The sequence below is a fragment of the Acomys russatus genome, chromosome 7, assembly GCF_903995435.1.
Source record: "Acomys russatus chromosome 7, mAcoRus1.1, whole genome shotgun sequence".
NCBI lineage: Eukaryota > Metazoa > Chordata > Mammalia > Rodentia > Muridae > Acomys > Acomys russatus.
Genome location: NC_067143.1, coordinates 16,871,275 through 17,015,453, shown reverse-complemented (window position 1 = coordinate 17,015,453; position 144,179 = coordinate 16,871,275). Strand labels below are relative to the sequence as shown.

Below are 144,179 nucleotides of genomic sequence, written 5' to 3'. Positions count from 1 at the left end.
TCTGGGCATTTCTTTCAAAAATGGCCTCCGCTGAAAACCAGTACTGAACAGAGACCCCTTTTCTGATAATCCCACTGTAAGCAATGGGGAAAAGGGATCAGGCAAGTTTTCCCTCTCACTAGCACCTTCTCTCCATACACAGATGCCTAGATGTCAGGAAAATGTAATTGCTGCGAGCCAGCACACATTGATATACTGCACAGGAAACAGAGGCTTCGGTTTCAAACCAGTTCTAGTCTGCATCAGTGGGTGGGTCCTTGTTATTTCAACATCCATCATTTCAGACTCGCTCTATTGCCAATTAGTGGAGGCACTGCATTTTAGGAAGTCAAATGCAAGCGATTGACACTTACCTCAGGGCTGGGATGGAGATGAGGGGTCTAAGACAGTATGCCCTAATACTGCAAGACAACATCAAAGACGAGGACATGATGATTGTGTTGGGCAGCATCTCCAAACCCAGGGGTAGAAATTCACCCGAGGTGCAATTAGGTAGCCATTTAAGGCCAAAAACCAGATGTGCACCAGGTGAGCCAAGGTTCTCTCCTTTGAATCAGAGGCCTTGGGGTCCATAGGGCCCCCATAACTCACTCTTGGGAATGCATGAAGGAGAAGTGGGCCATGATGCCCCCGTTCTCTTTTCTGGGCCTCAGCGTAATCCTATTGAGCATGATTTTATGTCATCACCTCTCTTCGTGACATTAGGTTTTCATCATTGACCCAGGCCTCCACCGATCATTGCTACACATGCTATTTTCATAATCCTGTAGCACGGACACTTACCCGACACAACAACAGTCCTTCGAATCCGGACTGGGGACACTTATCCAAGGAGAATCATGCTTGATACTTCTTGTCTTCATGCTGTACTGGCATCTGTGATGGAGAACCTTGTGGGTGGGATGAAAGAGAACGGTTGTAGCACACGTGCACATCCTGTCCTTCCTAAAAATTTGTTAAGGTCACTGGAATCTGAGAAAGTTCTTTCTGGCCTCCTGCCCATGGGTGCATATCAGTTATAGTTGCGGTCTCTACTAGAGGCCAAGCATAGACGTTAAGTGGTGGATACAAATTTGCCATGGCCTTGTAGGGTAGAATTCCACTTGAAGTCTCCTGGTTGTCATTGCTTTCCCTTTCCTTTTAGAGAGAGGACATATCTGACTCCCGTATGGAAATGCTGGGGAATGGGTGCTTAGTGAGAACCTCATATGACTTGGTGAAGGTCCCTTAATGGAAGTCATGTATAGTGGACACAGATATGCTGTGGTATCCAATATGCAGTAGAAAAATGTGAGGAGAACATTCTTTTTGGCAAAGCGTCTAACTGTCCTTCTTAAGAACTGTACTGGATTCTTATCCACGTTTTCCTCAGTCGGCCTGGTCAGAGTCCTCCTAGGAACATCAATTATCATGGAGGCCTTTGCCACAGGTTCAATGTCTTGCCAACTCTATGCTCTGAAATGTCCTCAAGGGTTTCTGCCTCTCGGGCAGGGATGTTCATTGTGTCTCATGGGATTAGTGCAAGCAAGATTATGTCTGCATTATGGTGGCCCCATGTGTGCCTGTGCCTCCTGTTGGATTGCAGAATGAACTGAAATTGGACATGAAAGAAACACACTCAAGCCTATCCAGTGCCTCAGAGGAACACCTGAGTCTTGAACCTATCCACAGATCCAACATTCTTGAGAACGAACATCCCAGTGTAAATTTCTCTCCTAGCCAAAAGCAGGCTATATCTTACATCAGACATGACTATGCTGTAGAAATTGAGACTACCGTAATTTTGATCACATAAATAGCTGGGCATCCCTTTCAAAATGGCCTCTGCTGAAAACCAGTACTGAACAGAGACCCCTTTTCTGATAATCCCACTGTAAGCAATGTGGAAAAGGGATCAGGCAAGTTTTCTCTCTCCGTAGCACCTTCTCTTCATACACCGAAGCCTAGATGTCAGGAAAATGTTATTGCTGCAAGCCAGCCCATTTTGTTATACTGCACAGGAAGTGGAGGCACAGAGGCTTCGTTTTCAATCATTTCTAGTCTGCATCAGTTGGTGGGTCTTTGTTATTTCAAATTCCATCATTTCAGACTTGTTCTATTGCCAATTAGTGGATTCCCTGTATTTTAGGAAGTCAAATGCAAGCGATTGACACTTACCTAGGGCTGGGATGCAGATGAGGCATCTAAGACAGTATGTCTGAAAGACTGCAAGACAACATTAAAGACGAGGACATGAGGAATGTGTTGGGCAGCATCTCCAAACCCAGGGCTAGACATTCACCCGACGTACAATTTGGTAGCGATTTAAGGCCAAAAACCAGATGTGCACCAGGTGAGCCAAGGTTCTCTCCTTTGAATCATAGGCCTTGGGGTCCATGGGGCCACCATAACTCACCCTTGGGAATGCATGAAGGAAGAATTGTGCCATGATGCCCCCGTTCTTTTTTCTGGGTCTCAGTGTAATCCTATTGAGCATGATTTTTATGTCATCACCTCTCTTCGTGACATTAGGTTTTCATCATTGACCCAGGCCTCCACCGATCATTGCTTCACATGCTATTTTCATAATCCTGTAGCACGGACACTTACCAGACCCAACAACAGTCCTTCGAATCTGGACTGGGGACACTTGTGCAAGGAGAATCATGCTTGATACTTCTTGTCTTCATCCTGTACTGGCCTCTGTTATGGAGAACACTGTGGGTGGGATGAAAGAGAACGGTTGTAGCACACGTGCATATCCTGTCCTTCCTAAAATTTGTTAAGGTCACTGGAATCTGAGAAAGTTCTTTCTGGCCTCCTGCCCATGGGTGCATATCAGTTATAGTTGCGGTCTCTACTAGAGGCCAAGCATAGACGTTAAGTGGTGGATACAAATTTGCCATGGCCTTGTAGGGTAGAATTCCACTTGAAGTCTCCTGGTTGTCATTGCTTTCCCTTTCCTTTTAGAGAGAGGACATATCTGACTCCCATATGGAAATGCTGGGGAATGGGTGCTTAGTGAGTACCTCATATGACTTGGTGAAGGTCCCTTAGTGGAAGTCATGTATAGTGGACACAGATATGCTGTGGTATCCAATATGCAGTAGAAAAATGTGAGGAGAACATTCCTTTTGGCAAAGCGTCTAACTGTCCTTCTTAAGAACTGTACTGGATGTTTATCCACGTTTTCCTCAGTCTGCCTGGTCAGAGTCCTCCTAGGAACATCAATTATCATGGAGGCCTTTGCCATAGGCTCAATGCCTTGCCAACGCCATGCCCTGAAATGTCCTCAAGGGTTTCTGACTCTCGGGCAGGGATGTTCATTGTGTCTCATGGGATTAGTGCAAGCAAGATTATGTCTGCATTATCTGGTGGCCCCGTGAGTGCCTGTGCCTCCTGTTGGATTGCAGAATGAACTGAAATTGGACATGAAAGAAACACACTCAAGCCTATCCAGTGCCTCAGAAGAACACCTGAGTCTTGAACCTATCCACATGTCCAACCTTCCTGAGAACGAACATCCCAGTGTAAATTACTCTCCTAGCCAAAAGCAGGCTATATCTTACGTCAGACATGACTATGCTGTAGAAATTGAGACTACAGTAATTTTGATCACATAAATAGCTGGGCATCTCTTTCAAAAATGGCCTACGCTGAACCAGTACTAAACAGTGACCTCTTTCATGATAGTCCCACTGGAAGTAATGAGGAAAAGGGATCAGGGAAGTTTTTCTCTCAGTAACACCTTCTCTCCATACACGGATGTCTAGATGCCAGGAAAATGTAATTGTTGCGAACCAGCACACTTTGATATACTGGCCACAAAATGGAGGCTTCTCTTTCAAACCAGTTCTAGTCTGCATTAGTGGGTGGGTTTTTCTAATTTCATTATTCATCATTTCTTACTCACTCTGCTGCCAATTAGTAGAGTATTTGCATCTTAGGCAGTCAAATGGAAGCGATTAACTCTTACCTCAGTTCTGAGATCCAGATGAGGGGTCTAAGACAGTATGCCAGAAGACTGCAAGACAATAGCAAATCAAGGACATGAGGATTGTGTTGGGCAGCATCTCCAAACCCAGGGGTAGAAATTCACCCATGGTGCATTTTTTTTGGCCATTCAAGGCCCAAAAGCAGATGTGCACCAGGTGAGCCAACCTTCTCTCCTTTGAATAAGAGGCCTTGGGGTCTGTAGGGCTACCATAACTCACTCTTGGGAAAGCATGAAGAAGTGGGCCATGATGCCCCCGTTCTCTTTTCTGGGCCTCAGCGTAATCCTATTGGGCATGATTTTTATGTCATCACCTCTCTTCGTGACATTAGGTTTTCATCATTGACCCAGGCCTCCACCGATCATTGCTACGCATAGTATTTTTATAATTATGTAACATGGACACTTATCAGACCCAACAACTGTCTGTTAGAATCCTTAGTGGAGATAGTTATCCAAGGAGAATCATGCCTGATATTTCTTGTGTTCATGCTGTACTGGCTTCTGTAATGGAGAATCTTGTGGTCGGGATGAAAGAGAACGGTTTTAGCACACGTGCATGTCCATTCCTTCCTACAAAATTGGTAAGGACATTGGAATTTGACTAAGTTCTTTCTGGCCCCCTGCCCATGCATGCACATCATTGAAAGTGGCTGTCTCTACGAGAGGCCAAGCATAGACATTAAGTGGTGGATACAAATTTTCCATGGCCTTGCAGGGTAGAATTCCACTTGAAGGTTTCTGGTGCTCATTGCTTTCCCTTTCCATATAGAGAGAGGACATATCTGACAACTGTATGGAAATGCTGGGGAATGGGTGCTCAGTGAGATCCTCATATGACTTGGTGAAGGTCCCTTAATGGCAGTCATGTATAGTGGACCCAGATATGTTGTGGTAATGAATATGCATAGAGCACAGCAGCAGGAGTGTCCAAGGTGGCGGCGAGCAGTTTTGACCATGTTTGGAGGCTCCTGTGAACAATTCAGGGAATTGCACCAATTTCTGAGTTAGGAACACTGAGGTTCTAGACAGAGCAATAAGACAACAAAAGGAGAACAAGGTTATCCAAATGGGAAAGGAAGAAGTCAAATTATCTCTATTTGCAGATGATATGGTAGTGTACATAAGTGACCTTCAAAAATCCACCAGAGAACTTCTACAGCTGATAAATACCTTCAGCAAATTAGCTGGATACAAATTTAACTAAAAATGTCTTTAGCCTTCCTATACACAAATGACAAGCTTGCAGAGGAGGAAATTAGGAATACCACACCCTTCACATTAGCCACAAGCAATATAAAATATGTAGGAGTTACTCTAACTAAGCAAGTGAAGGACTTGTTTGAAAAATATTTCAAAACTCTGAAGAAAGATATTGACGATGACCTGAGATGATGGAATGATCTTCCTTGTTCATGGATTGGGAGAATTAACATATTAAAAATGGCCATCATACCAAAAGCAATCTACAGATTCAGTGCAATCCCTATCAACATACCTACACAATTTTTTAAAGACATTGAAAGTTCAATTCTGAACTTCATATGGAGAAACAAAAAACTCAGGATAGCTAAAACAATCTTGTACAATAAAAGGTGCTCCGGAGGAATCTCCATACCTGATCTCAAACTGTACTATAAAGCAACAGTAATTAAAACAGCATGGTACTGGCACAGCAACCCAGATATGAATCCACACACATATAGTCACTTGATTTTTGACAATGAAGCCAAATCCATTCAATGGAAAAAGGATAGCATCTTCAACAAATGGTGCTGGGCTAACTGGAGGTCTATGTGTAAAAAAATGCAACTGGACCCATATTTGTCATCTTGCACAAAACTCTAATCTAAGTGGAATAAAGACCTCAACATAAAACCAGAGACACTGAGTCACTTAAAAGAAAAAGTGGGGAAGAGCCTGGAACATATTGGCACAGGAGACAACTTCCTGAACAGAACACCAACGGCCGAGGCCTTAATGTCAACAATTAAAAAACGGGACCTCATGAGGCTGAGAAGGTTCTGTAAGGCAGGAGACACTGTCAAGAGAACAAAGTGACAGCCTATAGACTGAGAAAACATCTTCACCAACCCTACATCTGACAAAGGTCTAATATCTAAAATATATAAAGAAGTCAAGAAATTAAACACCACCAAACCAAATAACCCAATTGAGAAATGGGGCTTGGAACTAAACAGAGAATTCTCAACAGAGGAATATCAAATGGCTGAGGAAAACTTAAAGAAATGCTCAACCTCCTTAGTCATCAGGGAAATGCAAATCAAAACAACTCTGAGATTCCATCTTACACCCATCAGAATGGCTAAGATAAAAAACTCAAGTGACACCACATGCTGGCGAGGATGTGGGGGGAGAGGAACACTCCTTCATTGCTGGTGGGAATGCAAACTAGTACTGCCACTATGGAAATCTATCTGGTGCTATCTCAGAAAAATGGGAATAGGGCTTCCTCAAGACCCAGCTATTCCACTCCTTGGAATATACACAGAAGATGCTCCAGCACACAAGAAAATTTGCTCAACCATGTTCATAGCAGCCTTATTCATAATAGCCAGAACATGGAAACAGCCTAAGTGTCTATCAGTAGAAGAATGGATAAAGAAAATGTGGTACATATACACTATGGAATACTACTCAGCTAATAAAAACAAGGAATTCCTTAAATTTGTGGATAAATGGATTGAGCTAGAAATGACCATAATGAGTGAATTAACCTATAAGCAGAAAGACTCAAATGGTATATTGTATATTCACTTATATCTGCATACTAGCACAAGGGACATGTCCCACGAAAGCCTTCACTTACCAGGAAACTGGGACAGAGGGGAGGACCTCTTATTGGGACTCTAGATGAGAGAAACATGGGAGAATAGCAAAGTAGAAGGATCGAGAGGGTCCTAGAAACCTACAAGTAGAACATTATGATAGGGAGATTTGGGCCTGGGGTCCCACTCAAACTAAGGCACCAGCCAAGGACAATAGAGGCAGTAAACTTTAAACCCCTACCCAGATCTAGCCAATGGTCAGAACATTCTCCACAGTTGAGTGGAGAGTGGGATATGACTTTCTCACGTACTCTGGTGTCTCACATTTGACCATGTCCCCTGGAGGGGGAGACCTGGTGGCACTCAGAGGAAGGACAGCAGGTTACCAAGAAGAGACTTGATACCCTATGAGCATATAAAGGGGAAGGTAATCCCCCTCAGGAACAGTCATAGGGGAGTAGAAGAAGGGGAAATGGGGAGGGAGGGAAGAATGTGAGGACACAAGGGATGGGATAACCATTGAGATGTAACAATAATAAATTAATAAAAAAATAAGTCAGGTGAACAAAGGGTCTAACTGTCCTTCTTAAGAACTGTGCAGTCCAATGTCCACAGAACTTTTCCTTGTTTGGTATACTATGGGCAATCTAGTTATGTGGCTGAATTTGGTAGTTTGTTTGGTATATTAATTAATCGTGTTATCTTAACTCTGATTTAGAATGGTACATTTTAATGATCTTCCACTTGAAATTAAGGGAACAAAACTGTCATCTGCAAATCTACTTAAAAGTAGGGGAAGAGATTTTGGGTGCATCCTGAGCATCCAGAAGAACAGAAGTAGGATGGCCTGAATCTCTAATTGGTGTTCTCTGTGCTCTAGTGGGCTAGACTCCTAATATTATATCATCTACCTTTGGGTACCACACCTATCAGAAGAAAGTACCTGTTAATTTGGCTATGAATTTGAGTGATAGTATGCTAAAGAGGCTGGAAATGAAATATGGTCGAAAGACATATGTTTTGTTTCAAATGGAAAGCTTCAGAGAGCAGGATTAACTGAAATTAATTTCTCAAATACCTTCACCACACTAGTGAATTTTAAATTTCCTAAGTCCACAGTTAATGGTATTAATGATTTTCCTTGACCATAGATTTTACCAGACATGACATGCCAGGAGAGCACACCTGCAATGGAAGAGGCATCACAATTGTTAACATGAATGGCACACTACCTAGAGAGTGTCATCATGACATTCTCATTACTAGAGCTACTCATTAGGTAAATAACCCTTTAGAAGTCTCCTGACTTTACTGAAAGGAAGCAAGTCAGGTGAAAGGGATCCAGAGCTTACCTGTTGTTCCAGTGAAGAAGCAGCTATCAAAAGCTCTGGCCTGAAACAGCATTTCAAAGAAATCATTCAGCAAGGGAGTGCGACTCGGCAACTTCGCCACCTAAAACCCTCTCAAGCTGGAAGTTGCTGAACCCTTCCTTCTTCCCTAGACATCCCAAGGGAATTCATTTACCCTCCTCAGGCTTAGCAATGGTTGTAGATAATTCTGACATTATGACACATTGCTCTAAACCAGAGAGTTATAGCATTTTGAATGGTGCTAAAAGTCACAGGATGGCTGACTTTAGAGAGCATAAGGGAGGCCTGTAAACAGGCAGGCAGGTACAAAACAAATATCACTTTAATAGTATAACCTAAGTTAGAGTACTAAAAAAAATGTTTAAAGCCATAAAGTACTGAGGAGGAATGTGTTACATCCAGTCTATGTTTATCTGTCTGGAAATCTCATGTAAAAATCACACACTGCTCATGGAATTGCTTCTATGTGTTTCTAGAATGAGTTCATCCCTAGACATTCTACTTCTGTCATGGCCTGATCTGCATATGAGAATGGGGTTGAAATTAATGTTGCCCTTTGCACTTCAGGGATGTATGTTCCCAGGACTTGAATTGTGCATTCTGTACCAATGATGGTGAGGAACTTTGAGATTGGCTGCTGTGACTCAAGTTCATTTTTATGAAAAGAAGAAATTTTCTAAGCACTTACTTTAAAGATGTGCTTAAGATGTCAATTCTTAGGGGTATATTTTCTGTCAAATCTTATGTTGGAAAATGCAGTCTATTGGACATGCAAGCTATCAAAATTTGTTGAAGAGGGCATATATCAAACAGTATATTCAAGTGAAATAAACATTTCCTACCTACATGCCAGATTGAAACAGGTTATGTGTGTCAGTTGTGATTGAACTGTGATGTTTCTGGCCTGCTCATAGGGGTACTAATTTTTGTGTGGTACGTCTTCTTTTGGGCTTTGGGTTAAGATGGTCTTAGCCATTCTCTCTATACCCTGTGTATCAGCTGCAATGTTGTCCTTGCTTTTGTAATGACAGGTAAGTAAAATAAAGTAAAAATAAAAAATATTTCAGGATAGATGTTGGCCTTCTGCTTGTGTCCAGCCAGTAGTGTGTGAAGGAAATCTATATGCTGAATGTTACACATACTATGTAGAATCAGAGTGATACACTTCAAGAGTTTCCACTACAGGGACAGGAGCTTAAGAGAAATATGTGCTGCAACTTATTGCACTGTTACCTTGTTGGTGATGAGCAAAATAGAAACCTCTATTTCCACTGGTATGGTACACTTCCTGGACAGCTGTCCCTTAATGTCCAAAAGGTTTCCAGCCCTAAAATGATGTAAAATTCCCTTCCACATGTAAATCAAAATATACAGGACATATTCTGGGGACCTCACCTTTGAAACAACTTTGGGTAAAAGAAGTATAAAGACATGGCCCTCGACAATAGGTTTAAAATGGTATGATTCTTATTATCTCTCCATCTCAAATAATTACATACAGGGAAGGGCAGTCTTCCTACAGTAGAAGAGAAGTACATGCTTCATCAGGAAAGGATGTATCAGCTCTAAACATCTGTGGATTACTCTTTGGCAAGTGTGTTATTCAGGAACAAATATACAGGTATACACTTAACGTTTATGGAGTTGTTTTTCAGATGGAAAACAATGGAGAACACATTAGGCAATTTTGGGTCTTGTAACACTGACAGATGGGTAAAACTCTAGGGTCAAGGAGACAATGTGCACAAGTGTCCATCTCCTGTCAAAACCAAAGAGTGCCTGCCAGGCACTGAAAAACTCATTTGTCTCAGGGAGACCTCATATTTGGACCTCAGCTCGCATCTGTACAAGTCAGTCAACGTCCTCAGATACTTGTTGTCATCATAGATCCAGAAAAGGCCTCTGTCAACACATGAGTGTTTCAGCTGTGAGCCAAGCCTCAGAGAGCCAGCTCCTGGGCTTTGAAAGGAGAGTCACATTTGTGCAGGAGCCATGGATCGCAGGCTATCAAAAGTGATATTGAAAAACCAGGAACATGAAATATGTGTACTTCACTTCTATTTTCATAATAGACAAAATTTTTAAAAATGTATGGTAAAAGAATTGCTGACCCTCCATGAATTACAAGCAGATTTTTTCAATCAAAGTGTATTGCACTTTAGGTCTCAATAATTAAAAATAATTTCTCAAGATAAAGAGGGCTCACAAGGATTGAAAATGCAATGTGTCCTTTCTAAGAGACTTTTTATAGAAATCTTAATTTTCAAATATGATTACAGACTCCTCATCAAGATGGTCTTATGGCATTGTTCTCCTGGTTGCTCCTGTACAATAGATAAACACTTATCTATCTGAAAGCTCTGCATATCACATTTCAGTTCCAATAAATTTGAAGCTTTTCTCCTTTGTATGTTCTCCATTAGTGTTCCCTTACTCATGTCAAGATGTGAGTCACAAAGGCTGGCCAGGTCAACATTTTACAGAAAATCAGGAATCTAGCAGGCTTTGAAAAGGAAGGGCCATCTTGATTATGAGTCTGAGTCTGTAGTGGTATCTATGTCTTCTTATATAGTGTTGTATTTCTTTATATAGATAGACAAGTGATCCATTTTAGAGGTCCTTAAAGTGCATTGCAAAGTCAAAAGAACGGTTCCTTATTGTTTTGTCCATGATGGGCAATCTGGTGTAGTGCATTCATATGCTAGTTTGTATGGTATATTAATAAATTGTGTTTTCTTATCTCTGGTTTAGAATGGTCTGATTATATGTTCTGTAACTTGAAATGAAGAGAGGAAAACAGTCATCTGAAAAGCTACTTAATAGGTGGGGCAAACACATTGGTGGCATCCTGAGCATCCAGAAGAATGGAAGAAGGAGGGCCTGAATCTCTAATGGGAATCCCTGTGTGCTCCAGTGGATTGGACTCCCAATATTCTATCATTTTCCTTTGTGAACCACACCTTTCAGTAGAGAAATATCCATTAATCTGGCTATGAGTTTCAGCAATAGTATGATAAAAAGCTTGGCGATGAAATATGGTTGAATGCCATATATTTTGTTACAAAAGGAAAGCGGCAGATAACAGGCTAAACGGAAATTCATTTCTCAATTAACATCTCCCTACTAGTCAATTTTAAGTTTCCTAAGTCTCCAGAGAAAGGTATTTTGGGTTTTCCTTGACTCTAGCTGGTGTTATCCCTTAGTCACTGAGAGAGCACAGCTTCAATGCAGGAGGCACAGCAAGTTTCAAAATGAACGGTGTACGATAAATCAATGAAAAATGGCCTAGAGAGTGTCATCCTGATGTTCTTATTGTTAGAGCTATTCATTAGGGAAATAGCTGCTCAAACTTCTCCTGTCTTTATGCAAAGAAAACAAGTCACATGAAAAGAATCCGAAGCTTACCTGTTGTGCTGGTGAAGAAGCAGCTCTCAGAGGCTCTGGCCTGCAAAAACAATTGAAGAAAGTCTTTCAGGAAAGGAAGCTCATCTCGGCAACCTGGCCCCCTGAAACCCTCTCAAACTGGAAGTTGCTGAATCCTTTTCTTTTCCCTAGACATCCCAAGAGAGATCTTTTACACTTCTCAGGTTTAGCAACCATTGTAATTAATTGTGGTCCTATGACAGATTTCTCTAAACCAGAGAGTCATAGCTTTTTGATGGTGCTAAAAATCACAGGGTGGCTGACTTCAGAGAGAATAAGGGAGGCCTGAAAAAAGGCAGAGAACTACAAAAAAATCACTCTTATAGTCTAATCTAATTCACATTACGAAAAAATGTAGAAAGCCCTGTTGTCCTGAGGTAGATGTGTTACATGCAGTCTTGGTCGGTACTTTTGTGGAAATTCTATGAAAAATCACACACTGCCATGGAATTGACTCTATGTGTTTCTAGAATGTGTCCAGCCTTTGACATTTGATTTTTGCCATAGCAAGCTCTGCATCTGCACATGGGGTTGAAATTAAAGTTAGCATTTGCACTCCAAGGAAGTCTATTACAAGGTCCCAAATTCTGGATTTCCAACCAAAGATGTTGTGTAGCATTGACATCGGCTCCTGTGACTCAAGTTAGTTTTTGTGAAAAGAAGAAAGTTTCAAAGCACTTTCTCTGAAAATGTTATGATTAACGTATCATGGTATCAATTCTTTGCAGTATGTATCACTTCGTGTCTTACCTTGGATAATGCAGTCTATTGGCCATGCAAGCCGTCAAACTCTGTTGAAGAGGGCATAAATCAAAGAGTATAATCACTTGAAGTAAGCACATCCTAACTACATGGTCTGTTGAATCAGCATATGTGGGTGTGTTGTGGTTGAACTTGGTGTTTCAGGCCAATTCATAGTGGTTGTATTTGTTGTGTGGTCTCTCTTCCCTTGGGCTTTGGGTTAAGATGGTCTAAGCCATTCCCTCTATCCTCTGTATAACGGCTGCAATGTGGTCTTTGCTTTTGTAGTTTTTCCTGTGATATTGTTTCCGAGTATTGATTAAGAACAAAAACTCTTTGGGAAGTGATGTCAGGTTTCTCCTTGTGATGTCGGGTTTCTGCTTGTGTCCTGAAAGATGTGTTTGAAGGATATCTGTATGCCAATCATATCACATACTCTGTAGAAGTAGAACAATAAACTTCAAAGATTGTGAATCCAAAGCAAGAGCTTCCACTACAGGGACAGGAGCTTAATTGAAACTGTCATGTATGGTCTGATTCAAAGGAGAGAACCTTGGCTCACCTGGTGCACATCTGGTTTACGGCCTTAAATGGCTAGCAAAATGCACCTTGAGTGAATGTCTACCCCTGTGTTTGGAGATGCTGCCCAACACAATCCTCATGTCCTCATCTTTGATGTTGTCTTGCAGTCTTCGGGCATACTGTCTTAGACCCCTCATCTGCATCCCAGCCCTGAGGTAAGTGTCAATCGCTTGCATTTGACTTCCTAAAATGCAGTGCCTCCACTAATTGGCAATAGAGCGAGTCTGAAATGATGGATGTTGAAATAACAAGGACCCACCCACTGATGCAGACTAGAACTGGTTTGAAACCGAAGCCTCCGTTTCCTGTGCAGTATATCAATGTGTGCTGGCTCGCAGCAATTACATTTTCCTGACATCTAGGCATCTGTGTATGGAGAGAAGGTGCTAGTGAGAGGGAAAACTTGCCTGATCCCTTTTCCCCATTGCTTACAGTGGGATTATCAGAAAAGGGGTCTCTGTTCAGTACTGGTTTTCAGCGGAGGCCATTTTTGAAAGAGATGCCCAGCTATTTATGTGATCAAAATTACTGTAGTCTCAATTTCTACAGCATAGTCATGTCTGACGTAAGATATAGCCTGCTTTTGGCTAGGAGAGTAATTTACACTGGGATGTTCGTTCTCAGGAAGGTTGGACATGTGGATAGGTTCAAGACTCAGGTGTTCTTCTGAGGCACTGGATAGGCTTGAGTGTGTTTCTTTCATGTCCAATTTCAGTTCATTCTGCAATCCAACAGGAGGCACAGGCACTCACGGGGCCACCAGATAATGCAGACATAATCTTGCTTGCACTAATCCCATGAGACACAATGACGATCCCTGCCCGAGAGTCAGAAACCCTTGCGGACATTTCAGGGCATGGCGTTTGCCAGACTTTGAGCCCATGGCAAAGGCCTCCATGATAAATGATGTTCCTAGGAGGACTCTTACCACGTAGACTGAGGTAAACATGGATAAGAGTCCAGTACAGTTCTTAAGAAGGACAGTTAGACGCTTTGCTAAAAGGAATGTTCTCCTCACATTAGTGTACAATATATTAGATACCACAGCATATCTGTGTCCACTATATATGACTTCCATTAAGGGAACTTCACCAAGTCATATGAGGATCTCACTAAGCACCCATTCCCCAGCATTTCCATACGGGAGTCAGATATGTCCTCTCTCTAAAAGGAAAGGGAAAGCAATGACAACCAGGAGACTTCAAGTGGAATTCTACCCTACAAGGCCATGGCAAATTTGTATCCACCACTTAACGTCTATGCTTGGCCTCTAGTAGAGACCGCAACTATAACTGATATGCACCCATGGGCAGGAGGCCAGAAAGAACTTTCTCAGATTCCAGTGACCTTAACAAATTTTTAGGAAGGACAGGATGTGCACGTGTGCTACAACCGTTCTCTTTCATCCCACCCACAAGGTTCTCCATCACAGATGCCAGTACAGCATGAAGACAAGAAGTATCAAGCATGATTCTCCTTGGATAAGTGTCCCCAGTCCGGATTCGAAGGACTGTTGTTGGGTCTGGTAAGTGTCCGTGCTACAGGATTATGAAAATAGCATGTGAAGCAATGATCGGTGGAGGCCTGGGTCAATGATGAAAACCTAATGTCACGAAGAGAGGTGATGACATAAAAATCATGCTCAATAGGATTACGCTGAGGCCCAGAAAAGAGAACGGGGGCATCATGGCCCACTTCTCCTTCATGCATTCCCAAGAGTGGGTTATGGTAGCCCTATGGACCCCAAGGCCTCTGATTCAAAGGAGAGAACCTTGGCTTACCTGGTGCACATCTGGTTCGGCCTAAAATTGCTACCAAAATGCACCTCGGGTGAAGGTCTAGCCCTGGGTTTGGAGATGCTGCCCAACACAATCCTCATGTCCTCGTCTTTAATGTTGTCTTGCAGTCTCCGAGCATATTGTCTTAGACCCCTCATCTGCATCCCAGCCCTGAGGTCAGTGTCAATTGCTTGCATTTGACTTCCTAAAATGCAGTGCCTCCACTAATTGGCAATAGAGTGAGTCTGAAATGATGGATGTTGAAATAACAAGGACCCACCCACTGATGCAGACTAGAACAGGTTTAAAACCAAAGCCTTTGTTTCCTGTAGAGTAAATCAAAGTGTGCTGGCTCGCAGCAATTTCATTTTCCTGACATCTAGGCATCTGTGTATGGAGAGAAGGTGCTAGTGAGAGGGAAAACTTGCCTGATCCCTTTTCCCCATTGCTTACAGTGGGATTATCAGAAAAGGGGTCTCTGTTCAGTACTGGTTTTCAGCGGAGGCCATTTTTGAAAGAGATGCCCAGCTATTTATGTGATCAAAATTACTGTAGTCTCAATTTCTACAGCATAGTCATGTCTGACGTAAGATATAGCCTGCTTTTGGCTAGGAGAGTAATTTACACTGGGATGTTCGTTCTCAGGAAGGTTGGACCTGTGGATAGGTTCAAGACTCAGGTGTTCTTCTGAGGCACTGGATAGCCTTGAGTGTGTTTCTTTCATGTCCAATTTCAGTTCATTCTGCAATCCAACAGGAGGCACAAGCATGCATGGGGCCACCAGATAATGCAGACATAATCTTGCTTGCACTAATCCCATGAGACACAATGAACATCCCTGCCCGAGAGTCAGAAACCCTTGAGGACATTTCAGGGCATGGCGTTGGCAAGGCATTGAGCCTATGGCAAAGGCCTCCATGATAATTGATGTTCCTAGGAGGACTCTGACCAGGCAGACTGAGGAAAACGTGGATAAGAATCCAGTACAGTTCTTAAGAAGAACAGTTAGACACTTTGCCAAAAGGAATGTTCTCCTCACATTTTTCTACTGCATATTGGATACCACAGCATATCTGTGTCCACTATACATGACTTCCATTAAGGGACCTTCACCAAGTCATATGAGGTACTCACTAAGCACCCATTCCCCAGCATTTCCATATGGGAGTCAGATATGTCCTCTCTCTAAAAGGAAAGGGAAAGCAATGACAACCAGGAGACTTCAACGAGAATTCTCCCCTCCAAGACCATGGAAAATTTGTATCCACCACTTAACGTCTATGCTTGGCCTCTAGTAGAGACCGCAACTATAACTGATATGCACCCATGGGCAGGAGGCCAGAAAGAACTTTCTCAGATTCCAGTGACCTTAACAAATTTTTAGGAAGGACAGGATGTGCACGTGTGCTACAACCGTTCTCTTTCATCCCACCCACAAGGTTCTCCATCACAGATGCCAGTACAGCATGAAGACAAGAAGTATCAAGCATGATTCTCCTTGGATAAGTGTCCCCAGTCCAGATTCGAAGGACTGTTGTTGGGTCTGGTAAGTGTCCGTGCTACAGGATTATGAAAATAGCATGTGAAGCAATGATCGGTGGAGGCCTGGGTCAATGATGAAAACCTAATGTCACGAAGAGAGGTGATGACATAAAAATCATGCTCAATAGGATTACGCTGAGGCCCAGAAAAGAGAACGAGGGCATCATGGCCCACTTCTCCTTCATGCATTCCCAAGAGTGAGTTATGGGGGCCCTATGGACCCCAAGGCCTCTGATTCAAAGGAGAGAACATTGGCTCACCTGGTGCACATCTGGTTTTCAGCCTTAAATGGCTACCTAATTGCACCTCGGGTGAATTTCTACCCCTGGGTTTGGAGATGCTGCCCAACACAATCCTCATGTCCTCGTCTTTGATGTTGTCTTGCAGTCTTCGGGCATACTGTCTTAGACCCCTCATCTGCATCCCAGCCCTGAGGTAAGTGTCAATCGCTTGCATTTGACTTCCTAAAATGCAGTGCCTCCACTAATTGGCAATAGAGCGAGTCTGAAATGATGGATGTTGAAATAACAAGGACCCACCCACTGATGCAGACTAGAACTGGTTTGAAACCGAAGCCTCCGTTTCCTGTGCAGTATATCAATGTGTGCTGGCTCGCAGCAATTACATTTTCCTGACATCTAGGCATCTGTGTATGGAGAGAAGGTGCTAGTGAGAGGGAAAACTTGCCTGATCCCTTTTCCCCATTGCTTACAGTGGGATTATCAGAAAAGGGGTCTCTGTTCAGTACTGGTTTTCAGCGGAGGCCATTTTTGAAAGAGATGCCCAGATATTTATGTGATCAAAATTACTGTAGTCTCAATTTCTACAGCATAGTCATGTCTGACGTAAGATATAGCCTGCTTTTGGCTAGGAGAGTAATTTACACTGGGATGTTCGTTCTCAGGAAGGTTGGACATGTGGATAGGTTCAAGACTCAGGTGTTCTTCTGAGGCACTGGATAGGCTTGAGTGTGTTTCTTTCATGTCCAATTTCAGTTCATTCTGCAAGCCAACAGGAGGCACAGGCACTCACGGGGCCACCAGATAATGCAGACATAATCTTGCTTGCACTAATCCCATGAGACACAATGAACATCCCTGCCCGAGAGTCAGAAACCCTTGAGGACATTTCAGGGCATGGCGTTGGCAAGGCATTGAGCCTATGGCAATAGAGCCCATGTTTTGTTTGGTTCCTTTTTCGAAATTTGTACTTTGATGATATTTTTACTTGCTTTATATAGGTTTATTACTGTTTTACTTTTTCTCTATCATCATACCTAAGGGAGTTTCAAATCTTTTTAATTTTATTATAATTTATTCAGATTACATCCTGATTTTTTCCCCTTGCTTGTATGTTTTATTTCCCACCCTCCCTCACTCTACTGCTCTATCCCCTTCCCCTAGACCCCTGACAGAAGGGGACCTCCTCCGCAACCATATGACCACAGACAATCAGGTCACATCCAGATAGCCAACTTCCCCATCTGTGTGGCACCAGGCCTCCCCACCAAGGAGTAGTGACCAAATTGAAGGCAGCAGAATTCATGTCAGATGCAGTTCTTGCTCTCTTCACAACCATAGAGAATGAGGTATCCATTTGCTAGATCTTAACAGGGAGCCTAGATTTACTGCATGCATTTTCCTTGGTTTTGTACAACAGTTTGTGCAGCCTGCCCCACCCCCAGGTCCAAATCTGCTAGCATTGATGGTCTCCTTGTGGGGATTTGGAATCCTCAGGGTCCTTCCATCCCCAGATTCTTCCATATATATATGGAATCCTGTAGTGAATCCCAGCATCTGACTCAATCCTCCGTTGAGTGGAGACTCCCAGAGACTTCTATATTGGGCTAATATCCATTTATAAGTGAGTATATACCACGCATGTCTTTCTTGGTCTGGTTAAACTCACTCTGGCTGATCATTTCTACTCCATCCATTTGCCTGTAAATTTCAAGATTTCCTTGTTTTTAATAGCTGAGTAGTATTCCATTGTGTAAATGTACCACAGTTTCTTTCTCCATATTTGTACTTCTTCAGAGATAATTTCTGCCAATTTACACTCTTCTCTTGTTTTCCTTTGTCTGTGACACTCTCAGGATTTGTTCGTACATTTGTTTGTTTGTTTGTTTGTTTGTTTGAAGTTGCATTTGAAAATACACCCAACATTCCCATCTTTATTAAAGACATCTAATCAGCTTAAGTGAAACTTGGAGTCTTCTCATTAATCTTTCTGGGCATGAATTCTTCCTAAGCCTGTGTGTGACTTTTTCAATGGTCCTATATAAAAAGCTGCTTTTTAATAACCTCTGTTGTCTTTCTCAAGGTTTCTCTGGATCTATAGTAGTACTGTTACTTTCCCAACCAGTCACAGCACACTCTCCTATGTTCTGGTTTACTTGAGACACGAAATATTCCTTTAAGCAGCCCTCAGAAACATTGGCTCTTTCTTAGCAAGTAAAAGTAAAATCATAAAGTCATTTTAAATGGGAGCTTTGCTTTCTAGAGCTCCAAAAATGTTGCTTTTTTTCAGGTTTTGGTAGTTGTGTAGGATACCAAGGTTTTCTTAAAACAATTGTTTTAAGAGACTTGTGTATGATAGCTAAGCATTATATCAGTGAACTAATTCAACAGCAATGATAGCTGTATTAAAACTTGTTTTAGGGCTCAGAATGTGATATGTTTTGGCAAATGCTCAAAATCCAAATTTTAAGAATGTACATTTCACTGTTGTATGAAGTGCTCCATGTCACTTAATGTAGTCACTGATGTTCAAGTAACTAAATATTCTACAGCTTTACTCTTATCCTACCAATAAATCAAACAGGTTTTTAAAATTTGCAACTTTAATTGTAGACATGTCTTTCTTCTTCTTCTTCTTCTTCTTCTTCTTCTTCTTCTTCTTCTTCTTCTTCTTCTTCTTCTTCTTCTTCTTCTTCCTCTTCTTCTCTCTTCTTTTTCTTCTTGTTCTTCTCTCTTCTTCTAGTACAGGTTTTGCTTCCAGTAATCCATATGACGTTGAGAATTGATCTTTCAATGTCTTTAAAAATTGTGTATGTATTTTGATAGGGATCGAATTGAATCTGTAAATTGCTTTTGGTAAGATGGCCATTTTCACTATGTTAATTCTCCCAATCCATGAACAAGGGAGATCTTTCCATCTTCTGATGTCATCTTCAATCTCTTTCTTCAGAGATTTGAAGGTGTTTGTTTTGTTTTGTTTTGTTTTTTTCAAACAAGTCCTTCACTTCCTTGGTTAGAGTTACTCCTAGATATTTTATATTGCTTGTGGCTATTATGAAGGGGGAAGTTTTCCTAATTTCTTCCTCTTCATGTTTGTCATTTGTATATAGGAAGGCTACTGACTTTTTTGAATTGATTTTGTATCCAGCCATTTTGCTGAAGGTGTTTATCAGCTGTAGGAGTTGTCTGGTGGAATTTTGGGGGTCACTTATGTACACTATCATATCATCTGAAAATAGAGATAATTTGACTCCCCCCATTTGGATCCCCTAGACCTCCTTTTGTTGTCATATTGCTCTGGGTAGAACTTTAAGAACTATATTGAAGATATGGAGGAAGTGGGCAGCCTTGTCTGGTCCCTGATTTTAGAGGAATTTCCTTGAGTATCTCTCCATTTAATTTGATGTTGGCTATTGGCTTACTGTATATAGCCTTTATTATGTTTAGGTGTGTGCCTTGTATCCCTCATCTCTCCAAAATTTTAAACATGAATGGGTGTTGGATTTTGTCAAATAGGACTGTTTTTAACTAAATAGTCAGGCTTATCTTCTGGTTATATAACTCTATTATTATTAACTTTATTGTTTCAAAACATATTTTGCTATTAGCACAATTTAGCATTTTTGACAACCTGTTAAGATGTTATTTTTCTCTCCAGCCTTTGAAAAAAACCCATTCTTGTTTAATGTGTATTTATTCTTAAGCACTGCACTGCATATAACTAGGTCTTTTTAAAGCATCAAATTGGAATTTTGTCTTCTCAATGCAGTTTATAGTACAGCTAAGTTTTGTTCAATTTGTTAGCACCATTATACATTTTCCTCTTTGTTTATATTAAACACTGTATTTATTTCCTAAGATTACTGTATTACTACAAACTAAGTGACATAGTACAAAAAAATTCATTATGTTAATTTTGAATACTAAACAAAGTAACATTCACTGTATTAAAAAAAAAAGAACAATCAAAGTATGATCAGGGCCATAGTTTGCCTAAAACCTGTATGGCAGAATCCTTGTCTCTTCTATGTTTGTGTTTTGGGGTTTTTTGTTTGTTTTTTGTTTTGTTTGAGTAATCCTTGGCTATCTTTGTCTTGTAGAAGTAATGGCCCAATCTCGTGATCATTTCATACTCATTTTCTTCCTCTGTTTGCTCTCCTTATCGAATAAGGGCATCACTCATACTGAACCACAGCTCATTTTAAATCCACCATCCTTACTCAGCTACAATTGGAAAGATGCTATTTTCAAACCAGCTCCCATTCATAAGTATTAGTACTTCAATACATGATGTTTGGGAAGGGTCAGCCCATAATTTGTCTGACTGCATTTTAAGTTTGTTTTGTTATTAACTTCAACTATTTGATCTAGTGGGTGCTTTAGAGCTCACAGTATACAATATTTTTTGGTTTACCTTCACGTTAGAACCTTTTTGAATAGTAGAAGAAACTTACAAAATGGTGCTTTCTCATTTCTCATCTTTGATTTTATTATTCAAATTTTATTAACTCTACAGTGTATAACTTTAAATAACTGTTATTTTTTGTAAATTAAACGTGTGATATTTGTGTACATGAATTCCTAGTATTCTCTCCTTTGTGAAGATGCATATTTGCCTTTTGCATCATTTCCTGCTACCTGAAAATTATGACAGATTTTTCCAATCACTATTTAGGACAATGGGCTATGCAAACTGACATAATTTTCTTCATACTTGTCAGATACAGTGGCCTTAAATCTATATGTATCACTAATCAAATCCAAAGTATTTGGTTGTCTCTTAAAATATTCCTTGTGGTCCCTGCTTTTCCTCCTGTTAAGGAGCTCTGATTTTCACACACTACAAATGTTATAGCCATCTGTTAACATTATGGTAGCTAGATGTTAGCCCTTGCCAACATTCCCTGTAACAACGGAACCTGCAGTTGATTGTCATAAGAAACGATGGATACTTTTAACAGAATCTCAGAGTTCCATAAAGCTATTAACCACTAAGAAGCCATCCAGCATTCTTCTCACCTGATTTAGGTTCCTCTTTCCAGGCTTATCTCCACTGCCCTCTCCCTACACTGTAGAGCACAGAAAAGGCAAAGCTCAGTTTGCAATGAAGCATATTAATTGCCTTCTCCTTTAGCTTTTTCATTTCCCCTTCTGATTTTCTGGGTCAATACATTTAGTAATAGAAGACAGGTCCAATGGCATGGGTTACTTAACAGACAACTTGTGTTCAATCCCCAAAAGCCACATGATAGTGAACCAACTCTGGGAAAGTGTCCTCGCACATACACAAGAAGAATACTGAGCAAAAATATGTAAACCTTATCAAATGACATACATGCACACAAGATCGATAATGTAATAATTAAAAAATAGGCCTTCACAAATTAAGAACATATTGAGCTAGGATGAAGAAATAAGTGCATACAAGTTTTACTTAACGTGCCTGCCAATATACACATTTTCTGAGGACCAGAGTATATATATATATATACTCTTCTATAGTATCTGTGCAGAGGGTCAGAAAAAAATACCTCTCTTTTCTCTGAATAGCAGGAACATGGAAATGTATTGCTACCACCTAATTAGGATAGTTTTTCCTCTGGTGTACTCAAAAGTATTGAGTCAGCTTTGTTTTCTGTCTTATGTTCCTCTAACAAAACAACAAGTAGAGGCAATTCAGTGTAGTAGAGTACTGGCTTAAAATCTGAGATGAGCCAGGTGGTGGTGGCACATACTCTTAATCCTAGTACTTGGGAGGTAGAGACAGGTGATCTCTATGAGTTTGAGGAGAGTCTGGTCTACATAGTGAGTTCTTGAAGCGCCAGGGCTACCCAGAGAAACCCTGTCTCAGATAAACAAGAGAGGGGAGAGAGAGGGAGGGAGAGATATGAGAGTGAACCAAAACGACATGTATAACCCTAACAAGCACCATACTATTCTAAGCTTCAGATTCCCTCATAATTTGAGCTATGTGACCTGATTGTAAACAGAGCAGCCCAGAGCTCTCATGTTGTGTCTACACTTTAGGCACCTGTCACTCATTATGGAGAAACTACACATTTTGTACCTGCCCAGAGCTAGCTCAGTGATCAGAGGCAATTTGTACTTGGCACCAGATTTGGATTGTGATGAAGGCCTGAAGAACTCAGAACCCCATGAGTCCACTATTTGTGAGACTTGACTGTATTCCTCAGATCAAAATAGGAATATATTTGGAATCAACCACTCCAAATTACCTAACAACCATTCAGTAGAGAAAGCATGGCCTAGATATATGAAATTTTATTTTATTTTAGGCAACATCTTCTAATTTAGAAGTCACTTTTATGTAATTTCATTTCACCCATGAAAATAACATCTCTGCACTCAATATAGGGCTAAGGTATGGTCTATTGGGTAAAGGCATAGTATCTTTGGTAAGAAAGGTGAAAAATCTACCACAGGTTAATGATTTCACACCAAAGACAAAGTGCCCACTCTTAAGGGGGGTAGGATAAATGTAGATAGAGTCTACATGTTACGAAACTCCAGGAGAATAAGGTTTGATGTACTGCAAGAAGCAGCGGGAATTTTTCAGTCATACACTGTTTGGTAAAAGTGACTGGGGCACACTAATTCTCAAAGTTTAGGACAGTCTGGGAAATAAAGGTATAGCAGGAGGAAAGTGTTTTAGATGATTTACACATGGAATCAATGACTATCAGTGGATCCCACAAAGAGGAGGATCATAGCTACTATAAAGGAGAGTCACTGATAAAGAAATCTTAGTGGATAACAAACTTGAGCTACAAAACAGCTAGAGTCGTATAATACACACACTTCTTAAAAACAGATGCAGCAGTGTATGTGAGGGTATTCATGAGAATAAGGGATGACATAAGAGAAAAAGTCACCCTTGTCATTGTGTATGGAAGCTTGAAGAGGGGGGAAGCAGGGATAAATACCATTATGGAAGTTTGAAAATACTAAAGGAAACCGTATTATTTTATGGTTACATAAAATTATATGAGGTTATACAGCCAGTACTGAAGAGCCATACAGAACTACTGGCAGGCAGCAAAAACACAAGTTTGAAACCTAGTAGGTAAAAGCCAGCAAGAAATGTGATCATCTGAGTATGATCCCTGGGACGCAGATGGTGGAAAGACAGAACCAATTTCAAGTTTTCCTCTGACCCTCATCTCCACCCTCCTCAGAAACACAAACTAGTAATTTTTAAAATGTGATTAAAAACAACAAGCATTTTAAATAAGCCCTTAGAGAAACTATGCAGTACTTGAAAAAGACAAAGCACAGAACACCTCTGAAGCCTAAAAAATGCATGCACACATATAGATCCAGCACTACTAACTCAGAACCAAGATATCCAAAGCCAAGACTTTCACATGTGTCAAGGAACTAAGAATAGCCCCCTGGGGGAAAATGTAAGGGAGCACTACATACCCCATCACTCAGGATGCAAAATATAGTAAAGGGCCAGAAAAATAGTCATCAAGAGACTGAAAGTAGTGTTTTTATCCTTCCCAGAGATATTCAGCATTTGTGCAATACTTACCAATAAAAATCTTACTCATGCCCTCAAGGCTGCTACTGAATTTGGCAGACATGTGGGGAACTTGTTCCTACAAAACTACAGCAATATTTAACAGTAAGACAGCCGACTTGGGTCATGACAAGCCCTGTAAGCCATTCAGATGGACACAATGAAGAAAAAGCAGTGAGAATATGCAACAAAGATGGGCTCAAGTTGGGACCAGAGTATCCTCTAAACTTTCGGTACCAAGTTTCATCATTGGAGCAAATTCAACTTACAAAAAGAAATATATGAGAAGAAATTACTCTGTGAAACATGTTAACAAGGTTCTTACTCTAAAAGACACGAATTTGAGAAACGTTCACTTTTTTAAAAATCAGCTTCACGGCTGGATAGATGGCTCAGAGGTTAAGAGTACTGGCTGCTTTTCCAAAGGTCCTGAGTTTGATTCCCGGGAACCACAAGGCTATTCACAAACATCTCTAATGAGATCTGGTGCTCTCTTCTGGCCTGCATGTGGACATGCAGGCAGAACACTGTATATATAATAAATATATATTTTTAAAAATCAGCTAGAGGTGGGAACCTGGTTAAAATTTCTAATTTTTTTTTCTAGAGTGAAAATTTAAAAAACTGACTACCTAATATCTCCCTCTCTCCTCTGGATAAACCAATATGCTCTGCTGAGATGATCACATTGTATTTTAAGTGGAGGCTGTAGTTTCTAGCTGTATTTATATGTATGCAGTGGCTTAAGTGATCTTGGGCAAAAGTGATTTTTAGGTTGTCATCTGGAACATATTTAAATAAAGTTGAGCGACCTTAATCTTTTGGGTTACTTTTAGCCCCTAACATCCTCAATCAAATTAGTTATCTCAAAAACAAATATTGGAAAGTTATCCTTGTACAAACTAAAATACAAGCCTTTTTCTCTAGTGGAGGATCAGCATTTAAAACCTTATGCCTTAAAACTGATTGAGAGAGACAGAGAGAAGAGAGAGGAATAGTGGAAACTTAAATGAAACTGTTAGGATTTTTCTTGACCATTACTGTGTATTTTCCAAATTACCTTCCCTGACAGAAAAAAAAAAAAAAAAAAAAAAAAAAAAAACACAAAAAAAAAACAAAAAAAAAACTCAATTCACACCACCAAAGCTCACCATTAAATAACTAAAGGATTGTAGTGTTACTAGATAACTAAAGGAACACTTAACTATAGATAAAGGATGCATCTCCCTTGACATTTTCACATAGATTACTTTTATTATTTTCCCTTATGAATGTGTTATGGAGAAACAACAACAACAAAAAAAGCAAAGATGGTAAAGAAAAGCAAAATATATCCTTACATTAATAATGGCATTACAAACATAATTGAGAACCTGGAGGAATAAGCAGAGAGTAGCATAGTAAGGAATGCTTTAAAGTTATGTACAAAAACGCGTGTGTGCCCATTATCTTGTAAGGATAAATGAAAAACAAGCTGGGTTTTTTTTTCCTGTTGCTTTCTCAAAACAGGTGTGCACTAAGACCAGCGCAGGATTGATTGTGTTATCCCTGCACAACGGAAATAAGAGGTAAGGAGTGTCTGAATGCTAGTAAAGTTGTGTCCAGGATGAGTCTTCATATATAGGAACAATTTGTGTAATGATTTTTCTTTTCACTGGTAGTTTTGTAGAAACTTGAAAATATGATCTGTTTGGCAAAAGTCTTTGCAATCATTTCATTCATAAATTAATTCAACCGATATGTATTACAGCCTGAGCATTGAGGGTAAAAAAAAAAAAAAAAAGTGAAAGATTGAAGCCATTCCTACTCTAGTACAGATCAACTGAAAACAAAGGCAATAATTCAAGCAAATACACAAATACAGATGTCCTGTAACAACTATGATATAAATACTGAGAAACACAGTATAAAACTCTATTGGTCCTAAATCATTATATTTGGTGCTCAGTGAAGGTAGGCAAAAAATCCAAGCACAAAGGCAATAACTTCTGAAACAGTTATGTAATAGTCTAACTTCCATTACACACATGTTCATCAGATACTTACAAACTAGAATCCATCTGCCCAATCTTATCTTGAAAACAGTTCCTGACAAATCCTTCATTTGAATCTAGAAATTAATTGGACGGGATGGGGATATAGCTCAGAAAAGTGCCTGTCTAGCTTATATAATGACCTGTGCTCCAACACCCAATCATCCAAGCACCATGCCGCTCCCTAAAAAATGAAAACCTCACTACTGTGCTCTTTGGGATACCTTGAAAATGGTCAAACAGTACTATGAGGTACAATAATGTGACCCAAGAGAATAACTAATAACAATTATTTGAGAGAGAATAATTCAACTATTTGAAATACTTTCACTTGGCTAACTGGATTTCATACAGATTTCTATGCACAGATTTCTAAGGCACAGTTACAAACAAAACACCATTCCTAACCTTCAGAAACTTGGTCTACTGAGTAGAACACAGATAAAGTCAAGCAAACCACTAAAGTATTTACTTTTTTTTTTCATTTTCCTTTACTGTAGGTTCCTTGTGTAACTCTCAAATGGGCTTTGTGCCTGATCTTCTCTCCTTGCTTCATTATTGTTCCCTGGTGATAATACTGTGGGGGAAATAGTAAGGTTGATTGCCATGCTGGAGCCACACATTTTTACCTTCTGCAAAGATTGCTCTCTAGACTCAGCTCTTTATTGATTTGGGACAAGTCCCCTTAAATAGTATCAGACACTTCACAAAGAATGTGATTTAGTATATTATGAACCCCACCCACTCCAATCTGTCCCAATTAAAACCCAACAGCACCATTATCGATCCATCCCCCAAATCAAACACATGGGACCTGTTCATTGAGTCTTCTCTACCCCATCCATTATCCCTTCTCTTTTATCATAGCAGGTCTTTCTGGAGTTATAGCAACAGTCTCATAAGTGTAAAGAATATATAGACACTTAGGTCACTATGAATTTTGTCTTTGCCTCTTATGGCCAGCCAAAGAAATACAGCCTACAAGGACCTGCATGATCTGGTTAGTTGTCCAATCCCATGCTACTATCAAGCCCCCATGTTCCAGCTGTTAAAATGCTCATCTTGTCTGCCTAGTACACATCTAATCCTTATCACACACCAGTTTTTGGACCTGAATTCTCAGTCCAAACCCTGCATTTAAACATTCCTATTATAACCCTTTTGTGCTTTGCATGTATACCTAGCCCACTTAGTTACTCTCTGTGCAGGACAACATAATTGAGCAAAGTAGCTCTGAATCAATCTGAAGTATCCTGCAATTTGCAAAATAGTTAACACCCAATAAATGAAAATGATGTCATTGAAATGTCAAATGAAAATTCAAACTTCTGTTAGAGATTAAGATAAAAGAAGTCTTAAAACTTTACCATAGAGATCTTTCTTTGTCAAAGAGAATATTCCACATTTCTCAAATCCTTTACATAGCTCTAATTTGTTAAATGATGCAGATTTTATGTAGTGTTGGTGGAAAGCAGAACAAGTCTTCTTTTTTAAAACCTGGCCTCTGGATTTTTCTGGTGATAACACTTAAGCTTTGAGATTTCCCTGGTCATATTCCAAAAAATGAATTTTTCATTTTGGAAGCACCAAACAGCCCATGGCAGTGAAATATTAAAAGGAACAATTCCTAATTGAAGACTTAATTCTTCTTCCTCTCAGACCCTCTTGTGGATGTAAAGCCTGAATGTAGGACCTACAGTGACTTGAACCCCCCAACTGCCCTCCCAGCGCCCTGCCCCAGCTGCTGCTTTCTATAGTTCTTAAGACTTAAGAGCTGCTTAGGGCACCTGTGTACTAGAGAAAGAATACTGTCTTGCTTATCAAGCTGTTAGGATTATAACAAGTGGCGGTAGGGAGTGATGTTTCAGTAACTTTCTTTCAGGAATTTACCATCTTGGCAATCCCCACCAGCTTGTCTTTCAATGTTTCCTACCCTGAAAGCTTCTTTACTGGATGACTCTCAGCTTCTAAGTGTGTGGAGCTTAATATCTTACCTAGGAATCCATGCAAGAGTCAATTATCACCTCTGAGTCATCCAGAATCTAAAGACCACAGAGCAAGTCTCAAAGTATATCATTTTATACACACCTCATTGGGATTAAAAACAGTTGGAAAGTTCCTGAATACTTTGAGACCAGTATCAGTATTACCCTGATAGCAAAACCAGACAAATATAACAAGAGAACTACAGACCAGTATCTTTTATGAATATAGATGCAAATATGTTAAACAAAATACTAGCAAACCAAATCCAGCAGCATAGAAAATGGTTTATGTAGCATAGACAAGTGGGGTTATTCCAGGAATGCAAGGTTCGTTCGATATACAAAATTCCATCAATGAAATACAACATATCAATAAAATTAAGGACAGAAACTACATGACAACCTTAACAGACACAGAAGAAGCATTTGACAAAATTCAATACCCATTTTTTTTATTAAAAAGAAAAAACTCAGTAAGGTAGGAATAGATGAAATTTCCACTACTTGAAGCATCTATGAAAAACCCACAGTTAACATCATATTTAATGGTGAAAAGACTTAATGCTTTCCCCCTAAAATCAAGAACAGGAAAAAGATGTCCATTTTTACCACTTCTATTTAATATTATATTGGACATGCTAGCCAGGGCACTTAGGCAGAAAAATGAAATAAAGAGAATCCAGATTCAAAAGAAACAAAAGTATTTATATTCACAGATGCACAATCTTGTATACAAATAATGATAATATAATAAAAACAGAATCAGCTCAGAATAGCTACAGTATACAAGGTCAATACACAAAAATCAGTTCTTTCTAGATGCTAGCAGTGAATAATCCAAAAAGAAAACAAATGTTTGTAAAAGCATCAACAAGAACACCACTGAAAAATATTTAACCCAAAAAATCAAGATGTATCCACTGAAATCTATAAAAAACAGCATTGAAAGAAATTACAGAGCTAAATAAATGGAAAGACACTCCATGTTTATGGATTAGAAAATTTAATACTGTTAAAAGTATCAACATACAACATACTCCAATCTGATATACCAACTCAACACACACACACACACACGCACGCACGCACGCACACGCGCTTGTTACACAGAATTTAACAGACTCTAAAAATTCACGTGGAATGCAAGGAACCCAGAATAGGTAAAATGATCTTGATGTAGAAGGACTTACACATCATAAACTCCAAACTTATTATGGACTTACAGTAATTGAAACAGCATGGTGCTGGCATAAGGAGACACATAAGACAATGGAGTAAAGTTGAAGGGTCCAAAATTAGCCAATTTTACGGTCATGTGTGTATGTGTTTCTTTTTGTTTGTTTTTGAAAAGGATGCCAGGCCATAAAGAAACTAAAGTAAATCTTTGTAACAATTACTATTTGTTCTACTAGATATCCACATATTAAAGAATGAAACTGGATCCCTACAATGACCACATGCAAAAATGGATCAAAGACCTAAATTTAAGAATTAAAACCATAAGCTGCTTACAAGACATAAGAGAAATGAAAACATGTACATAAACCACACATAGGTACAATACTCATAATAATGCAAAAAGAAGCACAATGCAAAAGCAAAAAAACAAAAAGCAAAAGAACAAACAAAAATCCCAGTATACTAATGAAATGACAATATTCAACCACAAAACAGTAACAATACATTCTATAACATAAATGCACTTTGAACTCATTACTCTGGGGACGGTGTGGACACAGACAAAAAAAGGCCACATATTTTGAGTCTGTTAACATAAATTGTCCAAAATAGGCAAATTCATAGGCATAAGTACATGAATAGTTGTCAGGGGCTAGGGAGCAGAACAGGTAGTCACTCCTAATAGATACAGAAAACTTTTTACAGTGATGAAAATGCTCTGGAATTATATAAAGGCGAGTTCACAACTCTGTGAATATACTATAACCACAAATCTTACACTTTTTAAAATGGGGAATTTTATACTATGTGAATTGTATCTCAAAGATGAGGGAAAGCCTATCTTTTCCATTTAAAGGTGGATGAGATAATGTCAACTTGTCCAAAATATATCTTCATTATAGATGTTTCCAATCTCCTGGTATTTTTCTTTTAGTTAACAAGTAAATGTTTGGAGAACTGCTCTCAGGATGTCTTCCGAGATGTTTTCTACATCTGCTTGGTGATTTCATTGAAACCACACAACAGACATAAGGTAGGAGTGCACATAATGCAAGTGAAGGGATTGGCAGGAATAAAACTAAAATCCAGTCATCTGACTGAAGGCTTTAACCTCAATCAATGTGTACTATTTTCCAGATACATTCCATATTATTTTCTATGGATTTCTGGGGAATGGAAAATAATCAGGATAATAATCCCAGGGCTCATGCATGTCAGCCAAAGAATCTTAATTTGATGTTTGATTTCCTCCCTCCCTGCCCCACCCCTCAGGAGAAGATGAACGTTTTACATGGTCATGTGGACCTACTCATACCACTAGTTATCCTTTTTCCTGGCTGTATACTTTTGGTAAGGTGTATAACCTCTCATGTTACTGGATTGACCTATATGGACCATGTGCACAGGTACTTGGTAATCACTGGAACTTCTTGTCAGAATTTATAGGATTCTGACTTGCAAAGTATTAAGAAAATGTTAAATTTGACTCAGATACATTTACAGAGAGCAGCATCTGGAGGACTCTTCCATGAAAGTCTGAGGAACTAGTAATAGTAGAAAGATTTAAGGTAAGAGCTGCCATTTTTGCTGGGATAAGGGGAAGAGTATGAGTGGCATAAAGGTGGTTCCTGATTGCTAGTGTATACCAGAAGACAGAATGTACAGTTACAAAAACATCTTGCTTTCAATGATCTAGTCTTTTCCAGTTCTCTGACTTCCTTTTTAATGGGCCGATATGATTCAGTGATTCCAGAAAATATTTCTTGATTATGTGCCTATTGCCTGAGAGACAGAAAGATCATTACAAGGTAATTTCCACTATGAATTTACTTAGATTCAAATGTGATCTATCAGGCTGTGTCCCACAGGCTGTTACAGTATGGAGACATATTGTGCCTAACAGAAGTATTTATGAGCATGACATTTTCAAATTTCCAACTTGAAGAATATATGAGTTTGGCAAAGCAAGCCTAAATAAAGAGATGCTGAGTAGGGATGCAGAGGGATTCTGGTGAACAGGAGACACTAGGAAATTATGCATAAATCCATCTGTACAGGGCAGGAGACTGATTCAAAGGGGAAGTAATTATATTTAGCAAGGAAAAAAAAAACTTGTGGCTTAGGAGAATGGAAATAATTATAAATAGTTAAGAGTCATGTAATAACCTGGGTAAATCAAAAGATTGGGACCTAAAGTATAATAGAAATATGTTTGAGAGAAAATAATTAAACCCTGGAACAATATAAGGGATGGGAGATTTCATTAACTGTGGTAAAGGTAAGACCATATATATATATGCATAAACTGTACAAGGGTGGGAGACAGCAAAGGCCATGGCACATGTAGTAAGATCAGGAGACAACTTTGTGGAGATAATACCTTCCTTCCAAGTTTATGTAAGGTTTGGGGGGAGTATTCAGGTCATCAAGTTTTTAGTGAGCACCTTTGCCCAATAAGGCACCTCACAAGTCTCCCAAATTGAGTTTTAAAGGAAGCAACAAGAAATGGCTAGGAGATACAAGATCAATAATTTTGTTTTGACAGGTACTGCTCTGTACTGTACTGGCTTTCAGGTACCAGAAAGACATCCTGGAAACATGGGTCTGATAAGTATGTAACTAGAGAAAAATCTTTGGAAAGTACTGCAGTTGACCAGACCTTTGAGACAAGTACTTGTAAGTACAATCAGAAGAATATCCAGGCAATGTGTAGATGAGTTGGGATGGAATAGTAAGCAGTTCAGGAAGCAGTAGCCCAACTGTGCAAGGCTACCAAGGACTCAAAACAAGAGTTTTTTATTTGGGAAAATAGGAGACTATTAGTATGCCTGCAAAGTACATTTTTCAGTGACATATTACTGGATTAGCCACTTTTACAAAGTGAAATGCAGTACACACATGTACCTAAAATTTCTTTTAACTTAGCAAAGTCAACTTACTAATTTAAAGTAGAAAAACAAAAAAGGCCTCTGACTCTATTGTGTAAACATCTTCCCCACCAACCACCAGGGATTGTTTTAGACTCTTGACATTGAATAAGAAGATAAAAGATAAGAGAAGCAACAAGTGAAAGTTACTATCCTCATCATTCTCTTACTCTGGTAGTCCTGGGAAGATAGAAAGGATAAAGATGGTCTTTAGGCTAAACAAAGGTATGAAAATCACAAAGAGTAGCCTCAGTAAAACACTTCTTTTGCCAGGCTATGTGGATTCAAAAACAAAACAAAACAAAACAAAACAAACAAACAAAAAAAAATTTAAAGAGGTTGAAGTTTCAGCATAGCCACTGTATAGTAATAAGGAGTGATGCTGCCCAGTGATGCATGTGCCACATGTTAATATGAAAAAGTTCTCTGAAGTCTCATTTATATATTTCTTTGAATATATACCTTCCTACCCAGGGATGTACTTCCAAATAAAGCAAAGATTATTGTAACTGGACTTGGTCACACAATTAACTATAGACCACAATACATACAATCAGACACTCAATTCATTTGCTGCAGCTGCCAAGTCTCCAGAAAAATTTTGGTGCAGGCTGTGCTTTTATGCTGTAAGTTTGAAATGTTCTATAACTCATAAGATATTGTTCCGTAACAATCTAATAAAACAATAATGAAAAGGCAGCCATAATAGTGTGGTTACATGTGGAGAAAAACTGATTAGGAAGGAAGTGAGAGTATATTTTATCTCTTAAAACTTTTTAAGTTTTTTTCCCACTTTCTATTCAATAGATCGATGTTATTTCTGATAACCTATATTATCACTTACAACTTTCACACAGATGCAGTATCACAACTAGTTCAATACTGTAGTAATAAACTTGAGAACGAAGAACACAAATCTCTTCACGAATTTATTTTATAAAATATGCCCACTTAATTTGTCTTCTTATCACTTTCATAATACATAAGAAGCACAGTGGATGACAGGCCCTTAAAGATGACATTTAGGAGTCCTATAATGAAGGTAGCATACATACCACAACAGTGTTCTAAAGGCTAGCCCAGAAAAACCCACAATACCTTATCACAATATGGAACGCACTGTGTTCTTTTTTCTCATTAAAGTATAGTTTGTTTTTTAAGCCACTGTTTTATTTAGCATTACAGTAAATAGTTGTCTCAACTACTACAAGAATGAAAATAATCTTGAAAGACATCCTTTTTCCCCCTTCCAATGATTTGAAAGCTACATTTCCCCCTGCCAATTTAAAACATCAGATTGATTTGCACTAGTTTTTAAAAACAATCAAGGAACAAGCTCAACAAGTTAGCTGTACCTTGTAGTAAAATGATATACCAGTATGTCTCTCCTTAGTTAAAAATACATAATTCTTTTATTATGCAACAAAACAAATTAACATCACAGACATAGAAGACTAGGGATGGGGAACTACATGAAATATCCAGTAATTTAAGCCTATTTATACTTCTCTATAGGACATGTAATCTTTAACACTTTTGATGTAAAATTTAATTGGGGCATATACAATGTAATTCTTAGGAGTCCTAGTTCCATTCATTTCCAGGCCTGCTTACTGTGTAACTAAGTAACACAAGGCACAGTAGCCGTCCTTTCTGTTATGCTGCAACACTGATCAAGTGCCTTGAAAAACAGTTGATTAAACAAGATGATGGCAACAGAAGGGGAGACTTTGGATTGTCTATTTAAAATCTAGGTAATAATAAAGATTCATTTTAAGTGCACTTTTACATGCTTATTTATACAACAAACTTTCTAATTCTGTTGCAATAGGCTTGACTATGCTATCATTTGGCCAGATGCACTTTCCCCAGTAAACTTAAAACAATAAAAACAACAACAACAACAACAAAAATTAAAAAAAAGAATCCCTGTCCTTTCATATACTAAGAGGATTGGCTACTGAAAAAGTTCATTGCAAGACACATGAAGACAACATACTGTGGCATGAGTTGTTTTAATTTGTTGTGCTGTTACTAAAGTAAAGTTCTGAGGGCTGTGGTTCAAACATTCCAAGTTCTCCCTTCCATCTTTATGGATTCTCAAAATTTTGTACAGAAAAATTCTTTGGGGGCTAGAACAGCAGTACTTGTACCACACTGTTTCCAAACTTCAAGTTTCAAAAAGAAATTGTTAGGGAAAAAAAAAAAAAAGTTCCTGATTTGAGTTAGATACAGGGACAAAAAAAAAAAAAAAAAAAAAAAAGCACATACTTGAAGATTACATGGTCTACAAATGGTGGCAATGTTTTCCTTGCGAGAGTAGTTTTGTTGGTATATATATTTTAAATACTCAAAAAGGCTCAACCTTAAGCAGTAATAAACACAAGCAAAAGTGATTTAACCCTTAAAATAAATATTCAGAAAAACCTCTCTGTACATACAAGTGAAAGAATATGTAACACTTTCACGCAAAAAAATAATTATAATAAAGGATTTGTTCATATATGTAGCTGAAATCTGCTGTTCCAGCCCGCAATGTCCCCAAGGAAGAAGGGAGGCACAGACATACATGACTACTGTGGTTCACTATCTTACAGCCTTTTTGTACTGGGACACTATCACCACCAAATTATCCCTCCTATTATATTTATTACGTTTTAAAATCTTTTTCTTTTTTCTTTCCTTTTCTTTCTTTCTTTCTTTCTTTTCTTATTTGTTTACAGCATGCCAAATCCTTTGGCATATGTGATGGCCTTCAACAATCTCTCTTTAAGTTTTTCTTTGTTTGAATATTCCGGAAGTAAAAGGACATTAAAGCAAGTATGAGATGTAGGTAACCTAAATAGAGAGAAAGAGAGAAACAGGAAAATTGTAAGTTATAGGAAATATGCTCAGTGTTTAATGCTATTAGATACACATCTAGTTAGGATAGTTTGTAATAAACTATAGATTAAATCATAAACACTGTGTTTTTCATCTACAAAGATCAGTTTATCCCATGAAATAATGAAATGTGATGACGGTGATGGTGATGATAGTAACATTTTGTGCTGAGTTTCCTCTCTGTAAGCTACTTACTACATTAGATACTTAACCCTTTAAGTTCATTTAAATTTTCTTACAGCAAACATACCAAGATATTACTAAACCTACTTAATAGCTGAAGTCACTAAAAACCTACTCTAAAGTTGAAAAAATATTCATACCTAGTTTTAAAGATTTCAGAATCTGTTCTCTTTACTATAGATTAGAAATACTGCTGGCAAATTAACAATGAAAATGATTGGAAGGCAAATGTCAATTTTTTTTTTTAAATTAGAGCAATCATGTGGAATTAACAGTAATATATACCAAAGTCAACAAATTACTGAAGATATAGTGTCCAGGCCCACTATAAAATAAACAATATATAATGGAGGACTGATAACAATCAAATGCCAAAATTTTGAAACACATTCCAAACAATCCTCTAAATTTCAGTGTAAGCACTCTAAATAGATTGTTATATAATAAGGCTTTCTTAAACTGTAAAACAAAGGGATAAATCATACCAACTTGACAAACTCAGAACTCATGTAAGCTCCATAATTATTGCTTAGATATGCCCAATTTTAAAAACTTATTCAAATAATAAAAGCAAAATATATTCTCTAATAATGTTTTGTTGACTTGGATATTTCTATATAATATTAGAAAAGTGCATACAAGCTTAATGATGGCTGTGCTTGTGTGTGTTGCATGAGGTGACAAGGTTTACAATAGGTACACAGTTGCACTTCAATAATTACCTTTCTGTGTCTGGGCCATTTTTGGCTATAATCATCTTCAATTTACCCAGTCCTCCAACAGGTGCTCTGTCTGTGCCTGTGGTAAACTGCAAGAAGAGTCTTTTCTGTTCATTTGTAAACGAATGAACAACTTCCCAGAACTCCCTAATGAGAAAAGATACAATACTGGTTTTAATTTGACATTCATTACAAACCAAAGTTCATGGTATCAACATCATTAAGGACAATGTTACGGTGAATATTAAGGATGCGAATCTCATCCGGAACATATTTTATTTGCCAATCTTCCATAACGCTCTTGTTTATTCATTCCTTACTCAACTTAATGAAAACAAGGTGGTAATGGATTTAAATTATTAAAAAAATAAATAAACTTTAAAAAAAAATCACACTTAATATTAGGAATACAAATGTACTTTATATGCAGTGTTCCTGAGCAAGAAAGCTATATTAATATTTATCCCACACGAAGTTTCTACAAGATAGAATATCTGGTCAACTAAAACCTATGTATTAAATGTGATAATCTTTATGTTACTCAAAGTTCAAAAAAACCAACACTCAAGCTCATAAAGAACAATGTTGGTTTGCTTGAATTAGCTACCTATAAAATGAATACAGCACTAATACACTGCTGAGAAAATGGAGATTTTTTTTTAAAATTCAAAAGTATATTTAATTGGCAACAGAATACATTTTATGTTTTATTTTAATGTTCTTTTCACAATAATTAGATTATTCAGGGGGTAAAGGCACTTGCCATAAAATCTGCTAACTTCTTCACATATACACTAGCTCCATGACATGTAGACCTGTGCAGGAGCACGCCTGTACACACATAAACACAAATGCATATGTACAAAATATATAAATACAATAAAAATTTTAATCACAAGAGAGACATCACACTTTCCAAATTTGTAATTGGGATTCTATTTTTGATATATTGGTATACTTTTCCCCCCAAGACAGGGTCTTCCTGTATAGATAGCCCTGGCTCTCCTTTGTAGACCAGGCAAGCCTGGAACTCACAGAAGTCCACCTGACTCTACCTCCACCACACCCAGTCTCTGGTATACTGTTACTATTACCCAAATGTTGGTAGTTTTATTGCTGTAAACCATTATTTTGACAATAATCACCTATTTCAAAAAGCTTTGTAAGATTTCTAGGCTTTTTAAAAACTCTTGTCATTATAATGGCCCAACTTTTGGCTCCCACAAAAATAACACCCACACACAGGAAATAATAATGGTACACACAGCCAATAGGAAACTGAACAAGGAATTTGTGCAAGAATCCCCCAGTAAGACCAAAAAGAACAGACATCCATTTGTAGAGTTCCTCTTTGGGGGTTGGCAGGATAAAAGCAGACTACTGAAGCCACAAGACCTCTACCAGAACACAAAACCTATGCTCATCTTAGGAGCTATTAGCAACTAATGGCTGTTGGAAAAGGGAAAATCAGGTTTTCTTTCAGGGTGTCCCTGGACAGGTTGAAACTGTTCCAGTTGATGGGTTTACAAACATGCATATTTAGGTGGTGTCAATTTGGACTCAAGGGATTGCTTTTTAAAAGAGGGCCTAAGCCAGCTGCATGCCTGATCCCAGGATTCAGGGAGGCAAAGGCAGGCAGATCTCTAGGAGAATGAGGCCAGCCTGGTCTACAAAAGCGATTCCAGAACAGCCAAGGTACACAGAGAAACCCTGTCTCAGAAAAATAAATCAATCAATGAAGGCCTAAAGTTGGGAGGGTGTTGGGGGGGAGTGCAACAAATCTAACAGGAATTGGAAAAGAGTATGAGAGGTATATATTATTAGAATACACAGTATACATGTATGAATTATTTTTAAATTGTAAAGCTATACTGCAAGATGGGTAGTATTAAAAAAAAAAAAGGCCTGCTAACACTGTAGGAAGGCTCTGACTTGGCCTAATCAGTCCTCTAAGGAGGCAAAACTACAGGCAACACTGTGGATCACAGTCACAGTGTCCAGGTCTAGTTATGTTATTTAAGAGCCATTTTGCATATTTTTAAATATAAGGAAAAAAAAAAAAAAAAACACCTGAGAGGACCACAAATTCTACTTAAAACAATTGCTGAGCAAATTCTCCTCTTCCTGTTACATCCTACATTAACCTTTAATTAAAACTTCTATGTAGTTAGATAGCTCAGAAGAAAGCACCAAACAGACAGCATCCTATTCACATCTCTAAAATCAATCAAGAGATTTTGCAAAACCAAGAAAAGTGTAATAAAAAGATCTGTAATCTATGTCAAGAATAAAACTTAGAAATCAAATAAACTCAAAAAGATAAGTGGAGAAAACAATATACAATATAAATAGAGTTAATGACCAGAATAGGACAAAAACTCGGCAGGTGGCAGAAGTTCTGAAGAAAAAAGTTCTAAGTTTTTTTTTTTTTTTTTTTAAAGATACATATGCCTGCTGAAGGGGCTCTAAACAAAAGAAGATGAAACTGAAAAACTAGAAGGCACCGAGTCACATAAAGCAGAACCAAATCTTAAAGTAACATTGTACTGCAGTAAAAGGGACCACTTCAACAGAAAAAAATCACTTAATGTGACTGTACTACACTTGGTTCTCACATGACATTTACTAACTGCAAGTCCAGGGAGAAAATATATAAAAAAGTAAATGACTTGAAAAATGTAATTTTAAGTCCAAAAAGAAATATTATACAGAGTCCTGAAAATGAGAAACAGAGCATTCTGGTATGCAAAAGGACATAAGCCTGAGTCATGAATAATATAAACTCTAACATGAAAAGTCTAATCACAAAGACTGCCATGGATCAGAAATAAAGAGATGAATAAATTCAAAGAGAAATGATAATACTTTAAAATTCTGAAGTAGCATATGCACAGGACCTCTAGAAATAAAAAGTGAATTATGAATGAAGTGAGCAAAGGATAAAAGTCATTTCTATCTGACAGCTAGCTGGCATTTCTACTTGACAGGAGTCTACAAACAAAAAGCCAAGAGCAAAGAAGAGAGAGAAAGAGGGAGAAAAGGGAGAGAGAGGGAGGGAGGAGCTAAAACAAAATATCTAAAACTAAAGAAATTCATACCAAACTAGAATATTTGTAACAAATTGTTAAGTACATTAATAAAAACCTTTCACTTGGTAAAACAAACAAAACCAAGAAAAGGAAAAACCCTAATAAGTAAAGATAAATAACAATATAGAGAAAATACTGTTAATTTATCATAAGGACCAATGTCTCTACCAGATAATAAAAGGTAAAAAGAAAGGAAGTATTTTTTAAAATTCCTATAATTCAGCTAGCTTTTCTGTGAGGGGGCCACGGGGGGGGGGGGGACCACAATGTTGAGTTCTTAATTCCCATTTATAAGTTTTTAAAACTAGACATTCACCTAAAGCATAGACATCCCTTTACATTTGACACTTATCACAATGTTGTACAGAAGTCATATTTGACAAGGGTGAAAAATTTATAGAACATAGGCTGTGGATTTCAATATTTATAACAATTAAAGTATTTATTACTTTGAAGGAAAGAATTTAATTTATGGCCTTTTATATCAAAAATTAATCTAACCTAACATACAATGAAATTGGAACCTATCAATTTGACTGGCCCCTTTTTCCACAGTAATATGTAACTTTGATTCTTAAAGTTTCAAAGTCTTCCTGAAGAAGACAGACTGATGAAGTGGAGAACCATTTTCCCCACTGGGGGAAAAACACAGAAAAGAACAACAACAACAACAAAAATCAAAATGACTTAAAAACCTACTGCCAACAAAGCTTGTACTTTTATGAAATTATGTATTATAATATTTACAATGTATGCTGTGACCCTACTAAACACATTGTATGAAAACTATTTGTATTTCATACAGAAGCAAAGATTTTCAACATAATTGAATGCCTCAAGATCTAAGAAAATTAGATGTAGGAAAAAGTGATACAACTTTTCATTTAAAATTCTAGAAGTAGGGCTGGAGAGATTGCTCAGTAGGTAAGAGCACCAGCTGCTATTGTAAAGGACCTAGGTTGGATTTGCAACACCTAATTGATGGCTCAACTCTAGTGCCAAGGGATCTGGCTCCCTCCTATGGCCTCAGTGGACACTACACACACTCAGTGCATAGGTACACACAGGCAAGCCACCCATACCCATAATATTAAAAAGTAAAAATTTTATTTTTAAAAGTAACCCTATAAATAATTAGCTATTATGTTCTATTAGTCTCATTTTAATTTAGTGAAAGGTAATTTTATTTTGCAATGTAAATCCATAATAAAGTTACTTTTAAAAAAGTGAAACAGAAATAAGGATCACAATAAGACATCACAAACGTTTTCATTAAAAAGTATATGCATTTCATCAACAAGAGATGAAAACTAAAACTACAAACAGTAAACTAAAACTAAGTTTTTGAAATAACAGAGGCTATGAAAGAACAACTAGGGGCTGGAGAGACTGGCTGTTCTTCCAAAGGTTTTTAAAATTATACCAAAATTAAAGAAACTAAAGCTAAATTTAAAAATATATATATAAGGATGAATATAAAAACCCAAGATAGAAAGATTAAAAATCTTCAGAATTAAAAAGCAATTAAGTTGCACCATGTTAGATATTCTTTCTGATTCAAATACATAGTATTACTACGCACTGAGGAACATTCTGCTATGACTAGTTCTGTCCCTGAAGTGGACTCCTTTCCTGTGAGTCTTAATGATCCCTAAGTAAGTCAAAGATAACCACATGGGCTGGGGTGTTGCTAGAGGGACCAACAGCAGGAAGCCTCCAACAAGCTACATGAAGTACGTATTCTCCAACACACAAATAGCTGGGGAATGATCTTCCTTTACTTGAAGACAGGATGTGTATACAACTCAGTTGATAGAAGACCTGGCAAGCAGCACCAGAAAAGATTAGGATAAGCCTGGACATAATAAGATAAACAAAACAGTACATATGAGAATCAAAAGTCTAAGAACATCCGATTGTAGGTAGAACAACTTACAAAAGTGAACTACCATGTAATAGAATGACTGCCTATTAAACATTTTAAATAGGATCATAAGTCTCGACTTACTAGATGAAGTGTTTAACAACAAAAATCTACCTATCAACTAGTATTCACGGTACTGAAAGGTACTCCATATGCTACCAAAAGAGAAAGGTAAACATAAAACGTACCTACAAATCCTTTTATATACAAAAGTGATATTCCTTCAAGATATTCTGGTGCACAAGTGGCAAACAGCATGTGGGCAGAACTAACCAGTATGTGATTTTAGGTTAAGGCCGACCTAATGAGCTGGAACCCACACCCAACACTGCTTAGATGGCTAAGAACCTGACACAAGATAGCCATGGGACCTAGAGGCAAACCAAATACTACTGTTTTGCTCAAAGAATGTAGCAATAAAAATGACTCCAAGCAACATTCTGCTACATTCAGATATATGCCCTGCTGAACCATCATCAGAGAAGTTTTTCCTACAGCAGTTGTAACAAATACAGACTCACAGCCAGAAAACACCCAGAGAGTGAGATCTTTGGAACACTTAGGCCTAAAAGGAATCTGGGTTCAGGGAACTCTGTGGAAAAGGAGATAGTCATTTAAGAACAAGAGGAACATGGAAGAAGACATTTAAGGCCTTTTGATACAACGGAGCTGTTGCAAATATCAACTCACAGAGACTGTGGCAGCATGGAGCACCTGCACTGGTCTGTACCAGATGTGGTGCCAGATTTGAAACTTGAAAACACACACACACACACACACACACACACACAAACTTATCCCTAATCCAGAGGCTATCTCCAATTGATAGCCAGTTGTAAATAAAAAATTAGTTTTCTGTAAGAGAGTTTCTCTGGAGAAACATACCACTCACCATGTCCAGAAGCAAATGGCCAATGCAAAACTAACATAAGTTGTCTCATAATGTTTAGTCAGGGTATTTTCTGCCCTACCTTAAAAATTCTTTGATTCTGTATTATGGCTTAAAGTTTTACATTTTTATGAGATTCTCGAGTATACAAGTGTGTGTCTCTATACGTGAGTTTCTTGTGACTTTTTTTCTTGCTTGGTTGTTGTGTCTTATTCCAATTTGTTTTGTTTATCTTATTTTATTATTATTCCTTAAATGCTTACTTATTACAAGAGACAAAACAAAGAACAAAACAAAACAAAACAGAAAATGCACGGATCTAGACAGAAGAGGAAGTGGGAAGGACTTGGGAGGAAATCATAATCAGAATATATTATATGAAAAAAATTCCTCTTTAGATGAAACAAAACTCTCAAAAACCAAAAGCCCAATCAAGAAAACTATCATATCAAGAACAAGAAATTAAAACAACTGATGCCAACAGAAATAAACAAAATGTTTAAATTATCTGACAAGGCTTTTAAAGCAATTAAAGAGTAATTATAAGCTTGGTCTCAGAAATAAAAAATGAGATAATGCATAAGAAACGCATAATATTCAAATTTATCCAAACTAAAACTTACATTATTTCCACATTTAAATTACAAAACAATACTGGAAGAAACTAAGGTATAAATAAATGGAAAGCTCTTTGTCATCCTTGAGGTTTAGAAAATTCGAACTGATAAAAAATAACAATTTTCAAATTGATTTACTCAATCAAAGTAACCCAAATCAAAATCTCAATGAGATTTTACCCTAGTCATGTAAAACTGAACAAAGTAATCGCTAAAAAACAAATACCTAAAGCCAGCTCAAGATCATGAGTCTTTAGAGATATGCAATTTAAACTACAATGAAATTTTATCTCATATTTCTCCATGAAAAGATGACCAAAGACTAGAGGAAATGTAGAGCTGAGCTCTCACATTGCTGGTCATCCTAGGGTAAAATAGCAGTGCCATTTTACAAAAACACTCTTGTAATGCTTCTTAAGTTAAAAATGTATCTATCTACCATACAACCACAAATTTCCACCTACTTTGCTTGTATAGAAGAAATGAAAACGCTTCAACATTAAAAATAGATCAATTTATTTGTAATGGCTTCAATCTCAAGATAATCCAACTGCCATCAATAACAGAATAAACAAATGTCATGCATTCACTTAAAAGTCTGCCATTAAAAAAACTGCACAGTGAAACGGTGCCAACATCAATGAGTCTCAAAAATGCTTACTTTATGATTTCATCAAAAACAAGAAAGAAAGAAAGAAAGAAAGAAAGAAAGAAAGAAAGAAAGAAAGAAAGAAAGAAAGAAAGAAAGAGGAAGGGAAGGAGAAAGAAGAACAACAGAGATGGAGAATGAAAAAGAGAAACCTACTTAATGTTACAAAAATTTAAACAGTAATTAATTGCCTGTCAGAGGGGAAAAATCAACTGGAAAAAAATTCATAGGGACTTGGATAACAGTCTATACGTTGATGTTTTAAGGGTGTAATTATCTGAATCTCTGAATTCTCCTGTAAAGTTCTGCATATTTCACTGTATTTAAACCTTACATCACACATCAGTACCACCATTATGACCAAGACCATATTGGTAATGTTTAGAGAACCATTATTTGCAGAGCAATTAATCTATTACAAGATTTTGGTGTGAGGAAAAAAAAAAAAAAAAAAAAACAACAAGAAAGACTCACTTATTCTGAAAAGTAGACAAGATACATGATCTCTAATTCTGGAAAACCAAAAATGGCTGAGTACTGCAGATAATACTTCTTCCATGGCAATAAAATAATAAAAGGCAGAGATTAAGTTTAAAGTTCCTCTAGCTGGTAGGGAAGAATTCAAATACGAACAGAATCAAGTCTTTGAACTTTTCCAGATGAAAATTTATATGCATAAATCCTTACTTATGTATTTTAATTTTATAAATTCTGAATACATAAGCTAATTATTCTAAGGCATGGGCAAGTATAAAAAGATTATTTTATTGTTTAACTTCTTACAACTATAAACTCCAATGTTTTCACCATATTTATACTGACAAAAATCAAAATGTTGAAGTAGTTTCAAAAGGTTGAATATTCCAGAAACTGTGAAGTTTGAAGCTATGTTACTGCTGGACTTTGCTTGCCATGAAATCCTGAATTCACAGATAATCTTAAGGTATGCATAAAGTAAGAATGATATTGCTACAAAAGCAAAAAACTTTAATTTCTTAGATAATTTATCCAAAAAGAACAGTCCAAGATATTCTACTGTTCTTAAAAGGAACAAATAGTAATGCTAGTTTTCTGTCAGTACTTCTGTGAGAAGGCTTATCTTTTTTTAGACATTATAAACACTGTCTTTTATTGGATTCTGTATTTATGATTATGACAGTCGATAGAAATTCTTAAATAACATCTTTCTTATTTTCTATCTTTTTATTTATTTTTATTTATTTATTTTATTAATTCATTCATTTTACATCTCAATTGTTATCCCATCACTTGTATCCTCCCATCCCTCCCTCCCTCCTATTTTCCCCTACTCCCCTCCCCTATGACTGTGATTTGAGGGGGACCTCCTCCCTCTATATGCTCATAGGATATCAAGTCTCTTCTTGGTAGCCTGCTCTCCTTCCTCTGAGTGCCACCAGGTCTCCCCATCAAGGGGATGTGGTCAAATATGAGGCACCAGAGTTCATGTGAAAGTCAGTCCCCACTCTCCACTCAACTGTGGAGAATGTCCTGTCCATTGGCTAGATCTGGGTCAGGGTTCAATGTTTACTGCATGTATATAGCCCTTGGCTGGTGCCATAGTTTGAGCAGGACCCCTGGGCCCAGATCAGCCTGCCATAATGTTCTTCTTGTAGGTTTCTAAGACCCTACCTGAAATCAGCATTGTTACAGAGATGCTATGATATTCCCTTCAAGGCTTTCCTAATTCTATGTTCAATGCTTTTATGAATCACCTTTGAAACTGTTCAGCAATATAATGGTTGTCATGAGTAAACTCTTTTGGGGACTGATGTTGGAAAGAGCAAAGCAATATAGTAATCTTCTATAAACCTAAATGAATGATAAAATAATATAAAACTAACAAAGATAATGTATCATTACTAGACATAGTTAATCATTCCGTTGTTCACATACTTGAGTCTGACTTCACAAAAACAGTGGATGGCAAAATGACATCTCTGTCATTTTGACCATTCTCTTTAGGACCTTGGGAAAAATGATGTTTCAGACTGTTAATAGTAGCACAATACAGAGAAGTGAAAATTAATATCAAGAGCATTTGACTAGAGAAAGATAATACTGGTAATACTGTCCTGAGAATTGTTCAGAATTACTAGTACACGTTTCTTCTCAGGTATCTTAAAAACTACATCTATCATTTTACACATTACCAGAAATAAAACAAAAGCAGAAAGAAATGTGAGACTTAAATAAGTCATTTAATTCATGAAATAAATCATTAGACTATATAAAAGGTAGTATTATTAATACAGGTCTACTTGTATAGGTGTCAGCCTTTGAGCTTGTTTGAGAACCAATACCTACAGATCCAGGACAGAATCACAAAAGTACACATACACTTCTTTGATGAAAAAAAATCTTCCTTTTTAAGAATTAAACACCTCACCTAATCACAACAGATTCTCTGGTATAGCCACCGTCATACTCTGTAGTTTCTTCTAGTGCCTGGAAATCTAGATTCTGAAAATTATAGAAAAAAAATATATCTTAACATCCATACCAAAGCATTAAAAAAAAAAAAAATTATGAGGGGTTTTTTGCAGATGTCTTTCTTACCCGGCTTCCACATATAAGTAATTCAATTTCTTCTGGTCTGAATAAGTACTTTAAGGGAGATTCATTAGTCACCATATGAAAACCTCTTCGAAATGCCTTGAACTGTTTTTCTACTGATTTATTGAGAATGTAGTCTGAATAAAGATTGACAAATTCCTGTAGAAATATTAACAATAAGAAATCACATGCTATACAAGTGAAACACAATTAGCAACATAGCTACATAGCTGATTTTAATGCCTACCCCTCACTCCCAAAGAAAACCTTCAGCAGTAATTCTTTAAATATATTTAAAAAATAAATTTCCAAAATTTGATTCAGTGGTTTTAAGCATTAGCAACTCTTAGAGAAGATATAAGTTCAATTTCCAGTATTCACAGGCCAGCTAACAACTATCTGTAAGGGGATATAAAATAGACATCTGAGTAGATGGAGGAGGGAACTAGGTACAAGAGGAATTGCAGGGGTTGGAGGATGGGACAGGGTTGGGAATCAGGAGTGAGGCCTCCTGGAGTCTATGGCAGTGGCCCTACCTGAGACTCCTAACAGCAAGAGATATGGAGCTTGAAGAAGCCACCTCCTATAGCCAAGTGCGACTTCCAATGGAGGGAGGGGACACCAACCCACCCAGAAAGCCTTCGACCCAAAATCTGTCATGCCTACTACAAGTAAAGTAGGGAATAAAAATGGAGCAGAGATCAAGGAAACGACCAACCAATGACTGGCCCAACTTGAGACCCACCTCATGGAAAAGAGCCAACTCCTGATACTATTAAGGACACTCTGCTATTCTGACATGCTTACAGACAGAAGAAGCCTAACAAAAAATATCTTCTGAGAGGCTCCAACCAGAAGCTAATGAAAACAGATGCAGAGAGCCACAGCCATACAATAGGCAGAACTCAGGAAGCTCTGTAGAAGAGTGTGAGGAAAGGATTGAGGAAGCCAGAGGGACCAAGAACACCACAAGAAGACCTACAGAGTAAACTAAACTGGGCCCATCGGGACACAGAGACTGAATCACCAACCAAATAGCATCCATGAGCTGCAACTAGACCCCCTACACATATGTGAAATACGTGCAGCTTGTTCTTCATATGGGTTCCCTAACAATGGGAGTAAGGGCTGTTTCGCACTCTATTGCCTGCTTTTGGATCCCTTTTCCCTAGCTGAGCTGCCTTGGCTAGCTTCAGTGGGAGAAGATGGAAGTAGTCCCACTGGGACTTGATGTACCATGGTGCGTTGGTGCCATGGAGTCCTCCCCTTCTATGAGAACAAAGAGAAGGGGAACAGGAAGGGTGGGACTGGGAGGAGAGTAGGCTGCAACCAGGCTGTAAAGTGATTAAATAAATAAATTAAAGAAAATAAAAAACAAAACCCAGCCATCGGTAACTCCACTTCCAGAAGACTAAACACCCTCTTCTGGCCTTCATGAGCAATACATGCAAATGGTAAACCAGCATATGTACAGGCAAAACACTCATAAGAAAGAAGTAAGTCTTAAAAAATTAATGAAATGATATATGTCCAAAGAAAAATATTTTCACAATTTCTAACTTCTGACAGATAATAAGCTATAAGTAGGTCATGCACATAAGTTATACATATAAATTGTAATTCTGAAGTTAAATTAAACAGGAGTTATAATATATGATAAAATTGTATGTAATAGTAAGATTAATATAAGGGTTAAAAGGAACTTAATATAAAAGCAGCCTCAGTACAATGTTTCAAGTTCTATAAATAAAAATTTAAGTTATGAATACCCGAGGAAACCATAATGCCTTGTACTTTCTAATAACGATTTTGGTGTGTTATCTGCCATATCCAGTTCAGCAAAAATGTTTTTTGTTGGTAAACTAAGCTACTATATCAAATTATAAAAATCTATTCTATATCCTGATAGTATATTTCAGCAAATAATATAAACTGACATGTTTCTTAAAATTATAGCTTTTATTATAATTTTCTTATTATGCTCAGAGTTATTTCCTGTTCCCAACTGGACAGCTTTTTAAGTTACTAAAAACAAATCTTACATAAAGAATAATTTTCACATGAGTAGCATGTCTACACGTTATATAGGATCTTAATCATTGGTTGGTACGGTAGTTTGAGCAGACCGCCATGGGTCCAAATCCACCAACCTTGATGGTCTTCTTGTAGGCTACCTGGACCCTCTGGATCCTTCTCTTTTCCCATTCTCCTATACCTCTCTCACTTGGAGTCCCAACAGGAAGTCCCTTAATCACTGGGCCCTGTACACCTCTAAGGTTTAATATGATAATGCTGTTTCTGGTGTTATGCTATAGTTATATTTACCAATTCATTCTCTCCTAGTCTGTTTACTCTTTCTCTAAAGGGGAATTAGCAATTAATTGTGTACACTCACACAAGCTTTTATGTAAGAGTTAACACTAGCAAACTGTAGTTTTAATATTTAGAGGAATTTCTTCATGGGAATTTTTTGTTATCGCTTCAAACCATATTAGATAATTCTTTAAAACCTTTTTAAGAATACTGCTTTGAAATTACATATTTATGAAACAATGACATAAAAATTTTCTTACCTTCCTGTTTTCATTTGTAATTGGAATTTTATCACCATTTTCCTTTAGATCATACATCATTGGGTTACCAAAAAGATCTGTCTGTGATATCTGGAAAGTAATCATCATATCATCTTCCACATTCCCTTCATATTCCAACAAATCCTTTAAACTCTGATATAAAACCTAACAAGAAGAAAGAGAAATGAAGTTATCAAATAACTAGTAAAACAAACAAAAATCTTGTTTCACTTTTTATAGAAACAACTTGTCAATGAAAATGAAGCCAAAAGTACCCCCAATTTCCCAAGTAGTTTAATAAAACAGAAACGGCTATCAATGATGTGTCAATCTTTCCTTAGAACTTCTTCAAATCATAAATTCAGCAACAGATTTCATACTGTGCTCTAGAACATCCACAGTGTTTCCAGGCTGAGGCAGGGTATAGGGAAAAGAAAACACCCATCAACTGTATCTATCAAGGATCAGGAAATACTTGGCAGATTCCTTTGTTACAATGAAAACATAATATTTACAACATTTCACTAGGAGTCAATCAAAAGTTGCAAGATGCAATCTAGAAAAACAACATCCTATAAAAGCAATACAATTTTAAGTGCTGATTATACCTAAGCAGATTAAAGGTACTTTACCCTTCTGGATAGCAGTATCAACAAAAAGTTTCAAATGAAAAACATATTTTTGCATAAATTCAGATGTATTTCTGTACTTAAGATAGTATCTTAAAGACTATTCAAGGAATGACAAACAACTTACTGGATGAGAGTCTCCTAAGTCACGAAAGGTTCCTTTTTTCCCCATTAGCTTCCTGTAGACAACCATGGGAAAATGGACATCCAGTATACAGTTATTGTAAATAGCCAGACCCAGGACTATGCCAATCAGAGTAAATTGACCCTCCGTTTCAAAAGAGGATGGATTGAACCAAAATAATTTTGTAGCTTCATCATATGTGAACATACCTACAAAAAATAATTTTAAAAATAATTTCTACTTTTTTGAAAGACTAATAATTTAAATATAATTTTAAACAAAATAATATATATAAAATTTAAATACAGTAGATATAGTTTTTTCTATTACATATATGTGAATAAACTTTAGAAATATAGTATCTTATAAATGTGTTAATTGGTGGTATACAATTCAGAGATGCCAACAAAGTAAAATAAAATGAAATTTGTGTGACATTTCTATAAAGGTTTTTTAAAATATAGTTTTATTAAATTCAGAAGATTGTTTGGCAATCTTCCGTGACAAAAAAAAGATATTTTACTGTCATTTTAACCACTCAATGACTGAAAATTATATAAGAAACAAACTCATGATCAAGCAAAAAAAATTTTTAATAAGGTTAAGTAACTTAAGATACATATCAAATGTGGGTTAATATTACTATAAAAAGCATTTTGTGAACTTTCAGCTTCACATGATCTTCATTATTCAAATCCAAAGTTAAGAGATATTTTTTCCTATTATTATTTTACTTATATGAGCATTAATAGATTTGTCTCTTTTTCTAACTGAACATCAGAAAAACATTTAAAACAAATATCTTTTAATCTTTCTAAGTTTATTTTCTTTATTTCATTCATTATTTATTTATTTATTTGCAAGCCAAGTCTTAGATCATGGAGTACCAAAAGTTCCAACTGACAAATAATAAATCTAAGAGAATGTCACCAATGGATACTCTTGGTCTCATGAACACTAAGTATAAATTATACTATTTCTCATGACTTCAGTTGTTTCTTGTCTACCATTCTAATATTTTTTAAAATTAAATTTATCAATATCTAGAAGGTTAATTCTCTAATAGAATATTTGGCTAAGTAATCTAAAGAATAACCTGAATATATGAGAGACAGAACAATTCCTGAAGCATACAAATTTGTTATCTGTAATTGCAGGTAATGTACACTCAATTCTTTTGCTGTGTATCATAATTTAGACTATTTATAAAACAAGTTCTTAATTCAAATGACTAACACACCATAATCATAGCACAAACACGTACCAATATCTGGATTAAAGATTTCCTCCACAACCAACTGAAAAAATTCTTTGGAAACGCCTCCTTCATCTACCCCTTGTTCTCCTTCAAATTCCACATACAACTGCTTCTTCAAGTCTGCAGGATTTTCCATAGCAATCATCTCTAGCTGTTGGTTGAAAATGAAAAAAAAAAAAAAAAAAAAAAAAAAAAAGACGGTTGATAACAAGATAAAAGTAAAATATAAGTAAGTAGAGAAATTAAGCGGTAGTAGGAATCAATTTTGTTTCTGAATGAAAACAAGAAGCAAACTGAACGTCTTGTCCACCACCCCCTCCCACACCCAGGCCCAAAAAACATATGGCAGAGTGCTGGGGACACGGCTCAGTAGGTAAGAGTACTTCACCGGCAAGCATCAAAAGCTGAGTTTGAATCCCCAGCAATGATGTAAAACTCCCGGCATAACCACCTATGCCTGCAATACCAAGTATAGAAATGTGATTGTTTATTAGTAAAAATTATGGTAGACCTATAAATAATTATTAGAATGGAAATGCAAGCAGTTATGCCTTTCTAAATGTCATGTTATCAGTGACTTGGAGTGGGGAACAAGCTCGATCTTTAGGGGTTACTGGTTAGTCAGCCTACCCAAACTCGTGAACTTCCAGTGCACTCAATAAACTTATTATCTAAAAACAGAAATACACCTGACATCGTACACTGGCCTTTCCTCATGTTCACCCCTGGGTACACAAATCAGCTCACTCATGTGCATGAATGACAAACATACACCACAAAACATTGACACAATACCACCATTGCATAAACTGGTTATTTATAATTTGGTAACTAAATTTTGTACTATGTTCTTTATATACTATATTAATATATTTTATATATGTTGAAATATTATATAGAATAAAACCTAAGAAAATGTGGAGGCAGCAAAATGCCAATTTGTTTGACTACTGTCATTCTAGCAAAAACAAGTATAGAAATGTGACCTATACATTGTTTACTAGTAGTAGACCTATATAAGTTATACTTATTAGAATAGAAATAGAAAAAGTTCAACCTTTGTGCCATATTGTAAATGAAATAATTCTAATTAAGAAATATAGGTTTAGCCGGGCATGGTGATGCACACCTTTAATCCCAGCATTTAATTCTATTTGTTCTATTATGATCACTAAAAATCATAATTTTCTATCTTTTTTTACTTTGGTTTGAAATATAAGATAAACATAATAATATAGCATCAAATAAATTAACAAGTGAAGTGCTTAGATTAATTCCCTTCAATCAAGCCTAAGTTTGTGGCTTTCTATATATGGTGCCTCCTGCATTCAATCCCTAAACGCAAACCCAGTGAGTTTAGTACAGTTTCATTTACATAGAAAATTCCAGGCCAGTGAGGATTATAAAGTGATTCTCTATCTAAAATAAGATTAACAAATAAGTAAGTATTTCCTGTTTTGTCAGAATGTTTAACCACAAGATTTAAAAATAAAACAAAAAGAAAAATTCCAGGAATACAACCAACAGCAGCAGTATATAAAATGTATAAATCACTTTACAAATAAGCAAGTAGGCTGCTAAAACCTTCTTACATCTGATCCATTAAAGAAATAAAAGGTTGAATAACTTAAGAAACAGTAAATCAGAGAAAAGAGGTTCAAATCCATGGAACAAGCTTTAAACTATGGTTAAATTAATGCTCCAAAGAAACTAGAAATGATATTTGATTTTAGACTTTATGTGTCTTTTACTTTCTTCTTTGGCTTTCCATATTTTTAATAAAACTCACATATTATTTTCAGAATCAGGATAGTGATTTTGAAATAGATGGTGGCTTAATTCTGTAGGAGAAAATATCCAATTAGATATTCAAGAAGACCATTCTCAATGTGCCAAAGTGATTTTGCAAATTATTATCTCACTTGAGGATGATGCGTGAGTAGCCTGTTTTTTAAAACTGTGGTACCAAAAACAAAACAAAATTTAATAATAGCCATTGACAAAAGCCATTACGATAAGAAGTCACATTAAATTTTTCTTTTCTTAAAAATAGTAACTCTGCACAGTGGTGGCACATGTTTTAATCTTAGCACTCAGGAGGCAAAGGTAGACAGATCTCTAAGTTTGAGACCTGTCTGGTCTGCAGAGTACATTCCAGGACAGCCTAGGACAGAGAAACTGTCTCCAAAATTAAAAAAAATAATAATAACACTTAAAACACAGACAAAGATACACACACACACACGCACACACACACACATACACACACACAATCCTAAGCCATTGTTGTATCAAGCAAATAGTGTAGAAATTAAAATTGTAGTTATATTACCTTATTTAAAACTGAACTTGTAAAATCAGTTTGTTTTATATGTAGGTGAGTATATGAAAAGTGTTAGATATGCCAATAAGAATTTTGAAAAGAAATTTGTATGCAAAGTAGTAGATATATATCTCTTGATGTATAAGAGTCAGTATTGCCTTCATAAATAGCACTAGAGAAAATGAAATGCACTGATATTATACTGTATTAAAATTTTTAATTTTAATTTTGTGTTCTCTATAAATAATTGAAGACCAGGCTATTGTGCCTAAGTGGGTAACAGCTGAGTCAAATGATTAGATCTTAAGTTCTAAGTCCAATTATGACATTCATTTCTAGAAGTAAGAATCTCTCTACATTCCATTTTTTTACATGCAACAGTAAGTTTGATAAATTTCATTCTTTTAAGTTATCATATTATGTTAAGCCATTATGATACTGATTACTTCATTTCTGAATCTGGTTCTAAGAAATTACTTTGAAGAAAAATTAAAAGGATTCTATTCATTTCTATTAGAATAATTTTAATAGTAGCAATAACATTAAATACAATTTTATTAATGAACAACAGAATTAAGTACACCTAGAATAGCACAGAAAACCCCCATAATTAAAGCACTGTACGTCAACTAATAATAAAAATCAAATTCAGGCTGCAATAGGTATTGATACTAAGGGTATTTATGGAAGTTGACATAGACAATGCTTCTAGACTCTAAACTATATGGAGCTGGTGACTTTGAGTGAAAACTGAGCAGCAATTCAAACAACTATTTCTTTGAATTTTTTCTTCATCTTTTGTGTACCAGTTCCTGGTGTTTTGTTGTTGTTGGGTTTATTTTTGTTTGGTTTGGTTTGGTTTTTTGACTTTTCTTAGTTCTACATCTTAGCCATTCCTTTTGGTCTACAACTTACTAAATTTAAATTTAATCAGGTACTAAAACACGATCAGTCCCTATTTTAGTCACACTGCCTGCACTATTTGAAATATTGGTAATATTCTATTCATGTAAGTGAATATAGCCAAAAACCTATGCATATAAACTGTACGAATCACTGTCTCCCAAATATTGGTTTACAGAATAGATGTACCAAAATATCTAAAGTATCTCTAGGCTTTCTATCAGAATTCTTATCTGAACCCCTAAAAGACAAGACCTTGACTTTTATTGTTGTTGTGTTATTATTTTGGGTTAAGTCTCCCTTTAAACTGTGAAGGCAGTTTAAAGCATCTCGTAAATGACGATACTGTCTCTTCCTTGATACATTTGCTCTTCACTCTAAAACACAGGTTTAAGATTTTATATAGGTTACATCCTTCAAAATGTTTTGTTTTAAAAAGAGGGGGGAAGAGAACATGAGTAATTTATTTACTGGATAGTAGAGGGACACAAGTGCCACAAAACACACATGAAGGTCACAGAATAATTGGGATTGAGTTCTTTCCTACCATGTATACCTAAGGGATCAAACTCAGCCATCAAGCTTGCTGATAATTGCCTTTACCCACTAAACTATATCATTAGCCTAACATTTTTTGTTTGTTTTAAAGAATGTTAAAACTAACATAGTAGGATTGTTATTCAAATGGAAACAGGTTCTCATCAATATTTATTTCTGTATTGTTTTCTAAGAAAAAAAGCCAAAAGCAATTAAAACAAGACTGAGAAATATTGCAGTTATTCTTTTATCTTTTTAGTAGGAATAAAATTGTGTTTTTTAAAGAAACAGAACCTTATACTTAGTTTGGTTTGTAATAGTACTTTATACTTAATACACTGACTATCCTCTTGTCAATTAGTTCCGTAAAAGCACCAGTGCGGAAAAGAGTTGTTAGACTGATTTAAACTCAATAAAGCATGAAATTAATAGACATACTCTTGCTTAAAGGAAAAGAAAAAAAAAATGGGTAGGAATGTTCATACACACATAACTTTGGCACTCAACCAGGAAAGTAGAACAAGAACATCATAAATACAAGGTTAGCCTAGGCTATATAAACATTCTATATCAAATAAAATTCATAATTATTAATTCTAATTTATTGACCTGCTATCTACTATTAAGCTACAGTCTAATTAACAATGGAAATAGAAGTTTTCAATAGAAACCTTATTAAAAAAAACCACAAGTTATCCTTGTTAGGCTTCATTTGTAAACTAAGGATAAAAATTTACTTGTTTAGGGTACTGTAACGCTTATTATTTATTCATATTGAATTCATTACAAATTTTCTCATTCCTTCTTCTCTATACAACCTTACTATGCAGTTCTAAATGATCGGGTCATAAGAAAGTATAACCAACAGGATTATTCTGAAGCTGTTTTATAAAAGAAAGACTAAGTATTAGAAAACAGAAGGGATTTCTGTAGAATAAGACAGGGAAAGAATTACATTTACTCCATCAGTTCATCTGTTGGAATCTTTTTAAATACTGCTTGCTGTAAACTTCCAACTTTCTGTTATTAATCTACTGTGATTATAATAATTACCATATGCTAGGAACCATTCAATTAATCTTTAAGGCCTCTGACTAAGCTTATATTTCTAACCCTTTTACACTGGTATGTGGAATATAGAAAATTGAGGGGAGTGAGTGAAAATGCCTCTAAAAGAAGAGGAAGAAATGAGGAAAGGAAGCAAAATAGGAGAAAGGATAAAAGCTGGGTAGAATCTTCTCAATAAATACTATCTATTTATAATTCTACCACTTATCAATAAGACAGACACATGGGATTAGCTGAAGGTACGGCTTCTGTAAACTGGTAGTAGATATCAAATAAATCATGATTTATACCATATCAAACCATATGACTAGTTGACATAATTAAGTAGTATTTACTAGGAAGAATTTGTTAGCATAATTACAAGGCTTACTGTTAATTTTATTCCAACAATCCTTTAGAAAATATAGAAGAGGCTAATTTTCTCCTAAACAATAATTTTTAAAATGTACAAATCGTATGTAAACTTTTACTGGTTCTTAACTTCATTTTATTGTAGAAAAAAATAGTGGAAAAGAAGTAAATAAGGAAGAAAACAGGTAGGAAAGGTGAATAATTTTTATTAAACAAGCTTATGATCTTTCAGATTTAGATAAATCCATTCTAAAACAACAATACATCTTCAAGTAAATATTATTTGTTAGTTATCTGTTACAAGTTACGATTATTTGTTAGTATTAGTATATTAAGAGTGATACTTCTATTGTAACTGGTACATTCTCCACAGTTGAGTGGAGAGTGGGGTCTGACTTTCACACGAACTCTGGTGCCCCATATTTGACCATGTCCCTTGGATGGGGAGACCTGGTGGCACTCAGAGGAAGGATTGCAGGCTACCAAGAAGAGACTTGATACCCTATGAGCATATACAGGGGGAGGTAATCCCCCTCAGTCACAGTCTTAGGGGAGGGGAGTAAGGGAAAAACGGGAGGGAGGGAGGAATGGGAGAATACAAGAGATGGAATAACAATTGAGATGAAATATGAATAAATTAATAAAATATTTAAAAAACAAAAAAACAAAAAAAACTGGTACTACATTTTATATCACATTCAAAGATAAACAACTAGCACTGATGGGAATAATGAATAGCAAGGAATACCCTGAATTTGTTATATATAATTCTGTCAAAATGGCTGGCAATTTGCAAACCAGTTATCTGGTTTAATTGACAGGGATTCTGCAATTATTGTCACCTGTGGAAGAAAGGAATAGACAAGAAGTAATGTATCTGAAAAACAAAAAACAAAAAACAGGGAGTTAGAAGTTCCTGATTTCCCATTAAATCTTCTAGATATAATAGCACTAGCATTAATCCCCAAATCCTCAAAATAGCTATTTTTCATTAGTCAGTATTATAGTTTAAAATAAACAAAAACAAAAAACCTACAGTGTCATACAAGACAGTGAATGGTTTAGAACTCCAAAAACTGGTAACACGGACTAACATGTTTTCATTTAAACAAGTTTATAATACAACTCTGAGCTGTTTCCCACGTAATAGAATTTGATAGGCAGCTCTCATACTTTTACAAAGAGATTTACTGGATTATTTCTCCCTAGTGTAACTATGCCTGTTCTTTACACTCAGTATCACATCTCCATTTGTCATGTGTTCCTGTCTCCCAGTCTTTGAAAACAAGTGTTTCTTCTGAATGGAAATACTTGGGGCTGAATTTCAAGATTTAGAAAATAGATTCTTTTTTTTTTTTTTTTTTTTTTTTTTTTGTGTGTGTGTGTGTGTGTGTGTGTATGTTAAAAGGGGATAATACATGTGTGAAGGTCTAGTTGTTTGCCACCTTATATACAAGGTTATCTGACTCACAAGATTCTGAGGATCCTTCCATCTTCACCTTCCATCTTGCTTCAGGACATTGTATTACAAACGGTTCTACCACATCCTATTTTACATTTGTTCAGGGAATCGAAGCATTGGCCCTCATGTTTGCACAGCAAATGCTTTACTCACTGAGTCATCTCCCCAGCACTAGAAAATCTACTCTTGTTCAAAAAGAGAATAATCACTAGATTAGACAACCAGTATAACCAATATTTTTGCTGAGTACCAACAAAAGTGTAGTAATATGGATCAGAAATACCAACATGTTCCTATCTTTTTTTTTTTTTTCAAAATCATAGATAAAATGAATACACTGAAATATGTGACTTTGTAGCTTTTAGTTTAATTCTGATTTTCAGTAAGAGTCAAACTTACCCGGACCAGCGCATCATCTATGATATGGTCACGTCTGACTTTGAGTCTCAAATAGGGATTCAACTGCTGTCCTTGAACTAGGCTGTAGAGAACAGTGATTCTTCGTTCACTGTACATGCGAATTCTATTGTCATAATATAATCCCAAATTCTTTGTGACAGCATTCAATATAAAGGGACATGTCATAAAAGAGAATTTGTTCTCTGTTTCAACTTTGAAAAAAGTATAATCTTTATCCATTTCTAGAACATCATTCAGTGGTTCATTAATGAATTCTTCAAAGGAGATAAGTGGTTTTCGACAATCTAGAGTTTTAACGCCAAGTTCAGTTTCTAGTGGATCCACTCGAGGACCTTTCTTATTTCTTCTTTCCTCTCCCAAAAGCTCCTGAAGTGTCAATTCGCTGGACTCGGGTATGGGCTCCTCATCATCTTCCTCATTATGATTTGTGTCTACTTCCCCTCCCACTACATTTGCATAGTAAACCATTTTCAAACACTTTGAAGCAGCAACAATGGCATCGTCGTCATTCACTAGATTTCGGCTATTAAATTCATTGCTTATGACTTTGTAAGTAATAAGTTGCTGAAATGTTTCCATCATTCTCCGAATCTGGTCTGCATTGTATTTAGACCAAAGTCTAATCAGTTTTCCTTGAGCTTCAAGGGGTAGCTTACACATAGCTTTGCAAAATAGTGGCAATGCCATTTCCAGATATTCAGGACTGTGGAGATTACTATTCTCCATTACAATAATGAACAAATTGAGATAATTAGGATCTCGAGTATACACACTATGATATGTCAAGTCACATTCCACGTTAGGTGACAGATATACAAGTGCATTGAGAAAGGCAGTTTCTATTTTTTCATTAGCGAGCAAACTGGTGTAGACCCTTCTAATAGCATCAATATCCACAGTCACTTCATCAGGACCTAATTTTTGTACATTGTTGTCTCCCTGTGAGCTATCGCCCATCCTTGAAGAAGAAGCTTCTGAGTCTTCTTCCATAGCAGCAGCAGAACATGCAGCTTTTTCCTTTTCATCTTCATCCTTGTCTTCATCCTTTTCTTGAAGAGATTTCAATTCCTCCTTGGTGTGTTGTTTGACTTTCCGAAAGCTCTGAACCAATGCCTCAGCACTAGAAAAAATTCTTCCAATTAAGCGAATTAGTGGGGAGTAATCCTCACTCTCTCTACATAATTCATATACTTCATATACTATCTCTTCGGTTAAGTAATTCACATCTAGAAAATAGGAAGAAAAAATATTTGTTGTAATATACATGTTTATTTTGTCATAATAAGTTTTAATAAAAAAGTAAACTAATAAGCAATCTCATCTTGAGTTACCTAATAAATATCTAATAAACAGGGAACTAAAAATATAACTAATTTATCTATCAAGACACTATACTTAACCAATCCCTTTTTCATTCAAGTAATGCTAACAACCACACGCTTTTTTTGGCATTCATTCAGCTATATATGATTATTAATTATCTCATAATCAAACCTTGCTTTGTACCTAAGACATGTATTAGTATGCAACATTAACTAGAAGTATGAATATATATATATATATATATATATATATATATATATATATAATTTCATCACTATACTTTATTACAACCTGGATGAAGAGCTACTACACTAATATCCTGAATGCATTTTTCTTCGCATTATTCCTGACTAAGAAGGGAATGTTTTTACAACAAAGGTTTCTCAGCCCCATCATTTGCAAGCAACTCTTCTTCTACTTTTGTTTATATTTAAGCCAGATTCATATTATATATTCCTCATTTTTTCCAGAGTTTCCATTCTGTGACTGAGAAGACATTATTACTCATGTAAACTTTGAAGCTAAAACTGCTGCTACTGCTACAACTACCTGTTATCATGACTCAGGATCTAATAACACTCTACAGAGCAACTAGAAGTTATTAGAGGCAATTGAAAACAAACAGAAAGTAGAAGCTAAGAAAGCAAAGACAATAAACACCAAAACTTACATTTACTTTTTCCTAAGCACAGAATTGAGATCATACATTTCCTAGCTCCTCTCGTATTTAGGATAAATGTTACTTTCAACAAAGGCTTTACCACTTCAGGTTAACAAAACAAAAGATATTTCATCTTCTTGGTAAAAAATATTTTTATATATTAATTTTTTTAGAAATCAAATATTACTTATCAAATAATACTGAAACCAAACTTAATGACTTTCATCAAAGAGTAGCATACTATAATCATTATATATTTAAGGGAGGATATTTTATAGTCACACTGATAAACCATCCCATGTTGACAGTATCATTATTATGATTCCTACATATTATTCAAAATTTATGTCATCCACCTGTCACATCTGCCGCACATTAATTAAGCCTTCTTGTTCTGTGCTTATGTGTTCATTTTTCTTCTGTTTGTACAAGCATTAAAATTCTTATCAGTGCCCTGAAATCTGTGTTTATAAATTCATGGACTTCTTGTGCTGTACACAGTAGAGAGCTTTCATGTTTATTAGTCAAAAAGACTTGTCTCACAAAAGCACATTTTTAATGCTTAGTGTGATCAATATTTGAGTTGGCAATGCATGTGCCGTGAGAAGGGTAAGCTCCTTCAGGACCCATTATCCCTGGCAGCCGTGTACTCAGAGGAATCGTAAGGAATGTCTTCAGTAAATGTTGGGTGATGTATGCGTGATCCCAGTCAGAACTCATGCTGGTTAGACTTTAACCACAGCTTTTTTCCCTCAATAAAATAAAGTGTGGCACAGTCAAAAAAAAAAAAAAAAAAATTACGTCATCATTGATGTAATGGCTTCCAAAAGATAAACCATGAAGCACTAAACTTTATACACTATAAACCTGATCTATGGCCTTTTCAGAGTATTAACACACGCTTATTTTAAGATCTAAAATTTTTTTTTAATATTATACTTATTTATTTACTGTGGTGAATGGATGGCAGACATGTGGAGGTGAAAGGATGACCCAAAGGAGTTGGTTTTCACAAACTAAGGTCATGAGGTTTGGTTGTAGATACATGTACCTAGCTGAGCCGGCATGTCAACCTAAGCTCTAATTTTTCAGTTTATTAAAACTAAGTTACATATGAGAATACTAACATGAAGCTCATTTCTCATTATTCTAACTGAAAAAAATATTATCTTTTTTGAGCATTCAAGTCTATCTAATTTTTCTAAAATGTAAACAAAAAAATCTATAATGAATAAAAGCCTGTTAGGAGATGTTTTATTTCCCTATCACTGAATTATAAGATTATTTAGAAAGTACTTTCTATACATAGAAAACATATATATTCTGCCTGTAGGAGAATACTATTCTAGATCTACATACCTTTTGCTTGCAATGTGTTCCTTTCAGAGCACATTCATAAAATGATTCTGATAATACGAACTACAATGTACCAATATTTATTCCAAATAGTACTCTATTTGTTGTCTTTGTCTGTCTGTCTGTCTGTCTCTCTCTCTCCCTCTCTCTCCCTCTCTCTCTCGTGTGTGTGTGTGTGTGTATGTATGTGTGTATGTGTGTAAAAAGCATTACAATCAGAAATAAAAAGTTACAGTCTGTGTTTCAACAAACAGGTAAGTGAAGAAACATTTTTTTACATTCACCAGAGCATTCTAATATATGTGTTTGTCTGAGAGTATGTGGTCACATCTCACAGCGTGTAAACAGACTGGCCTGGAATTCAAGATGCTCCTTCCCTAGCTTCCTGAATACGTGGACTACAATGTCACTAGACTGAGTTCAAAAAGCATTCTTAAAACACAACATTTTATACTCTTTAAAAGTAGTTTCATGCCCAAACAGAGTTGTAATACACTGTATGTAATTGATACATACACATCTGACGACATTGCACAAATACAGTTATCAAAAAGAGCAGTAATATGATTAAGCATTTAAAAATATTAAAGAAAATAAGTAAAGGCAATAAAAATTAAAGTGACCTGCAAAACAAGAACCTGTAAAAAAGAACAAATTGGCAAAAACCAGACCAATACAGCCATTATATACGAGATTCTCCCACAGCTAGTTGCATTCAACAATGGTGGTGGCACATTATACTTCATTTACTGTGACTCTCTGATGCCCACCCTGTGGCAGAAACACGTATAATGGAGTTGATGCAGCTTCCACATTCAGCATATTGAATGCATTCCCTACTTATCTATAATTTAGGCAATCAATTCATGAACTGGCTATACATTTTGAGTTACAAAGTTGTATAAATTAATTTTTTTCTGATTTTTTTTCATACTACTCTGAAGTAACAGCATAAAGCTGTAACATAACTTTCTTCACTAATTCACTTGAGAATGTGATACCCATGGCAATCTGAAAATTTTAATTGCCTTATTGTTAATACAATTACTTCCATTATGAGAAAGAAAGAACCACCATGAGGGGAAGTGGGAAGTTTTAAGAATTTTCAAAACATAGGACTGTTTATAAAAAAAAAAAAAAAAAAAGGATGCGTTGGGGATATAGCTCAGTTGTTATTGCTTATGTTGAATAATTGAGAACCCTGCATTCCATCCTTAATACCACATAAATCAGGTGTGATGGCACAAACCTTTAATTTCTATATTGGGTAAGTAGAGGCAGGGGTATTAAAACTCAAAAAACAGTCTCACCTACCTCGTAGAAAACAAAACAAAACATATCCCGACAAGACCCGAGTGAAGACTACCACTGGTACGTTAGGTCCCTAAGCATTATGAGAATACCAAATGCTTGAGATAGAGAAAGCAGTACACAGTAAGAAAATGTAAGAAGGTAAATGCACTTTTCATATAACAATTGCAAATGTTACATTCAGAATTTTAGACGCACCAAGATAGGAAAGATGTTTTCTTCAAGGCTGTTAAATACAAATAGCCAAAACACTAAGAATGTAAAATTTATATAATTCCTGATTGTGTCATGGTTCTTCTTGCTATAGGTAGTTTATTGTATATATGTATAATAATATAAATGTAAACAATAAAAAAGAAAGAGAAAAAAGAAAATGTTAGCAGGCAAATGCATTTTTCAGATAAGTATTGCAAATTTTGCCTACCTTTCTAAAACAGGAAACAAATACTACTTTATATTTGTATTGCTACTTCTTTAACCACAGTCTCTGGAGTTCCAGTTCTCATATCATATATTTGCTGAAAATGTAATATATGTAATACATTTTGTGACTTAATAAACTATTAATTATAATCCAAATTATTACACAAGTTGAGTTCAACTCATTAACATATTACATTCTCCTTATAACTGACAAATACTAGATCAAATGTGTATTGGTATATATATGTTTGTGTGTGTATATATATACATATATATACACATATATATATTTGTATATAGGATAAGACGTAATAAAGCAACTAATTTAAAAAGTGTCCTTTACCATACCTTACCAAAAGAATGCCTTTTAGTATACTCTGATGTCTTTAGCTCACAAAGAGGGAAAAGAAAATAAAACAACACATTTAAATATCTGATCTAGCTTTCACAACTATATTCTATTGAAAATACAATCTCTTACCTTTAAAATCGGCTCTAGCTTCTTTTCCTTCCTTCTTGTTCATCTCTGAGTTGTTTGGTGCACCTTTTGAGTTCTCAAGATAAGCTGAGCTTGCTCCTTTCTTGGAGGGATGAGGATCACAGAGTTTTGCATTAATTTTATAAAGCTCCAGGGCTTTAATAGCTGCTGCATTGTTATCCATACGAAGAAAAGTTGGGCAGGAAGCACAAAACTCATTCGTGCAGGCCTCATTTCCACAGCCCTCAGTTAACTGGTGGTAGTAGCGTTCTATTAGATGCTTTGCAGCTGCTCGCTTCCTGTACCAGACAGTCGAACAATAAGCACAGTGATTAGTAAGCTCATAAATAAAGCCCAGCAGATAAGGCAAAAGTTAGCTAAGCAATGAAGCAATAAACTAAATACTTAGACATAGTAACTGGAAACTCACTATTGCCCCCTTCCAGTGTTAACTAGTAAAACAATACTTTCAGAAGTGAAATACTTTCTAAGAAACTACAATAACATATAGCATCTTATAAAATTATCATTTTAATATGGTACACTTTTCTTTGGTTTAAAAAAGATAAGCTTAATTTGATGGGATGTTATCCTTTATACTGTTTAGCACAACAACAACAAAATAAAGATCCTGAGTCCACCACTGTGTTATATCTCCATTCCAGTTTTTCCTATATATATATATCACTAATTCATTCTAATAGCTCTCAAATACTTTATTTGCAATTAACACCAAATTTATTTCTAGTGTGTAAGAAATTTTCCCTCAATTAACAATCATGAGACTGTTATTGTTTAAAAGTGCTTTACAAATAAACCATCTAAATCTCATATTACACCAAGAGAAAGTAGCACTAAGGCATACAACCTTGAGCCTAGACTTGTCCCTAACCTGTTCTTTAAATCCTTGACCTAGGAAATACAACTATTTTAACTTCCATTAGGGAAAATTCATATGCATCTTACTTCATCAACTTTGTGTATAAAAATTAACATTCAATTATCATTTTCCAGGCAGAGTAATCAATAAAATTTAAGGAATGAATTATTTTCCCAACCAAAGAGTTGTTCTAAATAATCTAACTCTATACTTTTGAATCTAAAATTTTAATCTTTGAGCCAAACAAAACAAAAAACGAAACAAAAATAAAAACCCTAAAATTCTATTATTTGAGATTACCACAATTTAAGAAGAACTGTATACTCGGTCCACAGTAATATAATTCAAAACTATCCTTTTGGATTTAACTTTACAAGCACAGAAACTCCAAGTAGGAAGAATCTATCTAATTTCATTCTTAAAGCTTCATGCCATTATTTTGTTATTTATAGAACTGACCAATGACACTAGAGGTGAACAAGTAATAGAGCACTACTGATAAGTCTTAAAATTTTAACTCCAAACAACACAAGCAGATAACAAAGAATAGTATGCCAAAAATTCCTAACTAATTCCAGTGCTTATATTTAAAAAATATTCTCTGTACATTTACCAAACATGGTGTGCAAATAGAGAATGACCCACAGGCCAACCCTGACGACTGGTGTTTGATCCCAGGATCCGACTTGGTAAAAGGACAGAACCAATTACTACAAGTTGTCCTCTGATCTCTACCCACACACTACAGCATATGCCCAGTCACATACATCCACAGAAAATAAAGTTTAAAATGTATAATATGAGTTAGAGATCAACCAACGAAAACATATATCCCAGTATTTAGGGAAGAACAGAATGTCTAATGACAACAATCTGCTCCAATAAACTGACAGCATTCACCAAATGAAATAATTACCAACACCCTTCCTGCTAAATCCCTGACAAAAGCCAGGGTTATAGATGCCGGATGAACCTGTTTGTTTCAAAATATTAAGTATTTTCTAAATGACATGACTGAGTTAATTCATCCATGATTTTCCCCTTTAAGTATGTAGTTAAATAATAAAAAGTACTAAGTATCAGTAGGTAAGAATCAGTTTCAAAACTGCATCTACATGATTTGAGTGTGTCCACAGTTTATATATCCATGATTTTTAAGTATTATTTTTGAAGTTCAAAATATTTTTCTTAAGAGTACTAGGTTTTGTCTGAAAATAAGACATAAAACCCTCCTTGTATATATAAAATGCTTCCCTACAAGATGGATAAAGAACTGTCAATACTGCAAGGAGAAATCAGAGCAATCTAAACTACTACTAAACTACTAGTAAACTAAAATAAGCTAATCCTATGTCCTCATAACATACATATATCCCCATCACTTACCGATCTGATCCTCCTCCAGCAGCTTCTCTCCAACTCCCTCTGTCAACTGTCCACTGTCTACTCCCTTGCTCCAACCGCCCCTTGAAGCCGTGCCTTCCACGTCCTGTTCTTCTGCCCAGTTGATTTGCTTAACAGTGCTTTATTGACAACTGCTACATCCACTCAGGGCATTCCTCCCATGTAATTAGTTCCATGATCTTATACAACTAATTTTCTAGGCCTCATTTTACTATCTTGAGTCCTTTAACTTGTCTATCAGTCCCTCAATGCCCAGTAATAAACTCAGCACACTGGCAGGCATTCTGATTATCATGTGAAACTTGACCTTTAATATTATTTTCAATCTACAGCCAGTAAGAGACAGAGCTGAAAAAGTCAAATCATATAATTGAGATCTTATAACTATGACCATTAAAGGAGTCAGAAAGACTTTCAGTTTCAGAATCTAATATATTTCCAATCACTGTTTTACAGATGATAATTTATGAACAATTACTTAACACCAGCAGTTCGAAAAACTTTCATGGGAGAAAAAAGAAATCCTGTAAATAATATACAAGTAGAACACAAAACCTTCCAAAAATTCCAATCTGAAATTCACAATCACGTATACTATCTAGGTACAGTATATAAATTTCCTGAATAAATGATATATCATTGTATAAATAAATCTATCTCTAATTTATTGAAAATGGATGTGCTAGTCACTTTATTGGCAGGCTCAATCCAGAAGTTTGAAATTGTAGCAGTCAGAAATTCGCAGTTTTGAGGCCAGATTGTTCAAGTTCACATACAGGGTCTGTAACTGGGTGAACTACTTAGCCATTCTGTGTCGCAGCTTTCGCTTCATTAAGATGATATTTATATTTGGGAATCTTCATGATTCAAGAATTATAAGTGCTTACACTATTTTGGTAGATTTCGGGAGCAGTAAGAAACACAAGAGGTGAAGATGATCAAAATGCACAGTATCGTGTACAAAATTCTTAAAAAAATTAGTAGAATATTATACTGTTATATACTGGACTCTACTAGTAAATATTGGATAACTATTGCAATTGCTGTAATTGCTATCATTTGTACAAGTATGCGCCTCAGCCAAGAGAACTCCCATTCCACTAAAGCTAAGAGGAATGACAAGGAATCCATACATTTGATAAAAGATTAAAATCCAGCGTTGATTCCAAAATTTGAACTGTTCAAATTTATTTCTAAAGGGGAGATTGCAGAGTAACTGCTTTATACTGACCTGCTTCTCTACACCGAGTTACCTTTTGCAAAGATGATGATGATGATGATGATGATGATGATGATGATGATAATAATAATAATAATAATAATAATATAAAATTAAGTTAAATTAAAAGAGGTCATGATAAAACCTCCAAGAAACTGGCAGAATCAATTATATTAAGTAGTATTCTTTTCTGTTTATTACTGTAATGATACCTTACATTGCCTGAATGCCAAATTCAGGGCATATAAAAGACATATACATTCGTTCAGGACATGCAAAATGCCTCTAAACTAGGAACCATACACACTACTAACGGCTTTTCATAAACTTCCTGTCAAATGTTAATCCATACACAGCAAAAGTCACTAAATTATAGGTCATTTGTCAAATCTAGACCTCCATCTCTTTTTTTTTAACAGTTCAAGTTTAATGTTTTACATTCTAAAATCATTGGGAATAAAAACTATATTTTGTTTCATGTGTAAAAAATTGCATAAATTTTTAATTTCTATGTCCATAAATACTAACAGTAAATTTCAAGTATTTAAATGTTTTCTGTATGGCCTCTATCATTTTGATCTAGCCAAAATAAATGTCAACTTATAATCAATTCCTTGTGTACTCCAGTGAAACTTTCCATCTCATCACTTGGCCTCCTTACTTTCTCTTTTCCTCAGATGATGAATGTAATAAATTTCTTTTCTCCAAAGTATTACTTTAAAGAAAGGGGGTGCAGAAGGAAGAAAGAACAAAGCAAAGAGAAAAGTGAAGTCAGAAAATGAGGTAAGTCCTTTTCCTGATACTCATAACCAAAACTCTACAAAGAGGAGATACAAATTACTTTTAGCTCCTTCACATTTTACTGACTTTTCTTGCAAAGCAAACTTGTGTAGCCATGTGAGTCAGGGTTGTTTCTGATTCTTTTGCCTGCTTTTGATAACCTTTTCCTCTTACTGGGTAGCCTTGTCTAGCCTTGATATGAGGGTATGTGCCTAGTTTTAACTTGTTATGTCATGTTTGGTTGGAAGACATGCTCTTTTCTAAAGGAAACAGAGGTGGAGTGGAGTAGAACTAAGTGAGATACAGAACAAGGCAGTTTTCATGTGTGTGTGTGTGTGTGTGTGTGTGTGTGTGTGTGTGTATTTTTATTCATTTTAGAAACCTAATGACAAAGTGTTAGTTATAAAAATAAAACTAGAATTAGAATTTAACATAGAATTATTCAACTTTCAAAATAAATAAGTTGCTAATGATTTTTTTTAGCTGCTATATTTCATAGTTAGAAGAAAATTAAACTTTTAAGATTTAGAAATTGAATAGTGGAGTTGGAAGTATGGAGGGGTGGGGGCATACAATCCATAACATTGTATTCCTTGTCTTTATCTGTAAATGGAAGGTGAATACTGTCTAATTGCAAGGAACGCTAGTTTTGGAACTTGCATATTTCTCAAGTAAGATTTCTAAAATGGGGATTGTACTGTATTACTGTAGATAAGGAGCACCACTGCCACACAAATAATAGGAAACCAATAGTTACTTAACTTGTACTCCCTTGCCAGTCTTCCTTATTGTTTAAAAATAAAAACTTAAAGCTAGATTATGCCCAATTCTACTTTTCCAAGTAGAAGCTCTATCTAATATGACCACAATTTTTACTATATATTTAATATATTACATATAAACATCACTGTAATATACAACTATGAGCTATCAGATGTTAATCAAAGTAAATGAAACAACAGGCCAGTAATTTGTGGTACAATATTGTAATCCCAGCACACAGGAGGCTGAGTCAGAAAAAAAGTGTGAGTTTAAGATCCACCTAGGCTATAGAAATCTTATCTGGGAAAAGAAAGTGGGGAAAAAGGATAGAAACTACAAGCTAATGAATTGCTAGAGAAATGTAAATGGAATCAATCAACTAAACAACAATCTTAACAAGTCTTAACAATACCTTTCAAGGATTATGTCATAAATCTCTACACAGTATTTGCTGTTGAAAGGATAGTTCAGTATTAAAAAAAAAAAAGTAGTCAAATTCATGGATTGTATTAACAGAATAAGAATAAAAAACAAGACAATCTAATCTGGAGGCTAGAGTCTCAGTGGTTAAAAGCACTAGCTGCTTGCTCTTCCAGGGGACCTGTAGTTCAGTTCCCACAGCATAGATGTCAGGTGGCTCACAATACTGCTTGTTACTCCAGATTCAGGGTATTCAATGCTCTCTTCTAGGCTTACCACAGGCACCCACACATATGTAGTATATATACATACATACATTTGCACACACATATATATACACATCATATTAAATATACATACAGTCAAAACCAACATATAAAACACATTTGACAAAACTACGAATCATATTAAATCTGAATACATTAAAACCAACGCATATAACGCATTTGGCAAAATAGAATACACATCCATGCTAAAAACATATTAAAGGAAACCATGTGAAGCCAACAGGCTTTCAGCCTCCAGTCTGAGAATACGAATAACACTCCCAGTGATAGAGATGGCTCAGTAGTTAAGAGTACAGATTGCTCTTCCAGAGGATACAGGTTTCATTCTCATTACTAACAAACTGGCACAAAATCAGCTGTAACTTCCAGGGGAATCTAACAAAACTCTTCTGGCCTCTGTGGGCACTAGGCATGCTGCATGTGGTACATAAACATACATGCAGGCAAAACACACATATACATAAGATAAATAAATTTGATAAAAATTTTGAAAAGGAGAAGAAGGAGGAGGGGAAGGAAGGAGGAGGAAGAGAAGAAGAAGAAGAAGAAGAAGAAGAAGAAGAAGAAGAAGAAGAAGAAGAAGAAGAAGAAGACGACGATGACCGACTCTCATCGCTCTAAATGAAACAGTACAGTGTCCAGACATAGCTATTAGATAAGAAAAAGATGAAGGGACACTTGCGATAAGATAGGAGAATACAGGCTGCTGACATGTGTTAAAGTGAATGAAGAGAGCCAGGGTAATAAAGGGAGTCAGTTACTAAGAGAGGAAGATTATTGGAAATCACAAAAGAAGTACGGCCACAGCTGAGAAACAGAAAAAGACTATGCAGCAAAAAAGAGGAAAGCAGCAAGTGGTTCTAAGCCAAAATAGCATAGTGGTGATAAGCAATACCCCATCCACATGTTAAGCCAGATGGGACTAATTAAAAAAACAAAATAGTCTTAATCACAGGACAAGCAATAGTCCTCACAAACTTTAATTCAATTTGGAGGGTCTGGCATACTTATTCTAAATCAGCAATGGAGATGGGAAAACACAGTTTGTAACTCTGCGTTCTGGAGAACTACAGTCTAGTGTCATGAGAATGGACATACAACTGTTTGAGAATAAACTTTCATGGGGGCTAAAAAACAAGAAACAATCAATCAAAGGCAAGACAAGTCAGGAAAGTCATGCCATAGTCTATGGGTAGGAAAGCAAATGAGCAAGATAAATGGGGAGCAGAGAACTGAACACAAAAATGTTGAAAAACTGAAACAAAGTAGACAAGGCTTGAAGAGCATTCCATCCTTTCTGTGGCAATTACAAACCTCATCACTTAAGATACAGAGAATAAAGTGCCTAGCCTGTCACTTAAGAGATGGAGAAGAGCTGCTCAGCCTACGAAACTGAATCTGTCTGTCTGTTCCATCTCCCTCCCTCCCTCCCTCCCTCCCTCCTCCTCCCTCTCTTTCATGAGATTTGCTTCCTAAAGAACTTGGTAACTCTGAAGGTAAGGTCCAAGGAAGAAACTGATTTCAGCTGTCTGATATCCCATGCAGTATGCTGACTACAGGTAGGCTCTAAAAGCACAGACCAGTTCTCTGGAACCAAGTCAATGAAGTAACAGTAGAAATTTTCTAAAATCTGGGGAAAGAAATGGACATCCAAAGAGAAAGATGTTTAGAACTCAAATTAACCATGACCCGAAAGAACTGCTCCCCAGCACATTACAGTTCAAACCCTAACACTGAAGAAAATAATATAAGCTGAGGGAAAAAAAAGTGTTAATATGCTAACAAAGGCAAACAAAGGGTAACATCTAAGCTCTCACTAAAAACCCTAAAAGACAAAAAACTTCTTTATGTGATGATTACTATATCCAAAGTTGTCTTTTAAAACTAAAATCTTTCAAGGTAGGCATAAAATAAAACCACTCATGATCATTAAACCAGCACTACAGAATACACATAAAGGAAATCTATAAAGGAGAATGACACAAACACAAGAGTTCAAGGAAAGTGAATTTTGTGATTCTATAGATGAAGAAATAAAAATTAAGAAATAAACAACTATGTCCACATTAGTTACAAAACAGAGGGAGGAAGAGGGGGAGAAAACTATGAAAGAAATAAACTCTGGCCAACAAATATCTCAATATAAACATTCTTAGCATTCTAATTAAGACACAGATTAGCAAAATGGATTAAAAAGTAGATCAAATCATTTGTTGTCTACAAGAAATATATTTCACCAGAATACATACTAAAAGAGAGATAAAAGTGGAGACTATGAAAGTGAATGGAAATCAAAAAAGAATGGGATTAGTGACACAAATATATGACTACATACTATAAAAAGAAACAACCAATGACGGACACACAATTAAAAATATATATGCATTCAATGGTGGTGTACTCAAGTTCATAAAATAAGCACTACTGAACAGAAAGAAACAAGTCCAAATAAAATAATAATCGTAACTTTCAACTAGTAGCTCATCCAAACAATAACAAAAACAAATAAACAAATTTTTAAAAAAGCATTTTATCTGAACAGTACCAAACATCAAATGGACTTAACTCAAGACATCTAAAGAACATTTCAACTGCTGCAAAATAAACTTCCTTCCAGCCTATGGAATTCTCTAAGAGATAACCCATATTTTGGAACATAAAGCAAGTCAACAACAATAAAAATTAATTTCTTGCCCTTATCAAATCATAATGGAATAAAATTAGAAATGCAAAAGCAACTATATTTCAAACTATACAAATATTTGGAGATGAAACAATGTAATCTTGAACATAAGAGTCACTGAAGAAATCAGAAAATAAAATTTTTAAAAGGAATAAGCCAAATGAAAAGAAAACATACTAGGATACAGCAAAAAAATCATTCTCAGGGAGGTAATTCAAGACACAGAAATATAAATATTTTATGTTTTTACTTATAAAGAGATAATAGCCACTAAGTAAATGGTAACCATGGTACTACAATCTGTAGACTCAGAGAGGTTAAGTAAAGAGTGGGAATCTGTCTGGGACACAGGGATCACCCTGGGAGAAGGAAATAGAATAAATTTTATAGACACTCTGGGGGCAGGTGGGGAGAAATATCAGGTATGTGTGAGGGACAGGAAGATGGGGTGGTGGTAGAATATGGCAGAAACAGCTAGAATTGGGGGCAGCATTTGGGGGTTGGTGTGGAAACCTAGTGCAGTGAAAACTTCCTGGAATTTATGAAGGTGATCCTAAGGAGGTCTACTAGTAAGGAGGATACTGATTCTCAATTGGCCACGTTTTTGTTGCCAGGTAACCAATCCAGTGGCATGACTAGGTTGCAAATCATTTGAGCAAAGGGGTTCCCATGGATATCCCCAAACAACCCAGGCTGTTGCTAAAACAAAAGATTGTTGCCTGAAAACTAAATGCAGGGCCACTCTGCTGAAGGCAACACCTACACAACTCAATGAATATGGAGAAGTCAAGCTGGTTCCTACATGGAGGAGCCTTCTTCCTTATGTTCTAGTTTTGTTGGTGTGGGAATGTAATCTGCAGGACACCAAAAGAGATACATGGACATCAATGCAGCCACAAAACCTTCAACCTACAATCTGTCCTTAGCATAAAATAAGCTAGGGCAATAGTGGCATAGGACTAGTGCGAGTAGCCATCCAATGTCTCATTTGACTTAAGGCCCACACCATGAGAAGAAACCCATATCCAAAACTGCTTGGGTAGCCAAGAATGAACAAGCACATATCCCAGAGACCTATGGTAAAAGAAAACACTTCTGATCAGATAGATAGATAGATAGATAGATAGATAGATAGATAGATAGATATAAAAGGTCAATAAAATGATTCCTGAGGATATGCTTCCATACTTATAGATCAGTGCCTTATCCAGTCATCATTAGAGGATTCCTCTAGCAGTAGATGGGAACAGGTGCAGAGACAAGAGACAAGAGACATGAAGACTGTCTAAATGGGGAGTCTCCATCAAATTTCTTCAAACAGAGCTCAGGGATTCCCTCAGAAGAGGGGGTGGAAAAACTTAGCAGCCGGAGGGGATGGAAGGCACCAAAAGAACAAGGGCCTCTGAATGAACTAAGGAAAGTGCATATGAGCTCACAGAGACTGAAGCAGCAAGCACAGGCCCCAGGTGGGTCTGCTGTAGGTCTGCTGTATATATTATAGCTACTAGCTTTTTATCTCCTTAGTGTGAGAACTAGCAGGAATCTGAATCTTGGGCCTGCTCTTGTGACTCTTTTCCTCCTACTGGGTTGCCATGTCCAACTTCGATATGGTAGTATTGAATAGATCTCACCAAAAAATCTACAAATGACCAATAAATATATTTAGAATCTCATCAGATACCAGAAAAATGAAAATTAAAATATTAAGATAGCCGGAAAGGTTAACAAGAAAACAAATTTCGGGCTAGGTTATATACTCTCCTGGTGGGGATAGAAATTAGCACAGCTACTAGAGAAACTTAATACAGAGGGTCCACAAATAAAGAAATAAATCTATCATATATTCCAGGTACACTACCTTCAATTTAAATAACTAAAGCAATCTCGCCCACAGATCAGCAAGATACTTAACATATATTTACTGAAGCATTAGTCACAGTAGCCAAGATGTAGAATCATCCTAGAGTTATCAACAGATGAACAGATTAATAAAATGTAGTGTTTACACATAAAGGAGTTTTATCCAGCCATAAAGAATTAAATATCTCATTTGCAGGAAAATACATAGGTCTAGAGACTATGTTAAGACAAATAAGATAAACTCAAATAGACAATTATATTTTCCCTTATTTGGAATCTACATTTAAGAATATCCTATCTATACATATACACACATTCTTTTATACACATGACATGAAATAAGATGAATCATTTACATAAAGCAAAGGGACTAATGGAATGGGGAGTAAAACTTATTATGGGAACTCCTATTCTGGTCCCCTTTTTCTCCTTTTCAGGACTCCCCAGATCCCAGGTCAATCACTAACAATGACTCTCCAGCCATCCCATGGACTACAGAAAGTCACACAGGCTAACTGTATTCTTCCATGGGCCTCCTCTAGGTCACCCAAGCCCCACTGTCACCTGCTAGGGGTCACCAACATCTTGCAAGCAGCATTCATTCCTTGCGGATTCATCAAAACCAAGCTTGCTCTCCAGTAGGAACTCAACAGGCACCACATGTGAAGCAGAGCCCAGAACCATGACATATGCCTGACTGGTACTATCCTGTTGCCCTATCCAGCCTTGAAAAACTTATCCCAAACTCTAGTACAAGCTGTGGAAGGCACTAAGATTGTAGCTAAGTGCTTAAGTGCTATAGTAAGAGCTGTAGACCGAAGAAACTAGTATTCCAACCCTGATATAAATCAGCTCTCATCCTCAACACTGAAAATACTTTTGATAAAAGAAAACAGGCTGGCTATGGGTGTGAGCACAGGAAATCTGATTCTGCATCTCACCTGCTGTGGGGTAGCATGGGCTAGAGAGAGAGGCGCCCTCCCTCACCCTCACCCCTCATTGCATGTTGGCAGGCAGGAGGGCTTACCCCAGCCCTCTGTAACTGCAACAATTAGGAGAGTGGGTCCTGAACCTCTACTGCACCTGTAGCACAGTAGAGAAAGCACTGGTAGTGATGAAACAGTAAGCTGCCATGGAAGACATGAGAGCAGGAAAGCTGACCTCACCCCTTGCTGCCTGCAGCATTGGGTAAGCTAGCTGGGGCAGTGTTGGAGAGCTTTAACCTGGTAGTATAGGTGCTGGCAGGCTGACCAACTAACTCAGCTACCTCCCAGGCCCAGATGTGGGGCTTTGATTTGACCCACCCAAATCTGCTGGAGCTCATGAAAGGACCAGTTTTGCAAATACAAAACTACAGGGTCTCATGGCACAGGGCAACAATAGGATATCCAAGGAGTTCCCGTGACAATCCACTATGGATAATGCAGCAGAAGCTAGAAGCCGCAAAACAGACCAATAAATCATTGCATTGAACATTTGCAAGTAAAGATGTGTGGACACAGGGGTTTACTGTGTGACATACTACAGCTTCCATGACAAGATTTTTTCCCCCTATCTTATTCTCTTTTAGGGGAGAAGTTGCAAGGGCAGAGGACCGAGAAACAAAGGGACAAGGATGGGGAGATAAGTCAGAAATGAGTATATTATGTGAATTTCACAAAGAATAATAAGTAAAAAGAAAAAGAAAATGGGCAACCTGGGGAAAAATAAAAGACAATACAAAAAAAAAAAAAAAAAAAAAAAAAAATGTGTTTCCTCCAAAAACTACAAATCCCATTGTAACGATCCTAAATAAAATGACTTGGGAAAGCTTCCAGACAAAGAATTCATAAGAATAAGCATAACTATTGTCAAAGAAGATAAAGACAAAGAGATGGGTGAAGTCAACCCAGGAAAATAATTTGAATTGTTGAAGAAAAGCCAAACAGAAATAAATCATGCTGGAAAAGATAACCTCACTCAGTGAGGCAGTTGAAAACTTCCACGGAATGTCTCACCAACAGATCATGTTAAAAACAGTCAGTCAGCAATCAGCAACGGAAGGCAAAGAACAGGTATCAGTCACTCAGTAAACTAAATTACATTTGTAAATGAAAGGAGCATCAGAATGTTTTGGGACTTCATGAAAAACCTAAACTCAGAATTATGAGCATAAAAGAAAAGAAAACTACAGAAAAAGCATAAAGACATTTTCAATAACATTTCAGAAAAAAAATTCCCAAACTTTGATAGATGACCATCCAGGTCTAAAAAGCCTAGAGAATATCAAAAGAAAAGACCAGTAGATAAATCCTCCCCAACATACTATAGTTAAAATTTTTACAACATAGAATTAAGGGTATTGAAAGATACAGGAGAAAAGTGAAGTCACTCATAAAAGAAGTGCCATCAAAATATGTATCTATTCATAAAAAAAAAAAAAAAAAAAAAAAAAAAAACTTTAAAGCAAGAAATGCCTGGATCATTCCTAATGCTTCAACCCATTAATACAGTTTCTCATGTTATCATGACCCTGAGATTGTTCATTGCTACTTCATAATTGTAATCTTGCTGTTATGAATCATAACGTAAATATCTGATCTGCAATCTCTGGGGCAGACATGACCACATAGGTTATGAGAACTACTAGCCAACGCAAAGCATTGTATCAGTAAAACTATCTATAAAATTGAAAAACAAATACACACTTTCCATAGTAAAAACAGGAATCAATACACACTTTTCAATAACTGAGTAAAAATGGTGTCAATCCTCTCTCCAAAGACACAAATTAAAGGAAATTGAAGGAAAAATCTACCATGTGGGTGTTACAATTCTAAATATATAACCACCAAACACAGGAACACACAATTTCATAAAAGAAATGGTATTAGATCTAAAAGCATGTATCAGTCACAACACAGTAATTGATAGTAGGTGACTTCAATACCCAACTTTAACCAACAGACAGGGCATCTAGATGAAAATTAAACAGAAACTATGGAGAAAAATGACATAATAAATCAAATGGAAATGCATACAACACTCCACCCATATATTAAATAATAAAACACATTCTTCTCAGTCCATGGACCTTTCTCTAAAAATCAACTACCTATTAACACAATGAAAATGTCTCAACAAAAATATGAATGTTGCTATAACACACTTCATTGTATCTTACCACTGTGGATTAAAATTAGTAACAGCAACAATAGAAAGAATGAAAACTAAACGCAGTTTAAAAGGCGAAGGAATGCTTTAAAATTCCTGGAAGTGAATGAAAAAACAACAGCAATGAATTATCTAGGACATAATGAAGACAGTTTATAGCACTAAATACCTCATACCCCACTTGCAACTGAACATCTTGAAAATAAAAAGAAACACACAAAAAGAAAAGAAGGGAAGAAAATAATAAAAATCAGAGATGAGTAGGTGAGTTTAATGAAAAGAAAGCAAACAAAAAATAGAATCACTGAAATAAAGAGCTGGAGATTTGAAAAGATTAACAAGTTCAACAAGCTTTGCCAAATTAACCAAAAGAAAGACAGGGTCCAAATTTATTTATAAAATCAGAGACGGAGAGGGAAATACTAAATCAAATACTGAGGAAAGCTACCAAACTACCAACCTATATTTCACTAAACTAGAAAATATAGTGGATAAATACATTACTGAAATACATTTAATACACCAAAATTAAATATTAACAATCTAAACAGACCAATAATAATCACAAGAAACAGTAGGGTTTTGGGGGAGTGGGGGTAAGTGGGATAGTTTCAAGACAGGGTTTCTCTGTGTTCCCTTGGCTGTCCTGAAACTGCTCTAAAGACCAGGCTGGCCTGGAACTCACAAAGACCACCAGTCTTTACCTCCCAAGTAGTAGGATTAAAGGTGTGCACTACCACCATCAGGATAGAAACAATAATTTAGAAAATCTCCCAACTAAAAAAATCCAGGACCAGATATATATAAAGCACAGAATACTACCAGACCTTCAAAGAACTAACATCATTACTCATTATTCCAAAAACTACAAGGAAAATTTGGAAGGTTTTTTTTTTAATGATGCCAACATACCCTGAGATCAAAACCAGAAAGGAGAAAAGAGAAAAAAAAAAATATAGATCAGTATCTCTAGTGAACATGGACCAAGAAATTCTCAACAAAATACTTAAATAATGAGAAATGTTTTTAAAAATCAGAAAAGAGTGGCCACCATAATGAAGTCAGATTCGTCTGAGATGTAGGGACTGTTCAACATACAGAAATAAATAAATATAACCCACGGCATGGAGATTCAAAGAAAGTATAGGATGGTCTCATTAAGATGCAGAAAAGGTCACTGGCAAAATCAAATAGTTCTTCATAATAAACATTCTAGAAAAGCTAAGGATATAGAAGACATAAAATATAATAAAGCTAGTATCTAAAAAGCATCCAACATCATATGAAGCAGAAAATCTCAAAGCTTTTCAGTTAAAATTAGAAGACAATGACATCAACTCTCTCCATTCTTGTTCCATATTATGCTTGAAGTTTTAGCTAGGGAAATATAATAAGAGAAAAAGAAAAGGGAATAAGGATTAGAAAGGAGTAGTCAAAGTATCTTTATTCACAAATGAAATGATTCTATACCTAAAAAATTCTAAAGACTTCATCAGAAAAGATTCTTATGAGCTTAAAAAAAAAAATCCAATGTAGAAGGACAAAATCAATCTCTCTCTCTCTCTCTCTCTCTCTCTCTCTCTCTCTGTCTCTCTCTCTCTCTCTCTCACACACACACACACACACACACACACACACACACACACAGAGTACTCTTCATATACACCAATGACAGGCAGACTAAAAAAGAAATCAAGAAAACAATCCCATTCACAACATACCCCAAATTTAACAAAACAAAAATATATTGAAATAACCTCGTCCACAGAAGTGGAAGACCTATACAATAAGAGCTGTAAAACACTGATGAAAGTAATTGAAGACACAGAGACCTCCCATCCAAGACTGACAGAATTAATATTGCGAAATGTCCATGCTACCATAAGTACAGTTTAACTTGCCTCCCTGTTTGACTAATAAAGCCAATACCTGGGTACGGCTGGAGGAAGGAAAGGGCAGGCTTGCAGGAAGGACAAAGAGGATCTTGGGAGGCAGGAAGAAAACACCGGATCTGGGAATTAGCATGGACGGAGGAGATGGAAACATTAATAAGTATTTATGAATTATGGATGGAAGGTAGCCCAAATAAAAATTGGTAGAAGCAGATGGCTCAGGTTTGGGGCTAGGGATATGGGAGGTAGTTTGGGGGATTATTATTTCCCCTGCTCCAGGTGAACCAAGGCGAATACAAAATACAACAGGTGTCTATGTCTTTATTGATTAATAGCAAGTTAGATATCACTGCTGTAATAATTATAGCCTAATAATAAACATCTGATAGGTCATACCCTTAAATTAACTACGACAATAGACCTCAGGCCATAAACTACATCATTATCCCATCACATGCAAACAAAGCTGCTGACAAAATCCACCGTTCCTTCATAAAAGTCTTGGAGAACCTAGAGATACAGGGGATATCTCAACATAATAAAGGAAAACCCCATAGCTAACATCATATAAACTGTGGGGCAGGGAGACTCAGCATTACTACTAAAACTAGGAACAACACAAGGATGTTCGCTCTTCCTATTCCTGTTCAATATAACGTTTAAAGTGTTGGCTAGAGTAATAAGTAAAGAAAATACCAGTACAGAAAGAAGTCAAATTATCTTTATTTACAATAATATGGTTCTACACAAAAAATAAATTTTTAACAGACTGTAAGATTCCACCATAAAACTCCTACTGCTGATCAATACATTCTGCAAAGTAATAAGATCCAAAATGAAGACACTCACAAAACTCAGTAACCTTTCTATATACAACTGCCTGAAAAATAACTTCGAATAAATATAAGGAGGTGGAGCACTTATTTAATTAAAACTTCAAGAAAATATGGATGGAAAAACTATCCATGCTCAGAATGGTATAATTAATGTTATGAAAATGGTTATCCTACCTAAACCCCTTTACAGATTTAACACAATCACCATCAAAATTACAACTCAATTTTTCATAAAAATTGAGAAATATTAAAACTTATTTGGTAATACACACAACAGAAAAACAATCCTGAACAGTACAAGAACTACTAGGCATATCATCATCTATGATTTTAAGTTATACTACAAAGCTTTAGTAATAAAAGGAACATAAAAACAGACATCCAATTAATGAAATAAAAGGACCCAGATGTAAGTCTACAAAGCCAGAACTACCTAATTTTTGAAAAAACCAAAAAGATATAATGGAGAAAAGACAGCATTTTCAACAAAATGGTGCTGGTCAAACTAGAAAGCTGCATTTGAAATCAGATCCTCATTTGTCTCCCATCCTGCATAAAATGCAACTCAGAATGGATCAAGGACCTTCAAATAGCCTAAAACTATTAGAAAACTTAGAAAATACAATTGAAATAAAAGGCAAAGGATGCCAGTGGCAATGACATTAAGACCAACAATTATTAAATGAAACTAAAAACATTTCATACAAGCGCCAGGCACAGTGGCACACACCTGTAATCCCAGAACTTGGAACGCAGAGGCAGGTGGATCTCTGTGAGTTCAAGGCCAACCTGGTCTACAAAGCGAGTCCAGGACAACCAAGGCTACATGGAACATTAAAAAACAAAACAAAACAAAAAACATCCATACAGCAAAGGATTCCTGCAATTGCTGCAGCTATACATTCAACAAAGGCAGGACTGCTTTCTACAAAATAGAACTCAAAAAATTAAATACCAGGAAAACAATTTAAAAACAGGACAGATATTTGAACAGTTTTCAAAAGATGAAATACAAAAGTCTGAGGAATATTTCTGAAGGGTTGAACATCTTTAGCTATCAGAAAATGCAAAAGACTTAAATTTCATTTTACCTCAGTGAGAATGGCTAACTTTAAAGAAACAAGAGATGTTGGAGTGAATGTAGAGAAAGGATAACATTTATTCCCTGCTGGTTTGAGTGTAAACTAATCCAACTACTCTAGAAATCAGTCTGAGGTTTCTCAAAATCCTTAGAGCTCCCATATAAAATAGCTATACCATTTTTGGGAATTTTAGATGAGACTTATTCATCCCTGTTCAATGTTGCTCTATTCATAACAGCTAGGAAATGAAAATAGCCTACATGTCCATTAACTGATGAATAAAGAATAAAAATGCATTACATTTCCACAACAGAATATTAATCAGCACTGTTAAGAAAAACATTATAAAATCTGTAGGCAATTAAGTGGATGGAGCCAGAAAGAGTTATCCTGAACAGAGTCATCCAAAGACAGAAAAATAACATTGTATGGCTACCCACATTTCTAAAGTGAACTTCAAATCTTCAGATATCTGTGTTCCATTTGGAATACTCACAGAGGTCAAAAATTTACTAAGAAGCCATTAGGAGGAAGGGATTTATCAGTAATGAAAGTAAAATACAGTATAGCAAGAGTAGAGAAAAACAGAATAATAATGGTTAAACTGAAGCGCAGAAAAGAAGAGCAGGGTAAAAAAAGGCGAACAGAATGAGGAATAAGTAACCTTAAAGGCTCTTTGAAATGGCCAGATGGAAACCTTGTACTATAGAACCTTCATAATACACATATAAAAAGATGTTTAATAGAATTACTCTATGGCCAGGGATAAAGGCCCAACCAGATACTCCACATGCTACCAAATAAAGTCCCTAGTACCAGAAATGGGTTCTTGGGCAATGGGGTCCCATAGAATCCCCAACCATCACAGGAGGCTAATGCTAACATGCCTGGCTACTCTCCTGTCTCACTTTTCTACTGGTGTAAGGAAACATAACCAAAATCTGTTTGAGTAGGAAAGAGTTATTTTCACTCACAGTTCCGGAACAGCTCATCATTGAAAGTAGTTAGGGCAGAAACTCAAGCAGGGCAGGAAGCTGGAAGCAGGACATGATGCAGTGGCCAAGGTTACTGCGTCACTTCTTTCCTTACAGCTTGTTAGCTTGTACCACCAGTCCATGAGTGGCACTAACCACAATGGACTGGGCCTTCTCAAATCAATCACGAAGAAAATATCCTCCAGGCTTATGCACAGCCCAATCTTAGGTAGGCATTTTCTCAACTGAGGTTCCCTCTTCTCTGATGTAAAACTAGCCAGCACACCTCCAGAACTTGACAGTAAGACCGTATTGCTAAAGACACAATTACTTGATTAACTGAGCATGCTGGTACTCAGCAGCAAACTTCATTCCAGTGGCTAACATTTACTATGATAGGTGGTGCTATACAAGGAGAAAGGCCTTTCTCATCCAGTCATGAACCCTGCAGGCCAAAAGCAGCCTGATAAGATAAGCTCACTGATGCAATGACGGCAAATATTATGAGGATAACTAACTACACGACTGGATCAAAGGTCCACTTCATTAAGTGGAGCACATACCAGAAACTATTAAAAGGAGCCAAGAAGGTATGATTAGACAAGGTTATACACAGGCCCTAGGATAGAACCCATATCATTACTCTACTGAACACACATAATATTTTAATCACTACTAATAATTCATTGCTATACCAAGAGAAAAGAACATTTCTCACAAGAGAAGCTTTGCTCTGAAACAAAGTATGGTGAAAAAAGAAAAACTGTAGAGTGCTCAGTCCCAAAGCAGACACTGATCTCACCCTGAAGGGCTGGGAAGAGAGAGAAATAGTGGTATACAACTTCAAGGAAACAGCGTTTTCCAAGACACAACAGAGTAACTAAATCTATGAATTTACAGCTATTATGATAGTGTGCCCAAGGTAAAGCCAGGCAAAATCCCAGCATACGGGCCAATGAAGTAGAGATTTCATCCCACCACTAGTATCTTATGACCCATGGAAAGCTGACTACACACTAGAGAAATCCCTAATTCCAAGACGAGCTAGCAACACAAAACTGGATTCAATAGGGAAGGAATGAGAAAAAAAATTATCAAAAAAGTAATCTTATTTCTTTTCATAAGTGCATATGTACTTTACTTATTTATAATAAACTACATCCAGTAGAACAGTTATGAAACAATAAGTTACATTCAAAATGTTTAGATCATTTGTATTTGGCAACCTTGAAGAAAACACTGTCTATCCTATCCAGCATGTCTAAAGTTTTGTACCTAAATCATTCTCTATCGGGTCTTATATTTATCAGCTTTAAAAAAAAAGGTCTTAAAATAGTTTCTTAAATCCTAAACAACTTAAGCCTGTGGAACTATAACTATCCCAGTCCTCAACCCCAACAGAGACTTGAGAAGGAATAAAATTATTACTTAAGTAGGAGGTGCAGACAAGCAACTTCCAACACTGAGAGGACAGAGACAGTTTATGGCCTGGTCAGTCACCATTCTCTTTCTGTAACCCTGAGCACCATCTTCACCCTTCTCGCTTGGCAGTCAACTCAGCCTGCATCCAAGTTCTGTCCATTTTGGACAGCATATTGTCTGTAGAGAAGGTTGGGCATTTTTGCCCAGTAGCTAGCTTGCCACTAATGACGCTATATCCAAAAAGAGATCTTAGTTGCAGAAGGCTGGAGGTGTTGCCAGGAGCTGGCAAGTCTCAAGTCAAAAAGGCCTTAAATTAATAAAAAAACATCTTTAAATGCCATATTTTGTAGGTCTCTAAAGTTTTTGAGGACCTTCTATTTATATTTATATTTACATAGTATACAATCCTATCTCTCTATCTATTATAAATCTGAATAGGTAAATGTTGCTTGTTTCTAGATATTTACTATTTGTTCAACCTAAAATGTATATTTCTATAATAAAGTTAGACTAGGATCTGATATGACAATGAGTCTGACTGATTAATCATTAATTTGTATAGGTTAATTATCCTAAACAGTTTATAATAGCAGCTTTCAAAAAAACTGGGAAAAAATAAAATAAAAAAATCAAAATAAAATAAAAACTCGGAGTAAACTCTGCATTTGTAAATGAGCGGTATAGGTCCAATACCTCGTACCACAGTAGAAACATATATGTGTATCAAAAATAACCTTAAATACTTATCAATATATAAAATTCTATACCCAAATCAAAATAGCCTCATTTCTCTATCAATATACAGACTTCTATACCAATGAATTTAAAAATATTAGAGAATGGCAGACGTTTTATAGTTGAAGAATAGATTCAATAATTATTCTTTTCAATTATTTCTATATATTTTCAATATGATATTCCTATATTAACTTTTAAGTTTTTATAATTATATTGATGGGTTCTTTTTTTTCACCTTACATCCCAACCCCAGACCTTCCCTCTTCTCCTCCCTGTCCTGCTCTCCCACCCTCTTCTTAAAGTAATGTGAAGGTTGAGAGGATTGTAAGGGGAGGAGTCAAAGGAGTGTTTATGTTCAATTAAAGACTGAATGAAATTCTCAAAGAATTAGAAATCAAAAGCAGGTTGTAAAGCAAAACAAGTGTAAATGGACTTTAAATAACTGTAAAGTTAAGAAAAATATCCCAGTAACAGGGATGTGTTATCTCTTTGAAGTTGTTGGCCAGTGAGATCCCACAGATCACCTTCTTCCAACATTATTGCCAATATGTTAGGTTACCCTCCCAAACTTGATAGTAAGACACTATTGCTGAAGACAGCACATACTTTAATCAAACAATGGAAAAAGTCAAGCTAAAACTTGCTTGGAAGCTTGATCCCTACTGACTAACATTCATAGAATTTAACAATGCTATCCAGGATACCAGAGGAGAAAAGTAATCAGGAGATAACTTATAATCAACTTCCATGTCATGGTCTTCGATGATCTACTATGTTTTTCTACTTTTAATTACATGTTTTTTATCACCTTACCTCTGCATTCCACTAATACTGAGTCTATGCAGTCTAGTGGACTTGCTAATAATCTTCCTGCTGATAGCAGTGTGGCCCTTAGTTATCACAGCTCAATCCAAAGTTTCCATACCACATCTGTGTTCCTACAGCAATCACTGACTCCACTACTTCACATTAACCCCCCTTATAATTAGCAGTTCATCATATAATAGTGAGAACATGACCTTTTAACATATTCATGTATTTTCCAAACTACCACATTACAGACTCGATAGTCTCAAATTTCTCATTTGTTATGGCTTACTTTTTTTTAAGTTGGTATTTTCTAGTTATTTGACTTTGAAGAAAACATGTCACATTATGTAAACTTATTCCCCATATTACAAGGCTAATGCTTGGTTAAGGACCTGCAAAGGTTCAATCTGACCAAGAGAATGATGAAAAAACCCAGAAAGGAATTATTTTGAAAACAGAACCATGAAATTTTAATATAATCCACCTGAATACCTTCTGGCTTCTTTCCTCTTCTATTAAACTCATAGGTTAAAGGACATTCCTTTCTACCTCATTGCATTACCAATAAGGTGACACATCAATGTGCACATTACATTCCAGTATAAGAGTCCCCAAAACTATTTGCATTTCTTAACATAAAGAAACTTTACCACTTCTTTCCAACAATTACTCCTTTACCTTAAGCATAGTAAACACCATGCCTATGACTACTAAAGTTTTACCAATCATAAAAACTTTTATTCATGTAATAACAATTTTGATATATGAAGACACAGGTGTTTTTTCCAAAGCTTTTATTTTTGTTGGCAAATAAGAACTGCATATAGTTATCATATACAACATGATGTAGCAAAAGAATTTATGCATATTCTCCCATGCACAGCCTTTTTACAAGAATACATAAAAGTTGACTTTTAGTGATATTCAAGAAAAAAATACATTAGTAAGTTATCATGTTGTACAACAGGTTTTCTGAACTAAATTCTATCCACTTTCCATCTTGAATTCTAAGACCATCGTTTAATCTACCCTGAGTAACAAACTTTTTTTTTAGAAAAATCAATGTTTTTACATTCTACATGCAAGTGAGATCATGCAGCACTTATTTTTCTGTGTTTAAATTACTTTGAAAATATGGACCATCATTTCCACCCATGTTGTCACAGATGTAGAATATCAGGCATTTTTAATGGCTCAACACTACATCACAATATATACAAAATTTTATTTATTTATCCACTGGCAAACACTGGTTTAGTTCTGCATTTTTTAATATAACTAAGGCTGCAATCAATATTAAAGTGCAAGTATCATTTTATTTCACTTGGCTACATATTTCTACAATATAACTGCTAGGTCATGTCAACTCTATTTTTAAATTTTTGAGAAACCTTGTATTTACCATAATTGATCTAATTTACATTCCCTCCAACTGTGTGTTAAGATTTCTGTTTGCTAACAACTTCACCATCATGAACTCAATATTTTTATAATGACATTGGATTTCCTAGATGATTAGAGAGGTTAAGATTTTTTTTTTCCCTCATGAATTTGATGCTGGACAAGGTGATGCACACCTTTAATCCCAGCACTCAGGAAGCAGAGGAAGGAGGATCTCTTGAGTTTGAAGCCAGCCTGGTCTATAGAGTGAGTTCCAGGACACCGAGCACTACACAGAGAAAAACCTGTCTCAAAAAACAAACAAACAAACAAATAAATAAGTGCGTGAGTGAATATATTTTTTTTCACATATATTTGAAAGAAAGCAAGAAAGGGTGTATGTGAAAATCTGCGGAGTATAGCAAAGGGAGAAATATTATAATTACAATCTTAAAACTATTTATAAAAACTAAAACAATTTTTTTCATCTAACCACTTTCCATGTGTACTACCCATCCCAACCCCATGTGTGGGCCACAGTACAGCCTCACTTGTCATCCTTTGGAATGTAGTCCAATAGTTAAGAGCTTACCACTTAGACTAGCCCCAGGGATCCTGCTGTGTCTTCCTCCTCAGCACTGGAATTTCATGTATGTATACACTACCACACACTGCATGTTAATGTGGTTATTAAAGTTATCAACACAGGTCCTTATGCTTGTTAGGCAAGCACTTTAAGTACTAAGCTATCTTCCCACCTGCATTTCTTCTTCAGAAGCATCTATTTTAGGCCCTACACCCACTTCTTCAATGATCTGTCTGACTTATACATTTTATGTATTAACCTCTCCACATGTGAATGCTTTCTTTCATTCCATGAGATGTTTATCTGTTAACTGTATCTTATCTTGTGCAGAAAGCTATGGTTTGGTATAATCCATTAGTCTATTTTTTGTTGAAAGCATGTCTTTAAAAACATTTACAAACAATAATATTAAAAAGGTTCCTGCCTTCAAATAGCTGACGGTTGTAAACAAATTAACTAAGGACATAATTTCATCCTTCCATTTATATGTATCCAGTTCTCTCAGGATCATCTACTGAATATACTGTTCTTTCTTCTGCAAGAGTGGTCAGTGCTTTTAGCAGCTGAACCATCTTGCATCTTGAAGAATCCTTGATTTAGAGAGTAAGACAATATAGTCCCCAAATAGTTAGACAAACTTTTTTTTGGATGGGTTGTTTTTGTTGTTTCTTTTTTGGTTTGTGAGACAGTGTTTCTCTGTGTAGCTCTACTATCTTGGAATTCGGTCTGTAAAAAAGGTTGGCCTAGAACTGAGAGATCTTCCTGCCTGTCTCTGCCTTCCAAGTGTTGAGATTAAAAGCATGAACCTCCATACTGGATTAAAATAAATTCCACTTAATTATGATGAGTACTAATTATGTGTTGTTTAATTCAGTTTGCTATTACTTTCTTAAGAACATTTGTTACTAACCTACAGTAGTAGAGTTTATTTTCATATAAGAAAAATGATTTTTGACTTATAAGAATTTTGGAAACTCTTAATTTTTTGACTGACTTGGAAAATATTAGTAATAGTTCTTGAAATGTTTAGCGGATTTCAACAGTGACATCATTAGGTTCTAGCCTTTATCTTTCAAGAGATTTTAAATACTGCTTTACCATATTCTTATAGCACAATATTCTCAACCATGGCTATCAGTAATAGAATGTAAGTGCACAATGCTCTAATGCTAAAAGTGTTTTGCACATGTCACTATCAATAGTCTGTCATATCTATTTTGCTAACACTCAATGTAAAATATCATACATTCGAGAGTATTGGAGAAGTCTCTAAAACTGCAAGCACTATGAGGTTTCTAAACTCAGCTGGCCATTCAGTGCACAAAACTTCCAACATTTGGTTACTTCTTTAAAACCACAACCCCTTCATAGCTTTGTTAAGTTTTCAGTATATTCAATCCCAACTCAATTTTTCTAATTATAGTGTTCCACAAAATGTCATTAAATATTTTTCATGAAAAGGTACACAGGGAGCCAGGCAGTGATGGTACATGCCTTTAATCCCAGCACTCAGGAGGTAGAGGCCAGAGAACCGCTGAATTTCATTCAGGTCAAACTGGTCTATAGAACAAGTTCCAGGACAGCCAGGCCAAAGAAAGAAACCTTGTCTCCAAGGGGGAAGGAAAAAAAAAAGGTACATAGGGAAGGCGGCTCTTCAGTTTTTACTATATCTACAGCTATCTAGGTATATAAAATAACTTGTTTCTTTTTATCAACAAAAAAGTTACTTGGTTACTAAACTACAATAAAATAGCCACATCACATCCATTAGGATGACTACTACTCTCCAAAGAAATTTTAATACATCAGCTAAGTTGTAAAAGAATTATAATGCTTTTATTGTAGGGAAAATAAACAAAATGGTGTAACTACCACTTAAAACAGCATGGTATATTCTCAAAATATTAAAAATATAATTACCGTGATAGGATATAGACCCAAAAGAATTTTGAACAAGGTCTTAAAGTACAGACTCATGCTTTTAGCAACATTATTCACAACTGCTAAAACTCAGAACCCATTAACAGATAAAGATCAGCAGAATGCAGCATATACAAGCAAGCAAATATTATTCAGCCTACAGAAAAGAATGGAAGTTCTAGTATATGCTACACATGAATGAACTTCAAGGACACTGAGTTAGTAAAATAAGCCAATCACCAAGACAGAAAAAGCTGTGTGACTGCACTTACTTGAGGTAGTTAGAAGCACCAAACTCACAGACAAAAAGTAGAAACGTAGTTGCCAGCCACAGTGGAAATAACAAGTCACTATTTAATGCATACAAAGTTTGAGTATTGCAAAATGCTAACAGTTCTAATGATAAGTGCTCAAAAATATTAATGTCAACATACCACTGAATTATATACTTTAAAACAGTAAACAGTAAATTTTCTACATTTTATAAGTGTTTTAAAGTTACCAGGGAGGTTACATGGTCTCATAAATTTAAATAATATACTTCAGTCATTTCTTGGAATTTATAATGTACATAAATATTTAAAAGGATGTAATCTGTTTAAGTAAAGAAAACCTTGATTTTTTCAACCACACACTTATGCATAGCTCTACATATCTATCTTTACCTCCTTTTAAGTTCAGAAGACAGAGATGTGGGTGTATGTGTGTTTGTCTTATGCATTTGGGATGCAGGTACATTTATACACGTATAGGGTTATGTTTAGAAGTCAGAGGCTGCGACCTAGTGTCTTATAATTGGTCTTTATTTACTGAGGCAGTCCTTTACTGTACTCAAAGCTTGCCAATTCTACTAGTCTAGCAGCCAGCTTGCCCACTCCTCCAGTCTTCATACTTCCACAGGAGGCAGGTGCTACAGTCACCAAATCATTGCCATAGTTCTCTGAGTAATCCTTTCTCATGATGATTCTTATTTTTATTTGTCATTGTCAAATTTTGAAAAGATCTCCCTGCACTCAAATGTCCTGCTTCAAAATCTTGCCCATGACTCTGCCTACAATACTTGTCAAGCTTGTAGAGCTGCCTAATTCTCAGTAACATTTCAAGAGTTTTAGCCAGTCACACCAATTATCTTAATATCTGCACTAGATTTCTATTGCTAAGTTTGTTAGTCATCTGTATTCCCACTGTACCCCAAGTATGACTCAATCTCAATAATTTAAAAATATCTGTTTCTGCTCTTTCAGACAGCAGAAACGAATTCTTAAGCATCTTTATATCTAAAACACAAGACCGAATGACTTCTATTTAGAGTAAACAAAGTCATATTTAAACAACATTGATTTCATGAGTCATACATTACTCAACAGCAGGTATTAAGATGGGTGAATCTTGCTCTAATCGCCCTATTTAGCCACAACTGCTAAGGACACAAAAACATTAAGAATTGAGAATCATATATGTAATAATCTACTTACCATCAGACATCTAATGGTTTGCAGAGTCTTGGAAGTATTTGGTAAGGAGACAAGTAAGGAGATATGTTCCAATCTCTAAATATAGTTTTAAGTGGTTCCTTTTTTATTCTAATTTTTTTTTTTTTTTTTTTAAATTTTAAGCCTGGAAGGTATTTTCAAATAAACCAGTGGAGGGCAACTTAAAACAAAGAATAGCCTGAACCAAGTTATACTTACATTCGGCTAGCTTCAATGTCCTCAGATTGGGGTTCTCCTGGTGATCTGTAAAATGTAATTAAGGACAAAGATTAGTGAATTCCAAAAAAGGATAGAAATTAAATAGGGACAGTAAATTTGAAAGCCAGACTTGAGTTCCAATGAAAGAGTGGTTAAAAGATTTAAAAATGAGGGGAAAAAAGTAATCAGATCAGATTGTGATAACGCATTTAACAAAAAACTTTAGAAACCTCAATTATTTCTGAAAAGGAAATTGCAATCATTATACTTAGACGTCAAATCAGTATAAGGCATAACTTTTTTAAGCCATAACCTTTTACAAAGTCAAACATATATGAAAAAGCAAAACTGTTACTTTTTGTAAATTCAGTTTCCTGCATTAAAAAGTAGCATTCATAAATCTTGATATTAAATGAAGTGCTAGCACACTGTGAGCTGAGCAAACACACTAGGTGTGAGATAATCACCTGTTTTGTTTGTTTTGCTCTGAGTAATGTTTTACTAAAACAGTCATATTCATTTAAAACACTGTGCATTTATATTGAAAAACCAAGGTTAAGTAATTGCAGGAAAGACCATGTTTCTCTTAAAACCCAAAGTATTAAAAAGGTTCCTTGAAAAATGTCTGCCAACTTCTGCACCAATTTGAACTAAAGTATAATTATGTTTGTAAATCTTAAGATATTTAAATGTTATGCATCATTCTAACTGTAATTACTGTTATTCAACAAGGAAATTAGATTTCCCTAAAAAAAAAAAAAAAAAAAAAAAACTGTCATTAGCATGTATGTAGAATATTATATTTGCTAGATAATTGTAAGCTAATTTCAGCTTTAATTGCTGTTGGTTTTATTTTTTAATATATTAGCTAATATAAAAAATGTATACATCAAAACCATCAAAAAAATCCCATTTTTACTGGGTAGGACATAAGCTGATTTTCCCATTCTGAGCATGTAGTTAAATTCCAGAATGCTACTTTCTTGTAATTCCTGTACTCAGAAGGGTAAGCCAGGATCATGCTTATTTAGAGGTCAACCTGGATAACATAGTTAAGACACTGCCTCACAAAAATAAAATATATATTTAAAAAATCTGTCACCCTATAAATCATTAATGTGTGAAAGTCAATATTAAGATGAACTGGTTTTAATACCAATTTCTACTGTTTCAAATTCCAAAAATAGGTTAAAAAAAAGATTCAGTTAAATTTCCAAATTGGTATACAAAGACTTGATTTGTGAATTTATCATTACTTAAGACTTTCAACTTAAATAAAAAACATATACAATAAGACTAGGCTAATATTGGCTCATTGTTATAGAAGTTATTTTTAATTAAAAAAAAAAAAAAAAAAACTAAGTTAGGGGATAGAGAGATGGCTCACTGGTTAAAAGCACTTGCTACTCCCAGAGAATCAAGGTTTGATTCCCAGCACCCACACAGCCACTGCTCACAACCATCTGTAACTTCAGTCCCAAGTCTGATCCTTTGTCTGCCCTCTGGAGGCATCAGGTACCCATGTGGTATATATACATACCTGAAAGCAAAACACTCATACACATAAAATTTTTTTAAAGAATCTCAAAAATTACTGTACTTATTTCTTTAGTGTCAAATTCACTTCTTTGCTAGACTTTCAAAATATCACTCACTGAAATTCATTTAGATTCCAAGTCAGTAACACACATACATAGAGAAGAGACACAATTAAAAACAAACCCCAAGAACTCAAATACTTTAGATTTTCTTAGCAGTACGCTTATATTTTCTGTTTAACACAAAATTACATAAGAACTGAAAATTGGGGTTTGGCAGTGATAACACCTCTTCCGCAGGGAACAAGCAAGTCATCTTGGATACAATGGTTTCCATCAGTCTTAAGTAAGTACCCCAAGACTGTTTCCAAACTTACACCCACATAAAAGGGCTACAAGGGCTAAATACATACCTATGTACTAGCTAACTCATTTCTACTGTAGCCCTCCAACACCTGATGTTATTAAACGATGAGGTAAAGGTGGGTTACAAAAACACCAACAGGAAAAAAACTGCTGGCAGTAAGGATGACAAACTAGAAGCCTTTAAACAGGTAGGAAGCAAAATGTTTTAAATGAACAAAAAAAGAAAAAAATGTAGAGGTTAGGAAATGATGAGGAAAATAGTATAGGAAAAATGTAAGAGAAGAGGAAAAACCTATCTCAAAAGAATATGATAGAACTGCTGCAGTTTTTTTTTATTTTATTAATTTATTCATATTACATCTCTGCTGCAGTTTTAAGAGAAAAAAAAAAGAGCTATAGATCAACCATATCATCAAATGGTAACTATGGCTATTTTCCCAATTTCTGTTCCCTAAACAAAAGAATATGTCACACTAGTACCATAATGTTAACATACTAGAGCCCTGTTTAACATTTACATGTTCGGATGAGATGGTTAAACACCATTAAGCCAAACTAAGAATTTAAAACAACCCTAGAAAGATCAGAGTAAAAAACGATTCAAAGATTATTACTCTCAAACTATTCTCTTCTTGGTCTCTTAAACATAGCAAAGGCGGCTTTCATTTAAACTGCAGTTTTATTTTAGTCATGAGAAAAATAAATACAACAGAGATGTTTTTGATAATAATGTTCATCTGAATAACATCTACTCACAGACTCCTTCAATAATATTCTAGGTAAGTTACCAAAATATATCCTAAAACTAGAATTAACTTTCAAAACCATGAGTATAAATAACACCTATTAATAGCTCCAAAGCTGTACTTTGGCTCTCAAAAGAGCTTTCTTTCAGCTAATACACTTAAAATAAGTATCCAGTACATGCTTCTAATTTTACCAAATTCAAAAATACAAAAACCAACCAAAAGTTTAAAAAAAGAAAAAAAAAAAAACCAGAAACCCACTACTGACCCAAGTTATCCTAAAGTTTGCCAGAAAATAATAAATAAAATTTGAGAAATGAAATATACCTAGTAACATTATTGAGAAAAGTCTTAAAAGTATCAACATTAGGTATTAATTTAAAAGAAAATGTGATCACAAAATACCCACTAATCGGAACACTGCAACATGAGCTAGCAAATCCATCCTTTTAAGGGGGTAAAGCTGTACTGTTAGCTCCACTGTCACTCTACAGAAGAAAAGAAAGTGGACTGGTTTACTAAAGATACAACCCTTCTAGAGAATAATTTAGCCTCTACCACATGGAAGACACACTGGAATATACGAATTAGGGCATTTTCCCCATATCTCCTAATGTCTATAATGAAATCTTGAAATTTTTTAAGAAACACTTTCTTACTTATACAGAAAAACAGGTCTTTGATGACTACTTATCTTCATGGAAGGGCAGCTAAGAAAGGCACTGTAATAAATATCTTAGAAAGGAGGTTAAATGGAGAAAAGCTCAATTCTCAGGTCCTCTATTCTTAGCAATATTTCTGCCACCTATGCATTTTCTTTATTTTTATAGCACATAATTCATTTTACAATGACAGCCTTTTAAAGACTGTAAAAAACATTCAAAATTACCTTTTACAAGCTGTGGCCATTCGGTGACATCAGGGTGATAACAGCTTTGAGTCACTGATTAAAAACAGGTTGTCACACCAGTCTAGCTGCTAACTTGATCTGAACGTAGGCTTAATAATTCTAATAAATTAAACAAACCTTTAGTTAGAACACTAGCATAAACTCAATTCATTGTTCAAATTATACTCGTCAAAGTTTCAAGTCAGTTGCCAATATCAAATTTATTAGATGAATAATTACCATAGGAAAACCTTTATGAACTATTTCCAGTATATTATTTTCTTAAATAATCTTGAGAAAATGAGTTATATTCTCAATTCAAAACTTAAAAATACTCCAAAATCAATAAAGTTGTAAATCATCATGTAAGCAAATCAAAAAGGTTTGGATTCAGGAGCATTTCCAGTTCTGCATTTTCAGATTAGATAAACTCAACCAGAAGACTATTGGAACATGTCAAGATCTGAAAAATTCTTAAATCTGAAACACATCTGGCCCCAGGCATTACTTGTAAAGATAATAATCCCTACTTTTCAAAGTAGCATTACATGATTTACAAAATACAATGATCAACAGTACCTTTATGCTCCACTGACTTTAGCTCTACATGACCAAAACAGACACCAAGATTAACAATAAGCAGGCTCAGAGTAATTAACTGACTTGCCCAAGATTTTATAAATATGTTGAAATGAAGAATAAAAATACAAAAGTTGACTAACTTTCTCTTAAGTATTAGAATTTTGCTACAGTTTAGTTTTGTTTTACAGTGTTTTCTGATTTAAATATATAAAATAAACAAAATTTAGAATATGGATTGTGGCAATAGTTAAAATGAGACTGATTTAGTAACAGGAGTCTTTAACTGATGGGAGAAATCAGCTCTCAAGCAGGACAATTCTTGATAAAATACACATACACACACACACACACACACACACACACACACACACACACAGTGTTTAAGTAGCATCAACTAACATTAACTTTAAAACCTTTGGGTGTATAAAAAGGTTTCATTCTCAATCTCATTAGACTCAATTCCATGAAATAATATCGCAAAATATGAATACATATCCTATTCTTCAAATATCTTAACTCTCATACATGGTTTTAGCCAAATCTTTGTGATTCAAGTTTCACAGCCTTACTTATCATACTGTAATTCTGACAAAATTACTTATGTCTGCAATATACCAGTACTGAATTATCATTTTATCCAGTTAGTTTCCCCACAAATCTCTTCCATTGATCTATACACATAGAACAAATTTGAATGAACTAAAAAAAAAAAAAAAAAGTCTAATACTGGGAAGGAAAAGTACCTTCACAATTAAAACCCTCAAACAGACAGTACAGACAAACAAGGTGGCTAAAAGCATGAAACAGAACTCAATTTAAAATAGGAAGGAATCTGACGATCCCAAAGGAATTACTGAAACATCAGTGTTTGAGCCCATCTTACTGTTAAGGTTGGCCTGCGTAACTATATATAAACAACTTTAAAGATTTATAATCCCTGTAAGGAAATAACCCAATTTCCCTAATTTTCCTATCATTAATATATGTCTCCTAAAAACAACCTACTTATCAAGATAGCAAGGGACAGAGAAAACAACATCCTTAAAGTGAATGATGTGGTCCATGAGATAGTTCCCTTAGTTTCTCATGAGACTAACAGCTTATGTAGATTGAGAATATCCAAATGAATCTAATTTCCAATTTAAAATGCAAAAATGCCAATTCATTAAACAACTACAAACACTCTTAAAAATACTAAGTACTCTCTTCAAGCCTCTTCTATTTTATGAGGTGCCAAAGCCAATCTGAGATTCCATTGTCTGCTTGATCACTAACTACCTGGGAAATCTTGAGCAAGTTACATAAACTCTCTAAACTGCAGTTAACTTACAGGTAGAAAAAAAAAGCCTAGTATGAGTTGTCATAAGAGTGCCTTGTCAGGATTAGATGTTTACTGCACGTATAGTCCTTGGCTGGTGCCAGTTTGAGCAAGACCCCTGGGCCCAGATCTGCAAGTCATAATGTTCTTCTTGTAGGTTTTTAGTACCCTCTGGATGCTTCTATTTCCCCATTTGCCATACTTCTCTCGCCTAAAGTGCCAATAGGATGTCCTCCCCTCTGTCCCATTTTCCTGATAAGTGAAGACTTTCATGAGACATGCCCCTTGGGCTAGTGTCCAGATATAAGTGAGTATAAACCATTTGTAGCCCGACCCAGATCTAACCAATGGACAGGACATTCCAAGTCAGTCCAATGGGGACTGACTTTCACACAAACTCTGGTACCCCATATTTGACCACGTCCCCTTGAGGGGGAAGCCTGGTGGCACTCAGGGGAAGGCTAGCAGGCTACCAAGAAGAGACTTGATACCCTATGAGCATATACAGGAGGAGGAGGTCCCCCTCAGTCACAGTCATAAGGGAGGGGAGTAGGGGGAAAGCAGGAGGGAGGGAGGGATGGGAGGATACAAGGGATGGGATAACTATTGACATGTAGTATGAATGAATTAATAAAAAAATTATATAAAAAAGATTGCCTTGTATATATAATATGCTGGCAAGTGAAAGAGATTCTTTATACCCACAGCCTAACAGCCAAATCTATTTCCTGGGTCTTCTTGTCCATGTTTGTTTCACAGTATTGTAATCTCTCACAAATTTTTCCAGCACCCCACTTTTATACTTCACAGTCTACCTGGTAGCATACTCAGCACTTAGCATGATCCTTTAAAACTGACAGGCGCCATATTTATTGAACGCATTTGTCATATTGCTAGCCATGACATTAAAATAATTCATGCAATATGAATTTCAAAACATAAAACAGAAACATACCATACTTCGCCAAACTTCTGAGGAGCTGGTGAATTCTAAAATCAGGCTCTTACAGATTTTTAACCTAAAATATAAAACACCTCACTCAATTCCTTTAACATAAACAACTGGATAATCTTTCAGAGAAAAAATTACTGAAATTCATTATAAAATAAAAGCAAATCCATCTTCAATAATAAAGATCCAAAAATATACTGAAAGACAAATTACCCTACTCCTGTTGCCAAAATAAGTAGCAGGGTAGATAGGTAGACTATGATATGAATATTTTCATGTGGGAAACTCGTGACTCCCCATCATGTACAAAGATTAACATTTAGCCTCCTTACAAATAAGCTGAAAATACATAAAAATTGTTCACATACTTCAAAACCCTTCAGTCACCTATAGTAATTCTTGCAGCTAAACTTAATATGCAAAACTTCTGTTGTATAAAACCAAAGATATTTATATACTATCTCCTAGATTTGCAGCCATTGCTAAGACCTTTAATTTTACTCTCTCAAGTGTTAAAATTGTTGAATTAGAGAAAATGTACTAAAAGAATATAAACAGCACATAACAGGGCCCTATTACAATGCAGTATTACTTATGAAAGCCACTCTATGTCTATCACAACTCTTCACAAATCAACAACTACAACAAGCTTTGCAATGATTTTCTTTCTCTCTCTCTCTCTTTCTTTCTTTCTTTCTTTCTTTCTTTCTTTCTTTCTTTCTTTCTTTCTTTCTTTCTGGTTTTTGGAGACAAAGTTTCTCTGTGTAGCCTTGGCTGTCCTGGACTTGCTTTATAAACCAGGCTGGCCTCAAACTCACAGAGATCAGGCTGTGTCTGCCCCCTTGGCTGATTTTTAAATTTTTAGTTCACAGTTCATTTATAACCTATCAGAATATTTTCCCGTCTTTAAAATCTTTTAATCTTGCTTCATCATAATGAGAATCCCAAGGACAAAGAACTAACCATTATCCTACAGGCTGAAGGAACAAAATTATTTATCAAGGTAGGATAGGATGGATGGACGATGGATGGATGGATGGATGGATGGATGGATGGATGGACGGACGGACTGACGGACAGACAAATGGCTTAATGGATTAATAGATTGACTGATTTGAGATGGTCTCACTACATAACCTTGGCTGGCCAGGAACTTGCTATGTAGTCTAGGCTAGCCTTCAGTTCATAGAGACTGTCCGATCCTGTCTCCTGAGTGGTAAGACCAAAGGTGTGCACCACCACACTCAGCCTTGCAGTAAGTATTTTATATAAAACCAACAAAACATTAAGAGTTTTGAGAGCTGAGTTTCAAGCTTTACAACAAAATCACTTGAAGAAATCTACTAAAATATAACTACTAGGTAGGTATGGTGAAGTACATCTATGTCAGCACTGGGGAGGTAAAGGTGAGAGGACCAGAAATTCAAAGACAGGCTTGGCTATGTGTGTAGTGAGTTCTAGACAAGCCTAAATTAAACAAAAATCTGTCTAAAAAATAGAACAAACCAACAAATATGCAGGCTTTTCTGCAGTGATTCTGATTCAGTGCATTATTTTGTATTTTTGAACACACTCCAAGTGATTCACAGATTTTACCACTGTACTTAATATCATAACCACACCTATTATTTTTTTAACCACACCTATTTTAAGCACTTATCTTTGGCTTTATAACTTCCAACTCTCAGTTATCAAAGGTGTAACACTATTTGAGTATCTCAGCATCTAAAATTTTAAAAATTTTAACCTTAAGTATCACCCCCAAAACACACACATACACACACACACACACACACACACACACACACACACCAAAAACATTCTACTGTATATGTTGGTATACTACCAATCTCATTGTCCTAAGGGAGAGGAAACTCCCATGCCATTTTCTTCTTCCCATAGTTCTATTTACGCTAACTACTACTTCCAAGTCTTCAAATTCTTTATTCAAAACATGTCAATTAGATTTTGAGTGTATACTGGTAGCTAAAAACAGCTGTGGGGGAGATGAGGACAAATTTTTTTAAAACACAATAAATTATATAATTACAATTCAATGATAAATGCTATAATGGAGATATACACTGATACTATTATAAAAGAATCCTAAAAATATCTGGGAAAACCTCTCCACAAAAGATAAGATTTATCATATACTAAGTAAATCCTATGACATAATAGTAGGATTCTCAGTCCCATGACTCAAATCAGAAAAGTAGTATTGTAGAATCTCTCCTTCCAACTATAATCTATTGCTCACTCACTGTTACCATTCTACCTCATGAATCCTCCCACAATGTGACACTATCCCTAATAATTCTTTTGGTGGCCTTTACTTGCTTTCAGAACAAACTTAATCTCTCCATCACCATATGTTAAGACTATGCAACCAAAGCCTGCTAGTAGAGCCTCTTTTTCCAGACTAGACAAAACACTAAGAGAGTGCATCATTTATTTTTGTACTCCCAATGCTTAAATGCTTTTTATAGAATAATGCTTAAAACTTTTTATAGAATACAATAGCTCATAGAAGATAAAATTTGTGTGGCTTGCTTTAGGTAGTATGGAAATGAAAGGCTAAGATTCAAACCTAAATCTGATTTGATAGACTTTCTATGTATATTTCATTGTAACCCATTCTAGCTCATAGTCAGGCTTGGACATTTTAGCTTTAAAATTACTTTTTATGTTTCATCTTTAAAGAAAGAGTCCATTGCTTCTCTCCCCACAAGGTTACTAAAATTGTTGTGATACAGAGCTTTGTTACTTTAACTAGTTTCTTTCTTACATATTTTGACAGAATTATCCTCCTAGAAATTAGAATCTGATTGTATCTCTCATATTTAAAAAAAAATCCCTATGCCTTCTCAATGACAATAATGCAAATTTCAGACGTTTTAAAACAAGTTTCGTGAAATCCTTGTCATATAGTAACAACCAGTCATCCAGACATTGCCCATTATGGTGCCATCCTAAAGTATTAGTCTCCACGGGTTATTGTAGTTTATCTATATTAGAAATCTCTTATTCTTATTTCAATAATTTTGTTTCTTAGGACATTTCACTAGAAATGTTTCCCTGTGCTCTGCAACTTCCATGTCCTCTTCATCTATCAAAGCCTACTTTAAAAACAAATGAACAGGGAGCTGGAGAAATGGCTCAGCAGTTTAGAGCACTATCTGTTCTTCCAGAGGTCCTGAGTTCAATTCCCAGCAACCACATGGTCGCTCACAACCATCTATGAGATCTGGTGCACACACATGCAGACAGAACACTGTATATGTAACAATAAATAAATCTTTAAAAAACAAACAAACAAAACTATTCTTTCTAAAATTTTAGAGAACCGCAAATGAACAATGACAATTGGAAAGGTCTGGAAATCATGACAATAATAGCAACAATAATAGTAAAATCAGAACTTTCATACATTGCTAGTAAAATTATTTATAAAAAAAATACATAGATATAAACACTTTGAGAAGAATTTAAGTATCTCTAATTTCAAATAGTTATCTTTTGTCCCAGCTGATTTACCCCTAGATATATAATCAGGAAAATGTTGTATGCTCACAACAAAAGCTAAGCACATATATTCACAGTAACACCATAACAACCCAATTAACTATCTTCTGATGACTGACAGAAAGATGGCATTTAAAAAGAATTAAGTACTATTATATTCCACAGTATGAATGAACTTCAAAAATGCTAATACCAACATTCAGGAGGCAGAGGTAGGCAGATAGGTATCTATAAGCTCAAGGCCAGCCTGGTCTACAGAGTGTTTCAGGACAGCCATGGCTACACACTGAGAAACCCTGTCATGACAAACAAAAACAATAACAAAAAACAAACAAACAAGCCACAAACAAAAGGAAATGGTATAATTCCCAAAGCATGATAAACTGGTTTTAAAGTATCACAGAAGAATAAAGGTCCAAGGAGAGCCAAGAAATTTTTTAAAAAGCGGGGAAGAGTGGAGTGGGAGGTCTTGAAATCCCAATTTTCGAAGCTGTATATGAAGTTATTATAAATAAAATCAGTAACACACAAAAAAATCTCAAGCAAATCAATTGAAAAATGAAGCATATGGGAGATGGAAGATACAAATGACAGTTCAAAAATTTGGAGAAAAATTCAGCTCAATATTAAACCTACTAGCTTTTCATATTAATTAAAAAAAAAAAAAAAGACTCCTCTCTTTAAATGGACCAAAATCAAGGGTCCACAGCAAAATCCCTCAACTAATAGCAGACAATATGACAAAGTTAATTTCACTTTTTAAAATGGTAAAAAATCATGACTTTCATCTTGAAAACTGAGACTGAGACTGTATACCAGCAGAGAATACTACAGTGAACATAACCTTCTATTTCATTATTTTTCTGAAACAGTCCTCAAGTGCACTCTAAAACAAAAAGGTTGGATAAGACAGTTCTCAAGGTTATTGTCAGTATATGAACCCTGTACACAATGTCTTTTCTTTTAAATTTATTTCTGAGGTGTAGGCTTTGAGCACTTGCCTTCTCATGAGGCTGTGGATAAGCTATAGGCAGTTTCACATCCCATGCTTGGGATCAAAACAAAAACATGTTTACATATAATAACCAAACTTTCACTACATTGTGAATTATAAAACACATACAAAATTGCTTAGCATTCAATAGGCTCTGGATTTCAAACCCCAGTACCCCCCTCACCCCAAAAAAAGGAAAGAAAGATGGAAAGAGAACAAGAACAAGATTTTTAGTTTAAATGTATTAAAATGAAACATGCAGGAAAAAAAAAATCACAAAATTCATACCATTTTACAAACCACTCTGAATTAAGGCAAACACAAAATAAGATGGCATTTGATATCAAGATTTTAAGAAAATTAAAAATCTAACTATTTCAAGTACTGGTAAAAAGATGCTGGAAACAAAAATGTTCATACACTGCTCAAAAAGTATCTGTTGGCAAATCTAATTTACTTAAGAATGTGGCCATATCTAATCAAGCTTAAGATATACCCTATTCTCTAGCAACTTCATTTCTTTAATTTTCCCTAAACAAAATCCTGAACAGAAGAAGTAGAAAAATGATCTTTGTACCATTACTTAAAAGAACAATATTGGAAGCAATCCAAATATTCATAAGCAGTGGGATATACTACTATTTAGATACCCATGTAGTGGAATACCACAACAGAACAGTAAAACAAAACAGATCTAAATGTATCAATATACACATTTCAAAAACATAACAGCTAAAACATGTAAACTCCTAACAGGTATGTTTGAAATCTTAAGCATGATATGTCACTTATGACCAAGGGTAATATTTAAATACAAAACAGGAGATTCAAGAACCTCAAAAAACCTGTTGCATGGGTAAGAAGAGAGGATAGTAGGACTTGGAGGAAGGGACTAAGTTTTAAAAAAAAAAATCAAAACTGACATCACTTATATTCTTGGGTGGTAGGCAGATTTTTCTATATTATTTATTAAATGCTTTAAGTAGCATATAACATGTTTAAATAAGAAAAAAAAAAATCTGAGCATACAATGTCCAAGCTAAAACAAAGCCATGAAACCTTTGAGAATTATGTAACCCAATCTTCCCACTTTATGAAAAATATCCTAATAACATAAAAATGTATGGATAGTGAGATGGCTCTGTGGGTAAAGTTCCTGCCATATAAGTATGCCAGCTGTGTTAAATCACTAGGACAAAAGTTAAAAATTGAGAGAATTCAATCTACCAAGTTATCCTTTGACCTCCACACACATCATCGTTGGGCACCCTTATGTCCAAACACACATCACACAACACACAACACATAGTAATATTGATAGTAATAATAACTCCAAAAACACCTAAGGTAAACTATAAAGCGATAGGTATTTAGTTAAACAATGGAAACTTGCCCTGGGTTTAATGGACAGAATATTTAAAAAAAAAAAAAAAAAAAAAAAACAATTATTACAACATGACAATTTTAAGCACAAAATAAGTGTCTAAATAGTTAAGCTGTTACGTCTTTACCAATAAAGAGAGATCAATCTCAGTTTCTCATATTTTGTATGAATTAGCAATATAGAAAATTTATATACAATACATATACACACTTCTACCCTTCCTAAGAATGCCTTGGTCAAATTCTGCACAGGCATATTAACAGTTAAAGAGAGGTTTCAGAAGGCCTTTGATAATTGTCCAGGCTGGCCTACTTCTGCTGAACTGTTTCTTAAATTCTCAAGCCGAGAGGATTACTCATTATTACACATACATGTTTCAGGAAGCTGTAACAAATATCCTAAGCCAGACTTGCACAAACTAGAAAGAAGTAGTTCATTCATTCTACTACTTACAAACACGTATTATCTGCAGAAGGAAAAGGAAGAGGATGAAGGGGAGAGAACAGGGAGCGAGGAAAGAAGCTGGAGGCAAGAGGGTGGAAAAAAAGAGATGAAAGAGAAAGATGGAGAAAGGAGGAAGAAAAAGGATAGCGAATACAAAATTTGTACACAAGTAAACACTTATTGTTCTCCTAGACTCTTCAATATAGAAGTATATACTTAATTTCAATTGGTTAAGTCTAGTGCTAAAATATATCTAGTATTAAACTCACCTTGTCCCTATGTTTCATTTTGCTGAAAAAACAGAGTAAGAGAAATTTTCAGAATGGGTTAGTGGGATGATCCACACAGACTTAAATATCTCTCTCTCTCTCTCTCTCTCTCTCTCTCTCTCTCTCTCTCTCTCTCTCACACACACACACACACACACACACACACACACACACACACACACACACATCTTTTTCATTTTTAAAGTAACATAAAACATAAGGCACCAGGCAGTAGTTATACATTATCTGAACACAGATAAAAGACTAAAATTAGCTCAGTTCTTCTATTATACTTAAGGGTTCTTATTTCAAAATTATACAGTCCAATCTATGGAGTAAAGTATATTCCTCCTTTAAGTCCCCAAGTTTTATTTCATGTCCCTATTCTCTCTCCAGGCTAAAACCGTATACAATGTTACAGAGTCAGTGAGAAACAGTAACAGAGAAAATGAGAATGAAACAGCATTTAGAAGTAAAGAAAGTTCAATTCTTAGAAACTCAGGATCTGGATTTTCTTAGTGCATTTTCTATCAGTAACACAGGATATACTGTCAGCTCACTTCAAGAGCAAGGGAAGAAAAACATTATCTAATTAGTCTTTATCTGAAATAAGATTATCAATTAATATACATACTATACAACAAATATTCAAAAAACATTTTAATTTACTAAAATAAAAACATTTAAGACATACTATCCTTATTTTAGCCATACCATATGCTTAGGAATTATGACACATATTCATACAGAGGAACACAATAAATAGAATTCTTAAGGTAAAAATATTAATAAGTTGGGGATAACCTACTTCCCTTTATGATACACTAGCTTTGCATTAAAAAAAAAAAAAAACACAACTATGTATTTCATCTTTTCCCTTCCAAAGAACAGCATTATGCTTCACATTTGACTTAGGTAGAGTGTTGGAATTATAATGAGAAAAAAATTCTTAGAGTGGCAATAAAACTCTCAACTAAAGAAAACAAAGAATGAATTTTAGAAAGGACAGCGTTGTACAAATAAGTAACAAGATATAAAGTTTATTAATACTGAATAGTACCATTCAGTATGTGGCTGATTTGTTATATTATCTTCTATATTGTCCATATCTTCTATATTTAATTAGAGGCATCAGAATTTACTTTATATAACAGATTATAAAACTAAATGAGTCATGGTCACGGTTTAATCCACAAAGACAAGTGTCTAACACTACTTTCTCACATTTGAAAGTCCATTAGAAGTTTGAAGTAGATAAGCCATCTCTTATACAAAACAGAAGTTGTTCCATGCAGCATCTTCATTCAGGCCATAGCTATGTAATTTGTGTGTAACACTGGCTACTTTAAATGACCAGAAGAACATTTTGAATTGAACATGCATGGCACTGAGTATAAACTATTTTTAAAGTGCCACAGTCCAAGCACTGGAACAGCAGAATCAGAAGAATAAATAGGTCAGGTCATCTTCAACTACAAAGAGATTGAGACCACCCTAGACTATGTGAGATTCTGTCTTTTAAAATGTACAAAACCAACAAGAACTTAAAAAGTGCCCAGGCACTTAGGAGCTATAGGTAGAACACCAAGAATGTAGTCTAGGGCTGGTACAGTCTAGCCTAGGCTACATAGCTTGACTCTTATCAAACTACTACTGCATCAGCAGCCACCACCATCACCACAACCCCACACATACACATACTATCACCAATCAGCAAGACAAACTATTTTCTTCAACCTGGGCACACAGCTTACTGGTAGACACTGCCTACCATGTTGCAAGGCCCAGCATTCTATCTCCAGCAATGCAAAACCGAAATTGAGGTATTTTTTTAATGTCTTAATTGTTATCAAGTTAATGAGATTTGTGCTATACTGTGCAAATGATGCTGACAGGTACAGAAGACCAACCTCTAAAATGCACTGAGCTGCTAAGAATAACCACATTAGATTCTCCACAGGACAGACAACAGATGTGTAAGAGAGATTTTACCCTGTTCATGTAACAAATGTTCACGACCTATACTCTACTTCTGTGCTTTTACTTCAAATAAAGATGCCACCTTTAGAAAGATTTACATAGGATTCTCTTCCATAAACCAGATGCAATTTCTTAATGAGGCTCCTATTCAAGATTTGCCATGGCTGACCTGGAAGAATAAGTAGCCCCTAAAACCTGTCCTTTCACATCATTCTTATGACTGATTCACTTGAAATTCACTTATTATAACAGGTCAAGTAGAACAAGGTACAAGGAATTCATCTTTGCAACTAAATAGCCTATCACTAACAATTAAGAGCTATTGTTCATGTTTAAATGTAGTTATCAAACCTGAACTAAATTCATATATTGTAAATGCAGCTGGTAAGGAGAAACACACCTGCAATATCAGCACTCAGAGAGGTAGGAAGACGAGGAGTTCAAGTTTATCCTCCCAGTCAGTTCCAGGCCAACATGGACTTTTGTCTCAAAATAAATAAACAAAAATTAAATTAAATTAAAAATCCCCAGATAACATTTCTTAAAGAGGCTTAACATGTAGCATGTTAACAGAAAACAAACAGCCATGTTCCATCATCCTTTCTACACAAATTTACTGGACAAGTTACTTTCCTTACTCAGTATCAATCAACTTTCAAGAATTATCACGTATGAGCAGCATAATCTGCTACTAAAAAGCAGTATCACTTCTATTTGATTAACAAGAAAGAAGAATGGCCTGCTCATTTTTAGCTCATTCTGGCTCAAAAAACAAAAGTCAGGAGAACACTTTCTGACAGTAAAAATAATACATTCTTTTCTCCATTTCCATAGTCCTGGGCTGTTTTGTTTCCTGAGCCACTGAAACTCTGAAACACTTATTTCTTTTGTGGCTTCAGGTAAAACCTAGAGATAAGTAACATATACTTAAACCTCTATCAAAAAATGGTATTTAAAAAAAAAAGAAGAGAAGTATTATTTGTAGATAGGCCTAATACTAATAATCTTTCAAAATTACTATCCGCTTGTTTACTTATTATAAACAACAGAAACCAAGAAACTGTAACTATTATTTTGAAACTAAATGAAAACATGGAAAGAAATTGCATTTGTATTTATTAATAAACCACTTTAATAAGAAAAAACTAAAGCCCCTTCAAGTACTTCAAACATCTCATGTTAGAAAAAGAAGTTTTGAGAAAGCCAACAGTATTTCTACTTGATACAATTTTATTTCACATCTTCCATTAAAAAGAATAAAAGCCTATGGCATCTTATAAAGGTTATCTTTTTTTAATAGTATGGAAAATACATACTTCCATAAAAGTGGATGGGTAATTACAAAATAGTGCAACTATTCCTTTGAACAGATAGAACATCTGCCTTATAGAGTAAAATCCTAACCTAGGAGCCAGACTCCACAGATTCTAGCTTTAGGTGAATTTAAGAACATCTTTTTGAAATTTAACTCTTCAATTTTCTCATGTTTAAAAAAAAAATGAAAACAGTAGCTGATGTCAGGCAAAGAAGTATCTAGGTTTATAATACCCATGACTCGATTATCAGAAGTTCAAATGATAATCACTCTCCAAGTACTTGAGTAAATCTATTTTATTTTACACACACCACTCATGCATGCATACTATTAATAGGATATTGAAGGATAGACTGGAAGCAAGACATGAACACATGGCTTGGACTATACTCCCCACCCCACCCCACCAAACAAACAAACTATAAGAAAAAAATAACAGCAAGTCTTTACAACTGCAGCTGTGGTGCACGTCTACAGAACTGCTCTAAAACTGGAAGGATAGAGAGCATTAAGTTCCATAACATGACGGGATAATATACTGAAAAATAAAATACTGTTATGTGCAATAAATGACCAACCTATCCAAATGATAGACTTGTTTCTTAGTTTTTTTAATCCGCACAACCCAGGCCAGTTCATAGTATTTAGAGGCACCTCAGAAATGTTAGCTGACCATTTGTAAACATACTGGTAACTCTTTCAGGCATATTCCACTATATGATCTCAATGTTTGCATCCCCTTAAAACTTCTCTGGAAGCCTAAAATCTGAGGTGATGAAATCACAAGGTGGAGGTTTTAGGAGGTCCTGCTTCCTAAATGAAAACAGTGAATGAATGAAAACAGTGTCCTTATTTTTAGAGACCCCATGTTATTCCTAACATTGGGAAGGCAGAGGCAGGTGGATCTTTGAGTTGGAGGCCAGCTTTGTCTACATAGATAGTTTTAGAGGCTATCAAGAGACCCTGATACAAGAAAGAAAGAAAGGGGAGGGGAAGGAAAAAGGACAAGAGACAAAGGAGGGGAGGGGAGGGAAGGGGAAGGGGAAGGGAAGCTGGAGAGGTGGCTTAGAAGTTTAGAGCACTTGCTGCTCTTCCTGAGGACCTGGGTTCAATTCCTAAAGCCCATATGGCAACTAACAACTGTCTATAATCAGACACAGCAGACCCAACATCCTCTTCTCACCTCCACCAGCATCACACACGTTGTCATACAAGCAGGCAAAACTTTCATACGATAAAATCTCAACAACAACAAAAAAAGAAGAGAAAAGAAAAGAAACACTAATAAACAGCAAGAGACAGACAAACACAGAAACACTTGACAACCTAAACATAATAGTACAGACCTGCAATCTCAGCTACTATGGAAGGTGATGCAAGGGACTTCCCAGTTCAAGGTCTGCCTGGGCTAGAGTGAGTCTGAGGCCAATCTTTCCAACCTAGTGAGCCCTGTGTTAAAATTACTAAGAGGACTAGGAAGTGGTAGAGTAGTTCCTAGCATGTGAGAGGCCCTAAGTTCAATCCCCCTAGTCGGGCAAAACAAACCCTCCTAACACTATTCAAGTTTACAAAGAAAACTAGCTTTGATATTAGGACTGCTCAGTGTTCATAACTAGGGGTGATAATTTTGGGCAGGGGGGGGTCTATAGACTACTCTGTCTTTGATATTTTATAAATAGCAGGATGAACCACTTAAGGCATCTAGAATGATACTCTAAAATCTGAGTTAATCTAAACTCTAAAATCTGAGTTAATCCGATTAAACAATAGAAATCCTTACACTTAAAGGCTGAGTTCACAATGAGAAAGAAAAGTAGTAGAACAAATAATGGGCTATAGACCACTATATACAAGGTATTTAAAGATCATTTGAAAAACTGGGTATGAAGTCTTCTAAGGTAAAGTTAAAAGACTATTAGGCATGTCACCATCTTCAATTCTCACAAATCTGTGATACCTTCACCATCCTGTTTATAGATCACTTCACCGTCTTTAATTCTCACAAATCTTGGATTATCTTCCCCATTATGTTTGTAGATAAAACCATGTCTCATCAAAAATAAAATCGACCTTTATTTACAAAGCTATTTCTAGGCTGGGTGGTAGTGGACATGGCTTTAATCTCACCACTGGGAAGCCAGCCTGGTCAACATAGCTAGTTTTAGGAAAGCCAGGGCTCCATAAAGAAATCCTGTCTCAAAACAAAACCTGAAAGCTATTTCCATTACACATTCGATCACACTGCTCATTGATAATATTTTTGAGACAAGTTCTCACTCATCCCTTAGCCTAGGCTGGCCTTGACCTTAACAGAATCCTGCTTCAGCTTCTCAATTGTTCATTTTACAGATGTGAGACATCATGGCGGGCTCACCATTGTCTTTATGGTTATCAGTAAGGAAGAAAACTGTCAAAACCATCTAAAACTCTTTTATCCTAAACTCTTATGAAGAAAATAGGAAATAAATGATAATATACCAGTAACCATTTAAGAGTTCTTTCCTATAAAAAAAAAAGTCATTTCCAAAGATCATTTTAAGCTCTTGAGCAGAAAAATTAGCTACGGCCAATTAAAAAGAAAATGCTCATAAAAATTTAGAGAAATTATTATCACAATGATTTAAGGGAAGATAGAAACTGACAAATGTTTAAGAAATACAATTGACTAAACCGTTACATGTCATTTGGCATAAATACCTAATGAATGCTGTTTAAAGTACTAATCAAGTAGAATGAGATTTTGCCTCAGGTAGAAATTACATTTTCTATTTAAAGCCATAAAGAGGGGAGGTAAGTAACCAGTCCTGGTGGTATACATACACATTTTAATCCTAGAACGCTGGGAAAAAAGCCAAGAGGAGAGTTCCAAGTCATCCAGAGCTACATCATAAGACCACATCTCAAAAGGAAAAAAAAAAACAAAAACAAAAACAAAAACAAAAAAAAGTGGTGAGATAAAAAAAAAGCCACCTATAAAACCTGCACAAAAATGAATGCTCTAATCCTATAAAGTTAAACTCCTCAGGTTTGGAGCAATGTGCAAAGGAGTACATGTATACTACTCCAGCCACCAATGCAAGGTAAATATTAACACAAATCTTTCAGAGCTTACATTCGATTTTGAAAACAAAGCTACAAGTCATCTCTTTTTATTATGTACTGTATCTTTCTTATTAAAAAACATAAATTGCAAATTACTTGTTGAACTTCTCATTTTGTTACAGATTTTGATGCAGGGCTTTTTTTGTAATGCTAACTATTTAAGGCCTTACAGTCACCATCAGGCTTAGCAGCAATACAGGTGCGGTAGTCATTTCCTTAAAGATTTCATAAGCTGATTCGATTCAAGTGGAGAATCTAATACCGAACCTTTTTCTATCATACATACCAAGACAAGTTTTCCTTTTTATCTCTCCTAAATTTACATTATTTGCCAAAAGGTATCTTAAGTAAGTGTAATCACTAATCTGAGTTGTGACGAAAACACTGTTCATGTCACTTGTCCAATTTATTCAACATGATTTACTGCGTTTTTTATAATGTAGCTTTTTAAAAGCTGTATCTCTTAAACTTCAGTTCGTCTTTATTTCAAACACACTTCACTCTCCAAACATTCTGACATAATTTGCTGTTTCTCAAAAAACCATGGGTTCCACATACTCCTTCACGATTGAAGATCATTTTGGATCATACATCCCATATACTATTTAGTTTACATTTACAACAGCACACTAGTTACTTAATAAAATCCCAAAGAGATTTTGCACTGTTTTATTTTAGCATGCTCATACGAAGTCATTTTAAAAATATTACACAATATTGTCTTTCGAGGATTCTAAGGGTGAAAGGTCTTATTAAAATTCTATTTTCTATTTTTCAGGCTAAAGCATTTAGCACATTGAATTCTGACTCTTCCAACAAAAAGCCTCCGCATCAAGATGGGGAAAACGGTCTTTTCATTTTCTCAACTGAAAGGGGGGAGGGGGAAGAGGAGGAGGCCAACTGCTTACAGGTTTGCATTTACATTTATTTAACATGGCAGGTTAAGGAATCCAGCAACTCACGTTCAACTACTGAATCCCACCAGAAGCAGCAACCGAATAAAACGAGAGCGCAATCCTTGCGCTCGAAGAGCCGCTTCTATCTGTCTTTCCTTCCCAATCCACCCCCCAATACCCCAACCCACTAAGCACACATCTAAATATGTCTTCCCCGACCAGTGCGCCCCTTTGGAGGAAAAGGCCTGCCCTTCGCAGCCTGAAGCCACCGGCGGCTCTCCGGTGCCTGCTCGGAAGAGGCCCCAAATCTCGACGCCCCAGCACGTCCGCCCCACCCCGGGGCCCACTCAGGTACCCGCAGGGTGACAAAACCCTCCCTCCTCCAGCGTTCAGCCAGCACTGACAGTTAAGGCTGCAGTGGCCGCAGCCACCTAGGGCCTACTCCTGGCACCGGCCCCTCCGCACCACGCGCCCAAGCACTCGCTGCTCACGGAGGCGGGTGAGGGCCCGGGCGCCTACCCTACTACCCTGTCACCGCGGCCCGGAGGAAGGGGGACGGTGGGGACGACGGGCAGGTACAGACCAAGAGGGAGCGCGCCGCGCAGGCCGCGGGCCGCCGCAGCACTGACCTGTCCTCCTCGCCCCCGCGCCTGGGCTGCGGCCCTCCCAGCTGCGGCCGCCTCGCTGGTCCTGGTCGCCCTCGTCCGCCGCCGCCGCCCGCCACCGCCTCGTTCCCTTTCGCTGGCGCCACCGCCGGGGCTCATGCGGGACCCGCGCTTCTCCTCAGGAAACCGAGGCCGGGAGGGCCGGGCGCCTGGGCAACCTTGGAGTCGGCGCTCGGCCGGCTGCTGCCGCGGTCTGTCCCACAGTGGGGGGGAGGGGGGCGAGGGCGGCGAGCAACTCCAGGGGAGAGCAGAAGGAGGCGCTACCGTCCGCCACAGGCCGGCAGAAGAGGGGCGTGCTAAAGCGGTGGACGGCTCTGCGTGGCCCGGTGCGCGAGCGGGCGAGCGAGCGAGCGAGCGCGGCGAGGGAGGAGAGGCGCTGGCGAAGACCGAAGGCCCTGGTCGTCTCCTGTAGTCACCCGGAGAGGAGCGCCACCATCTTGGGGAAGACACACGGATCTCGCGAACGCAGCGCAGGACGAGACGACTGGGTGGGCGGGGCCGAGTATCCCGACAAGCAGCGCGCGCGCCGCCCTGCCGGGGAGAGAGGGGCTCCAAGCCGGGAGGCGGGCCGCGCGTGCGTGGGATGGCCACGGGCCCGGCCCCGCCCCGATCGCTGTTCCGAAGGGCCCTTCTCTAGTTCGCCTCCGCCAGCTGCGCGGGGACCGGTGGGAAGGGGAGATGGCCTTGGGCTGGGTGGAAGCGGGCCAGGCGCCGTCGCCATCTTGAGACAGGGCTGGGTGAGGCTTGGTGTTGTTAGCCTCTGCTCGTTTTTACCCAACCCATAGACCTGTGTGATTCGGTGAACTCGGAGAGTGGCCCAGGTTAGGCAGCCGAGGAAAGCCTCGGGGGTCAGGAAAGGGGACGAATCGGATGGGAAAGTCGCTGAGGCGGTGTAGCGAGCTCCGGGCACGATGGGGAGCAGAAGTTTTCAGTCGCTATGGCCGACCCCTGCTGCACCTATTCACCCGAGCTGCGTGGGTTACCGTGGGTAGGCAGGCTTTCAGCAGACAAGGTCATCAGCTCAGGTCTCTGCTAGTCGAGGATATGTCACTGATTTACCAGATTTTACCAGAAGGTAAAAAGCACAGCCGCTGCAAGATTGTCAACCGGGAGGGAACCGCCTGCTTGATCCCACGTGGATAGGGGCTCATTTTGATGTACACAACACCCGAATCCTATTAAAGCCATGTGTCGTGATAGTACCCAGTGGCCGTTTTACTTAACGGGTTTGTTGTTATTATAAAGACGAGCTGACGAGCTATTTTCTGGCTTGCAACTTTGTGGCTAAGCCTTAATCATCTTCTACTCAAAATGCAACATTTGCACATAGCAATGTACTTTTTTGTTTCTTACACATCAAACAAATATGTATCCGATCTTACCCCTATAAACAGATGGTTTGGTGGCGGTTGTTTTTCGAGACAGGGTTTCTTGTGCAGCCCTGGCTGTCCTGGAACTCGCTCTGTAGACCAGGCTGACCTCGAACTCAAGAGAGTTCGCCTTCTGCTGGGACGAAAGGCGTGTGCCACCACCGCTAGTATTTAAAACTAAAAAATAAGCAGTGAGGGCATGGGGGATAATAAGTGATAGTGTTGTCATGTCAGATTTTAAGATACTTTAAAAATATATGGTTTTGATTTTGTTTTGTTTTTTCCTTCCTCCATCACAAATCCTTATTTGGAAACTACCGTTGTATTTTATGAAAAGAGCCAGTAACAAACGTAACCTTTTAAGGATTATCTCTGCAAATTATTAAATATGCAACCACCAAAAACGAAGATCATTAGACTACTAGGAAAAGTAAAGTCCACTACTGTTGCAGCATGTGAAGGTACTTTAAGCAAATTTCTCCTAAATGGAAAGTTGTCCAGAAAGGAAAGGTAATTTTATAGTAATGTGAATTATCAAAATGTAGCCAAATGCCCAGAGTTCTAAAAAGCTGAGAAGTTTAAAGGAAATAGATGTCAAAATGGTAATCCAGTTTTGTATAGAGAATCCCAATTTCTCCCAGGAATATGAAGAAATTATTTTTTAATTAATGTTAAATATACATTCTTATAGGTGCTTGCCTACAACCCCAGCATGAAGGAGGCCATGACAGGAGAAATCTGAGCTTCTTTGGCAAGCCTCGCTATAAAGAAAGACTATATCAAAGGGGGCTGGAAAAAGCAATGTTTATGTTAAAAATTATCATCATGAGTAATTCCTGGCACCGAATCACATAAATGTATCACAATTTTTTCCATTATCAGGTGTTAGGAGATGATCTGGCATATTTTGATGCTAATTAATAAAAAGCCATCCCACCCCGGCAGGGCAGATGAGATAAGTGTGGCTAAAGGTCCCAAGGAAGGGAGAGGGGAATCCTGGAAAGAAGAAAAACCACCATGAGGAGGTAGGAGAAAGACCCTAAGGAGAAAAGAGGAAGACAGCCATGGGTTAGATGGAGGAAAAGCACATGGCAGGCATGGATAGAGAATCCAGCCCAGATTAAGAACATTAGCAAGTATTTGGGATTATGCATGGGAGGTAGCTTGGTAGAAATTATTAGAAGCATATGGCGTGGGATTGGGGCAGGTATCACATGCCTGCCCCACTATGGGAAGTAGTTCAGAGGATTAATGTTTGCCCTGCCCTAGGTTAACTAAAGCTATTTTAAAATATAACAAGTGTCAGTGTCTTGATTGATCACTAGCCAGGCCTACTGATAATACAGATAATTTAAAAACAACAATCAGGCTTGTATTATTTTCAGAGTTTTTTTTTTTTTCTTGGAAAAACAATTTAGTGTCTAGGTGTGCAACAAGTTCTTTTTAGCCTAAGTGAGACTCAGTAGTTTCTGTTATTTTTTCATTTCAAATGTAAAGAACCATGTAAATATACAAGCATATTAATTCATGCTTTGAACAAGCTTAGTGTCTACTCTTTACCCAGAACTTCCCAGGCTTTGTTGAAACAATAAAAGAAAATCCCTGTACCTGTCTTGGGTAAATCAGTTCAAGAGGAAATCAAGCCTGTAAAACTCTCAACAGTTTTTTAGAGCACTTCTGGGGATGTGAGTGTGTCAACTATTTTATAAATAACTGCTACTCCTTCTAAGCTAGAATAAAATGAACAAGAAAGGCATAAATTCTCAACGACCAGAAAAATGATAGCCAATATTTTGGCATTGAACACCCTGATCACCCAGAGTTTGGTTTGTTTTGTTAATAATCACGTATTTTCTATTCACAGCGTCAGTGATTTGCCATGGGTTTCTACTTAGACCTAAGCTCTGAGAACAAGACTTATTATTTCACATAGGCCCTACCTTCCTTCCACACCTGTCTTCTCCAAAACCCACATAAAGCCATTGCTTATACAGTACTTAAGTATTTGTCTGTCTGTCAGTCATCACCCTTTTGCATGGAATTCTTTCTTCCTTTTAGACAAGTCCAAGCACCTTTCTGAGCAGCCTTTCTGGTCTTCCCGAGGCTTACTGCTTCTGCCTCCGCAGTATTTCTCTCCATCCTGCCACTTGTTATGCATTGTTGATGTGTGACTTTGACCTCCCACTACACTTTTTGAGAAAGAAGAGTTAGTGTTCATGGTTTTTCCTCTGCCTCCTTCCTACCTAAAACACAGTAACTCCTCAAAAAGTGAATGATTGAATCAGCCCTTCTAAATGTAAAAATGTAAAAGAAAAAAGTTAAAAACTAAGGCCAGTGTGTCTGATGGAATTCCCAATACTGAAATAATGTAATAAAGTAGATGTTTTGGAACATTTAATATATTCAAATTGTGTAAAATTACACAAAATACAGGCCTGCTTATGCAATTCAGTGGGTACAGAAAAAGCAGGTAATTTACTGGAAGGAATCTGAAATCCAAAAATTAGATAAGTGATAATAAATGTATTAGAACCTTAGTGTGTGATATGTCAAATTGAAGTTTTGATGATGATGGCCTATGAAGCCCTCTTAAAGTTATGACTCATTTGACACTAATTCTACCAATTATACAAATAAACAAGAATACATAAGAAGTTTGGAAGTTCACAATAAGATGGCTCTTTGGGGTAAAAGCACTTGCTACCAAGCCTATGGACCTGAGTTTCAATCTCTGGAATTCACGTAGTAGAATGAGAGAACCCAATTCTACAAATGACTGTGATGCACAGATATGCCATGGCATAAACGTACATGTGTATGCGCACACGAATTTTTTAAAATTAGTTTTTGGGGGCAGGAGAGCATTCGGAGACAGGGTTTCTCTATATAGTCTTGGTTGTCCTGGAACTCTGTAGTCCAAGCTGGCCTCAAACTCAGAGATCCACATGTCTCTGCTTCACAAGTGCTGGAATTAAAGGTATGCACCACCACCACCTGACTATAAAAATGTGTCTAATTACTTGAACAAAAGCCTGAAAATCCTATCAAACCTTGTTTCGATCTTGCTCATTTCAATCTCTTCTGGGAAGTAGATGGAAAAGAGAAGTATATGACTAAACACCACCGCCTGCTGCTGCTGCCACTGCTGCCACTGTCGCCTCCGCTGCTGCCTCTGTTGCCGCTGCCGCCGCCACCGCCGCCCTGTGCCACTGCCGCTGCTGCTGCTGCTGTCACCGCCGCTGCCGCCACCGCCACTACCGCCACCACCGCTGCCACTACCGCCACCGCCGCCCTGCTGCTGCCGCTGCCACCTCTGCCACTGCCACCAACACCGCTAATACCATGCTGATAGTCTGAACTCTTCTGAATAAAACTGTTCTATTCAAACCAATAAATCAACCCTGAAGAATTTTCCTTCTGAATGACTACATCATTTGAATTATTTGAAGTCATTCACACTGTATCCATTAATATTATTTTAAATACATTTAGTGGTCCTAGAGCTCTAACAACGTTTTTTTAATCTGAATAAGTACATTGACTGAATAAGCCCTTTAGTATTAAAGATGATACACTTTCTGTGTTTCTTCAAGGTCTCAAGAAAACATTTAGCTAGTCAATATCAATATTATTTGTAATTTAAAGGTAATTTTAAGTTTTAAGTCTTGACACTGATAAATGCAGAATACAAAATTCTATTACTGAAATGATGTTTTGCTGTGTAAACTCTTACCATTGCTTCAGATCACTATTAATAAGGCTTTTTCATAATATTTACCAGCTATTAGTGTACAAAAATCAAGCATTTTAATGGTAATAATAGAAATATCATCATAGCGTTATATTTTCCTTTTGCTTTGTTTTTAATCCTGTAGACAGAATATCTTGTGCATTCTATGGATGCATTGCCTGTCAATTAAAAAAATAGAAAGGGAGTATTCAGCAGGAAAAAAAAGATCCTGGGATAGTGCCTGGTGCCCAAGATTTGTACGGGAAGATGTGAGGACAGACAGACATATGTTACCAGACCAGAGGTAATCAGCCATGTGGCAGAATATAGATTAGTATAAATGGGTTATTTTAAGTTATGAGCTAGGAAGACAAGAGGCTAGCCATTTGGCTTAGGTATTTGTAAATATACTTTGAGTCTCATGAGTCATTATTTCAGGAGATGGGGACCATAAGGCTGAGAGAGAGGCAGAAGAGAAAGCTGAAGAGAGGGAAGTCTCCATAGGGCAGTATAGACCATGAGCATGTGGCCATGAGGGCTGGCCTGAAGGAACAGAAGCAGACCAGGAAAGAACAATTATGGCAAATAACTTTGGGTGTATAGCTGGGAATTAGCAAAATAGCTTAGAGGGTTGATATCTGCCCAGTTATTAGGCTTTAAAGCTTTTATAAATCTAAAGGCTCCTTGTCTCAATTATTTGAGACCTAGCTGGTATGGAAAAGCCCTAAAAGAGTCTAATATCCCTTCCTCAACCAGATCATGACAACCATAGGCCTGATCACATCTACATAAATTTGAGTAGTTAACAGCAAGTTTCTGAAGTGATAAGGGATTTTCACAGGTTAAATATATGTACTCAATATATACTCAATAGATGACGATTGTTTAAACTAATCTCAATAACTTTTATGACAGACTTGCCTCGTATGCACTTTGTACATTAGAAAATTGAATTTATATTAATAGATAAGCAACTGGCCCATGTTTCACAACTTAAAAACTAGTACTCCTGCCTCTTCCTTCCTGTGTGATGGGATTACAGGCATATACCACCAAACCTGGCTATTTTGGTTTTTCTTAATGTAAAGCCATTTCATTGAATTTCTTTTCTGGTAATACAGTGAACTGAACCCAGGGCCTCATTTATACTAAAGGCTCTACAACTGGACCATAGCCCAAATCTAATTGGAAGTTTTCTTAATCATAAAATAATACCCATATCTCTATCCTATTCAGTTCAGTTCTGTACACATGGGAGCCCATAGCCAACCTGGTTCTGTAAGTAGGATTGGCATGCACTGAGGCTTAGATCCAGGCTGCAAAGGCTTGCACTATCTAAGCAAATGAATGAGCAAGCCATACTTTCTATATTTACCTCAGTCTGGATCTAGCCCTCAGGATTACAGGCTTAAAAACATGTTTTCAATCAGCCAATCAGGAAATTAACCCTAGCCAAGTTAAAAACATAAAGTTACAAATTAGAACACTATTTTATTGGTTTGAATTGAGAAATGAACTGCTATGGGGATTGGAATATTGAAAAGGACTGGAATACCTATGACCAGGACATTATTTCTCTGTATAAAGATATGCAGGACACTCAATAGCACACTGCTTAGGTTTGGGATCTACAGAAAGGCAACTTAGAGATACTATGGTGTTTGGGTTTTATTTTTTAATGAATTCAATCTGGAATACCTAATTCATCAAATTTTTATTAAGAATTTTCTTGAAAGGAATGAAAACCTTTGATCCTTTTGCCCAAGGTCCTTTGAGAAGGTTAGAGCCAGTATTTCATATTCTAACTTTACTCAGTATCCCTACTTATAATTAGTTCTTTTACATAGAACCGTTTCACATTTCAACCATATCTGGCAAGCCTAGAAGTCAATTTTCTGTTTTTAAAGTGATTTATGCTAACTTCTGATAGTCCTTTAGGCAGTTAATCTGAAAACTTAATGCTCAAAAGGTGATCTTGTCTTCTTTTTCTCTGTTTTTTGTTTTTGTCATTGTTGTTGTTTGGTTTGGTTTGGTAATTCCATTCTATGTGCCAAGGACTAATAATGTGATACTTTATTGACAGAATGATTGTAATTCTCATCCAGAAGACTTTCCCTATGGTAAGTATCTGAACTTCTTCGGGCTTCTCAAGTCTGTGAAACTTACTGACTTGCCCTCAGTTTTTATTCATATTTCTCTATCAGGACAAATACTTGTTATATGCTACATGCCCCAGTTTGTGTTACCTTCCCATTTTCTAATCATTTCAGCCACAAGAAAATATCAAAAACTCCTACTCCCTGCTACCATTTCCTTCTTCTGTCCCCGTCGTTCGCCTTCTTCCCCCGGATAGCCCCATCCTATTTTCATGTAATATGTGTAGGAAGGCATGCAATACGTCTTCCTGACTTTGACTTAGTTTGCTTAACATGATGACTTCCAAGTTCATTTTCCTGCAAAATATGTGCTCCTTTTCTTGCTTGTGATTAGCAAACTCTATTGTGTATGTTTACTTACCCTGTTAGAGAATATTGACTGACCTAAGAGCTGTAAAGAAAGTGATCCAACCCACGGGTCCATTATGGACTGTGCTTGCCTTGCCTTCTCCGTTACCCAAAGGATGTTCTACAATAAAAATGCATTTAAAAGACTGCTTCTTTATTATTCCCCTACACAAGCAAGATAGGGGAAATTTGGTTTTCTACAGTGCCTACTTATAACAATGCTCAACCTGCGAAAAGATGCCAATGCAAAGTTGTTCCTCAAGGAATGTTAAATAGTTCAATTCTGTGTCAAGGTTTTGTACAACAGTCGCTAGAAATAATTCACAATGAATTTTCTCAATCCAAAATTTTCCATTATGTGGATGATATGTAGTTGGCCAATTCTGATGCAAATACATTAGAGAGAATTTTAATGAAACAAAATGGATTTTACCTAGTTGGGGTTTACAGATTACTCCTGAAAAAACACAGAGAAGAAATTCTCTTCTATCAACTGTATAGGATTCAAATTAAGTCATCAAAAGATTTAACCACAAAAGGTACAAATCAGAAGAGATGTTATGAACTTTTTTCTTTTTTCCTTTGAGAAAAAGGTCTCTGTTTGTGTTAGCCTTGGCTGTCCTAGACTCCCTTTGTAGACCAGGCTGGCCTTGAACTCACAATGATCTTCCTGCCTCTGCTTCCCGAGTGCTGGGATTAAAGGAATGCTCTACCACACCCAGCTAGTTATAAACACTTAATGACTAAAAAATTATTGAAAAGTATTAACTGGTTATGGCCTATTATTGGGTTAACTACTCAAGATATAAGTAATTTGTTTCAAACTTTACAAGATGATTCAAACTTGACAGTCCTAGACAATTAACAGCTCAAGAAGAGAAAGTTGACTCAGGTAGAACAAAAATTGCAGGACACACATCTGGACTGCTGTAATGGAAGTTTTGGTTTCTTTGTGAACTCAGTTATGTCATGTAAATATGTTTTTGTTTTAATACCATGTATGGGATTTTACTTTGTGCTTTTGTTTGTCCACAGCTTATAATTGTCTCCTGTGAAGCATGGTCTTTGCCAACTGGTAACATCCTGTCTCATGGGATATGGAAAGGTGCACGATCCAGGACTCTGAGGAAGATAAATAGGAGATCAGAGGGAGAGAAAATGTGGCATGCCACAGTGGCTTGAGTCATGTAGCAGTTTGGAGAGACCAGAGACTGGAGTGGCAGACAGAGAGAAACATTTCAAGGAAGTGGCTCAAAGGACACTGATTGTTGTGTTTACTGTTGACAGAGATTCATTTTGCCCAAAAAGAAGAAAATTGGCCCTAAACACCCAGGAAAAGTAAAGGAGGCTGAGCTCCCTCTCCCCACTAACATTCTTTCTCATAACCATGGTTAAGGGGTTGGTGGAAGGGAGGTAGAGGCTTCAATAAGCCAAATAAAATAGTTTTTTTAAGTGTTAATAGACCACCTAGATCCCAATCTTGACTGTATTCTAGTTATCTTGCCTTCTACTCTTTACCCTACTGGATACATTATGAAAACTCATTAGCACATAAACAGTAAGAAACCTAAAATTTTATATTGAAAAGTTTCTGAACTGATTGTGAAATGAAGAATAAGACTTTGTCAACTAGCCAGATAGATGTAGATGAGATTATAGTGCCTCTTACCAATGTTAACATTACCTCATTGTGGATAATTAATGAAGACTGGCAAAAACACTTATATTAATTATTTGGGAGTGGTTAATAGCAAATACCCCACAAGCACGTGACTCAAGTTCATAAAAAGAGCTAATTGGATTATCTCCCTCTATAGTAAAATGGACACCAATTTCTGAAGGCCCTGCATTTTATACTAGTGCAAATAAATTAGGAATGGTAGGTTATAAGTCAGGAAATATAAGTAAATTAATTCAAAGCCCATATGCTTTCGTTCAAAAATCAAAGCTATATGCAATTCTTATGGTCTTATTTGATTTTCTGAACCTCCCAATATAATTACTGACTCATAATATGCAGACAGTTGTATTACATATACAGACTGCTGAATTTATTCCTGATAATTCAGAATTAAAATTATTAAAACGACTGCAGCAGACAATTCAAAACAAATTACCCATTATATAGCATACACATTCAATCTCAACAAACTGGCTGAAAACAGATTGTTCATCAGACTGTCAGACTGGAAAACCTTGATGATGAAATGGATATTTGCTGATGGACCGATGATCCAGACTGCAGTTAATGAAGAATCATCACATCAACAGATTTTCAAAAGTTTTTTATACAGCAAAAGAATCAGTGATCTAGAAGCATCCAACCAGGTGAAGAAGAAGCCAATAGAATGAGAGAGACTCTATGCCATCTAAATATCTGAAAGAGGATGGCTATCCAGAAAATATAAAATACCCCCCCCCAAAAAAAAAAAACCCAGTGGAAAAACAGCAATAACCCAGTTAAAAAAAAAAAATGTGCCTGGGATCTGAATAGAGAATTCTCAAGAGAAGGAAAAATAGTTAAGAAATATTTCAAATGAATGAATGAATAAATAAATAAAATAGTTCTCTGTTAGTAGCATTCAGTGAAATGCAAATAATAAAACCTTAGATTCTCCCTTACCTCTGTAATAATGCCAAAGCTCAACAAAACAACCAAGAACATATACTAAAGGCAATGTGAATAAAAGGTAACCTGCTGTTGCTGGTGGGATTGCAATCTAGTACAGCTTCTCTAGACATCACTGTGAAGAATTGCCACTCCCCAAGACCAGCTCCAGGAACAGCAAAGAGGAGAGAAGAGAGGTGGATCCAAGGTAGGGAGAATTGAGCAGGTGGTGAATGGCTGGTTAAGGGAAACCAACCATTGGTTGAACAACCAGCTAAAGGAAATAGTTGTTGAGAACAGGTTGAAGAAAGGAGGAAAAAGAAAGACTGGGAGATTCAGACATATGAGGTACAAGCTAAAGGTCTTAAAGCCCAGGAGAAATTTTCTATCTTTCTCCATCTCTGTCTTGCTTCTGTCTGTCTGTTCTACTGTCTCCATGGAACAACTCCAGTATTTTATTGAAATGAAGTTCAATTTTTTTTCATTACAGGTTACATCATGATTTTTTTTTCATTGTTACAATCACAAGGGCAATCAAAAATCAATAGAGTAGCAAGGAAATACAAGAAAATCTGTAACCTACCACACAAGTTAATTAATTTCCAAGCAATGGTCAGCATAACCTGATCATTACTTCTTAAACAATACTCAGGAAACTTTAATCATAAATTTCCCTGGGCTAAAGCCATTGTGTTTACAAGATTGGCATAGTAACATAGCTTGAGCTAAAGGTTCTTTAATAAAGAAAAAACTTGGCCTACTTCCACTCCCAGACCAACAGGTGTGCTATCCAAGCCTAGGCTAACTGCCAAGGGGTCCTTTATTGTAAAATATCTGTAAAGCGTGATGTTTCAAGTCTACGTTTTATTGCCTGTAGTGCATTTATTGCCTACAGAAACATTTCTACATGTAACGGTATCTAGCCAGGTACTATTATGTCTAGGTGTTAACTTTCTTACATGCAGCTTCTGCTTGGGTGCTTACAGTCAGAGAAAAAAAAAAACTTTATCATTGCCTCAAGCCTCTGGCCAGATGCTCTTTTTAAACATACGCTGTGGGGGAAAAAAAATTACTGGCGTGAATATCCCAAGGGCTGAGAAATAAAGAGAAAAAAAACAGTTTTAGGATAAATAGCAGATTTCTAAACAACATTACACCTAGACCATACATAATATTTAGGGGAAGTGGTGATCAGCCGGAGATCTTTGGAACTTTGTCAAGCAAAGCCTCAACAGCTGCTCCGGGTGTTTAGTGATCATGCTGGACAGTCAGAGGTCTCTGGAACTTTGCCAAGCAATGCCTCTATGACTTATCCTCGTGTCTGCAACAAAGAATCTTCAAAAATCTAAAAATAAGCCACATGACAGAGATATACTACTCTTTAGCATGTTCCCAAATGACTTGACATTCTCCCGCACAGTTGGTTGCCTGGATAGCCATATTTATTACTTTTATATCCACAATAGCTAAGAAATGGGGATAAAAACCGAAATATCCTTCTACTGATGAATAAATACATAATGAAAATATGATCCATATAATCCATGGTATTCTCTTCAGTCACAGAGAAAAAAATTGTGTGTACATGGATGGAACTATAAAAGATCGTAGAATGAAGGAACTAATACCCAGAAAGAAAAAGCATCACATGTTCTCGTTCATCTGAGGGGCCTAGCTTTAATTTTCAGATGTGAGTACATAATCTTGAGTAGCTGCAGAAGCTAGGAAAGTAAAATGGGATCATTGTGAAGGGTTGGGAAGCAACAGAGACAGGAATAGTAGGGTACAGATGAAATAAATAGGAAAAAAGGAAGGATAGGGAGTCTTCAGTGAGGGGTGGAGATACATAAAAAAGTACAGAGAAGGGTAAAATAGCAATATGGATATATTTAAAAAAGTCACAAGGAATGCCATTATCTATCTAAAATGTCTGTAATACTTGTAAGTCAGTATGCAAATATATGTGTGTCATTTTAAACTGTATATATATGACAAAATTCTCATCTGGGATGATAGTGATTCCTCAAAGTGCCATAGACCACCTTAACAAAAATCTCAACACCAGGCATGAGAAGTCCTCATTTGAGTTGTTGGTCAGGTTTAACCAAGAGGCTCCTGAAACAGTATAGGTTATTTTTTTTTACCTTCATTGCCCTATATGGAACTCATGCCCTGATATGGAACTCATCTGAAAGTCTCCTCCATGAGGACTAGATTTCATAGTATCAGAAGGCACCATGAAAACTTCTAAAAGAGGGAAGCAAGAAACATTCCTACGTAGGTACGATGCCTATGAACCACAGTAACCAGGATTGCAGGAGAACCCTAAGCATGTAGTAGTAGCAGGCATGCCTTGGTGGTAACCAACAGCTCTCTAATTCGACCTACTATTCACTCACGAAGAGGAAAATCATGCCTCATACTGTAAACCTAGTTAACTACCCAGAACTAGTGAAGTCATGGATCCAGAAGCAGAACCTAAATTAACACTTTACTAACCTGGAACATCTCTTACCTACATTCTAAATATATACACAATTAAGTGTTTCCCTCATTAATCAAAAACAAAAAACAAAACAAAACAAAAAAAAAAACTTCCCTTTGCTACAGATGGAGAGCATTACAGAGAACCACAATCAATCAAAACGCAGAGGTGTGGAGCCCATATCCAACTGATACATCTACAAAGTTACTTCTTCGCCTAAAGCATAATTTTGGAAGAGGGTCAAAAGACTGTAAGAGCTACAGAAACATAGAGTTTGCTGTGAATCTCACAGAAATGTCAGAAACTATAACCATAAAGTCTCACCAACATGGCTGTCTATACTACCCCTTAACAAAGATGGTGCCAATAGACAATTATAATATGAGGCCTCAACTTCAACTATAAGCAACTATGGAATTCTAGGAGTGGGAGAAATAATCTCCAGGAGCACACCAACTGGTTATCCACCACCAGTTGATCAGTGTTTCTCTCTTGCTACTTTTGGGTTTTTCTTTTGTTTGTTTTTTGTTTTTCAGTACAGGGCTTGCTTCTGTATGTAGCCTTGGCTATCCTAGACTGGCTTTGTAGAACAGGCTGGACTCAAGCTCACAGAGATCTGCCTGCCTCTGCCTCTCTGAATTGTGGGATTATAGGTGTGCACCACTGCACCCGGCCTCTCATGCAACTTTCAATATACTTTCTTCCAGCAGTGTATTTAGTTTTGATTGTAGTATTATACAGGGAGATTCCTTTGTGATTTTTGTCTGTTTGGTGTGCTAGATGATTCTGTATCTGGATTACCATATTTCCCCAACATTTTGTTATGATTCTTCTAAAACATTTTCTATACCTTTAGAGCGATTCTTCTTCTATGCTTGTAACCCATAGATTGTGCTCTCTGTAGAGTGCCACACACATCTTAGAATTCTCCTCAATGCCTTCTTACTGCATTTGTCCTCAAGTGTCTTTGTCATCAAGTCTCACTGTTCCATTCTATTGGTGAAACTTTCTGGAAGTTTTGATTTATGCTTTTCAGATTTCAACATTTCAGATTATTGACTTTTCTTTTCAGTAATTCTCTTTATTGAGTTCCTGTTCATATCTTGCACCATCTTTCTTATTTCATTCATTTTTTGTTTGTATTCTCATTCAGGAGCATATTGCCTTTTTTCAGTTTTTTTTTTTTTCTTGAACATGCTTAGCAAATCATTCTTAGGTGTTCTCTGTTTGGGAGTTCAGCTAGTTCACTCTCAGTAAATGTCATTATTAGTAATTTTGGACACTTCTGTTGCTTTGTTTTTGTTTTTTATATCGCTGCATTGAGATTTATGCATCAGATGTTATTTCATTACTGGCTTTCCTTTTTCCTTTTCATTTCATTCCAGGAAGTTTCAGTTCAGTCAGGAGAAAGAATTACTCCACATTCATGTGCATTTATAATGCACCTTTAAAGTCCATAAACCAAAAATGGGTAAAACTAAAAAAAAAAAGAAAGAAACCAAAACCATAATCAAAGTGAAGTGTGTTTAGGTGCTTCTGCCAGTAATTGATAAAACAAATAGACAGAAGATTGAGAAGAACATAAAATATTTAAACAGTACAATTAAGATCTAGTCTTAATTGAACCATATGCTATTTGCTTTCTCTGGGAAGATACTAAATTCTGAGGCAATATTTCAGTCTTGAAACCTGGGCCTGACCTGATGGAGAATAAAGTCTCTCAGGGCTTTGTGATTCTAAATTTTAGCTAGATAAAAAGGACTTCATCAGCAGATACATGATTTCCTCTTAAGATATTAACTATATTTGCATTTGCATAAAGTACACAAATAAGAGATATTAATTGGTTTTCCATTCTCTACTCAAATGTCTTAGAAGACTATTTATCAAAAAAAATTTTTTAAAGAAAGACAAGAAAGCAACAATTAAATGCATTGTGATGGCTATTCTTGGTTGTCAACTTGGGTCCATATGGAATTAACTAAAACCAAGGGGCTGTGTATCTCTGTGAGGCATTTTTTTAATTTAAATTATTTGAAATTAGAAGGCCCACCATAGGTTTCTCAGAAAACTGGAAATAAATCTCCCCAAGACCCAGCTATACCACTCCTGGGTATATAGTCAAAAGATGCTCCACCATTCCACAAGGAGACTTGCTCAGCTAGTTAATAGCCAGAAACTGGAAACAACCTAGATGTTCCTCTACCAAAGAATGGATAGAGAAAATGTGGTACATTTACACAAGAGAATACCACTCAGCTATTAAATACAAAGACATCATGCGATTTTCAGGAAAATGGGTGGACCTAGAAAATATCATAATGAGTGAGGTAACCCAGACTCAGAAAGACACACATGGTATGTACTCACTTATAGGTGGATATTAACGATACAGTACAGGATAACCATACTACAATCCACAGACCCAAAGAAGCCAAGGAGGGCCCAAGGGAGGATGCTTGAATCTCACTCAGAAGAGGAAATAAATAGACATCTGAAGTAGATAGAGAGCGAGATCTGGGTGGGAGAAGGGATAGGGAGGTTAACAGGTGGGAATCAGGTGTGGAGAAACAGGGGTTAGGGGTTTGGGGAGGACTGGGAGAGAGAACAGAAATTGATGGGGGCATCTCTGGGACAGGACAGGGGAGGTTCCCAGGAGTCTACAAGGGTAACCCTAGCTGAGACTCCTAGAAGTGTGTGTGTGTGTGTGTGTGTGTGTGTGTGTGTGTGTGTGTGTGTGTGTGTAAAGGAGTCTCAAGTTGACACCTCCTGTAGCCAGGTGGGACTTGAGAGGAAACAGGGGGACACCAACCCACCCATAACACCTTTGACCCAAAATGTTCTTGCCTACAAGAAGTATAGGGATAAAGATGAACAGAGAAAGAAGGAATGGCAAACCAATGACTAGCCCAACAGGACCTACTCCATGGAAGAGGGCCAACCCCTTGACACTATTAATGATACTCTGCTATGCTTGCAGACAGGAGCCTAGCATAACTGTCTTCTGAGAGGCTTCATCCAGCAGCTGATGAAAACAAATTCAGAGACCCACACCCAAACAATAGGTTGAGTTCAGAAAATCTTGTGAAGCAGTGGGAGGAAACATAGAGGGAGCTGGAGGGAGTCAAGGACACCACAAGAAGACCAACAGAGTAAACTCACCTGGCCCATGAGGGCTCACAGAGACTTAACCAACAACCATGAGTATGTAAGCTGGGCCTAGACCCCCTACACATATGTAGCAGATGGGCATCCTGGTCAACATCTGGGTCCCGTAACAATAGTAATAGGGGCTGTCTCTGACTCTGCCTTTGGAACCCTTTCTCTTATCAGGACTGCCTTACCAAGCTTCAGTGGGAGAGGATACATTTAATTCTGCTGTGACTTGACATGCCAGGGTAGATTGGGGGCCTCCCTTTCTCTGAGAAGAAGGAAGGGTGATATGCAAGAGGACATGAGGGTGGAACATGGAAGAGAGGAGGGAGGGGGATGGGATCAGATTGTAAAGTGATTTAATCAATCAATTAGTTAATTAAATGAGGGAGAAAAGGACCACCCTAAAACCCTATCTTTTGAGGTGAGAAGATCTATCTTAAATACTGACCACACATGACAATAATATCGTATATAAATGACATGAAGAAGGAAGCATTGGTTCTTTGCCCTCACCCTCACTGGCAAGGTTATTTCTTCACTGATATGGAGAGCTTTCTTCAAGACTCTGGTGTACACTGAAGACATCCTGCCTCATGGACTGAACAACTACTGGATTCTTGAACTTTTTTGTGTAGGAAGCCATTGTTAGATTAGCTAGACTACAGCCTACCAACTACTAGTGTGTCGTGTGTGTGCGTGTGTGTGTGTGTGTGTGTGTGTGTATGTGTGTGTGTGTGTTCTGTTCCTCTAGAAAACCCTGACTAACATATGCATGGATAGTTGTAAGAAAACAAAAACACCCAAAACGAACCAAACAACAAAAAACACACAAACATAATGAAAACCAACACACTTTAAACTGAAAAAATTTCAACAGAAACCTGAAACTAAAATGTAATTAAATGGATAGTGCAGAAGTAAAAATTTCCATGCCTCAATTAAGAATTAAATGAATTGCACAGCTTATAAGTATATGACAAAAGGGAAAAAGATGAAGATATAAAATAAATTATTAAATAATCTACATATCTGTAATGTAAGTTCCAGTAGAATGTCAGGGAAATCTTGGGCAGAATATCTTCAAATTGCTGAAAGCTATTAAGTTACAAATTAAAGAGTAGAAAACCTGGGGGGGCGGGCAGAGTGTAAGGAGAACCCAACCTAAGTGCATTATCATCCAGTTGTTAAAAACTCAAAGAGAATTAGATGCCTCTAAAAACCACCAATAAAATGAGACACATGATTTTAAAGTATGCACAATAAAAGTGACATCTGGCATTGTATTAGAAATTGTGGTCAGGGCAGAAGAGATGGTTCAGAGGTTAAGAGCAATGTTTGCTCTTCCAGAGGTCTTGAGTTCAATTCCCAGCAACCACATGGTGCCTCACACTCATCTATAATGAGATCCAGTGCCCTCTTCTGGAGGGCAGGCACATATGTAGGCAAAACATTTTATATGTAGTAAGTAAATCTTTAAAAAAAAAAGAAAAAGAAAAAGAAATTGTAGTTACCACAAGACAATGGAACAATATATTTCAGACAGATGAGAAGAAAAACAGCCATCCTAAGATTCAAAACTCAACTAAAATAATAATTTTCATTCTATGTAAATGGGTATTTTGCCTGTGTGTGTGTGGGTGTGTGTACCACATGTGTGCTCAGTGCCCTCAAAAGCCAGCAGAAAGCAAAAGAGCCCTAGAACAGGAATTACAGATGGTTGTGAGACATCATTTGGTGCTGTGAACTGAAACCAGGTCCTCTGGAAGAGCTTCAATTGCTCTTAATCTCTAAGCCATTTCTCCATACCTGAAAATATATTCTTAATAGATAAATTTAAAATAAGAATGCTTTGGAGAATAAAGCTTACAATATCCATGTCAGCAAGTCTTTTTCAAAATTAATTCTTTATACTGCAGGAAAATCATTCCAGATGAAAACAAGACTTTAAAAAGAAAAGAAAAAAAAAAAAAAACCACTGGATGGATAACTTTGTAAAAGACATAACCATATAAGAACTGTTAGAAATAATTGTACTCTAAGCTTTATGATTGAAAATTGAAGTATATGCCAGTGAAAGCATGGAAAATTAAACCATTAAGTGGATTGAATTGGTTTTAATGTATTGGTAAGGAGGTGGTAAAAATAAATAAAATAATTAGTAAATGAGAAATTAACACTGAGCATTTAAGTAGCCATTAATCCATTAAATCATAGGTAAGTGGGTGGAAATATGATTCAGCAGTTAAGAGCATGTGTTGCTCTCCCAGAGAATCAGATTGAACTCCCAGCACACCCACATCAGGAAGCGCACATCTGTAACTCCAACACCAGGGGCTCTGTCATCTTTGCCCCCAGTAAGCACCTACATTTATGTACATATTCTCACACACTGACACACACCACACAGACCTAGGCTGCAAAACTATAGTTGGGAGCATCAAGGACCATCTGGCGTAATTTACTATGACATTAATCTAATTAAATGTGTAGCCAAACTGCTTTATAAGTATTCATATTTTCATCTTACTACAGGTCGGAGATATCCTGAAATGAAGATTGGACTCGCCTCCAAGGAAGGACAACCCTAAACAGTAGGAAATACCCAAAGAAAACTACACCTCCTCTCCCCACTAACCTCTCTTTCACCTGGTGTTGGGGTATCGGAAGGGATTGGAGAGGAGTAGGGAGAAAGAGATCTAAAGAAACCAAAATAAAAATAGACTTTAAAAATACAAAAAATATACACTTTACACTCAGTCTAGTACTACTATCTACGTTCACCGGAGAAGCTTTTTTGTGCAGTAGGCAAAAGTTAACACAAACATTCACAACTGTAGAAAGTATTAAAAAATGACTATGGAGTGCTCATTCGTAAACAGACATTTATAGTACTCCCTGCATGCACGATACAGATAATATCGTCAAAAGGGACATAAAAAGGTTGTAAGAGCTGCATGAGGAGGAGTCATTTGAATACTGTCTTCTGGAAATGACATGGCTGAAACAATCATGCATGTATTGGAGATCTGGCTACTTGTACACGATGTAAACAGGGGAAAGAAAAGGATATGAGGGGTCATATGGTGAAGGGAAATACTGACTCTTGCAAGTTGTTCTCTGATTTCTACTGATTTCTATCTGAATACGAGAGAGAGAGAGAGAGAGAGAGAGAGAGAGAGAGAGAGAGAGAGAGAGAGAGAGAGAGGATAATGACATGAAAGTAGGAGACAGAGTATTTGTGAAGAAAAGTGTATTTTAGAGTTATCTAGAGAAAGCAAACTGATAAAATGTATGGGATTCTTTAGATGGCTGAATATTCTAAAACCAGCCATCTGAATAGAAAGTCCAGGACTCCAATTATTGTTGGGTCTATAAGGCCAGATTTATCAGCTGGTCTTCAGAATATATGTCAGAATCCCAAAAATGTAGGCTCTAATGCCAGTAAAGAGCAGGCCAAGAGTAAGGACTTCCTTTTCCCATGTCCCACAGGCCCTAACCCTACATAAAGAACAGCAGGCAACTAAGGAATGCAGAGAGTCTGATAAATAGTCTTCCCCAGAGAAGAGCACACCAGTTGGTTGTCCAATGCCAAAGGATGAGTCCTGTCTGTACATAAAAGTAATGTTGGAAAGACAGAGCATATCATATGTAGGACTATATATGTATATATATATATATATATACATGCAACAACACTTAATAAAAAAAGGCCACAAATTTGAAAGAGAGCAATTAAGAGTATATGAGAGGGTTTGGAGGAAAGAAACAGCAGAATGTAATAATATAATCATATTATAATTTCAAAAAGAAAAGAAAAAACTGAAAGAGCACAAGTAAATGACTCAAATTTGAAATAGAACAAACCAACCCAAATCTAATAGACAGCAGGAAATAGTAAAATCAGAGCAGATGTTAATGAAATAGAAACACTGAAAATAATAAAAGAATCAATGAATCCAAGAGCTGATCTTTAAGAAGATAAACAACTGATCCTTGGCTCATCCAAGAGAAGACTCAAATTAACCAAATCAAAAACGAATAGCAAACATTGCAAAAGACATTAAAGAAATTCAGAATGTTATAAGGAAATACTTTTAAAAACATCTATTCCCCTAAATTGAAATTTTTTAAATAAATAGATGGATTTCTGGGTTTATTTGAACTACAAAAGTTAAACCAAGAAGAGATCAGCAACTTAAATAGAACCAGAACAAATAAGGAAATAAAAAAGGTTTAAAAAAAACCCAGGCCCAATAAATTCACAGCTGAATACTACCAGACTTTCAAAAAATTATAATCCATACATCTTAAATTACTCAAAATTTACAAACAGAAAGAGCACTTAAAAACTCTTTGTATGAAGCCAACATAACTATATCTAAAACCAAAACCAAGACACACCAAAGCAAATATCAAGGCAAATATCCTTGATGAACATAGATATAAAAATCTTCAATAAAATATTTAGAAACTTAATACAGGTACATATCAAAAGATCCTCCACACTGACCAAGTTGGCTTATCGCAGAGGTGCAGGAATGCAAGTCAATGAATGTAATAAATTACATAAATGAATATAAAGACAAAAGTATGTAAGTATCTCCATAAATACATACAAAGCATATCACAAATTTCACCATAGACAAAGCAGTGAAAGTCTTCGAGTGAAGGTAACTAGAGGGAATGTGTCTCAACATAAAACAGACTATATTTGACAAAACTACATTTAACACCATCTTAAATGGAGAAACACCTCAAAGCAATCCCATTAGAATCAGGAATGACACAGGGCTGTACAATATCCACACTCTTTTGATGATGTTGTTGCTGCTTCTTTTGAGACAGTTTTCCTCTGGGTAGCTCTGTCTGTCCTAGTCCACTCTTTGTACCCAAGGCTAGCCTGAACTCACAGAGTTCTAGCTGTCCTTGCCTCCCTAGTTCTGAGATTAAAGGTGTACACTAATACGTTTGACACCTCAAAAAATGTTTTCAATATAGCACTTGAAACACTAGTTAAGACAAAATAAGAAAGTTAAAGCAATACACACAAGAAAAGAAGAACCCAAACTATCTCTGTTTGAAATTTTTGGGACTTATACATAAGAGATCCAAAAAAATCTGACAGAAAATAATCAACAATCTCAACAAGGTAGATACAAAATTAACTCATAAAAATCAGTCATCTTTTTAAATAAACCAACATCAAATATTCTGAAAAAAGATCATGGACCCACCTTTAATCCCAATCCTCTTCAAAGATGATAAAAATTTCTAGAAATAGACTTAACCAAGGAGGTGAAAGACCTCTGCAGTGAAAGCTTTAAATCTCTGAGGAAAGAGACTGAGGAAGACACTGCAAAATAAACATAATTATCCTTCTACATTAGCAGATTTAATATTGTAAAAATGACCATTCTACCAAAAGCGACTTACAGATGTAGTACACTTCCAATAAAAATCCCTACAACATGATACATACATACATACATACATACATATGTGTATCTATATATATGTATGTATATATATATATGTATGCATATATGTAGGGCATCCTGAAATTTATATGGAACCTCAGAAGACTCCAGAACAATCCTGAACAGGAAGAATAATCCTGAAGGGATTATCATTCCAGATCTTAAGATATGTTATAGTCATATAGTAATAAAAATAGTTTGGTACTAGCACAAAAATAGATATGCAGATCAGTGGAACAAAATAGAAGACCTAAAAATGAGTACACATAACGCAAACAAGATCTAAACAGTGACAACACTAGTTGACATGCTAATTTAAATGGAGGAAATCTAATGAGGTCTCACCCCTAGATGAAGAGCTACAGGCACTTAATAACAAGTGAGAAGGGATAATCCCCAGAGATAATCTCCCTAATTAGTTGTTCAATCGCAAGTGGTCAGTGCTTAAATCATATATACATAGATGCAACACTAAACAGACTCAGCATGTTGCATATATTACTTCTTTGCATATGTGTGCGTGTGCGCGCGTGCATGCGCGCGTGTGTAGCAAAAATAATTGTTCTTTTTTTTGTTTGTTTTGGGTTTCTTGTTGTTGTTGTTTTTTCGGACAGGGTTTCTCTGAGTACGTTGGCTGTCCTGAACTCACTTTGTAGACCAGGCTGGCCTCGAACTCACAGAAATCTACCTGCCTTGGCCACCGGAGTGCTGGGATTAAAGGCGTGCACCACCATGCCTGGCTAAGAGTTCATGCTTTTTAATTGAAGGGAACATGAAAGAATTTGGAGAGAAGAGAGGACTGGAGTGAATGATATAATTGTATTTTAAATAAATAAAACAGTTTTATATAAATATAAAAAAAAGGAAAAAAAGTAGTTTGATTAGCAAGCCAGGCTCTGAAGAATCGTATGTTAAAGAGTGTAAGCTTGACTTCACTTGTGGAAAGGACTTTTCAATGCATCGCTTAGCTATTCTCTAAGACAGAGCACATACAGGCACTCCTAATGCCATTGGGTAACCTTTGTGATATGAGCTGTAAGTCACAAGAGCTTTTGCTCTAATTTCATTGTAGCGCCCTTTTAAATCCTTTTTATTTAGTTTCTTATTCCAATATCTCCCCTCTACCCAACCCCCAGTACTCAGTAAGAGCGAAAAAAAGGTTAGTGGGGAGAGGGGACAGAGTTCCTGCTGTTTAGGGTCATTGGGTTCTTTAGGGAAAATACCAATTCAGGATATCCAGCAGAACCTGCAGCCTCTTTCTTTCTCAGTCTCCTCCTCGAACTCTCTCTCCTCTCTTCTCTTCCCCTCTCCTCTCCTCTCTGCCCCTTCTCCTCCTCCTTTTCTTCCTCTTCTTCCTCCCCTTCCTCCTTCTTCTTCCCATCTCTCTCCCAACCCCCAGGCTCTGGTATTTATATCCTCTCTGAATCCTCAGAATTCAATTATCTCCAGCAGGCAAAGAGTATGCCCCTTTCTGAGCCACATGGGCCAATTCTCAGTTGTGGACAAAATAAAATCAACTCCATATTCCACACTTGGAATTAAAACCAAAACATAATGAACTGGGTTTTAAAGACTCCAAAACTTCCACTACATTATCTCTACCTTCGTTCAAGGTAATGTCAAGGTAATGTCATTATCAGCAAAAGTCTGCATCCTTCTACCAAAAGTAACTAACACAAGAAGGAAGCCAAAGAAGTTTAATGTTCTGTCTCAGGTGGAAAGCCCACCTCTAGCATCTGAAGAGGATGAGTTAGTGAGTCTCATTCATGGAGTGTGGGTGTAGAGGTGATCATTAAAAAAAATGAAATCTCAAATAAGGCTCAGAACTAAACACAGAATTCTCAACAGAGGAATATCGAAAGGCTGAGAAATACTTAAAGAAATGCTCAACGCATATGCAGGGGGAGGAGGTTCCCCTCAGTCACAGTCATAGGGGAGGGGGGTAAGGAGAAAATGGGAGGGAGGGAGGAATGGGAGGATACAAGGGATGGGATAACAATTGAGATGTAATATGAATAAGTTAATAAAATATATTTAAAAAGAAATGTTTAATGTCCTTAGTCATCAGGGAAATGCAAATCAAAACAACTCTGAGATTCCATCTTACACCCATCAGAATGGCTATGATAAAAAAAACTCAAGGGACACCACATGCTGGCAAGGATGTGGAGAGAGAGGAACACTCCTTCATTGCTGGTGGGAATGCAAACTAGTACAGCCACTTTGGAAATCTATCTGGTGCTATCTGAGAAAACTGGGAATAGGGCTTCCTCAAGACCGAGCTATTCCACTCCTTGGAATTTACCCAGAAGATGCTCCAGCACACAACAAGAACATTTGCTCAGTCATGTTCATAGCAGCCTTATTCATAATAGCCAGAACATGGAAACAGCCTAAGTGTCCCTCAGTAGAAGAATGGATAAAGAAACTGTGGTACATATACACTATGGAATACTACTCAGCTATTAAAAACAAGGAATTCCCGAAATTTGTGGACAAATGGATTGAGCTAGAAATGATTATAATGAGTGAGTTAACCCAGAAGTAGAAAGACTCAAATGGTATATACTCACTTATATCTGGACACTAGCCCAAGGGGCATGTCCCATGAAAGCCTTCACTCACCAGGAAAGTGGGACAGAGGGGAAGACTTCCTATTGGGACTCTAGGTGAGAGAAGCATGGGAGAATGGGGAAATATAAGGATTCAGAGGGGCATAGAAACCTACAAGAAGAACATTATGATGGGCAGATCTGGGCCCAGGGGTCCTGCTCAAACTATGGCACGAGCCAAGGACAATACATGCAGTAAACTTTGAACCCGTACCCAGATCTAGCCAATGGACAGGACATTCTTCACAGTTGAGTGGAGAGCGGGGTCTGACTTTCACATGAACTCTTGTGCCCCATATTTGACCATATCCCCTGGATGGGGAGGCCTGGTGGCACTCAGAGGAAGGATAGGAGGCTACCAAGAAGAGACTTGATACCCTAGGAACATATACAGGGGGAGGAGGTCCCCCTCAGTCACAGTCATAAGGGAGGGGAGTAAGGGAAAATGGGAGGGAGGGAGGAATGGGAGGATACAAGGGTTGGGATAACAATTGAGATGTAATATGAATAAATAAAAAAAAAATTTTAAAAATGAGATTGCTTACAAGTACTGGGACAGAGATTCATGGATATTTTCCAACTTTTAATATTTAACAACTTTTTCTATTTCTCATATCTTAAAGAACACAGGGCAATTCTGTTATGGACTAATTAGTGTTTGTTGAGAAACATCTTTATATCAGTATTTTCTGAGTTTTCCTGTGATACTCATAGTGCCTTGACACCTTCCTTTCTCCTCGTAATTTTTCAGTAAAGATAGCATGAATTGGTGTGAACACATTCTATGCTGGAAAAGTAAGACATCTTAGCAAAGCTTGCTTATGAAAATGACACATGCAACAAAGGGGTGGTAATCTTTCTGGGTATGTTTGAGACACTAAATTATAATTTAATGTTGTTTCTGGGAACTGGCATCAAATCATGTTTATTCCCTTCCTCTTCTTCTAAGATATAAAATATTTTACAAGAAAATAATAGCATTTTGCTTATTTTTTAAAGAAAATTTGTATCTATCTTAGAGCTTAGACATGTGAATAAAAAGTAACATCTACATTTTTCTAATATTTCTCTAGACAATTGAGCTCCAGATATTACTCTGAGTCTCTGACTTTGCATGAAAGTTCTTTATTCTGCCAGGCTGTGGTGGCACACACCTTTAATCCCAGACTCAGGAGGCCAAGGCAGTCAGATCTCTCAGTTTGAAACCAGTCTAAACTACAGAGTGAGTCCTACAACAGCCCGGGCTACACAGGGAAACCCTGTCTCAAACAAACAAACAAACAAACAAACAAACAAACAAGAAAGTTTTTATTCTGGAACTGTGCATAGACCATGCTCAGTCTAGGGGGCAGACACTCTATATGAATTCCTGTAAACAGAAATATGCTGAATTCAGACACTGCTGCCTTTCATCAATGATCTGACCTACAAACAACAAGAAACCAGAAATAGCAGTATTTTTAAAAATCTTTGAGTGACAGCAGCATAGACAGAGCTGCTAGAGGGGGTACCAGGAGGAGGGGGGAAGTCGTGGTTTTAAGGTGCATAATAGTAAGATGCTGCTTGTTGCCTGGTAGAAACAATGAATTCACTAGCACCAGGAGCATCCACAAACTACGATCTGGGCATAGGCATCATTGCCACATGATGAGCATGATGGTGTGGAAATGTCCCCGTAAGGGCTCTTGATCAGGCATTTTGGGAGCTAAGTCTGAAGACCAAAGCATGTGATCCTTTAATCTCAAGTGATCAAAGATGCAGGCTCAGTGTGAGGTTAATAGTACAAGAATACAAAAGGAGATGCACTTATTAGTAAATAGTATCATTTACAAGGCTAGGCATGGCGGTACATGTCTGTAATCATAACACCTGGAAGGTAGACACAGGTAGATATCTCTCAGTTTGAGTTAAGCTGGTCTATGTAGTAATTTCTGGACTATACAGGGGTACAGAGAGAAATCATGTCTCAACAAATAAAACAAAACAAAAAGCAGTAACTTTTTTTACAAACACTGGTAATCAGTTCAAATCTTGGAACACTATTGACTTAGTTTGTGACTCTAATAAGCCATTAAAAAGCAGCTGGAGGTTGCTATGGTCTGGGTGAAGGATAGTAGCAGGTGTGCTGACAGTGCCTTACTGACATGGCTGCCAGGGGGATTTAGGAAAGGCAGGCTGTATTAGTCAGGGTTCTTTAGAGTACCTGAACTAATGGCCTTCAGGATCATTCCTTCCTGTGGTTAGGGGTGACACAGTGATCTGCTACAGCTCAAGCATTGAAAGATCACGTTGCACAAATTGAAAGGATAGTTGATTGACTTAAACATTTGTTGCTGTGAGTAAGAACTTCTGCACATGATTGGTCAAGTCCAAATGTGCTTGAATGCTGACTGGGCCAGAGGTCAGTAGGAAGCTAATGGATTTGATGAGGGTCATATATCATCATTATGTTCCCAAAGACCAGAAAAGTCCTATTCTTTTTTTTTTTTTTTCTTCCTCAGGATATATTCTGAAGGCAGTGGCAAACCCACCATCAAGATTCTCATAAAAGGTCCTGCACCATGCTTTCTATCACTTATCAGGTCCAAGCAACAGGATTAACAGTATATGGTCAAATAAACATCTTTTTAGACATCCATAATAGTTTTGGAGGCTAGCATCCATTTAGTCAGAACAATCACATGGAGATTATATAATACTGAACACAGGCTTCACTTTGTACTTAAAGTCCTCGCTATATGTGAACTATCATTTTGTTATTATTTTTAAAATAATGATGCAACACTTAGTTTCATTGTATGGAATATTTGATAAAATCACTTTTATAATTTTCTTTTAGGACAGACTAGATGTTTTGGCTTATGTTATTTTCAATATTGTAGTTGTAATAGCCATTACTAGAATCTTTAACATTTCTGTCCCACAAACATTTTCCTGTGCAGCATATTCAATAGTTTCTGAATGATGCCTTGCCTTCTCACTATTTTTACAACATTTACTGTTCTAGTAAACATCTTACTCTGGGTTTTTTTTTTTTATAAGATGGGCTATGCAAAATAAATGGCAATAAGCAATTCAGATAGAAGAAATTGGAATACTCTCTTCTTTCCTGGAATGTCAAGTGTGAATGTCCATTTGGTTCTTCCATCAGAGCTAGTGAGCAGTAAGGAGTAAACACGTTACCGAGGTACAGCATCCCTCAGTTTATGGGATCCCACCATGAAAACAATCAAATGGGACTGTACATCTCAGTGACTTCATTTGTCAACAGAATGTCAAGAGAAAATGAATAAGTCACCTTTTACGGTGGCTGTTTTAATTGAGAATGAGCATTTCCTTTTTAGATAAAAGAAGAAAGAAGGTTCGGGGTGCTGATGGTGGTGGTGGTGGTGGTGTGTGTGTGTGTGTGTGTGTGTTTTCATTGAAGAAGTTATTCACCATTGTGAGGATGTTTTCAAAGGTGATTGGTATCAACTGTGAAATTGAAAACTGCCTCAAGGCTGAATCCTGAAGGATGAATGATAATAAACGAAGAACCCTTGAAAACAAACAAACAAAAAAAACCAAAAAAACAGTATATGGTCAAGTTTCAAGCCACTCTTCAGTGAAAAGAAAAAAAAAAAAAAAGAAATAGAAAGAAAAAAGATAAAAGATAAGAAAAACATGCAGACAAAAGACCCTCACTTGCAAGTATTGAATTTGCTTTGAAAGTGCTATTTTCACTTCTTATCCTCTTCAGTACAGGATGAGTAACATTTCTGAAAGTGATTCAACCAGTCTTTTCGTAGATAAATGGATCTATTTGTCATGATGTTATTTCTGAACTAAAAAAAGAAATATAAGGATCCATTTTACAAAAAAAGCTTTACATGTCATTTTATTGTTTATTAGATGCTTCATGAATGAAATATAGCTAAGAAGAGATTTGTCTGGAAACTCTACTTAAACTACTTTAGGACAATGCCCCTCCCAAACATAATAGACTATGAAATAAAAAGAGACAGATGTGGGTCACCTTAAGTTGTTGATCAGTGAGGCGTCATAGAACCTTCAGACATAAATAGTAATTGGCATTGGTCTTGGCTATCCTCCAGAATTTTACAGTAAGACTGTGTTGCTGTAGCCATAGAACACAGAGAGATAAAACTGGTACCAACATGGAAATTTTAACCCTACTGGTTAGCTTCTATAGTGCTCAAAAATTACACAAGTGATCTCATGGAAGAAAAAAAAATCAACAATTTTATCCAGCTGTGACATTAAAAGCTACAATGACTACTGGCCTGCAAGGTACGTACACTGGTACACTAATGGCATGAATGCTATGATAGTAACCAACCACTTTCTGATTGGTGTTAAATCCTACCTCAATATGATAGAACTCATAGTTGGTGCTATTAGCTGGACCAAAATCCTGTGACTGGCTAGGTCTTACATAATAGGGGAGAACCTAATAATATTATTCTAGTAAATAGACATAGTATTAATCTACCTCCTAAGTTACTATTTTTATGCCCACAGATTAGTGTATCTCTAATCCCTCACCAGAAAACCTTCTTTTTTGGTAGATGATGATTAATACAGAAACCCACAACTGACCAATGTGCAGACAACAGGCTCAGCTATAAATGTGACATTTACATCACAAGTGCTCAGCTATAAGTGGGGCATCTGTATCATTCCCCCAAAATCTCAGGAATCATCACATAAAAAGGTTTGGAAAAATTGTAAGAGCCAGAAACAATGGATATATATATAGTAGTATTTTCTGAACATAGCAAGGCCATTGCATCCTTGAGCTCACAGCTGCTGTGACTGCATGCAAAAGAACTGCACAAGATCGATCGAGCTAGCCAAAATCACAACATCGAGGGGGGCTCAAGAACTTGCACTCTGAAATCGCGAAGCTATTGAAAATTGGGGGATGCTGAAGGCATACTATGTTTTCTTCAGGAATTCAGCCCCTGAAGAGCTACTCATGGTCCAGTAAATGATTGTGATGGCTAATCTTATTTAACAACTTTACTGAATCTGGACCCAGTTAAATGCAAACTGTTGTGCCCCTCTAAAGGGTATTTTCCTGATCGGCTTACTTGAAACCAAAAGAACCACCACAAATCTGGGTGGCACCTTCTGGTGGCAGCCCAGCTAAAAAGACAGAAAGAAAGCTTTTGCTTTTTGCCTGCTGATGTAACACTCACTGACAACTTCATCTCTCCTTCTCAGATGTCAGAACTAGCTTATTTGGGCTTCTAATGTAGATTGAAGACTGCCAGCTCACTAGAAATCCTCCAGGCTTTCAGCAGCAGGTTGGAACTGCTGAGACATCCAGCCTTGTGAACTGTGCAACTCCCAGATTCTCAGCCTCTCCAGTGTGAGACGGCCATTGTTAAAACTACCCGGACATTATCCTATAAACCAGTCTAATAAATCCCGCCACATACACTTGTATGTTTTTTTCAAGACAGTTTTTCTGTGTAGCCTTAACTGTCCTGGAACTCACTCTGTTGTCCAGGCTGGCCTCAAACGTACAGAGATTCGCCTGCCTCCGCCTTCCACATTCTGAAACTAAAAGTATATGCCACCAACAATAGCAAACATAAATCTTCTTTTAGTAAGTAGTTAGTTATATGTATATATTAGACTAAGTATACATATATAACCATTCTAATTCTATTTGTTTAAAAGATTTAGAGAACTCTGACTAGTACCACAACTATACCCTACACCCATGCACATACAGGCCTTAATAGATGGGAGGAGGCATGAAGTTGGGAGGAAGAACTAGTGAGGAGATAGGAAAGGAATTGGAGGCAAGTAAATGAAGGGTGTATCTGAACAAAACACATTATCTGTATGTATCAAACAATAAACAATAGTAATACATATGTATCAAACAATAAACAATAGTAAAAACAAAGTGATTGTGGGCAATAAAATTAATTCTTATTACTTAGAAAAAAATAAGTTTTTGTTTTTGTTTTTTTAGAGCTAGTAAGATAGTTCAGCAGGTAAAGGCGCTTGCTGCTTGGCAGTGCAAGCCTAACAACCTGATTTTTACTAAGAGAACCCACATAAAGGTGGACAGAAAGATCTACCTCCACAAAACTGTTATTTTCTCTCCACATGAGTATTGTGGCACATGAATCCATCCACTGACCCTTGCCAGACTAATAATAAATAAAAAAATTGAAAAGTGATTTATAATTTATTTATGTGAAGGTAGTTTTTCAGGTTCTTAAACTACCTTGCCTCTCTCTTCGAGATTGTGACTACTTTGCCATGGTTTGAAGACAAACCTCAATGCACCCTCAATAGTGTAGGCAGTGTTAAGATCCCCTAAAAGATCCACTGTGGCCCCCAAGTGTGTTCTCTCTGTTGCAACAGTTTTAAAAAGTGCTGCCATCAAATAACTATGTGAATGGTGGCATCTGATGTTCCCCTTGCACATTCATAATATACCTCAGTTCATTTAAGAGCCCTGAAAAGTCATCAGGCCAAGGAATATTTTTAAGAGATACTCAAAGTTTTGTACTCACGAGGCTTCGAATCTGGAGTCACCTGGAGTCACCAGTTACCCATGCAGATACCTGGGGACCATGAGGAAGTGACCCGATCAGGAGCACCAGAGTTCATGTCAGAGGAAGTCCCCAGATTCAGTTATTACAAGAAGCATTGAAGAGTAGGAGGGAGCGGGGTGGGAAAGGATGGATAACAGATACCAAAATAGAGTTAGATCGGGGTAGATGCACTCTGCTGCTCTGCAGCACAGTGGGCGACAACACTTCATACAAATAAAGCTACTACATATTTTATGATATATTGGGAAAAAGTTGCTTGGAGACTCCAGACACAAAGAAGTGATAAAAAATTAAAACAGTGCACCTTATATACATGTATTTAACCACAACACTGTATCCCATATGCATGGATAATTATTTTTTACTGGTTAAGAAAAATAAAGCTGGGTGGGTGGCTCATGCCTCCAATCCAAACACTGTAGAGGCAAAGGCAGGAGAATTGCTGCTAAATTCAGTATGGGAAGGATTACAGAGTAAGATTCTCTCTCAAGAGAAGCAAAATCCCAAATCAGAGACACAAAGGGTCTCTGGGCCTTTGGCTCACTGAGAGGATGGTTGCAACTCTCCTTCCAGCAGCTAAACTCTTGATCCACTGGACCACAGCGCCTACCTCATGATCTTCTGTAATTACACTATTTTAGAAGCTCATGTGAGGGGATATGACATCTTTGAGAACTCCTTTCTACTAGACAGAAAACCGGGGTGTTCTTTAGGGCCTGGGCTGTAGGCTTTCCCCTTTCCTGTTGGTGAGTGAGGAAGGTATGGCTGACAAAACAAAGCCAACATAATGATTAAGTTCTCCCTAGAAAGAGTTGGAGAAGGGAAATCAAATGTGGTATGTAATGACAACATGAAAGCCAGAAATCACTCATACACATTTGGTGACTCAATCCAAAACAATCGATGGCATACGTAAACTTTGTTATCTTTAAAAATGGAAAAATATTAATTCTTTCTGTATCAGCTTTCAGCTCTTGGGATCGAGTTTTAATTTTCACACAGGCCTGTCCAAATCCTAAGAAAGCCCACAACTATATCTTATGCCTAAATAAATAGGTTCTTCACCAGTTAGCTATGTTTGAAACCAGACTTTCGATCCAGAGGCCTATGCAGGCAGGGAAGAGGGGCCCCATCCCTTCCTATTGTAGCTTTATTTGCTATACCGTGTCTAGTACCAAAGTCATGAACCCATCAAACTCCAGATGAATGGCTTCTATAAATACTGAGATGCTGGCAGCAGTATATCAAATTATACAATCAGAACGGCCTGAGAGAATCTTATTGTGTGATGCTGAGCTATCAGAAAAAGGAGCTCAGTACCAGGGTGTTCTATTAAGACTGTAGGGACATGTGGCTTTTTTATTTTATGCGTGTTACTGGCACAAGCCTCCTCCTGCATCCATTCTAATGCTGACAGATTTGCTGTTTCTTGTACTTCCAGATCTCGCCGTTAAGACTCGAAAGACTGAAGTGATCTTCTCTCAGGCCGTGCTGCTCAGCGCATCTCTACCATGGTGGCTCCCAACCTTTCCATTAAGGACTTTAAAAAAACAGAACACTCTTTTAAAAAGTTTGTGTGGGGGTTGGTAGTGGTGGTGGTGATTTGTTTACGTTTTAATTAATTTTGGCAGGGAGGGTGAAGCATGCCATAACTTGCATGTGGAAGAAACAGAACAACATAAAGAGGTTACTTCTCTCCCTCCACAATGCGGATTCTATGAAATTAGGCTTTTGGCAAATGCTTTTTACCTGTGGAGTCTTCTTGCCAACATTGTAGCAGAAAATTCTTCAGCCTTACTACCACCAAGTCGATGCCAAGTGTTATCCAGAGAATTTTATTTTAAAAACAAATATATTTATAAATTTAAAGAGAAATAAAAATTAAAAATTCCTGCTCCAGGTGAGCCTCACACAGTGTCCAGAACATCATTTGTATGGTCACCTTATTTTTGCTGACTGATTCATTAGTGTATAAATATGTTTAAATATTTTTCTTTAAAAAGAATCTTGAGCTGAGGATATAGTCTGCTTTTTTAAGTGGGAGGACTCAAATTGAGTCCTTATAACCTAAAAAAAAAAAAAAAAAAAAAAAAGTCAGTTATGGTAGCACAAGCATTAGAGAGGTGGAAATGGGTAGATCTCTGGGGTTCACTGGCCAGTTCCATACAGGTGAGACACCTGCCTCCAACTTACTAACTAATATCAAAATGGATACTTGAGGTTTCCCCCTGGCCTCCAAATAAACATGCATACGTGTGTACATGCACATCTATACAGAAGTGAGAGAGTGAGCGTGAGAGAGCAGAGAGTGAGGGGGGATATAGTCTCCCTCAGTCCCTCTTCTCTTTATTTCTTTATGGTCAAGAGCTCATGGAAAAATAATAAAGTTATTTGACTCCTTCCTCTTCCATTCTCTGCCCTGCAGTGGTTGTCAGCACCACTTCCTACACAGGCTTACTACCTTTGAAACAACACAAACCTAAACTTCTTAGGAGGCTGCAAAGGTCATGGCTCAGATGGTTCACACACAGCTCTGCTGGGCCTCTGGTCTGCTACTGCCTTACAGTTCTTAGCGTTCTTATAGTTTCTGAAATGCAGGCAAAGTGCTTTGCTGCTCCTGAACTTTGTTTGAACTGCTGCTGTCTGGAGCTAGACACCCTCCCCAGAAAAAAAAATTGTTTCATAATCTTGACATTAAGAGTCTGTAGCAGAGAAGCCTTGCCTGCCCACCTGATGTAAGGTAGAGATTCAATTTTCTTTCTTGTAGCTCCTATTATTTCCGTTCAGAGTACATTTTCTAATTTACGTATTTTTTTTTTTTGTTTATATCACTACTCACGAGATTATAAATTTCAGAAGGCTTCATAATTATAGTTTATCACTGTACCAAACCCAGTTCCTGAACACAGCAAATGTTGATTTATAAACACAATGAATTGATGAAGCTCTTTTTAGGGATCAGTTGGCTCCCTTTTTCTGCACTTGAATGCCTGCACGAGTGAATGAATAACAATGCCAAAGGCAGAGATCCTTCATGAAGGAAGCCAGTGTTTCTCATTGTCATGGCTGATCTGATGCTAG

At 36.7% G+C, this 144,179-nt stretch overlaps 1 protein-coding gene and 6 non-coding genes across 11 annotated transcripts; 2 read left to right on the top strand and 5 right to left on the bottom strand.

Annotated features, from left to right (window-relative positions):
- Window positions 1-644: 644 nt before the first annotated feature.
- LOC127192591 (small nucleolar RNA SNORD115) lies at window positions 645-722 on the bottom strand. The gene has a single exon (XR_007831053.1). It is a non-coding gene; the product is annotated as a small nucleolar RNA SNORD115 (small nucleolar RNA).
- Window positions 723-2,449: 1,727 nt separating this feature from the next.
- On the bottom strand, window positions 2,450-2,528 carry LOC127192589 (small nucleolar RNA SNORD115). Its single transcript, XR_007831051.1, has one exon. It is a non-coding gene; the product is annotated as a small nucleolar RNA SNORD115 (small nucleolar RNA).
- Window positions 2,529-4,243: 1,715 nt separating this feature from the next.
- LOC127192590 (small nucleolar RNA SNORD115) lies at window positions 4,244-4,322 on the bottom strand. The gene has a single exon (XR_007831052.1). It is a non-coding gene; the product is annotated as a small nucleolar RNA SNORD115 (small nucleolar RNA).
- A 5,636-nt stretch (window positions 4,323-9,958) lies between these two features.
- On the bottom strand, window positions 9,959-10,023 carry LOC127192540 (small nucleolar RNA SNORD109A). Its single transcript, XR_007831009.1, has one exon. It is a non-coding gene; the product is annotated as a small nucleolar RNA SNORD109A (small nucleolar RNA).
- Window positions 10,024-14,464: 4,441 nt separating this feature from the next.
- LOC127192587 (small nucleolar RNA SNORD115) lies at window positions 14,465-14,543 on the top strand. The gene has a single exon (XR_007831049.1). It is a non-coding gene; the product is annotated as a small nucleolar RNA SNORD115 (small nucleolar RNA).
- Window positions 14,544-16,263: 1,720 nt separating this feature from the next.
- LOC127192586 (small nucleolar RNA SNORD115) lies at window positions 16,264-16,342 on the top strand. The gene has a single exon (XR_007831048.1). It is a non-coding gene; the product is annotated as a small nucleolar RNA SNORD115 (small nucleolar RNA).
- A 17,992-nt stretch (window positions 16,343-34,334) lies between these two features.
- Ube3a (ubiquitin protein ligase E3A) lies at window positions 34,335-110,926 on the bottom strand. Of its 5 annotated transcripts, none has more exons than XM_051148652.1 (14): window positions 110,540-110,926; window positions 96,005-96,068; window positions 93,150-93,269; window positions 89,611-89,655; window positions 88,192-88,269; window positions 62,835-63,130; window positions 57,259-58,505; window positions 50,222-50,366; window positions 48,961-49,166; window positions 48,205-48,369; window positions 45,635-45,790; window positions 45,465-45,538; window positions 35,893-36,036; window positions 34,335-34,942 (listed from the first exon to the last, which is right to left on the bottom strand). In XM_051148652.1, the coding sequence occupies exons 3-14, from the start codon at window positions 93,167-93,169 to the stop codon at window positions 34,822-34,824; spliced, it is 2,697 nt and encodes an 898-aa protein (XP_051004609.1). In that variant the 5' UTR covers window positions 93,170-93,269; window positions 96,005-96,068; window positions 110,540-110,926; the 3' UTR covers window positions 34,335-34,821. The 5 variants fall into 5 exon arrangements, with proteins under 5 accessions (XP_051004609.1, XP_051004610.1, XP_051004613.1 ...); XM_051148653.1 differs by lacking the exon at window positions 110,540-110,926 and adding an exon at window positions 104,998-105,074; XM_051148656.1 differs by lacking the exon at window positions 88,192-88,269.
- Window positions 110,927-144,179: the final 33,253 nt, after the last annotated feature.

Bases quoted from the DNA above. Each gene is read 5' to 3' on its own strand.
- Ube3a (XM_051148652.1), bottom strand. From the start codon at position 93,169: ATGGCCACAGCTTGTAAAAG. The intron at 48,370-48,960 runs GTAAGTTGTTTG...TCTTCTTGTTAG, and splicing joins ACTTAGGAGACTCTCATCCA to GTTTTATATCAGAGTTTAAA. The intron at 34,943-35,892 runs GTAATTATTGAA...CTCTCTATTTAG, and splicing joins AATGGCCCAGACACAGAAAG to GTTACCTACATCTCATACTT.